This window comes from Globicephala melas, unplaced genomic scaffold (genome assembly GCF_963455315.2).
Source record: "Globicephala melas unplaced genomic scaffold, mGloMel1.2 SCAFFOLD_85, whole genome shotgun sequence".
Lineage (NCBI taxonomy): Eukaryota > Metazoa > Chordata > Mammalia > Artiodactyla > Delphinidae > Globicephala > Globicephala melas.
In genome coordinates, this window is record NW_027207260.1 from 950 (window position 1) to 145,128 (window position 144,179).

Here is a 144,179-nt window from a genome sequence, read left to right on the forward strand (position 1 = left end):
AGATGGCAGCATTAAAATTGAGGATGCGTTTAGCTTGTCATGCAAAGTATACATGGATGTGTGTTACTCCTTAAAAGTACAGTGACTGTATTTGGGAATGGGAAAAAGTAAAAATGCATCTGCTGAGTGTTTGGTCAGATAATAATATTAGTCTTGATCTTAAGAAATTAAATGCTGAAATTCAGGATATACAAAATACACATCTTGATGATGTTTCGCCAGACGATGTAATTCAAACTTTACTGGATCATTTAAAGTGGTTAAACCCTCAGTCTTGGATTACTGGAAGGTTGTCAGGATTTATTACCCTGGCCACAATTTGCCTATTATTGATAATAATCTTCTCATGTCTGTTTCGTATCCTCATGCAACAGTACACTACTCTCGGCACTAAACGTCATGGAATTATTTTGCAGCAAAAGTTAAAAAATAAAAAAGGGGGACCTGTGGGAAGCAGTCAGCCTTGAGAGCAGGTAAGGACATGCCAGGCATGCCGCCGCTGCTCGAAGGGACTGTCCCTACTTGTTCCCCTCCTTGTTCCATTCCATGGGAGATAAATCACCAGGGCCCAGAGATCAGAAAGAATGTAAAATGAGACAAGCAAAGCTGTCTTCCCCCTGCACATGCAGGTTATTTTTGATGATTCTGGGTTTATGGGTTTCCTCCCAGGGAAGTTAACCTTGAGCCGAGACAGTCTGTAGATAATGTAAACCACCATCTGGCAACCTTCCTTTTTCTAGTCTAGATAATCTGCAACTGTAGCGCAATAAAATTTGCCTTGCAACCATCAATTGTCTTGGTCCTTCTGACCCCATTCGTCGGTGCTACTTCAGTTCCTTCTGACCCTGGGCGGTGAAATCCTCTTTCTCCGGCTGGTCCGCGGCACACATGAATATATGTTTTTGTCTTGCTGTACTGCACCTGTGCTGTCTAGTAACAGATATTTTGTCTGCTAGTAGTGTTCTAGATTATGTCTTTCCAAAGCGCTGAGGCAGTGCACCTATTCTGTAGTTGCAGCTGATGCCTGAATGTAGCCTAGCTGACAAATTATTGATTAATAAGAACTTGAATTTCTCAAAGATTTGTACTGTTAACCAAAATCTGAGCAAGGAGTCTCAAATGTAATTCTTAGCCAGAATTACATGTTAATGAACCATTTAACAGTGTGAATCAAGGAACATCAGTGTAAGGATTTCTTTTAATTTATTTTTTACCTGCTTGAGATATCAGTTAAGGTTTGCCAGCTTGGTTGCAGATGAACGGACGTTTGAAGTTCACCAAACTACTTAATGTGGGATAGGATAATAGACTTCCAGCGCCCTCAAGGCTGTGACCTTGCAGCCATTTTACATAGCACATCCTCCTCCTATAGGGATGAACCTTTCCCTGGCCCGAAAAGTAGCAGCTCTGTTGAAGCTTTGCTTATTGTAACAGGCTTTTGTTTCCAGGTTACATGTCTGTGGAAGACTTAATTCTGAATAGAGATATAGATATTACTGGAAACTAATTGTTTTTTCTATTATACTCTGATTTATCAAAAAAGTAAAACATTTAAACTGTGCTACAGAAATTCAGAAGTTGTCTTGCAATCTTTAAACAATAAATGAATGAGTTGCCCTTAAAAAAAAAAAAAAAGGATTAAGCAGTTAAGCTGTTGGTCCCACATCAGACAAATTTTCCTATACCTTCTGTCAATATTGTTAACAGAGACTGTTATTTTATTAATCCTTATGATCCCGTGATTCTTTCTTTCATGTTTCAGGGCACAGCAGGTGAGAGAGTGGATTTGTTAAGCTGGGTGGGTTTATCCTTCTTTTATGCGTTCATTCAATTTTATGTTCATTTACTTATTGTACACACATGGCAATAGAAGCTGCTAAAGCAATCATTGCTATTCTGCAAAACAACAAGGCACAGAAGCAGATGTCTTATTTCTGAGATTTCTCCCCCCAGGATTATTATGATTAAAGATCCTTTCCCCCCACTCCCTGGAGAGGACAAGGGGCTGCTCGCTGGAGGTTTTTTAATCACTTGGGGAAAGGCTCAAATATCCCCCCATTATGGTAATCCACCCCAGGGGCAAACCACACAAGAATATTATGAATTTATTTTATTTTTCTCTCCTTGCAAAGGTAATACTCAGCTCATTAGAATATGAAAACTATACTGTCAAATTTCAGAATTACATGGATGAAGAAAATCACCAAAGTGGCATCATATCACGTGTGTTATAGTTGTATTTACTATATTGACTATATTAACTATGTTGTGTTAACGGTATATTGTATAACTATATATTGAAAAGGCAAAATGCTGTAACTTATTTCAGAAAAAATAATTATGTTGGCAAACCCCAAATTGTACACTGTAGACAGGTCCTAGGAAAAGAAGATTTAATTCATAGTGGACAAGAGGTTAGCTTCTGTTTTCAGCCATGTGCTATTTCAAGAATTAAACGTCATGAATAATACAGGATATAAGAGGAATAGTCTAAAGACGGAAAAGCACATTTTGATTAGGAAAGAGAATTTAAGGCTTAAGTCTTTTTTTTTTTTTTAAGGAAAACTGCCTTATTACTATGAGATAAGAAAATTGTTTCCTTCTTTTCTTCCTTGCTTTCTTCTTTTTCTTTTTTTTAACCTTTTTAATTTTGGATATTTGACCTCTAAGCTGAGATGACTGAAAGTGCCTCCTCTGGGCATCAACCTTTTTGAAAGACTTTTTCCCCCTCCCTAAGGGCTATTTGTCTCTTGGAGGCATTGCCTACATTACTCACCAAGAGGCAAGCATTTGTCCTTGCACTAAATGCTGACATCTCCTGATAAGAGGGAAGCTGCAAAGTAGAAGAATTGAAGGTCAATATGTTGATAGTGGTCTCAAGAGCATTGATGTACATTTGTGTATTGGGGAAGGGGAGAGAAGCTTGAGAGTGGGCCAGTGGGGAGGGGTAAATATTTTGTGATGCTGTCTACCTATGGGCTTATAAAGTTTACAGCTGCATTAGGAGGACAAGCATTACCATTAGCATGAAAAGTTGGGCAGACCTCAGTTGCAAAAGCTTCTAGCCACACACATAGGGCAATACGTAAATGATACACCTTATTGCATTCACCCATTCACCCTCCCCTGTTCATGCTAATTGGAAATTTCAATCCATTTCAGAGAAGTAACACAACTATCGATCATTTTCCCTGGCACGAATCTTCCTAGAGCTCACGCACTAGCCCATGTGTCTTAGATTTAATATCTGATCACTAGCTGGATTGAAGCCAAGAGGTGGTTCCCAAAGTTGCTACACATTAGAATCACCTGGGGAACTCTGAGACCTCCCTGTGCCCAGGCTCCTCCCTAGACCTACTGAATCAAAATCTCTGGGGCTGGGACCCAGACACCAATGTTTTTCTTAAAAGCTCTTTAGGTAATTCAAATGAGCAGCAAAGCTTGAGAAGCAGCCCAATAACGGGAACAAACTTATTTCACACAGATAAAGTGGGGCAATTCATATGTTAAAAGAACATGAATATATGTCCATGCCTCTCTCACGCTTTGTCACAGTTTACCCTTCCCCCTCCCCATATCCTCAAGTCCGTTCTCTAGTAAGTCTGTGTCTTTATTCCTGTTTTACCTCTAGGTTCTTCATGACATCTTTTTTTCTTAAATTCCATATATATGTGTTAGCATACGGTATTTGTCTCTCTCTTTCTGACTTACTTCTACACTGTTGGTGGGGATGTAAATTGGTGCAACCACTATGGAAACACTATGGCAGTTCCTCAAAAAGCTAAAAATAGAGCTACCATATGATCCAGCAATCTTACTCCTGGGCAAATATCTGGACAAAACTATAATTCGAAAACATACATGCACCCCTATGTTCACAGCAGCACTATTTATAATAGCCAAGACATGCAAACAACCTAAATGTCCACTCACAGATGAATGGATAAAGAAGATGTGATATATATAAAATGGAATACTACTCAGCTATAAAAAAGAATGAAATAATGCCATTTGCAGCAACATGGCTGGACCTAGAGCCTATTATACTAAATGAAGTAAGTGAGAAGGAGAAAGACAAATACCATATGATATCACTTATATGTGGAATCTAGAATATGATGCAAATGAACTTATCCATGAAACAGAAACAGACTCACAGACATAGCACACAAACTTGTGGTTCCCGAGGGGAAGGGGGAGGTGGGGGAGTGATGGATTGGGAGTTTGGGATTAGCAGAGGTAACCTATTATATATATGATGGATAAACAACAAGGTCCTACTGTATAGTACAGGGAACTATAGTCAATGTCCTGTAATTAACCATAATGGAAAAGAATATGAAAAACTATATATACGTATAACTGAATCACTTTGTTGTACAGCATAAACTAACACAACATTGTATATCAACTATACTTCAGTAAAATAAATTTTTTAAAAAAGGAAAAAAACCATGAATATATATATATATATACATATATATATATGTATATATATATATTTCTTTTTCTCCTCTTTATTCTGTTCGTGTTTCAAATAGGCTTTTTTTTTCCTTCTGCAAAAAGCGTTATTGTTTCTATTTGGTCCAAGGCTTGGGAGAGGGCTCCAGGGCGGTTACAAAGCTGCCTAGTAGCTGCAGAGCAGGGCTTCAGGCAGAAGCTCTGATGCCAGAGGGGCTCCTCAGAGGCCGCTGGACTTCAGAGACTCCTGTTTGTGCTCGAGGGTGAGCCTTTCAAAGAGATACTCGCCCAGCACAGCCTGCGGACCAGCCAGCCTGCGGAGGTTGGGCAGGTGGTCGCCCATCTTCTTGATGAGTTTCACCTGCTCCTCCAGGAAGCGGCTCTCCAGGAAGTCACAGAGGTGGGAGTCTGCGCGGCCGGAACCCAGGGCGCGCAGATCTGATAGTGCCTGGTGCAGGCTCTTCTCCCTAAGAATGGCGGCTTCCACAGCGTCCTGGGTTTTACCCCACTCATCTTGAGACGGCTTCCGCGCATCCTGGAAGAGGACGCGGCCACAGCACTGGTTTTGCATTTTCAAGAGACGCTGGGCGCCCTCACACTTCTCAGCCAGTTGGCGAAAAATGTGGCCCACACTGTCCAGAGTCCCATCGTTGCTGTCGAAATAGAAGCTCAGAGAGAGGTAAGTGTCCCCAGATGCATGTTGAACAGGCGGTGGACGGCGGCCTCCACCTCGATGGAATAATTCTGACGCACCTGGGAACTCGTGGTTGATCAGTGATAAGGAGCTAAGCTCAAAAAACGGTGTTGGCCTGTCCTGGAGGCTGAGGATAGCTGAGTGGCTGATTCCAAAGGTTGCGACAGGAAGAAAGGTTGGAGGGTGGTCGGGGGCTGGAGCAAGGAGCGTCCCTGGGTCTGTTCATTCCAAACACTGTTGAAGCAAAAGACAGAACTGCAGGACTGCTGAGCGCACTGCCTCAAATAGGCTTTGCTATCAATGAACAAGAAGTCCAAGCAAGGACAAAACTTACCCTTCCCCCCACCAAAATAGCTGGCGATACTAGAATCTAGACCTGGGAAGGGATTCTTCCATTACTTTCTGAACATTCCAAGCCACTAGAGCAGTGGTTCTCAAAGTATGGTCACCTTGTAACCAAGCAGTACCCTATGGGGCCTTCCTAGGACAGACCCATCCCCCATATCCTCTGCTGTAGTTCCTCTCTGAAGTACTCAGATAATAGTATCTCAGGCATATTTCTTGAGTTTTCAGATGCTAAAAACCACCACCCAATGGAAGAAATTAACTCCTTGATGACCATGAGCACGTAGCCCCCAGACCTTCTGGCACCTAAGGATGGATAATGTTACCTGCCCTGTGGCCTGCACATCAACCAATCAGAGGATTGTGCACGAGCTGATCACATTCCCTGGGACGTCCCTTCCTCACCTGGCCTTTAAACATGCTTTGCTGAAATCCTTTGGAGATTTCAGGGTGTTTTGGAACTCGGGCCACCCCTCTCCTTGCTCGATCCTGCAATAAACCTTTCTCTGCTCCAGACTCCAACCTTCAGGTTTGTTTGGCCTCACTGTGCTTCAGACACACGAACCTGCATTCGGTAACAACCTGACCAGTTTTACCAGCGTCCCCTGATAATGTGTCAGATATTCAAGTTTTAGGGCCCTGTCCCAGCCCTATGCAATCAGCAACTCTGGTGGGGCTCAGTGATCTCTGTTATAACAGGCCCTCCAGATGATTTTTATTCACCTTAAAGTTTGAAAATATCTGCATTGTCAGCTGGCCAAAGCGTCCACCAGCAGGTGAAGGGGAGTGGTGCCTGGAAAAGATAGGGACCAGCCAAGGCAAGTACAGCAGCATTTGCCGTGGTAGTAATGGAGAATGCCTTTTCTCCACTGGTTGGCACAGACTAGGATCTGGGAGCAGTGGCAGGGTTATTTAGGATGCTTTACATTTCAATGTAGAGGGACCGCTGTCCTGGTTTGCCAGGGACTTCCCTTGTGTGAGCACTTAAAATCTCATCCTGGCAAACCCCTTAGCCCTGGGTTTGAAAAACGTAGGGAATAACATGAAATTTAGGGGAAACATGATCTAGGTTTTGGGCAAGTCACAAGTGCTAATTAAAGCTAAGCAAGTATGGACAACACTAGCGTTCTTTAGCCCTTTGCGGGGAGGTAAATCTGATTGGGTGAAAGGACTTATTGTTAAGAGATCTTTGTAGAAACATCCCCTTCTGCTTAGTCCGCTGGTTCTCAGTTCTGGCTAGACATTGGCATCGTCTGAGGAGATTTAAAATGATTTTATTGGTCTACGATGACCAACCGTCAGTGTGAGGGTTTTTAAAAAGTGCTTCAGATGATTCTAATGCACAACCAAATTTAGGTGCCACTGCTTAAGCTTTTGAACCGCTGCTGCATATTTTCACCTCATCTTCCTATGAGAATATCCAACTGTAGTTGAGGTTTGTTTTTTTTTTTCTTTTTCTAACTGTCTTATTATAAGATTTACTGTCTTAAATAAGGTTGAATGTACAGAAAATCTTGCTAGTCCATCTGGTATAGCTCGATACTTAGAATAATATAGTTAAGATATATACCATTTAAGTATTGTGACTGGCCTTTTTTTTGAAATTAACATATGCATTGAATTAGTATGTTCTCTTTTGAAGTTGTTATGTTGGGGAGCTATACCTCTAATCTGCCATTGCTAAATATCTGGACACCTCTTATTAGGAATTGCTTTTAGAAATCTTTAGGGATTAAAACCAAGATTGCTGTATTATTTGTACTGGAACCACAAAAACCTCACAGAGTTCCCCCGCTGTACCTTCTACCCCCATCTCTAACCCTTGGCAACTTCTAATCTGTTCTCCATCTCCACGGTTTTGTTATTTTAAGAATAATATGTAAACATAATCATGAATTACTTAATCTTCGGAGATCGGCTTTTCAAAATTTTTCCCTCGGCATCATTCCCTTGAAGTTCATTTCAATTTTTGCGTATATTAGTAATTTGTTCCTTTCTGTTGCTCGGTAGTATTCTATCATAAGATTTTATCACAATTTGTTTCAACATTCATCCACTGCAAGACATTTGGGTAGTTGCCAGTTTTGGGCTATTATAAATAAAACTGCTATGAACATTTATGTGTAAGTTTCTGTGGGAACTTAATTAAGTTTTTGTTTCTTTTGGATAAATGCTCAAGAGTACAATTACTGCGTTGTAGGGTGAATCTACTTTTAGGATTAAAAGAGACTGTCAAGCTGTTGATCAGAGTGGCTAAACCATTTTATTTTCCCACCAGTGATGTGATATAATTTTTCTATGTACTCGCCAGCATTTGATGTTGTCACTATACTTTAATTTTAGCTACTCTCTGACATCTCATTATGGTCTTAATTTACATTTCCCTAATGGCTAATGATGCTGAGCATCTTTTCATGTGCTCCTTTGCCGTGTGTATATTCTCTTCCATGAAATGTCTGTTCCTGTCTTCTGCCTATTTTCTAGTTGGATTTTTTTAAGTTGTTTGGAGAGTTCTTTGTATATTATAGATACAAGTCATTTGTCTCATATGGGATTTTCAAATATGTTTTCCTACTGTGTAATTTGAGTTTTCATCCACTTAAAAGGATCTTCTATGAAGCGTTTTTAACTCATTTTGATGAGACCCAATTTATCAGTTTTTGCCTTTATTGATCATACTTTTGGTGTCAAGTCTAAGAATTATTCCCCTAGTTCTAGATGCCAAACATTTTCTCCTATTTTTTTTCTAAAAATGCCCTGCTTTTACATTTAAGATTATGATCCACTTTGATTTAATTTTTGTGTAAGGTGTGGAGGTTAAGGTTCATTTTTTGTTTGTTTTTGTCGAGGGATGTCCAACTGTTTCAGTACCATTTTTTGAAAAGTCTATTCTTCCTTGATAGCTTTTGCACTGCTGTCAAAAACAAGTTATATGTATTGATGTCAGTCTATTTCTGGGTTCTCTATTCCATTCCATTGATCTATGTATCTACCCTCCATCATTACTGCAAACTCTTGAAATTGGGTAGATTAATTCCTCCCATTTTCATCTTCCTTTACAAGTTGTTTTAGCTATTCTTCAGCCTCTTCTTACCATATAAATCTTAGAATAAGCTTGTCTATATCCACAAAAACCTTGAGGGCATTTTAAGAGTAATTGTGTTAAGCCTCTTAACTTGGGGAGAATTGACATCTTTATCATGTTGTGTTTTCTAATCCATGAACAAGGTATGTCTCCCTATTTGTTTGGGACTTAAAATTTTTTCTTCATCAGCATTTTGTAATTTTCAGTCTAGAGGTCCTATAAATGTCTTATTGGGCTTATATTTAAGTATTTATTTAGGTCAGTTGTAAATGGCATCACATAGTTTTATTTAAGCTTCTACACATTTGTTATTAATATATAATTTGATAAAATTGTGGTGATCTTGTACTCTAAATCATTTACAAACTGATATTATTTCTCAAGCTTTTTGTGGATTCCTTGGTATTTTCTCCATTTAGATTATCATCTCGTCTTCAGATACAGACAGTTTTACTTTTCCTTATTCAGTATAATAGGATATATTACTATTCAACATTCAGTAGGATATGTTCCTTCCTATGCAACGTAGTAGGAATAGTCCTTTTATCTTTTAAATAAACTTTTTAAAAATTTAACTTTTAAATTTATGTATTTATTTATTTTTGCTTTATTTTCTTACTAGAACCTCCAGTGATATATTTAATAAAAGTGGTGAGAGCCGATATCGGTGCTTTGTTTCTGATCTTACAGAGAAAGCATCCAGTCTTTCACAGTTAAATATCATGTCGGTATAGGTTGTTTGTAGATCATCTTTATGAGTTTCAGTATGCTCCTTTTCTATTCCTAGTTTGCTTGGAGTTTTTTTTCTTCTTTTTTTAAAATCATGAATGGGATTGGATTTTGTCAAATGCTTTCTCTGCATTAATGGATAGGATCACATGACTTTTCCCCCTTAATCTATTGGATATGGTGGATTACACTGTTTAATTTTCAAATATTTAACCAACTTTGCATAACTGGAATAAATCCCACTTGGTCATGGTATATTATTCTTTTCATATATTTCTGGATTTAATTTGCTAATATTTGGCTGAGGGTTTTTCACCCAATTTCATAAAAAATATTGGTCTGTAGGTTTCTTCTTTCTATACTATCCCTGTCTGGTTTTGGTATCAAGGTAATACTGCTTCATAAAATTAATTAGAAACTGTTCCCTCTACTTCTATTTCTTATCAAATCATGTAAAATTGGTGTTAATTCTTTAAGTCTTGAGTAAAAGTGAAACATCTAAGCCTGAACATTTCTTTTGGGAGTTTTTAAATGAAAAACCAGTATTTCTAATGGTTACAGGAAAATTGAGATTATCTATTTCATCTTGGCTGAGTTTTGGTAGTTTTGGGTGTAGAAACATTGGCCCATTTCATCTACATTTTTGAATTTATAGTGTAGACTTGTTCATAGTAACTTGTCCCTCATTAACCTGCAGGATATGTCATGGTATCCCTGGTTGCATTTCTGATATCTGTGATTTGTGCCATCTCTCTGTTTAATCTTTATCAGTCTTTCTAGATCTTTATTGGTTAGATTGCTTATTTCAAAGAACCAGCCTTTTGTTTCATTGATTTTCCCCCCTATTTTCCTGTTTTCAGTTTCATGGATTTCTGTTTCATCTTTATTATTTCCTTCTTTCTGCTTGTTTAGTGTTTTTTCCTCTTCCTTTTTTACTATTTTAATATAGAAAATTAGATTATTGCTTTGAAATATTTTCTTTCCCAATTTAGTGCTATAAACTTCCCTTTCAGCATTGCTTTCACTTCATTCCGCAAACTTTGATCTGTTATATCTCCATTTTCTTTTATTCTATGCATTTAAAAATTTTTTCCTTGATGCTGTCTTTTTTACCCATGAGTTATTTGGAAGTGTGATGTTTAGTTTTCATGTGATTGAAGATTTTCCTGTTGTCTTTCTCTTATTGATTTCTAGTCTGATTCCATTATGGCTAGAGAACATACTCTCTATGATTTTAATTCTTTTAAATCTGCTAATGTTTTTTTATCGCCCAGTATATGGTATATGAGTGAATGTTCCATGGACACTTGAATATGTATTCTGCTCTTACTGAGTGTGTTCTTTAAATGTCAGTTATATCCTGTTGATTGATGATGTTTTCAGTTCTTCCATATCCTTGCTGATTTTTCTCTCTGGTAGTTGTATAAATTGCTGTGTTGAAGTCTCAAATAATAATTGTGGATTTAAAACTTTCTCCTTTTACCTTTTTCAGTGTTTGCTTCATGCATTTTGAAGTTCTGTTGTTTGGTGCACACACATTTAGTATCACTAGGTCATCTAGGTGGATTAGTCCTGTTATCTTTATGTAATGACCCTCTTTGCCCCTAATAATTTCCTTTGCTCTGAAGTCTACTTTATCTGATATTAATATAGCCATTCCTGCTTTTTCTGATTAATGTTCACATGATATATCATTTTCATCCTTTTACTTTGAACTACCTATATCATGATGTTTAAAGTAAGCTTCTTATAGACAGTATATAGTTGGATCACGCTTGCGATTTTTTTTATCTACTCTTCCAATCTCTGTCTTTGACTTGGTTATTTAGATCATTTACCGTTAATGTAATTATTGCCATGTCAAAGATTTGGTCTACCATGTTATTTTTTGTTTTGTCTTTTACCTTAGTTTCTCAATCCTGTGTTTCCCTTATTTTTCCTTCTTGTGGGTTACTTAAACATTTTTTAATAAGTCCATTTTAATTTAATTCATTTATAATCATTTGTGTATACTGTTTGTATAGTTTTCTTAGTGGTTGCTTTTGGCATTACAGTATACATATGTAACTTATCATAGCCTACTGGAATCAGTGTTTCATTACTTCAAGTGAAGTTTCAAAATTTTACTTCCATTTAGGTCTCTTAATATTCCCCAGTTTTAAAGTATGATTTTCTGTAGTATTTCCTTTCTCTACATTGAGAACCCCATCAGATGGTGTCATCATTTTTGCTTTGACCATCATATAGAATTTAAGAAACTCATGAGGCTAATGATAGTCTCTTATATTTACCCCATTTGTTTTCACCCATTCCATTGTTCCCCTTTTCTTTCTGAAGTTCCCAGTCTTCTGTTATTGTTTATGTTTTCATAACAGTAGGTGATATCTTGGATTCCAGTGCAGCTGGATATGAGTTTCAGGAAACACTGAGCCTGGCTCACTTAATGCTACTGAGTTGGAGGGTTTGTTATATGTTGGGCCTGCTGGCACAGCAGATGCTAGCAGATTAGACTAATGTTGATGGGACTAGTGCCACAGGAGGATGGGTTCCCATTCAGGCTATGCTGCTGCTACAGTAGATCAAGTCCCCCTCTACCCCAAGTGTGGGGCAGTGACCTGCTGCTGTCACTGCTTTGTATTAGGCTCCTTTTGCCTCAGGTGTGTGGTGGGATCCCTTGGAAGCTGCTGCTGCTGCTGCTGTCAATCACAAGGTTAAATTCATTTCAGAAATACTTAAGTATAAATATATAGCCTGGCTCTTGTAGGACCTCTGTATTTTTTTTATTGCTTTCATACAAATTATCCCAAATTTAGTGACTCAAAACAACGTAAATTTATTACCTTACAAGTCTGACATTGGTCTCAATTGAGTAAAAGTGTTGGCAGGATCGACAGATGAATGGATAAAGATGTGGCACATATATACAATGGAATATTACTCAGCCATAAAAAGAAATGAAATTGAGTTATTTGTAGTGAGGTGGATTGACCTAGAGACTGTCATACAGAGTGAAGTAAGTCAGAAAGAGAAAAACAAATACCATATGCTAACACATATATATGGAATCTAAAAAAAAAAGAAAAAATGGTTATGAAGAACCTAGGGGAAGGGCAGGAATAAAGACGCAGCCATAGAGAGTGGACTTGAGGACACAGGGATGGGGAAGGGTAATCTGGGATGAAGTGAGAGAGTGGCATGGACATATATACACTACCAAATGTAAAAGAGCTAGCTAGTGGGAAGCAGCCACAAAGCACAGGGAGATCAGCTCTGTGCTTTGTGTCCACCTAGATGTGTGGGATAGGGAAGGGAGGGTGGTAGGGAGATGCAAGAGGGAGGAGATATGGGGATATATGTATATGTATAGCTGATTCACTTTGTTATGAAGCAGAAACTAACACGCCATTGTAAAGCAATTATACTCCAATAAAGATGGTTAAAAAAGAAAAAAAAGTGTTGGCAGAGGTACATTCTTTTCTGGAGGCTCTTAGGGATGTTTCTGTTCCCTGGACTTTGTCCGCTTCCAGCGGTCACTTGTAGTCCTTGACTCAGAGTCCCCTTTCTCCACCTACAAAACCCAAAATGTTGCATCTCTCTGATTCTGCTTCTATTAGGACATCTCTCTCTTTCTCTTTCTACAGTTGGGAATGGTTTTCTGCTTTTAAGGACTCATGCAATTAGATTTGTTCCATGAGGTAATCCAGGATAATCTTTCTATCTCAAGGCCTATAACTTCAGTCATATCTGCAAAGTCCTCTTTACCATGTAAGGTAACATATTATTGGGTTCTAGGGATTAGGGTGAGGGCATTTTTAGGAGCCATTATGCTGCCTACCACACCCTTAACAAGTGACCTTGAAAAAATTACTGAGACTTTAAAGCCTTACTTTCCTCAAACATAAAATGGAAAGAAAGATAACTAGTTAATATCATGAAAGTGAAACAGTATATATGAAATCAACTAATTCAAAAAATAAGATTTCTTCTTTTTCTTTATGATTGGCATGATTCTCAGAGTTCAGTTACTTGAAGAGTTACTTTTTTTTAAACAGAACTAAGGCATTTCAGGGTTCAGGTGCTGTAAGATTGTCTGAATTATCTGAGTAACAATTAGCTAAGCACAGGTGTAAAGCATTTGATTTACTCCCTGGTGTCCTTTATCTTCTCATCCCACTAAATCCATATCCCTTGTCTAGCTCCAGCCAGTAGAGTCAGAGCTTGTTTTACTGTTTAACTAAAGTTCAATTTAAATTTGCTCTACATCTCCAGATTCTCAGCCCTGGTTGCATATCATAATCACCTGGGGAGATTTCAAGACCTACTTGATGCCAGAGTTTTACCTATCATGGATATTTGAAGAGGAACCTGGAATGAAATGCTCTAGCTTATGGTTTGGGGAGCCAAATCATAGTCTACACTGAGCCAAATCATTTGCGAGATCACCTCTAAAAAGCAATTTATCTGTGGTGACTGATACTCTTCCTTTGTCAGTATGCTTGTCCCTCTTTGGGGGAAAAGAAGAAGGGGAAAAAAACCCCAGCGGTTGGGCTCCCTGAATTATAACCTGATGCTGTGGAATTAGTGTTGGCTCAGAGCGCACATCTTCGGATACCCATTCTCTCTCCTGCTTCCTTGCATGAGCTTATATCCTTGGGCAGTTTTTCATCCACCACCCTCTTTTGCTTCTAATCTTAGCAAGTAAAGTCTCTCCTTAATGAAACAGCATTTCATGAGACTTACTGGGAGCATAGGTCTGTTCCAGACCTATCCTATGTTAGCTAAAGCAGATATAAGTGATGTATTTTTGGCATTCATCCTTGTGGGTTGGAGAGAGAAGACAGAATTTTATCCTTTAGGTGTCATATGACTGGGCAAATGGGCTCATTCCCTCTACTGCCTACCATGTAAAATACTGAGGGTGTTACCTCTAGAAGGTACCTTCTAGGTATCAAAATAGCTCAGATAAGTCATATTTCTCAGTAAAAGGTGACAAAACTGTGGCTTAGGTGGTGAATTTTCCATGTCAATTTGTCTGGGCCACCATGCCCAGTTATTTGGTCAAATATTATTCTGGATATTTCTGTGATGGTGTTTTTGTGTTTTTTAAAATTTTTATGTTTTATTTATTTATATTTTTGGCTGCATTGGGTCTTCGTTGCTGCACATGGGCTTTCTCTATTTGCAGCAAGCGAGGGCTACTCTTTGTTGTGGTGTGCGGGCTTCTCATTGCGGTGGCTTCTCTTGTTGCAGAGCATGGGCGCTAGGTGCACGGGCTCAGTAGCTGTGGTGCATGGGCTTAGTTGCTCCACGGCATGTGAGATCTTCCCAGACCAGGGCTCAAACCCGTGTCCCCTGCATGGGCAGGCGGATTCTTAACCACTGTGCCACCAGGGTAGTCCCTGTGATGGTGTTTTTGGATGAAATTCATAATTAAATTTGTGGTGGACTTTGAGTAAAGCAGATTATCCTCCATAATATGCATGGGCCTCATCCAATCAGTTGAAGCTCTTAATAAAGACTGACCTCCCTGTCGCAAAAAGGAATTCTGCCAGAAGACTTACAGAAATTGAACTGCAACTCTTCCGAGAGTCTCTAGACAGCCTAACCTGCAGATTTTGAATTTACCAAGCCTCTATTATTGTGTGAACCAATTGTTTAAAATCTCTCTCTCTTTCTCTATCTTTAGATATGGATATAGATCTAGGTATCAATATCGATATCTAGATCTATATCTGTCAGTATATATGGGCACATTGTATACACATGCTGTTGGTTCTGTTTTTCTGGAGAACCTTGACTAATACAGTGGCCCATATAAATAAAAGGACGAACCCAAGTTCACCCAGGTAGAAAGTAGTACAATGAGAACTGGAACTTAAGGCCTCATGACTCATTCAGCTGTGAACACTGACCCAGAACTGGCGTCCGCACACTCTGGCCCACTGATCAGATCTCGCTTGACTCCTGGTTTTGTACATAACGTTTTGCTTGAACACAGCCGCATCCATTCATTAACGTATTGTGCATGGCTGTTTCTGTGCTACAGCAGCAGATGGGCAGTTGCAATGGAGACGTATGGTACAGAAAATCCAAAATATTTACTATCTGACCCTTTACAAAAAAGATCTGCTGACCCCTGCTCTAGGATGCCATCTGATTTCTGATAGCACCGAGGAGAATAATTCATGCACATTGGGATAGATTGTTAATCTCATGTCCTCCTTAGGTCAAAGATCTCTTAAATGCTCACCCTTGCAATAGCCAGCTTGGGGAGCACCGTCTGAGGATGCAGAAATATTTCTTGCCAGGTCTTTCCAATCCACACTGCTCCCTGACTATGGTTCTTAAAACCTATTTTTTTAAAAATTTTTATTGGAGTATAGTTGATTTACAGTGTTGTGTTAGTTTCAGGTGTACAGCAAAGTGAATCAGTTATACATGTACATATATCTACTTTTTTTTTTCTTTTTTCAGTACGCGGGCCTCTCACTGTTGTGGCCTTTCCCGTTGTGGAGCACAGGCTCCAGACGCGCAGGCTCAGCAGCCATGGCTCACGGGCCCAGCCGCTCCGCGGCATGTGGGATCTTCGCGGACCGGGGCACGAACCCGTGTCCCCTGCATCAGCAGGCGGACTCTCAACCACTGTGCCACCAGGGAAGCCCCACTTTTATTTTTTTTTGGAATCTTTTCCAAATAGCCCATTACAGAGTACTGAATGGAGTTCCCTGGGCTAATAAGAAGAGCAGGTTCTTATTAGTTATCTATTTTATGTATAGTAGTGTGTATATTTCAGTCCCAAGCTCCCAATTTAGCCTCCCTGCCACAATCCCCTGGTAACCCTAAGTTTGTTTTCTACATCCGTGCCTCTGCTTCTAAAACCTGTCTATTTTAACCAACTACCACTCATTGCTTACCGTCTCTGGCTTCATGTACTTGATAATAAATCTACTTCTTGTTCTATCCTGGATGACATGTCCAAGGACTGAGATAATATCTTATTCTACATAATTTGTCCTTGATATTGTCTATCTTGGGGTCTTCATCTATGTCCCAAAGAAGACAGTCACTCTGTCTTCTAGTACTACTACTAATACCACATTTTATGGCATGAATTTGACCCAATGCACTGAACTATCCCTTTAGAAGCTGTATGCAACCTGTCACTGGGTTTTAGCACAGGGGTAGAACTCAGATTAGTGATCATATATAAACAAATCTACTTGACCAGAAACTTTTTGTCTCACCATTTATTACACAAGTAACTTCTGTCTTTGCATCTATGATGTAAATATTTTTAATTTCCTAAATTATCTGAAAAATTATTTAGAGCTTCCATTTCAGTAGGCATTGGAATTGCTGTGTTATGACTATTTCATTATTTTATTTCCAAGTGTTAAATTAGGCTTCAAGCTTTGGCCAAGAGTAGACAGGAAAGGGTTTCAAAGAAATGAAGAGTGGGAAAAACTTCTGATGCAAGGGAGACTTTATAATAAATATTTGATTTTGAATCAATAATTTATAATAAAGGTTTGAGTTTGAATCAATAATTTATGTCATTGCAAAATAGCTCCCTGGTAAAATTCCATTCTTTGGTAATCATTAAGTACAGAAATTAACAATCAAAATATGCAGTGATCTTCTTCATTTTCTAAAAACAAACCTATATCTAGATGAGAGGAGAATTCATCTCATAACTCAGGCTCTGGACTTACGACTCCAAGTCCTGTCTTCTTTCAACCATACCTGCTAAGTTTCTGTCTAACTTCTTGAGCATGAGGTAATGGCGTCAGCTTTCATCCCCTTCCTCAGTATATAGCTTGGTGAGTATGAGTAAGGGATCTAAAACTTGAGAACCTGGGTTCAAATCTTGACTCTAAAATTTATTTACTTGTTGAGTACTCTTGAGCATGTTATCTGTTTTTGCCTCAGTTTTCTCATCTATAAAATAGAGATACCATTACTTCTCTCAGGGAGTTGCTATGAGGGTGAAAGAGAAAATTCATACAATGCAAGAATTTATCAGTTCTTGAAACACAATAAATACCGAAAAATAATGTTAGCTATTATCAAGTCCCCTTCATTTTATGGATAATATAGATTAGTTTATATAGGTCTAATATTTATATATACATAAACATTTTGTACCTATGTGTGTGTATACGTTCTTCTTAGAAACTGAGCAGTCAACATTCACATCTAAAAATCTGTGCTCTGTGAAATGTAGATATCCTGTGTACAGACACAGTGCTATAGTTATCTATTGCTACATAATAAAGAAGTCCAAACTTAGTGGTGAAATAAACAAAAATTTTAATATGTGCCCAGATTTTGTGGGTCAGCAATTCAAACAGTACACAGAGGAGATGGCTTGTCTCTACTCCATGACTGATATCTGAAACCTCAGCTCATGAGGATTCAGATGGCTGGGGCTGGAATCATCTAGATAATTTTAATTCACATGTCTGGCCCTTGAAGACTGGGCCCAACAAGGACTGTTGACTGGAGTGCCTATAGATGGCTGCCCAGGTGGCTTGGACTTCTCATAACGTGGTAGTTAGGATTCAAGATAGAGTATCCCAAGAGAATGAGTGTCCAGGGTTGAAGCATTCCACGAGAATCATGCAAAAGCTGCATGACCTTTTATGACCTAGTCTTAGATGTTACATAGCATCACTTTCATTATATACTATTGCAGGCGTTGGAGACCTTTTTCCATAAAGTGTCAGACAGTCAATATTTTAGGCATTACAAGCCATACAGTCTCTTTTGCAACTACTTAGCTCTGCTGCTGTGATGTGAAAACAGACACAAACAATACATATACTAAGGAACATGGCTGTGTTCCAATAAAACTTCATTTATAAAAGCTGGTAGAGGCCTAGACTTGGCCCACCAGCCATAATTTACTGACCCCTGCTCTATTGTTTGAAGCCATGGAAAGCCTGCCTAAATTCAAGGGAAAATGCCCACATCTGGATGTGAAGAATGGCAATGAATCTGAGACCCTGTATTAAAACCACTACATATGGGATATTTATAAGAGGATCTGTCTGCATACCTTGTTTCTCCCATGTATGGTGGATATGAGGTATTGGGACATCTTACATCTCTGTAAGCCTGGGTCAGGGTCAAAGTTGGAATCTGAACTCAATGACCTTGATTTCTGGAATAATCGGTAACTCTAATTATGATTTGCTTACACTCCTTACCCCAATAAATATACCACAAAAGATAGATTTCAAGTAAACAATTGCTTTATGGCAGATTTTTATTAAGTCTCCATTGACTGAATTATTCCATTTTGGTTGGAAAGCATGAGCTTTTTTCTTTCCTAAAGAGATCTGCAACTTTTCAGATGTGGCATTTCATTCTACTGAGAGGATGATGTAGGTTTTTATAAACGGAAAAAGCAAGGCAGGCTGAGTTCACTCAGATCGTACTAATGCTTACAGGAATAACCGAAACTGGAACACAGGCTTCCAGGTTTTCCTGTCCTGTGCTCTTTCCGGTAGGTGCCATTGTCTGCTGGGTCTGGCAGTAATAATTTCTGACCTTTACCTCTCTACGCTCTTGTGAAGTGGTTTGGGGCTTTGTTAGCTTTCTTATGAGTTTGTACTAAATTGCGTCCATAAAGTAGGCTGAATTCCTCAGGGAAGGATGAGAGCTCTTACTGTGTTATTACTGCAAATGTTGTGTTGGTTACCTTTTTTTCTTTTCTTTTGTCCAGTTGTATCCTGAACTTAAAAGTTATATTATCCGAAATGAAAGATGTGCATCTGGTAGAAAAGACTAATTTAAGGGATGAAAATTCCTGATGATTGCTTCAGTCAACCCTTAATACACACTGAGCTTCATTAGTAAATAGACAACTCTCAGACCATTCCCTTGGAAAAGGTCGCATAATCAGCCTTTGTGTTGATTTCGCATTCTGTTCGGTAGAGACAGAACAAATTAGAATAATTAGCTGGTACAGGAAAGCACAAAGAACTTTCTTCTGTTTTTGTGATGCATCCCGTAATAAGGGTTGAAAATGAGACTGGAGGTAAGAACGTGAAACTCAGAAGAGCAAAGGAGAGAGGATATTGTTTCTTTGAAAATATTCTTTCAGTGTTGGCCCAGAAGAAATATGAAGCTGAGGAAATTTTTTTTTTAATGATTTTTGTGTTGATGATGTGAGTGTGGAATTAGTAAGAATCAGGAAGCAAGCATCCTTTTCCACCAAGGACTTGGGAGCAAATGAAACCATAAATACTCCCTGCTCTTGGAAACCCTTTTGGAGCAGTAATCAGAGAAGGGTAAAGGCAAAGCCTCAGGGCAGAGGTGTTCAGAGCAAAGGGATAGGAGGAGAACAAAAGGAGAGTGGATATGTTTAGAGCTGTCATTTTGAAATTTACCTGCTTCTGATTCAGTGCTGCTTTGCTGCTGTGTTGGTCCAGTGGAAATCCTCAAAGCAGGAGCAGCCGTATTTTAAAATAATAACGTTAGAGCAAGTGACTTTAATCCAGGTCTCTTTAGCTCAAAACCACAGAGGAGAGTGTGAGGAAAGAGTGAGGCCACAAGGAATTGTTCACTGGGTACCTTTTCCCCAAACCTCACTAACTGGGAGAAACTGACCAGTGGATTATGTGCCTTGAAGGAAAACAAAAATGTTGAAAGCAAAGAGTGTGGAGTTTGTTTAGAAAGCAAGCTCTATCCTTTGGTCACCTGCTGATGATAATAGCATTGGCTGAGACCTGACCATTTACAACGAAGGCACTTCTGTAGGTAATAAGTTCCAGGAGGGCCCGAACTGAGTATGTCTGTTTCAGCATTTAGCATGGTCTAGCATCTGAGAGGCCGGTACATTATTGGCATATAGTAGACTTAAAAATGAATATTTGTGGATTGTCTGAATGAGTGGATGTGTGTGATTCACATCCTATTTGCAGGTCCTATGCCCTACAGTGGATTTTCAGTGTCAGGTTGTGAAAGTATTTATGATGGGGATTGGCATTGTTCCCTATCTAATGGATAAAGATTACACATGAAAGGACTTTACATTGACATCCCAAAAGCCTCATAGGAATTACTTAACAAAAAAATAAAATTGGATTCTGTATAATTTCTGATTTGTAAGCTGGCCAGAACACTGGTATTTCAGCCAGTCCTCTGGTAGTTCCGATGACGTCCCCATGATCACCCAGGCATAATCAGAATGGCTTTAGGATTTGGGAGCCAAAATGTTCCTCAGTATTTACTGCTTTGCTAGTCCATTTAAGAAAATGGACTATTGAAAAAATAGCTTCAGACACAATATGGCATTATATGATTTAGCATGAAATCTGAGAAATATACATGTTATCTGAAGCCTGCAATGGTAACGTTCCCTCTGCTATTGAAATTATTGTCTTTAAACAAAGATTCTACATCAGTAATGCTATATATATATATATTTTTTTATGATATTCAGGTTAATTTCCTATTCTCTCTAAGGAAGTAATTGGTTGGTTGGTATGAGAGATGGTGTGGCTTCCAAAGGTGAAAAGTATTATTTTGTTGTAATTTCCGGCTACCTAAGGATGGGAGAGGCCCAGGACACTGCAGTCAGTATATTATGTGGAGCAGGTTATACTGTGGTTTATTTATGAACTTTTACATGTTTATTTTCTATGCAAGTTTGTGTGCTCCTTTTTGAGTTTTGGTAGATAAGTGTTTTTAACTTTGGAATACTTGGAGTTATATATATATATATATTTTAATGTAGTAGTTAAAGCCGTGGAGAGTGTACTAGTCTACCTAGGTTCAAATTCTGGCTTTACCCTATGACTTCCCTGTGGCTTCCTCTGCTCACCTATTAAAAGGAGGATAATAAGACTGCTGTGGTGAGTTACATACTAAGTGCTATTTAAGCATTTGCTATAATGATCATGTATACTCGAAGGCAAGGAACTTGCCCCTTGATCGTCTCTGTATTCCTAGTGCTTAAGAATTCCTAGCGCTTTCCTAGTGCATTGCCTTAGGATAGAGATAGCTCAGTATAGTTCTTCTCACTATAAAGTACTGTTACGTTGAAAGTCTTTGCTTGTGTACTAATAATCTATGACATATGTGCTGAGGATAAGGAAAGGAATAGTTTTAAAACTGCAATGGATAACAAAAGATTGTATGATGTAATGCCTTTATCATGTAATTATAAAACTAACAAATGATCATGGTAGAAAATTTGAAAAACTCCTAGACAAAAGAGAGATCAACAACATTTGGAGTAACTTTCAGAGTGTAGAGCTGTCCATGAATATTAGTGCTTTCATATTTTCCAGGACTTTCAGTAGACTCTGCTTCTTAAGAGTCTATTCATTATATTTTACTTTAATGATGTTTTCATCATGGGGACACACACACACAGAAATCTGTTAAAAAAAAAGAAAGACATGTAAATCACTGATGTTTCAGATGGCCACATGAAATCAAGTGAGAAAGGTCAACAAGCTGAAAGAATGTGGAGTAGCATCTCCTTAATTGCTTACATAACTCTGATAATTACCTCTTTGTGGATAAAGTAATTAATGGGGAATCTAATTCAAGAAAAAGATATGAACTGCAAGCCTTCTCGAAGCCAAGTATTTCTTTCCACAAAAGGTTACTTTCCTCGGCCGTGCTTCCTTATTACCTGACAGGGAAAGAGTATTGTATGGCAAAGGATCTTCCTGAAGGAGGGTGCTTCCCACACTGATTGTCATAAGTGACTTCGGGATTACTGTTGCTGTATTACCAAAATCTTAAACTAGGATATTTTTGACAAATGCGGTCCTTAGTTAATTTTTAGAGCTACAAACTGTCAGATGGCTCTGAAATAACAATTGTCTGGCTATTCTTCAGGGTGATCACAATATGGTAATGACCTTGAGGTATCACTAAAAAGCAGGAAGGTGTGAGTCTTCCTTTGGTTCCAGAGTGAAATGCGAGTTGGAGTTGGAGTTGGAAAAGAGGCCCACAACCAAGTGATAGAGAAGGAAATGTGAGGTCATCAGTGAAAAACCAGGTTGAAGTTAAGGTGAAGAGGCATGAGGAAATGGTAAACTGTTACAGTACTACAAAGATCATCAAGAAGCATATCCATGAATGTGGTTTGTATTGCAATCTGCTGAAAAAGAGACAAATATCCTGGCCTGGCCTTCATGGAGATTGTATTTTATTGATTCTGATAATAGATTATTGTTGAAAAGGGCCTCCTATAAATTATAACCATGCAAAGGCAGCAAGATAATTTTTTTTCTTTATGTATGTGTTTCTCATTCCTACTCACTTCTATCTTAGGGGAAGAGAAAATCACACAAAAAAAATGTCAATTCTCAGCTATTCATTTTCAAAATAATTTTTTTTCCAAATTCCAGTGGAGGCAATAGGTTAACTGTTAAGATTTGTAAGGCTCAAAAAGCTAATTTTTACAAAGTGTAGCCAAATTTTATTCTATAAATAATAGCTTTGCAAAGACTATATGGTGATGCAAAGTTGGAAAAAGCTGGTTTTTCTTCCGTGAATGGCTTCACTGTGTTGAGAGAAGAGGCACAGAAGAAATCAAAGTAATTAAACATGGGGTGAGTTTTCCTGATAGGGGACTCTAGTGCTTTAAAATAGACTAGATAATTCTAGGGATAATCTGAGGGTAGAACTGACCAATGCCTCATTTCCAATCTGGTACCCTGGAAGAAAACAGTGTATTTTCTTTAAGGTTTTGAGAGGTTTTTCTTCTGCTTTGTTTTGGTTTTGGTTCATTTTGTAATCAACCTTATTAAGGTATCATTTACATACAATAAAATGCAGACATTTTTAGTCAACGGCTCAGTGACTTTTAATTAATGTATACATTTGTTTAACTACCACCCCCATAAAGATAGATAACAAGTCTAAAACCCTAGAAAGTTTCCTCCCAGGCTTTTGCAAAAGTATCCCCATCTCCCACCCCAAGGCAACCACGGATCTGTGTTTTATCTTTAGAGATGACTTTTGCCCAGTTTAGAATTTCATGTAAGTTGAATAATACAGTGGGTGCCCTTTTGATCTGGCTTCACTTGCTCAGCATATGATTTTTGAGATTCATTCATGTTGGGATGTTTTAAACCAGGACTTTAGCCTGGGTGGCTGATGATGTCTGAAGGCACCTATAGATACATCTGAGTCTCTGGCATTGTCACTGTCTGTTCTTGGCTCAGTATTTTCAACTTTATAAGAAGCACAAGGTTGAAGTAAGGAAGATCATTGTCAGTATAATGGATGTGAAGTGGGTTCTGTTATATAATATTCTCAGCATAAATTGATCTGCTTGGAATCATTGTGTTGATAATGGACAAGGATACTCTTCCTCCAAAAACCTTGATACTATAAAACTTCTAAAGGACGCTGTCCTAGGACTCTTTTAATTTTCATGTTTTGGGAAACATTTCTGGAAAATTCAAATGCTCGCAACCTGAAAGAAAAAAATATTCACCTGAAAGCTGACTCTGCTAAAGTTGAGTTGTCTGACCTTTACATGCTGATAGAACCCAAATAGCCTTGCAAAACAATGCTCTCTTATTCGATATAAGCATATAGATTGTTTAAGATGGACGTGTATATGCAGTAAAGTGAAAAAGCAAAGAATCTTTGAGTTTCCCTTGCTGGGTTTTTTAATTTTTTCATTTAAGTTTCTATAGCATATGCTAATAATTCAGGGAAACGTCAGGTTAGTTTTAGGTCCACTCTACATAAATGTTGAAGTACTCCATATCCACCTTTTTTCTACCTTCCTTCTTTTCTTCCATCTTTCCTTTCTAACTTCTTACAATCCATTATACTTAATCCTGCATTTGCTGAGGTGGCAATTAGTGTAGGAAAATACTGTGAAATTTTGCTGTTCAGAATGCATGTTGACCAAATTCTATATTGAGAAAAGGTCTGAATTTACCCACAATAACCCTTTCTCAGCGTCTTTGAATAAAGGGCATAGAAACTGGGCTATATATAATATCCTGACAGGTATGTAGAACTCATAGCAATTGCCCTAAAGAGCTTACCTAGCGTAGATGCATATGAATGCATTTAATGATTGCTTTATTGGCAGCAGTGCCAACCTACACAGTCTGTTTGGTTTTATATCATTCTCATTACCTGCTGTTTACCACTGTATACATTGCTAATGGTGTGGTTTCTATGGCTTGTGAATTTCACGGCCAAATAATATGTAATTTATTGCACACTTTAGTGTAGAAGATGGAGACTCCATAACTTTTCGTGTGCTCTTTGCCCCTTTAGAATGTATTACACTGAGATCAGGCAAAGTAATAAATTTATTTCAAATGTGCGTGATAGCTAAACATCAATTAGGACTGATGGGCAATATTTCTGCTTCCAGCAACATAACAGTTTTTAAAGACTAAGCCATTGAACGTGGATTTACTGAACATGGGACTCAGTTCACTGGGATCCTTCTTAGAAAACTAAAGGAAAACTTGGATTGGATTTGTGTGGCTTATTCAAGTAGTAACTAATCACCTACATCTTGGTGAACTTAATTTGTCACAATTGTTTGGTATTTTATTAACTCTCTTCCCCTTCTTCCCCGACTCTCAAGAGAACGGATCATGAGTATCTTAAAACATACTAAGTCGTCTTCCATCCCTGTTAATCTAACTACAAAAGCACACTTTCCTGATCCAATGTAACTTACTGTCTTTTAGAGTGGCTGGGGTTTTAATTCTCTACAAAATTAAAACCAGCAAAGAGAAACATTTTCAAGGAGCCACCACATTGTAGCGCTTTAGAAAGAAGACTTTAGAATTAAGGGCAACTATATCATTTTATAGCTAAAGCACCTGAGGCCTAAAGTAGGCAGGTAACCATCGAGGTCAGGGAAAGGGGTTGAAGATCAGGTTTCCAGAAAGAGTCTAGAGGGACTCAATATGAGCAGGTCAAAAACTGAAAGGAGGCCACGAATGTTCTGGGAAGGCTGGCATCTGGCCTCAAGTGTGGAATTCAGACAGGGAGCGGACCCGGGGGGAACTGAGCTTCTGCAGTAGGCAGAGAAGTCCACCTCCTCTCCGGAAAGTACCACTGCCATCAGGGAGTTGAGGGGAAAGAGCAGAATTCCAGTCCACCTGAGAAAGCAGGCCAGTCTGATTAACTCTGAATTTAGGCTTATTTCAGATACTTCTTGAGAAAGAACTTGGACAAGAGCAAGTCCCACGCAGCCTCTTTTAAATCCATGCCCAGTATTTTCTGGTGGAGCTGCTTAAACCCTCCAAGTGACTCCACCATTTTAATTTTACTCTATATTTAATTCCGACAGTTCTATGATTGATCACTTAATGGGCAAATAAGTAGGGTCACAAAAGAGTGTGAATGTATTTTACAGGATGAGGATGGGCGGAGTGGAGCAGTCTGGAATAGGACACCAATTAAAAGGGATCTTGGTAAAGAAGAACGTCTATTAGAAATGGAGAGGAATTCGCAAGGAAATTAGTGCCTGACACCACGCCCTTCTCTCTGCAATGTTTAGAAGCTAGTTTCTAATTTTATTTTCGTAGGAGCTGTCCCTGTGATGAATTCTCTTTTACCTCCACACCATTTACCACATGGACATATTGTGAAGTTTGTGTGAGAGAAAGCAAGTATTAGAATTTGTCTTGCAAGGAGCTATAAACACTTCCTGGAACAATCTAGGGTAGAAGGAAAAGGAAAGGAAGGTGGAAACAAAGGAGAACGACAGCTAATGATGCTGGAGTCTCTCGCTGGGATTTGTGGTATCTCTTTTTGAAACTAAGTACAGAAAGTCAGAACTTGACTGATTGTTTCCTGATCACGGTTTGTTTTCAGTTTTGCTTTTTTCTTGCTCTCTCATCAGCTATTCCAGCCATTGCTATGTCATTTTCAGTTTCAGTAAGCATGCCTGTCTTGTTTCCATTTGCATTATTCATGCAAACGTTGATTGAACTGATGACCCCGAGTTATCAAGGAAACATTAGATACACCAGTAGATACATTTCTTAATTTTAGAAAAACATTACCGAGTGAAGGTTAAAATTACTCCTCTTCAATTTGTCATTTAAAAAAAACTTCTCCTAACATACAATACTTCATTGCCTAACAATGCCAGATAAATGAAGAATTCCTATGTATTCATGAATGCAGGCTAGTCTGTATATTTTTTGGCAGGTATGACCGTTACCGAGGGTAACGGCCTGGTTTGCCGGCCATGTCCTGTCTCCTAGATAGTTGTAGTTTCTGTTGTCTTTCAGTTGGTCCATTGGATATCAGAGGTGAATTTATAAAACTATACTTCCCTTTACACTTAGTTTTTTGTTTTGTTTTGTTTTACTTGAAGTATAGTTGATTGACAATGTTGTGTTTCAGGTGTACAGCCAAGTGATTCCGATATATGTATCTCTTCTTCAGATCCTTTTCCATTATAGGTTATTACAAGGTATTGAATATAGTTGCCTGTGCTATACAGTAGGACCTCGTAGTCTATCTACTTTATATATAGTATACACTTACTTTGTGTGATCCACGCTGGTCAGACCACATGATTATTTTCACTTCTGATATAATTTTTTCAGGTCCAACCTCAAATCTTTGATACCAAGATATTTTTTAGCATGTGTGTGCTCTAAATCCAACAGTAGTTAGCAGAGATATGGTTTTGCACTAGGTATTCTTCACTTTTTTGTTCTCGGCCAACCAACTGAAAATTAGCTTTTATTTTCTGGTTGGTTTGCTAGATGTTTATGACTATAATAAAAGTCTTACATTTTGTCTCATATCTTAAAACACAATCTGAATTAGCAATGGGTATTGTGCTATACATAGGCGCTGTGATATAAATATTGTATAAGTGAGATGTAATGCTTGGTGTACATAAGGGTTCAATAGTCCACTGTGAGAGTGCAGCCTTTTGAACAACCTCAGTGATAAGTGGGAACCACGTGTCCAAGACTTTTATTTAAGATGCAATACTCATTTCTATCCCCTTCAATACATTTTAAGTACCCCAAGCTAGAATAATGGGGCTAGAGGTGCAAGAAGAATATTATACCAAACAGGGGCAATACAAAAAAACATTACAATCAAATTTTCCTTATTAAAAATATAAGTCAAAAACCTAAATACAATATTATTCCACAGAGTTTTAAGGTATATTAAAAACATTGTGATAGGATGTTTCAAAAATTATGGTACAATCCCCTTCTGACACCTTCATTCCTGAGTCACCACTTCAGCAGGACTGGGCTTTGGCATACTCAACCCACATGAGACAATAGCAAAAGAGCTTGATGGCTCAGTTGCCGAGGACTAGCCCACTAGGTTCTGAAGACAAGTGGACCAGGTGCTCCCACTGTCCAAGCCAACCACCGAACCTGTGAGTGAGGCTGTCTCAGACCAGCTCTCACTCAGCTGATCCATCAGTTGACTAAAACTGCATGAAGGAGCCCAGATAAAACCAAAAGTAAAACATTACTCAGATGAATCCAGTCCCAAATGGCCAAGTGATTGCTATTTTAAGCCAGTAAGTTTTTTGTTGTTTTTTTGTTTTTTATATCTTTATTGGAGTATAATTTCTTTACAATGGTTTGTTAGTTTCTGCTTTATAACAAAGTGAATCAGTTATACATATACATATGTTCCCATATATCTTCCCTCTTATGTCTCCCTCCCTCCCACCCTCCGTATCCCACCCTTCTAGGTGGTCACAAAGCACCAAGCTGATCTCCCTAAGCCACTCAGTTTTGAGGTGGTTTGTAATACAGCAAAAGCTAATCTATACTATAATACGATTTGGTCAAGTGGGTTTATCCTTAAGAATGCAAGGTTGGTTCAGTATCAGCCAATCAATTCATGTGATTCACTGTATTAGTTAAATAAAAGGAGAAAATCATATCATCATTCTTTTTAGATAGAAGGGATAAAAAGCATCCCATGAGGTTCAAAATCTATTGGGTAGGGTAAATTTTATAAAACTAGATCCAAATAATAACTATCTTTCCTTGATAAAGGCTATATACCAAAAATACATGGCACATGTATACACTAACAAAAATTATTATACTACTAATTTTTTTAAAAAATTAGCATTTCCTTTAAGGAGAGAATTGAGATGAAGATTTCTAACATTACTGGTCTATTGGAACCGACCTTTTTGGAGCTGTGTATTGAGAGAAATAGAAAAAGAGAAGGTTTAGAAGAATATAGATAAAAATGTCATATTTATAGATTGTTTTGATTATGTGTTTCATTGGAAATACAGGAAAATCAATAAACTATTAAATCTAAGAAAAGAGCTCAACATAGGGGCTGGAAAAAAATTAATACACCAAAATCAATTGTGTTCCTCCATAGCATCAATATCTAGATACAATACAAGATGAATTTACCACAGTAACAAAACCTATAGAGAGTATGGGGTTTCACCTAATAAATTATGCAGAAAATCTTCATAATGAAAACTTTACTAGAGGACACATGAGTAAAAGAAATTTATATCACAGGTATGGATGAGATGACTTACTATAATAATATAAATATCCTTATATTAATATATAAAATTAAATGCAACTGTAATAAAAGGCCAAGCCCTTTTTTTTTTTTTTTTTGAGGGACAGCATAAAAAAGTGATTCTAAAATGTATCTGGGGGACTTCCCTGGTGGTGCAGTGGTTGAGAATCCGCCTGCCAATGGAGGGAACATGGGTTCAATCCCTGGTCCAGGAAGATCCCACATGCCACGGAGCAACTAAGCTGGTGCACCACAACTGCTGAGCCTGCACTCTAGAGCCCACGAGCCACAACTGCTGAAGCCCACGAGCCTGGAGCCTGTGCTCTGCAACAAGGGAAGCCACTGCAATGAGAAGCCTGTGCACCACAACAAAGAGTAGCCTCCTGCCCCACCCCTCGCTGCAACTAGACAAAGCTCACACGCAGCAATGAAGACCCAATGCAGCCAAAAAAAAAAAAAGAAAAAAAAAAGAGCAGATTGCTCTATCTCCTATAAAAAAATTAAAATAAAATAAAGTAAAATAAAATGTATCTGGAAGAATAAAGTTCTCCATACAGCTAAGGTAGTTTTGAAAAATAAGCTCAAAATGGAGAATGTGCCCTACACATTAAGATATATTGGGAAGTCATGATAGATAAGAACTGTGTGATGCCCTTGGAAGAAACAGCAAATAAGAAAACAAATCAAACAGGTGGCCTAGAAATAGAGCTATATACAGATAGAAAGTTGGCACATGAAAGAGATGGAATCATAGTCCAATGGAGGAAGCTGAATTACAGCTTTTGGGGAAACAGTCTCATTTTAAAAAGAGAGATGAGACTGGATCTTAACCTAGTGATATCACTTATGTTGTACCCAGTCCTATATAGCTCACCTAATCTTCACAAAAAAATCCACAAGGCATAAACTATTATCCTCATTTTACAGATGGAAAAACTGAAGTATGAGAGATAAAATGACTAGCCTAAGAAGTACATGGTGGAGCTGGAACTTAAACCCCACAGAAATCATTCTATTAACCATTATGTTATATAATTCCACCTAATGTACAAAACTAAAATACAATAGTTTTAATATTTAAATGTGAAAAGTAAAATCTAGAGAGAATAAAAGAAATTGCAAGGTAATATATTTGTGATTTCAGGGTAAGAGATGAAATAGATCTTTGAAAAATAAAGAAGCATACATTGTATGAAGCAAAAGTGATGAATTTAACTATATTAAAATTATAAATTTTTAATATAAAAAATCTGATTTAAAAGAATAGGCAGAAGAGCTGAATAGACATTTTTCCAAAGAAAACATACAGATGGCCAACAGGCACATGAAAAGATGCTCAACATCACTAGCCATCAGGGAAATGCAAATCAAAACCACAATGAGAGATCACCTCACACATGTCAGAATGGCTATCATAAAAAAGAACAAAACTAACAAGCCTTGGCAAGGATGTGGAGAAAAGGGAACCCTGGTACACTGTTGGTGGGAGTGTTAACTGATGTAGCCACTAGAGGGGTGGGATAGGGAGGGTGCAAGGGAGACACACGAGGAAGAAGATATGGGGACATATGTATATGTATAGCTGACTCACTTTGTTATAAAGCAGAAACTAACACACCATTGTAAAGCAACTATACTCCAATAAAGATGTTAATAAAAACAAAAACAAAACAGAACAACCATATAATCCAGTAATTCCACTCCTGGGTATATATCTGAAGAAAACAGAAACACTGATTTGAAAAGATGCATGCACCCACATCCAGTGTTTATAACAGCATTGTTTACAATAGCCAAGATATGGAAGCAACCTAAGTGTCCATCAACAGATGAATGAACAAAGAATACGTGCCATATGTACACAATGGAACACTGCTCAGCCATAAAAAATGATTAAATTGTGCCATTTACAACAACATAGATGGACCTGGAGGGTATTATGCTTAGTGAAATAAGTCAGACAAAGACAAATACTGTAATGATATCACTTATAAGTAGAATCTAAAAAATAAGACGAATGAATACAACAAAACAGAAAGAGATTCACAGATATAGAAAACAGTTTAGTGGTTACCAGTGGGGAGAGGGAAGCGAAAGGGGCAAGATACACACTGGGAATTAGGAAGTGCAGACAACTATGTATAAAATAAATGAGATACAAGGATATATTGTAGGGCATGGGGAATATAGCCAATATTTTATAGTAACTTTCAGTGGAGCATAATCTATAAAAATATTGAATCACCATGTTGTACACCTGAAATTAACATAATATTGTAAATCAATTATACTTTAATAAAAAATTAGAATTTTATGTACAATAAAGGATACCAAAGTCAGACTGAAAAACAGTTGATGGGTAGAAGACATATACATTATCTAAAACCCAACAAAGGACTCAACATCTGAATACAAAAACTTCTATATCTCTAAAGACACACAATACTCAATAGAAAAATGAGCGAAGGTCATGATAGGCAATTCATAGAATGGAAAACATGAATAGCAAGAAAGTATATGAAGACCTAACTTTTCTAGAATCAGAGCAATGCAGAATTAAAACACCTTACTTCATATGAATCCACACATGCCAAATTTCCAGAAGTTAAAATGCAAATTATGCTGTGGAGCAACTACGCCTGCGCACCACAACTACTGAGCCTGCGCTCTAGAGCCTGGGAGCCACAGCTACTGAGCCCGCGCGCCTAGAGCCTATGCTCCGCAACAAGAGAAGCCACTGCAATGAGAAGCCTGCGCACCGCAACGAAGAGTAGACCCCGCTCGCTGCAACTAGAGAGAGCCTGAGTGTAGCAACGAAGACCCAATGCAGCCAAAAATAAACTAATTAATTTTTAAAAATGCAGATTAACAGCGTGTGGTGACCAAGGATATGGCAAGAGAGAAATTCCAAGTATTGCTGGTGAGGGGAAAATGGTACAGCTATTCTGGGGAGGAATCTGTGAAATAAGGCATATATATGACTTCTACCTCAGCCATTCCACAGCTGCAGTGTTACTCTGCACTGTTACTCAAGGGGACACGTGGAAAGAGTGTATTAATGCCTATGGTGGACATAAAGTGTTGAAAATAGCCTAAGTATGTATCACCAGGGTAACGGATAAGCAAAATATGGTATTAACATATGGTGGAATATTAGACAGTGGCCAGAAGCAATAATTTCTATGTAGCAACACAGACAAATTTTAAAACAATAATTTTGTGTAGAAAAAATAAAAGAATAGGATGTGATTTTTAGTCGATACTACTTTTGCAAAAATTAGAAAATACAAAACAATTCGGTATTTCAAATAGATACACATGTTTAAAATAACTATGAAAGGTGAGTTGGGAAATTACATATTAAATGGCCCAAATGGTGCTATATAGGGGAAAATAAAGGAAATAAATCTGGCAGAGGAACGTCGGGGCCAAACCCAATCTTAAAAGTATTAGAAAATAGAGTGACCATACACACTGATGATAGAGTGACATGAACTGAGGCATATGGTCCCTTTTGAGTAAATGCCTTAAATACAAACTAAAAAAATAATGTCATAAGATTTACAAGTACTATAAAAATATTTAGCATTATTGCAGTAGATAGTAGAAATATATAACCTTTCAACTTAAATAAAAACAAGACTGATGAAATTTGTTCCCATGTCATCCATGCTAAGGAAGAAATAATAAATCAGCTTTTAAGATAGAATTTTTTACATGAGAGATAAAAAAACAAACAAAAAGAAACCCTAACTGTTTATCCCATGAAGGGAGAAAAAAACAATTTGAAAAGTCAGAGTAGAACTCTCTGAGGATAATATTTAACATCAATTTTTGTAAAACAGAATTTTAAGAAGCTGGTTTTGAATTGTTTATAGTTTCTAATTAGCATGCTGAGGAAATACAGGGTCCATCTTAATCCAGAAGCAAATAAAAAGTTCTGACTCTTAAAATTCTAGGCTCTAGAGTAGGTGCGTGCTGGTGTGCTGGTGTGTATGTGTGTGTGTGTGCACATTTGCTGTGTGTTTTCAATAAACTCAAGAGTACATAAGGGTGTATGTTATTACATTGTAACAATTCTTGAGCAAGTCTATCTGAAGGTCAGTAGCAAACAAGTAGATGCCGCTTGGGTGGCCCCCCAAACTCTCAGGTAATGCGCAGATCTGGCTTGGCAATCATGCTCTGCTTTTAGACATAATGCATTTTTATGTTCTTGTTAGCATTGAAAGACTAACTTGAATATTCTGCAACTGATGAAATGGACAACAGAGCAGTAACCTAGAGTTTACAAGTATTGGGGGCAGTAAAACTTTAGTTCTAGATTTAACTTGGATTTTAGTCCTAATTTAACTTGGATTTTCTACAACGCAGTTTTTTTCTATAAACTGGAGGTATATACCACCATAATCCTAAAAAACCTGTGACTTTGGGCTTCAGGGGTCTAAGCCTTCTCTCTGAGTGACTGAAAGGTACAACTGGATATTAGACCTGTCTAAAAATTGTCCTTTTCTGTCCTCATATACAAGGGTTCAGCTTGATTTTTGGATAGCTGTCATTAAAAAAAAAAAAAAATGTGCAAAGAGCTAATGCCTTTTGCTACAAGACAAAACCATTTCTCCTAGACATGCAGTAATAGGAGGCAATGCCATGTGTTGGAAGCATGCACATATTTTATGATAGATATTAATCTGGAGGTTAACAGCTAGGTGCTCTGGTTGAAGTAGTTTATTTCAAACATACATATAATGTTAACCCACTTTGTAACAAAGCCTTCAACATTTCATATGCAAATTCGTTTTTCTTTCTAGTTTAAGCCCAAGGAAATCCCTATAAGTCTTGTCTCCAAAGAGTAAATATAAAGAATTCATAAGATTAAAGAGTTCTTATCAATTGTATAAAAAACTAGAAATGTACTAACTAGACAAAAATGTAGACGTCTAAGAGAACGTCCAACAAATAGAAAAGTAGAGGACTGCACTGAGATTGCAATCCTGAGAAAAATACATTATTTCTAAATGAAAAAGTAAAAGGAGATAGTATAAATTAAAGCCAGAAGAAAAATTTAAAATCTACAAAAATACGAGTCAATACAAAGTTAAAAAACCATGAATTTTACTATATACCCAAAGGCTTCACAAAAGATCTCATGAATATCACAAATTAAAATAAAACAAACAAAAGCCAGAAATATTGTTTTCCCCAAATTGTACTACTACCTGCCTATTGCTTCAGTGGTAAGAAGAAAAATTATCTTCAAATAGTTAAATTGTATACCTACTTATATTTTAACTCTTAGGTGGATCTTGTTATATAATATATATGATCTCTAAAGAAAACTCGTTGATTATTTTGGCATCTGTTAGGAAATTCCTATTTAATTAGATAAATCTCCTTAGATAACTCTTAAATAAAAATAGATGCAAATATAGTATGTTTCATATCATTCATTTTAGACCTCTAAGAGTTGGAAAAGCTCAACCTGGAGAAGAAACTAGTTTTATTGAGGCAAGAAACTACTTTCCAGTTTAGAAGAGGAGGGATTATCCCATTTCTGTAGAGGAAGCAATCAGGAAGATACAAAAAGAATGATCCTTGCCTAGTGCTAAGGCCAGAACTACTGTGCATATTGTACCAGATCTTGTAAAAACAGCCACTGTGCTGGCACTCACAGGCCCGGGTCATGGTGTGTTCAACAATAAAACTTTGTTCCAAAGGATGGAACTCCTTCCGGCCAAAAAGCTTTCACCTGTATTATTCCATTAACCTCACTGTTTTGTTATGGGAAATGCGTTTATTTTTTGAAATGACATTGAAATATATCCTTAAAAGAACACTTTAGGTCTCAACAAGATTCTCTTCTCTTTCAGCCAACACATTACCTTTTAGAAATCAACAGTCTACTTCTTTCTTTAAATCATCACATTTCAAAGCTGTAGCAGCTAATAAATGTTAATGTAAGTTTTCCAAAACTGCAATCTCCCTAAATTTCTATGCTGTCTTCTTTATCCTGTCTTTTCAAGGTAAAGGTATCTTTCCAGTTTTCTTAGCATTATCAGGATTATGGATTTTGTTCATTGTTAAAGTTCGTTATTTATGGACATAAGTTAATGTAAATGCAAAAATATCTCGTATTATTCACAAGCTGGCTGACTTAAATCACTCGCTCTTAAAACAACTTTACTGCTCTCCAATCTGTTCAAATGCACGGAAATATAAATTCAGGATGATGTGGCTTTTCTGCAATGCTTTCTTTTCAGGCTGCAGTCTACATGACAGCGTTATATTTTATCCTTGCTGCTGTTGTTGTTCAATCTATAAAATCTCTCTTGAAGACCCTCAAAACAGCTTGTAATTTAAACTTTTACTTTTGGTGACTCACTGTTTTCAAATTGCCATCTCTGACCATATCCCCCTTCCAGGGGAATTTATGCAGACTTTTTTTTTTTTTCTTCTACATACTGATTTATGCTAACCTGAACAATTTACCACTTCTACATCCATGTAGTAGCTCAAATAAAATGAGTTCCTGTGTTAATCCCACAGTAAACCTCGGTAATTCTCACATCACAGGAGTTGTAAACGTTTGTTAACAGAAAAAGAATGTTTTTCCCAAAATAGCTACATAACTCTTAAGACTACTCAAATTCCTAAATAATCCTTTTTACAAGACTCCCGCCAACTTTATTTTGATACGTTAAACATGTGAAGCCTATTTTAAAAGGTATTTAACAGTGACTTCATCCAAACAGCTTCCTAGTTGTTCTCATAATGTCTTTTTTCTAAAGTTTTCAAACTGTTTTTAAGCCAACTTGAATAGTGATGAATGTGAGCCGCTATCAAAACGCTTAAGAAGCATTCTGCCAAACAGGATGGGCAAAAATGTTCTAGATCTGCTCAATCTGACATTAGAGGTCATGCAACTTGAAAAATGAAATAACTATTTCCAACACTCATTGAGCCCTTCATTTTAAAAATAACTTCAGGGCTATTTCCACACTCTACATTTAATAATACACTTTTTAAAAAAGGATGCTAGGCTCGGTGAAATCAAACTGATCTGCCACTTAAAGCTGGTGAGTCTATTCTTAATGGGCCTCTGGTAGATGTGGGATACTGACGATAGCAGTTTCATTTAATAACTTCACTAGTAAAAAGAATGACATCCGAAAAGGACTGCTGGGGAAGACAGGGAAGAGAAGACCGGAGTCTCCTGAGCACGAGAGAAACGATTTAAATAAAGTCGCTAAGGAGGAAGGAGGTGGTGAGAGGCGTAGACAAAAGAGCGAGAAAGAAGATTTAACGAGGAAGTGAAATGGAGCGCAGAGGAAGGCAGAAGCTAATGAGGAAACAAATGGGAAAGGTAGTGTTTTCAAACAGGCATGCACCAGGAAGGGACGAGTTACGGCCTGGAGTAGCCCCAGTGCTTTCAGGTGAAAGAGATGCTCGCAGAGAACAGGGGCAAGCAGTTTACTTCCAGGCTTTGAAGCAAACTAAAATTTCCTGCCCCGAGCCTCTCCCAGCCTCGGCCGAGCGCGGAGGCGGCGGCTGGGGAAGGGGCCTAGCCAGGAGCCAGGCCCGGCGGCCCGCTCCTCTGGGCTCCGCGGCCGAGGGAAAGAGGCGAGGATTAAGCGGGGAGAGGTCCCGGCCGCAGCTCGGTGGCACCCCGAAAACGGTCCGGGGCTTCGCGAGCCGTTCCCCCTGCGGCGGGGCGCCCAGCGGCCTTGCCTGGGGCGAGGGAGGGAGGCGAGGTCTAGGGCGTCCGCTTGCGGCCGCCGCAGAACCCCTCTGCTACACTCAGCCCAGGCTTCCAACGGAGGCGCGACCCTGGCTCAGCCGCCGCTTCCCCCTCGGGGTCTTGGCCACCGCCTCCGGGGCTGTTTACACCGTTGGGCCCCGCACGCCGCCGCCGCCTTCTCTCCACCCTAGCGCCATTGCCGATTCGGCCGCCGCCACCTCCTCCGCCGCAGCCTCGTATCTCTGGAGCATCTTCCAGCCACCGAACCCTGAGAAACAGAGACTCCAGCCGCGCCGGCAGGAAACTCCCCCGCAACTGCCAGGGGGACGAATTGGTCAGAACACCGGCGGCTTTTCCACCATTGAGCAGCAGCCGCTCCGCTCCTTCTGCCTATGCAGACTCTTAACCCATAATTGCTTTCCTCTTTACCTCTATTTCTGGGTTCTTAAATTAACTCTTACATCAGTGTTCTTCATTACTCAAATTATTTTTTCTTAGGAACTTTTCCTGGAAGTAAGTTCATGCTATTTTTGACAAGAAAACATTTGACTTCTGAAAGAATTCTTACGGAAATGGGTTTATATCCCAAATGCACCACCAAAAATCTTTGTGACCTTGCATAAACGTCCCTTACCATTTCAGGTGCTATCTTTGCTTGACTCCAAAGGGAACTGATTAAAACTATGAGCATCTAGCTGTTATGCACTTTTGTCTCAGTTTGGTCAATGAAACTCTCAAAAATCCATCAGATTTTCATTATTTTTATCATTAGCCTGTTTGTGTAAAATAAGTTACCATTTGTGGAGCCAGTGTTCTCCTTTATTCCGGCATCCAATCATTGTAAATATTTCTCATGGACACATTCTTAGAAGGCCTATGAATAACCTGGCCTCTTACTGATTCTCCCTTTTGGAGTCTTACTAGCCAGACTTCCCCAATAACTTTCAGAGAGAGTTTTCCCCCTTTCCGGGTCTTCTTTTTGACTTCTATACGCCAAAGAACTTTCAAAAGTCATCACACCAATACTAATATTACCACATACCCTCCAAAAAGCTCCAAGCTGTTTATGCCTATTCATTAAGTTAATACTTTATCAAAACTTGTCCAATTGAGTAGTATTAGCACAGATATTTTACACATTTTAGCACAGACGTGCTCTGTTTAAGGCTGACAGATCCATTAGGAATTAACTTTCTGGTACATTTTCCCTCTGACATTTTCCTCACAACTGCGTTTCCTCATAACTGAGCCATCAGTTATCGCTTGCCTATAGAAAGGCAGATAAGAGAAAAGAAACCTAAGTGAGAAAAGATATGTAAATAGACTAGCACAATATTGGACACATAAAGATTCAATAAATGATAGCAAGTATTCTTACCCTTATCCTCACATTAGTTTATATGTATTAAAAACTGATTACTGGACTCAACTCTTACTTCCATTGCTCATTAGATCCTCACAGAAACCTTGGAGGAAGCGAGGTTTTATCCCCATTTTACAGGTTGGGAGACTGCAGCCTAGAGGGCTTAAGTACCTTAACTGAAGTCATATAGTCAAGAAATAAGCCTATATTTGTCACAATCACTTGCCCATGCTTTGACGTGACACCACCACCCATCATTTACCCAGCTTCACCAAGGTACTACTAATTTTTTTACTCTTATTCTCCTCTCTTTGCTTCATACTGCCATTGTCACCAACCCAGTCAAATTCACTTTTAATTTTCCAATGTTAGTGAGGGGAATAGAAGGTGGAAATTGAGATTAAAGGAGGAAACTTTAATGTTATTCAAGGATGACTTCATCTTAACTTCCAGCCTTCGTCTACCCATTCTCTGCTCCAGTCACACGCAGAGTATTTGCTATCTCTTCCATAAGTCTTGACTTTTCTTGTCTTTATGCCACTTTTCTTTTCTCCATTTGCAATGAATCTCCTTTTCCCTTGGTTCTTCACCATTTCTTTCTCCATACTCTCCATTAAAATTCAAATCTACCTTTAAAGCCCAACTCATATACCAGTTCTGTCCTGCAGTCTCCTGGATCTGCCAAGTCAGAACTAACCACTTGCTCCTCCGTGCTCCTGCAATGACAATGATGTTAGAAGGGTGAGTGATTTTACAGCTCGCTCACCACCTGTGGGAAATATGTCCTATTTGCCCTTCCACATCCTTTCTCCACCCAACTCTATATGGATGGCTTGCATGGCCTATCTTAGTGTCCTTGCTCTGGCTTCCGTTTGGCTCACCAATGAAGAGTACCAATAGAAGATTGTAGGGAACGAAGGAGGGGAGTGAAGTTAGGGTATTAATTCTTGCCAAATTGCTGGGAGTTGGCTGCATCCCCCAACTAACATATAGTGCTTCTCTGTGAGGCGTCACAGCATCTTTGGGGAGGACTCTATCTCCAGCAAGGCTTCCTTTCTCTTTCATCTCCTATAAAGTAGCCACACTTTTACTGAACCTAGGGCACTACACTATCTCTTGATTCTCTACATTGGGCCCAATTTATCCTTATTGATGTACCCCTGATTTCCTTCTGAGACCCTGTCTGATGAACTTTGTAATACGCTCTACTAAGCTGTTAATTTTACAAACCATATTATTACACTTATTAGAAGAATGTCTTCAGGATGTGTCAGTAAGCTCTGATTGATGATAATGGTAAACAACTAGAATTTATGGAACATAAAGCATGCTTTGGTTACTCTCTTGAGTACACTGTGTGCATTATTCTAATTAATTAAAATCACTATTAGCTAAGCAAGGCACACAGATGCTAAGAGGTTCCCAGAAGTAACTTGCTCATGGTCACTCCAGTGTCTCAGTAGTGTTTAGGACTCAGATCTGTCCAAAGCCTAAACCTTAAGTTCTAGGTCTAAGCAGTGGCTCTCAAACTTGAGTATGCATCAGCATCACCAAGAGAGCTTGCTGAAACAGGTAGTGGGCCCCACCCCCAGAGTGTCTGAGTCTGTAGGTCTGGAGCAGGGCCCAAGACTTTCACTTCTAAAAATTCCTACGTGCAGCTGATGTGCTGGTCTGGATACCAGACTTTGAGAACCACTAGTCCAGGCATTTTAGGTCCAGAATTTCAGGTGTTAGAATAATTTTCTGGTGATAAATGTCCCCCCCCAAAAAAAAACAGCACTGCATTTTTCTGTTTGTAAGGAGGTAAAAAATTCAATCTTAAAGAGTCAGTAATGGGACTAAGTATCTAAGAAAGAAGAGTTATTCTCCAGGAAGATGGGAGGAGATGGACATTCTAAGGACAGAAATGCCCTTTCAGGAAACTTGCAAAGGGAAGAGAAAAAAGATTCTGCTATCCAGTGTTCACAGAACATGAGTGGGATACTCTTGACTGTAAAATGGGAAGCCAACTTTTGCTCACCATATACATACCTTATTCAGTACAAATGTTTATTAAGAATCTCCAAAAGCTAGACACTAGGCATCAGGGCTACACTGATAGAGCAGATAAAGTGCCTGGCCTCACGGAGCTTGTGCTTCAGAGGATGTACATCAGCTAGATAGACTGAATGATGGATACTATATTGGGTTCACACTTCATCTCAAGCAAAAAATATCTCCATACACGTGATCCAGGAGTCAAATGGCAAAAGACCTAGCCTCAAAGTGAGTGTTAATTTCATTAAATGGTAGGTAAAAATTATTTTATATGCTGAGACAGGCTCTGCTTAAAAGACACACTATTCCTCCAAACATATTAGTCAAGCCAGCTTATAAACCTGTGACTTTTTCTAGGAGAAATGTTGCCTTCTTTCCCAAGAAGGGAGCAGTAGGGGTCGGGGTGGAAATAGTTTCATCATCAGAGGCACAGTCTCACTACTACTGCTCAGCTCCAATTCGCAACCTTCTGAATGGTTTCCAGATTAAATAATTTAGCAAAGTGATGAAGAAAAAATGGCCCATTAATCTTACGATGCGTGTTATAACTTAACTCTGGGTTTAGCATAGGAAAAACATTATTTGCATTGATTATAAATATGCTTTATGGCTGCATATATTACTCACTCTGAACATTCTAAAATTATTAGCTGGGTTGACATGATGAACTGCACAAGAGTACTTCTAGATGGCATCTCAATGTCATCTGTTACTCACATCATATAGGTCTAGGAATCAATATGTATTTTACTCAATATGAGATCTTATTCCAAACACCAAAATATGCCTGTTTTTATTCGATGGTTATCATCATGAAACTACCAGCTAAACATCATTTAGAAAATTCAAAGCAAGTAAATTACTGTATTAACTGTCTAACTATGATTATGACTTTCCTCCACTTACAGCTGAACCTAATATAATGATCTGGTCAGTCTGACTAGGAGGATTTATTCATTAATTTACTCAAATGTTCTGAGGTATATTTTGAAGGACTTAAATTATGGTCTGCTTTGTAGGATCCAACAGTAAGAGTGCAGGTTTATCTCCTACAAGTTCTGTGACCTTGCCCAAGTGACTTAGCATCTCTGAGCCTCACTTTCCTAATCTGTAAAACGGAAACAATAATAGAACCCAAGTTGTAAAGCTGAAGGAAAAAAAGTAATATGGTAATGTATTTTGGCACAAAAGAGCAGTTACGCCGATGGTCATTATTTGTGAATACTGTTGCTAAGATTATTGAAAACCTGTTGTGTGTTAGGTGCTGTTCAAGGACTAGAATTTTAAGACTGTTCTTCACCTTTATCCCAGTTTTACCTGCAAAGTTCTGCCATGCACTGGAAAAACATACTGGTATTTCTAGGGAAGGGGACCACTCAGGTGACATTTTTGTTTCACCAGGTATATAAAGTATACAAAGGTTATAGTGTATCTTTTAAGTCCTTTGGACGTCTAGTTACCTTTCACTAGAATGATTCTAGTAGATCCTGATAGATACCTGAGACAAGGTCAGGTCAGTGATGTTGGTACCTTTTCTGGCTTAAGAGCATAGGGCAGAAACACAGGAAGAGAGGTCTTCCTTTTCCACTCCTGTTACTAAGAACCCTCTCGAATAATGACAATCTGAAACAGATCACTACATTGTTGCATGTTGTAGAATCAAAGCAGTGTACAAAGCAAAGAGCACTGGCCTCCATTATACTTGCATTTCACTTGATATTCACTTTTCTAGACCGTGGAGAAAGCAGATGTTCCAACACTTTCCAGGTACTGGAATATTACAATCTGGCAATCTCCACCACTGCATGTTTGATCACACCATTCCCTGCAAATGGAATGCTGTTCCATCAAGGTCAGATTGACCAGTGCAAATACCTGATTTTATCGTACGGTCAGAACCAAATTAACTTACTGAAATTCTGCCCAGCTCAGGGTCTACCTTCTCTGTGAAACCTCCTGTGAGATCCCAAGTTACAAACAACTCTATCTTCTTCAGAAGACATTGTATACTATATAAATAGTAATTTACTATAATTTACTATAAATATATGTATATGTGTGTGTATTTCTTTGTTACATTAAGTTACAGCTCCTGTGGTTTCTCTTCTTAACTAAACTGGACCCCCTTATCATCACAGTGGCCATGTACATCATTGTATCCTCCAAAAAATCCAGATAATAATATCATGGATTCAGTATATAGTTGTTTAATAGAAAACAATTAACTAACCACTGCAGAATACTAGTGTCTCTCAAGGTGTGTTCAGTGGATCATAAATCCTATGAGACAGTCCATGAAGGAAAAGATTTCAAATAAATTTGGGATCTGTTGTCCACTACATCTCCTTATCAGAGACTCATAATTCTCAGGACTCGTAAAAAGCTCTGTAGCAAAGAAACTTGACTTAGTTTGACCCAGTATTTCTCTTACAAGCGTATCAGTTCTGGAGGTCAAGGACATTTTCCACCTCTAATACAACATCTCTACTGCCTAGTAGAGTGCCTGGCACTTAGTAGACACCTAATAAATATTTGAATAAGTTTCAACATACATTCCCCTTTTAAGCTATAGAAGAAAAACATAGTATATAGTAGATTTTGATTTACTTGGGGAGAATAATAATATGAATAGATAAATTTACACAAATCATTTTAAAGTATATATATTTGATAATACTTTTTTCCACAAATCTACACAACTGCACATTTAGTGGTGATAGTAAACGAACTACATTTGCTTCGGAAAACTTGCTAAGAAGGATGGCTACTAAAAACTACAACTTGAACCCAAAACAATTGATTTAGTTCATTGGTCCCCACTCCTTAGCAGTTTTAATATAGAAGAAAATAGACGCATATATTTCTTTTCTGCCATAATATGACATCACAGAAGGAATGCTATGTTATTAGCTAGAAATAAGATTTGCTTTTGTTATTTTAGTACATTTGATCACATAAGAATAATTCTAGATTTTTTTCCCCTCCTGTGACTCTCATAGCATCCCCATCTAAAATAGACTTTGGAGATTTAGATCAAATGTCATATCAATTGTCCTAGACTGCTTACTATGTGCTTTCACTATAGATTTTAATGTCAATAGAGAAAGGAGAAGGAAAAGTCAGAGGGAAATGAAACAGGTGTATGCAACACCCCTCTCTACTACTGACATTTCTCAGAATTCTGGAGGAAGTTGCATCTATAAGTGGAAAGTTTTTCACCATGGAACTCACAGTGGTTGAACTTCTCATGAAGAATTTTTTTTTTCACTACTGAAGAAAAATATGTTTGATTTTACCATAACTGAAAAGTTCTCCCGTTTCTACTTCTGAGGTTTGCCCTCAAGACTACTGTTTACGTAATGGAAGTGACTCCTATGCATGGAGGAAAAAGTGCACTATTTGAAGGAAAAGCTAAAGGAGTGATATATTCAGGTAGCTCCTCATTCCACCAATGAAAACGTACACATAGATTTTCCACTTTACACCTCATTTTCCACCTTATTTTCATGATTTTGAAATGAATATGTAGGGTCTGATGAGTTTGTCAATAGTCTATAATTATTAGTGTTATTAAAATAGAATACAAATGATAAGCCATATGTAAAAATGCTGTGTGAATAAACTGCTATACCCCAAATAATACAAATGAGTGAATGGCAGTAAATGCTAAGAGGGATTAACAACATAAAGGTTATTAAAAACATGATGACCGTATTTCATATTTTTGTGTCTTTTTCTCTCTCACTCTTTTTTTTTTTTTTTTTTTTTGGTATGCGGGCCTCTCACTGTTGTGGCCTCTTCCGTTGCAGAGCACAGGCTCCGGACGCGCAGGCTCAGCGGCCATGGCTCACGGGCCCAGCCGCTCCGCGGCATGTGGGATCTTCCCGGACCGGGGCACGAACCCGCGTCCCCTGCATCGGCAGGCAGAACACTCAACCACTGCGCCACCAGGGAAGCCCTTCTCTCTCACTCTTACTCAACTCCTAAATAACTAAGAGAATATGCTCATAAATGGTAAGCATGTTTTGGATGTTCGATGTGTGCTTGTGGGGAAGAACAAAAAAAAATCTGCCTCAATTAGGTCAAATATCATACAAGAGATGAATGAGATTAGAGTTGGGATTGGGATTTGTGTTAGTTACTCAATAGCTAACCAATCACAGATATGACAGTGTAGTGCAATATGCAAATATACTTTTAAACAACTTCTCTTAAGTTATCTACTGTCTGTAAAGACAATCACACTCAACTGCTCTGCACTTAACCCCAGAGCTTCTGAGTTAGAATCTCTTAGAAATAGGTACACGTTTCATTGCTTTGGCAACATTTACATGGCTCTGCATCAGGCAATACAACAGCTAAGATCACACTCTGGGAATTCAGGAAAGGCTAGTGTCCAGTTCTGGTCGTTCTACCACCCAACTGTGATCTAGGGTAAATTCCTGATTATAAAAAAAAAAAAAAAAAAAAAAACCCTGAAGATGCTGAAACAGTATTTCCTACATCACAGGGTCGTCATGGGGATAAAAGGTCATTAGGATAAAGTGCCTCTCACCCAGGAAACATTGATAAATGCTACTGATGCTACCATCATCATCATCATGACCGATCACGAACATATTGCCACATGGAAATTCAACATTCCCTGGGCCATTCACAACTCTCCTTTAAAGGACTCATATTCTATGTGGGGTCTTAACACCTTCAAATAACAGAAAATACAAGTCTTTACGCCTTTTTTTCTGTAGCTAATTTTGGCATCTTTCACCTCTGTCCACTTAACTGTTGGTTTAGCACATTCTTGTCACACAAAGAAGCTACTTCTCAAAGAGAGGAGCAATGTGTCAAGTGACAAAGACATTGAGTGAAGTCTTTCACATCCTAGATTGCCCACGGTACAGCTCAGCTGGTCTCTGGGTTGGAAGGCCTGGGTCTACTTTGCTCGTCTGTTACAGGGGAAGGGACATGGTCCTCAGCATGTGGTCTGTGAAACAGAGGCAGCTGCGGGTAGAATTATAGCACAAGCAGAACTGGCTTCAATTCTTCCTTCTTAGGTCTTTTTCTTCTTGTTCAGCTGTTCAAGGAACTTGCCTGACCTCTGTCCCTGCCAGGACGATGTTACGTCTGCCTGGATAAGTAGGTCACCATTGTATATCAGGAAAGGTCTTATTTGTAATCATCAGGAACCAGATATGGCTAATTTGAGCAGAAAAGGAAACTTTTGGAAGTTTATGGTTAGGCCTCAGTAACTACAAGCAGACGAAACAACCGAAAGCCAAGGCTATGCTATTGCAATTATAGGATCAGGCCAAAGTGATGTTATAAGTCCTAGCTGGCCTTGCTACCAAGCAGCAACAGGAAACAGGAGGTTGACCCAGCACTACTGGCCTTGCTTCTTTACATCATTTATTTGTAATTCAAAATCCAAGAGAGGGGTGCAGTTGGCCAACCCAAGGTCGCCCGACTGTTTTCCATCTGTAAGGGAGACTGAGCATGTGAGTAAACAGTGTACCTGACATGTTCAGCTTGTATAACGAGAGGAAGGCTCTGTTTCTCACCAAGACCCACAAAGTGGAAAATTCCCCAAAGAGAAAGGAATTTCAGATCAGATGCTTGAAAAGTTGAAAACAACAACAACAACAAACAAATGCAGATGTGGAATTAAAGACATGGAGTCATTAAGAACCTCTATGTGGAGTGATTCAGACCTGAGTTCACATCTGGAGCAAGCTACTCAATCTTGCTGAGCTTCAATTTTCTCTAAAGGAAACAACGTGGAAGATGATATCCACATGTAACTTGTGGTACACATGAAGGAGGGTAGTACAGTATATGATGCCTGGCACATCCTATGCATTTTCTAAAACTACTAGTAGTACTATTATTATTGTTACTTATTATACAATTTACTGTAGAAATTAACAGGGAGAGTATTAATAAATGTTAATATAGTGCTAAGTGTCACATTTATGATCTCAGCTAAATATTTGTTGATTCAACAAACATTCCACATATCAGAAAATAACCTGTTAGTATATATATATATATATATATATATATTTTTTTTTTTTTTACAGAAGAAAAGAAACCCTGAGGCTTAGAAAGTGTAAACAATGTACCAAAAGTCACTCATTTAAGAGGTAATACAATATTATTCAGCCTTAAAAAAATGAAGGAGATCCTTTCATTTGTGACAATATAGATGAAACAGGAGTGCATTATGCTGATGAAATAAGCCAGACAGGATAAATACGAATGATATCATTTATATATGGAATCTAAAAAGAAAAAAAGCCACACTCATAGAAACAGAGTAGAAAACTGGTTGCCAGGGGCTGGGGTGTGAGTGGGGAAAAGAGGGGAAGATTGGTAAAAGGGTACAAACTTTCAGCTGCAGGATGAATAAGGTCTGAGGATCTACTGTATAACATAGTTACTACAGTCAATAATACTGTATTGTATGACTAACATTTTCTGAGAGAATAGAACTTAAGTGTTCTCACCAAAAAAAGAAAAAAAGGAAAAAGGTGTCATGAGCTGTTAGATGTATTAATTAACGTGATGGGAAGGATCCTTTTGCAATGCATATGTATATCAAATCATCATGATATACTCTTTGACTATCTCACAATTTTGTCAATTATACCTCAATAAAACAGGAAAAAAAGAGGTAATAAAGATGAGATTCCAATCCAGGATTATCTAGCTCAAAAAACTACACTCTTAACCATTACAATATAGTATCCATCCATATGTTGTAACTGTAAAATGCTTAACACAAAGGAAACGTTAACTAAATGGTAGCTATTCTAACTCTAATGCTTACTAGATATTAGTTATGTGGTATGCTTTACTTCTAACTACAAGGGTATAAGGTGCAAAGTCTTGCTACAGAACATAAAAGCCCCTGTGGTACCCTGTAGGATCTCTCATCTCTCAACCCAGAGTCTCCTCAAGTTGGAGGTCTTTACCCCATTTATAATGTGGGAATAATGCCTTTCCCACATTTGCACTGGGCATGAAAATCCATACTTCCAGGTGTATACGGAACCTCCACTTAGCTCCTCGTCACCTTGGAATCACCAGACCAAAGATCATTTATTCCATTAATATAAATGATGTAGGGATAGAAGTACAGAATATACAGAGAGTGTTGGAGGAATCCAAACAACAAGTCCTCCACTCTCAAAACAAATTTTAGAGTTCCAAAAGTAAAGAGCAATGTTTGGAAATAAAACTAAAAATGAAACTAACATCTACAATTAGCCAAGTATTTATTATGGGCCAGGCTACTTACTAGGCACTTGATAAACATTACAGCTCATCTTCCTGCAGTCCTTCAAAGCATATAATATTGTTTCTATTTCATAGAGAAGAAAATTGTATCTAAGCAGGTTAGTGATTAGCCCAAGACCACAGGGCTAGGCTGTAAGAAAAGAAGGCCAAAATGGTGATGGATGTTATAACTAGAAGATTATGGCTAATCAAATAAAAATATTCAAAACGGTCCTAATGTATTATGAGGATTTCTTTAGAATAACTTGGGTGCCTTAGTGAATACAGTAGTGGTAGGCACTACAGTCTCTTTAATTTGCTAATCATACAAATCTACTTTAATATTCTTGGTGACAAGGAGCTAACTACTGATAAGACAGCTTCTTCAGTTTGGGGGCTACTCCAGGGTGAAATGCCAGAACGTCTTACTGCCTGCAATGTTACCTAGTTCTACCAGGGGGAATAAAGCAGAACAAGTAGCCACTGTTCTTGACAAATGGATACAGTTTCAGTTTTTCAAACTATGAGTGTCAGATTCATTCATTGTATCAGATAGATCTGTCAAATGGCTTTGCCCATTTACTAATGGATGGCACACTGCAGACACACGTTGGGTCAAAGGACTCAATGTCACCTCATTGATACTGTCATCAATATAATTTGTATTGGCATTTTGTCTCACCCTGACCTTAAGGACTCTGTGAGGAGATCCAAGTCTCCAGACCATGGACTGATCACCTCTGCTTGACACAGTATTCTCTGCTCATTTCCAGAGGGGACCAAGGATGAGCTCTTGTACTTCTGAGTCTATTCACCCTACCTGGCAACACATACTAGCTGGGCTGCTTGGATCAAGCAGGAGCCCCAGAGTTTAAATTTCCAGCTGCATTAGAGGAAACAGAGGCTATGCCCCAATCCCATAACCCCTCACTTCTTACTGCTAGCCTATCCTAGGCTGTTCTTGCTGATAGGAGTACTTCATGCTAAAAATTAATTTTGCTTACCTGATGGCAGTCACACAACCTCAAATGCCATTTTTATAAATAAGGCAACCACCAATGGAGTGTGGTTTAGGGTTTTTTCTTCTGTAGACCCTGCCTACCCTATAAAATCTCCCATTACTGCATCATGGAGACTATAATCCCTTTCCGAGGGAATAGATTCTTTCCAACCATAAGATGAAAAAGAACCTACATTTCCATACTGCCCAAAAGGAAATAAATTGATTACAAAATGCAGGAGAATGACTGATTTTCCACATTTGTTGTGTTCATTAAAGGGTTTTTGAATACACTTGACAGTATTAAAGAAGTTCAACACACACAAAATAAAAATTAATAAATGAAGAGAAAAAAATTGCATTTACAACAAACAACAAAATAAACACATTGATATATAAAAGGTTGTTATACATCGATGAAAAATGGATGCCATAAAGTCACAAACTAAAAAGTATTAACAGCCAATAAAGATATGAAAATATGTTCAACCTTGCTATTATTAATCAAAGAAATACAAATAAAATAATTCAGGTGTCATTTTACTGACTAGAATGACAAAGTTTTAAAAAACTTGATAATACTGGTATTGATATTGATAATACTGGTACTGATGAGTGTGTGTAAGAAACCACACTGGATGTTAAATTCTTGGTAGAAATAAAAAGCACGGTAACCTTTCTGGAAGACAATATGTCAGTATGTACCAGAACTGACAACCAGCCATTCAAGTTCTAGAAGTCCATTCTAAGGAAATAAACAAATGCTCAAAGACATATGAACAAGGATGCTTGTCTCATTGTTTAGCAGAGCAAAACAGGAATAATCTAAATGTTGAACAGTAGGGACTGGTTAAATAAATAATAGAATGCTGTTCAACCATTAAAAATGATGCTGCAGATTTTTATTAGGTGATGAGTAATCATACTTATATTACTAAATAAAAATGTTATAGAACTGTTTTGTAGTTTGATATAATAATTAAAGGTATTTTATACTTGCATTGTATTTATATGCACCCCGTCACAAAAAAGTTTCAAAAGATACCCTCAAAAATGTTACAGAGATGATTTATCAGAAATGGGATTTTGAGTTATTTTTCCTTTTTTCTTTAAATCCTTTCAATTTTGGAGTTTGTGCAATGAGCCTGTATTATTTTTACAATTAAAAATATTTAAATTTACAACAAAAGGATCTAAATTCCTCCAGTTTTCCATGTATTTTCCACCCTGGCTCAGGGTATTTGTTTAAAAAAGAAAAAAAATCAGCTTATTTTCTCTTTTGTATCAATCTAAATTTACTTTTCATAAGTTAACTATTTTAGTCTGGCAAAAGGTTCACACAGGAAAATTGTTAAGGTCTGAGTATTCTATTACCTTTAAAAGCACTGGAAACTTTGAAATTATTTCTTTCAGAATTTTCATATAATACTGAAAGTCGGGGGGGAGGTAGCAAAATGAAGGGAAATAGATAGTAGTAGTCAACTTCAATTAAGAAAAAGCAACAAGAGGCAGTTTGTACTCTTTTGATACGGCAGAAGCCCCATGTGTCAACTCATGCTAAAAAATGTATATACACACACACACACATATATATGTTTGTGTGTATTATATGTATATGTGACACACACACATAATTAATCCACAACCTTAGGCTAATCACTCATTGTGGCAGAAACAACGAGCTGTTGACTACACTTTAATTAGCTCCTCCAGCCTGTAGAGGCATCACTAGGACCAAGATAGGAACAACATTCTTCATCTCCGCTTGCATCTGGGTATGGTTCTATCCCAAAGAATGTGACCAGAGGTGACCTGAACAGTTTATGTCTGAAGGATAACGAGTTGATAATTGTAGCTTGCAGCTTCCTCCCTCCTTTCCTTTTTAGGACAAACGTAGAGCCACTTGATGAAGGTGGTGGGTCCCTGAATAACTGAGCAGAAAACTGACTCTCAGACCACCAAAGTCCATACTACACTCCTGAGTGAGTGAGAAATGAACTGTCCATGTGTTGCTCCACTGAGGTTTAAGGTTTATTATTTAGTGTTTAACTAACGCATTTTTTCTTTAAACCTCAGTTGCCTTCTCTGTAAAATAAAGTCTTTGAAAAGGATCCACTGTAAGTTTTTTCCCTTGCTTATGTTTTTATCTTAGTTTTTAATTCTCAGAAACATTGCACGCATTTTACCTTTTAAGTTAGTAAGTCTACTTTTTTTCCCACAAAGACGGGTTCTTCAAGTTATGGAGAAGTCATAGCAGACTGTTGCTTCAGTTTAAGATACGCATTCACATATGAGATGAGAAGGGTGAGGACCCAGAGAAACGCCTTTGACAGAGGGGAGTGAGAGCATACTGAAGAATGTTTAGTAATAAAGAATTCAGATGGGAGAAACGGATGGGTTACATCTAACAGATTTGCTCAAAGGAATTCTGGAAAGGCAAATATGTGAAAATGTATAGCAAAGACATGAAATGCCTTTTGGTCCCTAAATGGATTTCATTTCAAAGACGTGCATATTGCAAATACATGTACCATAACACTTCTCTGTCCATTTCTAGAATTTTCTAAAGCCTGACAGAACATCTGCAGAGAGAGGATGTCATTCCAAGATAATCGACCGCAAGTTACTAAATTAAGTTAAAAATGTCCTTAACCTTGAACAGTTTTTAAAGAGATTTTAGAAGAAAGGAGCCCTCCAGGGGGTTGTATAACTATATAATTGTACCCTTTCTAAAAGGCTATTTACAGATACATAATGTTTCCCCTCCATTCTTTAAAGTAAGATATAGGATAAAAAAAATAGTTTGGGGATAATATTTGTTTGGGACAGCAGGCACTGCTAATCAGTACCACTCTCTCCTTATTCCTTACTATCAGAGCCCTGGTTTAGGAGACCCCATTATCCTTAAGGCTAAGGTGGCCAGTTTAAAATCCGAGCTGATGAGATCTAAGTGCAAGTCTGCTCACCATCTGTGGTAAAAAATTTGCTCTCTGAGTTAGACACTGCCTTTTTTTTCTTACTTAATTTCTTTTTCTTTTTTCCTTTTCTTTCTTCCTGCCCAAATTGTTGGAACACTATTGGAGATTCTGGGGTCACTTTGAAGCTATGTGGACGTGCTAGAGATGTGGAAGCTGGAAGAGCGAAGCAACCCAGTCCCCTGGTGATGCCCTTCAGCAGCTGGACTAACGCTAGAGGGACTATCTCCAAACTTCCTGCTACCCGTGGAAAGTAAGGTAAATCACTCATTCACTTTCTGTTACCTACTAACTGATCCAGAACTCTAACCTCAGGCTTCTAGAACCCTTCTCAGTATCCCATAGTCATACTCATGTTCCGGACTCCTGATCATCAGACTTGCTTATAGCAGATGTATGGGGAGGGCGGGCTCTTCTGGAAGCCCTCATACTTCCTCCCCTACCCCCACCACACACAAATAATGATCTTTATGTCCACTCATCCTTCTATCTACACTCAGAGGCCAGGGCCCCCAGGAAGGCTTCACTGACAACCCTTTACTCCTCTCTACATGCAGAAAGGGTAGAGGTGTGGGCTCTGGAATCAGACTTCCTAGACTTGAATTCTTAATCTGTTACTTACCAGTTTAGGACATGGGCAAAGTAGTTACCTTCTCTGGACACCCCTGTAAAAGAGGAACACTAAGTAGCACCTATGTACCTTACTGAAAGGATTAAATGAGCAAATGCAGGTAAAGTTCTTGTAATTTTTTCTTGGGTCAATCAATTGTAGCTGCTATTGTTACCTTTGGCTAATTTAGGGCAGAGTCCCTTTGCCCTCCTTTGGTGCTCTGGGCCCGTCTCATTCACAACACACACAACCGCATACTGCAGAGTTTTGAAAGGTGGTTCTCAAAATGTGTTCCCTGGGCCAGCAATATCAGCCACACCTGGGAACTGGTTAGAACTCTGGCACTGGAGCCCAGCAATCTGTGTTTTAACAATATTCTCAGGCAAATCTGATGCACACTAAAGGTTGACGACAACTGAGAACATCTGTCTCACACTCTCCTGGAGGCATTCACCAAAAATAGAGTTACAGGACCTTACACCTGACCAGCTGGAGAAGGGGTCTAGTAATTGCCCTGGGTATCATGCTTGTCATGATTTTTCAGCACATAAATGTTTGAGAATCACTGCCATTTTGAATGTGTGTTTCACTTGTCTGTTTTTCCAGTGGACTTTACTTCCTTGCAAGGAAGGTTTGTGAAGATTTGTTGCTGTTGTTTGCATTATTAGTTTTATTATGCTAATTCTAGAATCTCTGGTGCATAGTGCAATCTCAGGCAGGAAGTAGTGGCTCATTAAAACAGGTATCCCAAAAGCCTTAGTAGAACTTCAAGATTAATTCCTTCAGGAAGAAGTAAAATTGTCATTAGATGCAGATGATATGATACTATATAGAGAAAACCCTAAAGACTCTACATGAAAACTACTACAACTGATAAACGAATTCAGCAAGGTAGCAGAATACAAGATTAACATACAGAAATTGGTTGCATTTCTTTATACCAACAATGAAATATCGGAAAGGGAATGTAAAAAAACAATGCCTTTTAAAATCACAACCCCAAAAATAAAATACTTAGGAATAAACCTCACCAAGAAGGCAAAAGACTTATACGTGGAGAACTGTAAGACATTAATAAAGGAAAGTGAAGATGATTCAAAGAAATGGAAAGACATCTCATGTTCTTGGGTTGGAGGAATTAACATTGTTAAAATGCTCATACTACCCAAAGCAATCTACAGATTTAATGCGATCCCTATCAAATTACCCATGACATTTTTCACGCAATTAGAACAAATAATCCTAAAATTCATACAGAACCATAAAAGACCCAGAATTGCCAAAGCATTCCTGAAGAAAAAGAACAGCGTTGGAGGCATAGCCACCCCAGACTCAGACAGTACTCCAAAGTCACAGTAATCAAAACAGCGTGGTATTGGCACAAAAACAGACATATGGATCAATGGAACAGAATACAGAGCCCAGAAATAAACCCACACACCTCAGTTAATCTTTGACAATTAATCTTTGACAAAGGAGGCAAGAATATATAATGGGAAAGAGACAGTCTCTTCTGCAAGTGGTGTTGGTAAAGTTGGACAGCCTTATATAAACCAGTGAAGTTAGAACACATCCTTTCACCATACACGAAAATAAACTCAAAATGTCTTAAAGACTTAAACATAAGACATGACACCATAAAACTTCTAGAAGAGAACACAGGCAAAATATTCTCTGACATAAATCATACCAATGTTTTCTTAGGTCAGTCTCCCAAGACAATAGAAATAAAAATGAAAATAAACAAAGGGGACCGAATCAAACTTACAAGCTTTTGCACAGCAAAGGAAACCATAAACAAAATGAAAAGACAACCTACAGAATGGGAGAAAATATTTGCAAATGATGCGACCAGCAAGGGCTTAATTTCCAAAATATACAAACAGCTCATACAACTTGATGACAATAAAAGCAAACAACCCAATCAAAAAAATAGGCAGAAGACTTAAAGAGACATTTCTCCAAAGAAGAAATACAGATGGCCAATAGGCACATGAAAAGATGCTCAACACTGCCAATTATTAAAGAAATGCAAATCAAAACTACCATGAGGTACCACCTCACACCAGTCAGAATGGCCATCATTAAAAAGTCTACAAATAACATATGCTGGAGAGGGTGTGGAGAATAGGGAACCCTCCTACAACACTGTTGGTGGGAATGTAAGTTGGTGCAGCCACTGTGGAAAACAGTATGGAGGTTCCTCAGAAAACTAAAAATAGACCTACCATATGATCCAGCAATCCCACTCCTGGGCGTATATCCAGACCAAACTATAATTCAAAAAGACACGTTCACCCTGATCTTCACAGCAGCAATATTCACGATAGCCAAGACATGGAAACAACCTAAATGTCCATCAACAGATGAATGGATAAAGACGATATGGTACATATATACAATGAAATACTACTCAGCCATAAAAAGAAGAATGAAATAATGCCATTTGCAGCAGCAACATGGATGCAACTAGAGATTATCATACTAAGCAAAGTAAGTCAGAAAGAGAAAGACAAATACCATGATACCACTTATATGTGGAATCTAAAATATGACACAAATGAACCTATCTATGAAACAGAAACAGAATCAGAGACATAGAGAATAGACTGGTGGCTGCCAAGGGGGAAGCAGGTGGGAGAGGGATGAACTGGGAGTTTGGGATTAGCAGATGCAAACTGGTATATATAGATTGGCTAAACAACAAGGTCCTACTATATAGCACAGGGAACTATATTCAATATCCTGTGATAAACCATAATGGAAAAGAGTATGAAAAAGAATGTATATACATATGTATAACAGAGTCACTTTGCTGTACAGCAGTAATTAACACAACGCTGTAAACCAAGTATACTTCAATAAAAACGAAGTTAATTAAATTTTTAAAAAGATTAATTCCTTCAGAAGAACAAGTACTACACATTCACAAAAAAAGCACCCTTTGAAAGTTTAAATTTTTGAATTTCTTTGCCACTTCCTTAGTTTTGATCATCTTGGACAATATATTTTCAATACTGACTTTTAAAAAGAATTGTGTTTCAGTGTTTGCTATCCTTAGACAGAAACAGATAAGTACAACTAAATACTTGTTTTTCAAAAGTCTCAAAAGTATAAGGGAAATGAAAGTAATTATATCTTCAAATGATTTTGGGGTATGTTTCTAATTTCATACTTCTGATGCGATTCAAGATTAAAACTGTATTAAGACATTTGAGACATGCTGCATTGGTATTAAATGAATTTAATTTTGTGTAAAGTGGCTGAAATATTTTCTTCAGCAAACATACCTGCAGATATAAAATCACAACCATAAATCTACAAAAAAGCAAGCTATTGAATGAAATCTGATTGGTTATTTCCCTGCAGTATGGATCTGCTAATAATTTAATTTACTATTTGCTAACAGAAGCCAAAATTTAAATATACATATATATATATGTGTGTGTATATATCTATCTCTTCAATTTTAAATCATTCATATATATGAACAAGTATACATACACATATATAACAATTGTTCATATGTATAAACAATTTAAATTAAAGAAAGTACATCTGGTGGCCTATTTTTTCCCCCCGATTTCTAAAGAACACCATATTCTATTCTCGGCAGTGGAATGTCAATCCACCTTAAGGGTTGTTCAATGAGCATATCTGAGAAACCACTGGTTTAGCCAATGATGTACTTATTGAGGGAGGCCCTAGTGCCACTGTCAAGAGCTTATCCATAGGAGAGATAAGAAGGTACTTGTTTGGTTTGTGAAAAGAAGGAGTAGTGAGGAATGGCAGGTAGCTGCAGGCTGATGACATGTGATGTCCATATATATGTAGAACCAACACACCCATAATTGCACCCATTTTCCATACCCAAATCCAAAGCCTTTATATCATTAATCCCAGGCAAAAATGGTAAGATTCATGTGTGTTACTATCCCACGGCTTCAAGATGCCTATAAACTCATTTGAGTATGTCTTAGTTTTATCAGTGGAGGACAAACCAGGCTTCTATCACCAAGCCCCATTCCATAACAGGCAAACCAGTCCAAGACTTCTCTGAGTGCAGCAGGAGAGTCTATGGAAGGGGCGCTCACTCCACTGTGATGCCTAAAATGTCTTTGCACAGAGCAAACATTCAACACATGCTGAGTGAATGAATGAGTGAACTGGCTCATTTCAGGGAAATTCCATTCAACAGGCTGGCATTCCTTCCTACCCATCTTAACTGTTAAACTTGCCATCAGACAAAAATTTAATTATAAAACGTTAGAGCTGAGGAAATTTTAGAAACTATCTACTCTCCAGAGGTATACAACTTTAATTTCGTGGTAAAAATCACTAGGAGTGATTTAGGAGTCTATCAGACCTCAGTCCAAATTCCACATCTACCATATTTTGGTGAGCAAATAACTACTTCTGAGGCTCTGTTCCATATATGCATTATGGGATATCATAATAATACATACATTAATTGTATGACTATCAGGGGATGAAATGACACAATCCATTTGCCATGGTCGGCTAAGTAATTTGCACCAAGTAAGCACTCAAGACATTAGCCAATATTAATAGCGGAGAGATGAAAACAAAACTCTGGGACTGATGCCTACCCTAGTGGCCTCAGTGGTCATAATGACTCTTCCATTCAGCCTGCTCTCTTCTCACTAAGACTAAGGAAGAGAAGATGAACAAATTAGCAATAACAATTTGAAAATGGTTTTATACTCCCTGAATGAATGGAATTATAATAAAATGATTCATGAGTTCTGCAGAAATATGATGAGACTTTAGATCTTTATGTTAGTTCTCTACAAAACCAATTTATGGCCCTAAGATGTACCTTCCCACCCAGCCCCATCCTTATCAGGATCAAATATCATTGTAAATGGAAAAGTCAACAACACATAATCAACAAGCTAAGTTACAAGCCAGTGAAGTCTCGGAACTTTGATAGAGAAAATTCAGATTTATCATTATATGTAAAAATAAGATGGGGGGACCTTGAAGATGGCGGAAGAGTAAGACGCGGAGATCACCTTCCTCCCCACAGATACACCAGAAATACATCTACACGTGGAACAACTCCTACAGAACACCTACTGAACGCTGGCAGAAGACCTCAGACCTCCCAAAAGGCAAGAAACTCCCCACGTACCTGGGTAGGGCAAAAGAAAAAAAAAGAAAAAACAGAGACAAAAGAATAGGGACGGCACCTGCACCAGTGGGAGGGAGCTGTGAAGGAGGAAAAGTTTCCACACACTAGGAAGCCCCTTCGCGGGCGGAGACTGCAGGGGGCGGAGGGGGGAGCTTCGGCGCCGCGGAGGAGTGCACAGCAACGGGTGCGGAGGGCAAAGCGGGGAGATTCCCGCACAGAGGATCGGTGCCGACCGGCACTCACCAGCCCGAGAGGCTTGTCTGCTCACCCGCCGGGGCGGGCGGGGCTGCGAGCTGAGGCCGGAGCGCAAGGAGAGGACTGGGGTTGGCGGCTTGAACACAGCCTGAAGGAGTTAGTGCACCACGGCTAGCTGGGAGGGAGTCCGGGGAAAAGTCTGTACCTGCCGAAGAGGCAAGAGACTTTGTCTTCCCTCTTTGTTTCCTGGTGCGTGAGGAGAGGGGTTTAAGAACGCTGCTTAAAGGAGCTCCAGAGACGGGCGCGAGCCGCGGCTAAAAGCGCGAACCCCAGAGACGGGCGCGAACCGTGGCTAAAAGCGCGGACCCCAGAGACGGGCGCGAGCCGCGGCTGAAAGCGCGGACCCCAGAGACGGGCGGGAGACGATAAGGCTGCTGCTGCCGCCACCGAGAGGCCTGTGTGCGAGCACAGGTCACTCTCCACACCCCTCTTCCGCGGAGCCTGTGCAGCCCGCCACTGCCAGGTTCCCGGGATCCAGGGACAACTTCCCCGGGAGAACGCACAGCGGGCCTCAGGCTGGTGCAAAGTCACGCTGGCCTTTGCCGCCGCAGGCCCGCCCCGCACGCCGTGCCCCTCCCGCCCAGCCGGCCTGAGTGCGCCAGAGCCCCCGAATCAGCGGCTCTTTTAACCCCGCCCTGTCTGAGCAAAAAACACGCCCTCCAGCGACCTACACGCAGTGGCAGGGCCAAATCCAAAGCTGAGCCCCTGGAAGCTGTGAGAACAAATAAGAGAAAGGGAAATCTCTCCCAGCAGCCTCAGAAGCAGCGGATTAAAGCTCCACAATCAACTTGATATACCCTGCATCTGTGGAATACCTGAATAGACAACCCATCATCCCAAATTAAGGAAGTGGACTTTAGGAGCAAGATCTATGATTTTTTTCCCTTTTCCTCTTTTTGTGAATGTATATGTGTATACTTCTGTGTGAGATCTTGTCTGTTTAGTCTTGCTTCCACCATTTGTCCTAGGGTTCTATCCGTCCATGGTTTTTTTTTAAAATTTTTTTCTTAATAATCAATTTTAATTTTAATAACGTTATTATACTTTTCTTTCTTTCTTTCTTTCTTTCTTTCTTTCTTTCTTTCTTTCTTTCTTTCTTTCCTTCCTTCCTTCCTTCCTTCCCTCCTTTAGACAACGAATCATCCCAAATTGAGGAGGTGGTCTCTGACAGCAAGATTTATGATTTTTCCCCCTTTACCTCTTTTAGTGAGGGTGTATGTGTATGCTTCTGTGTAAGATTTTGTCTGTATAGCTTTGCTTCCAACATTTGTCCTAAGGTGCTATCCGTCCCTTTTTTTTTCTAAATAAGAATTTTTTAATTCAATAATTTTATTATACTTTATTTTATTTTTACTGTATCTTCTTTCTTTCTGTCTTTTTTCCTTCTTTCCCTCCTTCCTTCCTTCCTCCCTCCCTCCCTCCTTTCTTTCCTTCTTTCCTTCTTTGCTTCTTTCTTTCTTTCTTCCTTCCTTCCTTCCCTCCTTTCCTTCTTTCTTTCCTCATACTTCTACTAATTCCCTCTACTTTTTCTCCCTTTTATTCTGAGCCGTGTGGATGAAAAGCTCTTGGTGCTCCAGCCAGGAGTCAGGGCTCTGCCTCTGAGGTAGGAGAGCCAACTTCAGGACACTGGTCAACAAGAGACCTCCCAGCTCCACATAATATCAAATGGCGAAAATCTCCCAGAGACCTCCATCTTAACACCAGCACCCAGCTTCACTCAACGACCAGCAAGCCACAGTGCTGGACAACCTATGCCAAACAACTAGCAAGACAGGAACAGAACCCCACCCATTAGCAGAGAGGCTGCCTAAAATAATAATAAGGCCACAGACACCCCAAACACACCACCAGACGTGAACCTGCCCACTAGAGAGACAAGATCCAGCCTCATCCACCACAACACAGGCACTAGTCCCCTCCACCAGGAAACCTACACAACCCACTGAACCAACCTTAGCCACTGGGGACAGACATCAAAAACAGCAGGAACTACGAACCTGCAGCCTGTAAAAAGGAGACCCCAAACACAGTAAGATAAGCAAAATGAGAAGACAGAAAAACACACAGCAGATAAAGGAGCAAGATAAAAATGCACCAGACCTAACAAATGAAGAGGAAATAGGCAGCTTACCTGAAAAAGAATTCAGAATAATGATAGTAAGGATGATCCGAAATCTTGGAGATAGAATGGACAATAGAATGGACAAAATGCAAGAATCAGTTAACAAGGACCTAGAAGAACTAAAGATGAAACAAGCAATGATGAACAACACAATAAATGAAATTAAAAGTACTCTAGATGGGATCAATAGCAGAATAACTGAGGCAGAAGAACGGATAAGTGACCTGGAAGATAAAATAGTGGAAATAACTACTGCAGAGCAGAATAAAGAAAAAGGAATGAAAAGAACTGAGGACAGTCTCAGAGACCTCTGGGACAACATTAAACGCACCAACATTCGAATTATAGGGGTTCCAGAAGAAGAAGAGAAAAAGAAAGGGACTGAGAAGATATTTGAAGAGATTATAGTTGAAAACTTCCCTAATATGGGAAAGGAAATAGTTAATCAAGTCCAGGAAAAACAGAGTCCCATACAGGATAAATACAAGGAGAAATACGCCAAGACACATATTAATCAAACTGTCAAAAATTAAATACAAAGAAAGCATATTAAAAGCAGCAAGGGAAAAACAACAAATAACACATAAGGGAATCCCCATAAGGTTAACAGCTGATCTCTCAGCAGAAACCCTACAAGCCAGAAGGGAGTGGCAGGACATACTGAAAGTGATGAAGGAGAAAAACCTGCAGCCAAGACTACTCTACCCAGCAAGGATCTCATTCAGATTTGATGGAGAAATTAAAACCTTTACAGACAAGCAAAAGCTGAGAGAGTTCAGCACCACCAAACCAGCTTTACAACAAATGCTAAAGGATCTTCTCTAGGCAAGAAACACAAGAGAAGGAAAAGACCTATAATAACGAACCCAAAACAATTCAGAAAATGGGAATAGGAACATACATATCGATAATTACCTTAAATGTAAATGGACTAAATGCTCCCACCAAAAGACACAGATTAGCTGAATGGATACAAAAACAAGACCCATATATATGCTGTCTACAAGAGACCCACTTCAGACCTAGAGACACATACAGACTGAAAGTAAGGAGATGGAAAAAGATATTCCATGCAAATGGAAAACAAAAGAAAGCTGGAGTAGCAATTCTCATATCAGACAAAATAGACTTTAAAATAAGGACTATTAAAAGAGACAAAGAAGGACACTACATAATGATCAAGGGATCGATCCAAGAAGAAGATATAACAATTGTAAATATTTATGCACCCAACATAGGAGCACCTCAATACATAAGGCAAATACTAACAGCCATAAAAGGGGAAATCGACAGTAACACATTCAGAGTAGGGGACTTAAACACTCCACTTTCACCTATGGACAGATCATCCAAAATGAAAATAAATAAGGAAACACAAGCTTTAAATGATACATTAAACAAGATGGACTTAATTGATATTTATAGGACACTCCATCCAAAAACAACAGAATACACATTTTTCTCAAGTGCTCATGGAACATTCTCCAGGATAGATCATATCTTGGGTCACAAATCAAGCCTTGGTAAATTTAAGAAAATTGAAATTGTATCAAGTATCTTTTCTGACCACAATGCCATGAGACTAGATTATCAATTACAGGAAAAGATCTGTAAAAAATACAAACACATGGAGGCTAAACAATACACTACTTAATAATGAAGTGATCACTGAAGAAATCAAAGAGGAAATAAAAAAATACCTAGAAACAAATGACAATGGAGACACAACGACCCAAAACCTGTGGGATGCAGCAAAAGCAGTTCTAAGGGGGACGTTTATAGCAATACAAGCCCACCTTAAGAAGCAGGAAACATCTCGAATAAACAACCTAACCTTGCACCTCAAGCAATTAGAGAAAGAAGAACAAAAAAACCCCAAAGCTAGCAGAAGGAAAGAAATCATAAAAATCAGATCAGAAATAAATGAAAAAGAAATGAAGGAAACAATAGCAAAGATCAATAAAACTAAAAGCTGGTTCTTTGAGAAGATAAACAAAATAGATAAACCACTAGCCAGACTCATCAAGAAAAAAAGGGAGAAGACTCAAATCAATAGAATTAGAAATGAAAAACGAGAGGTAACAACTGACACTGCAGAAATAAAAGAGATCATGAGAGATTACTACAAGCAACTCTATGCCAATAAAATGGACAATCTGGAAGAAATGGACAAATTCTTAGAAATGCACAACCTGCCAAGACTGAATCAGGAAGAAATAGAAAATATGAACAGACTAATCACAAGCACTGAAATTGAAACTGTGATTAAAAATCTTCCAACAAAGAAAAGCCCAGGACCAGATGGCTTCACAGGCGAATTCTATCAAACATTTAGAGAAGAGCTAACACCTATCCTTCTCAAACTCTTCCAAAATATAGCAGAGGGAGGAACACTCCCAAACTCCTTCTACGAGGCCACCATCACCTTGATACCAAAACCAGACAAGGATGTCACAAAGAAAGAAAACTACAGGCCAATATCACTGATGAGCATAGATGCAAAAATCCTCAACAAAATACTAGCAAACACAATCCGACAGCACATTCAAAGGATCATACACCATGATCAAGTGGGGTTTATTCCAGGAATGCAAGGATTCTTCAATATACACAAATCTATCAATGTGATAAACCATAATAACAAATTGAAGGAGATAAACCATATGATCATTTCAATACATGCAGAGAAAGCTTTTGACAAAATTCAACACCCATTTATGATAAAAACCCTGCAGAAAGTAGGCATAGAGGGAACTTTCCTCAACATAATAAAGGCCATATATGACAAGCCCATAGCAAACATCATCCTCAATGGTGAAAAACTGAAAGCATTTCCACTAAGATCAGGAACAAGACAAGGTTGCCCACTCTCACCACTCTTATTCAACATAGTTTTGGAAGTTTTAGCCACAGCAATCAGAGAAGAAAAGGAAATAAAAGGAATCCAAATCGGAAAAGAAGAAGTAAAGCTGTCACTGTTTGCAGATGACATGATCCTATACATAGAGAATCCTAAAGATGCTACCAGAAAACTACTAGAACTAATCAATGAATTTGGTAAAGTTGCAGGATACAAAATTAATGCACAGAAATCTCTGGCATTCCTATATACTAATGATGAAAAATCTGAAAGTGAAATCAAGAAAACACTCCCATTTACCATTGCAACAAAAAGAATAGAATATCTAGGAATAAACCTACCTAAAGAGACAAAAGATCTGTATGCAGAAAATTATAAGACACTGATGAAAGAAATTAAAGATGATACAAATAGATGGAGAGATATACCATGTTCTTGGATTGGAAGAATCAACATTGTGAAAATGACTCTACAACCCAAAGCAATCTATAGATTCAATGCAATCCCTATCAAACTACCACTGGCATTTTTCACAGAACTAGAACAAAAAATTTCACAATTTGTATGGAAACACAAAAGACCCCGAATACCCAAAGCAATCTTGAGAACAAAAAAAGGAACTGGAGGAATCAGGCTCCCTGACTTCAGACTATACTACAAAGCTACAGTTATCAAGACGGTATGGTACTGGCACAAAAACAGAAAGATAGATCAATGGAACAGGATAGAAAGCCCAGAGATAAACCCATGCACATATGGACACCTTATCTTTGATAAAGGTGGCAGGAATGTACAGTGGAGAAAGGACAGCCTCTTCAATAAGTGGTGCTGGGAAAACTGGACAGGTATATGTAAAAGTATGAGATTAGATCACTCCGTAACACCATACACAAAAATAAGCTCAAAATGGATTAAAGACCTAAATATAAGGCCAGAAACTATCAAACTCTTAGAGGAAAACATAGGCAGAACACTCTATGACATAAATCACAGCAAGATCCTTTCTGACCCACCTCCTAGAGTAATGGAAATAAAAACAAAAATAAACAAATGGGACCTAATGAAACTTCAAAGCTTTTGCACAGCAAAGGAAACCATAAACAAGACCAAAAGACAACCCTCAGAATGGGAGAAAATATTTGCAAATGAAGCAACCGACAAAGGATTAATCTCCAAAATTTACAAGCAGCTCATGCAGCTCAATAACAAAAAAACAAACAACCCAATCCAAAAATGGGCAGAAGACCTAAATAGACATTTCTCCAAAGAAAATATACAGACTGCCAACAAACACATGAAAGAATGCTCAACATCATTAATCATTAGAGAAATGCAAATCAAAACTGCAATGAGATATCATCTCACACCAGTCAGAATGGCCATCATCAAAAAATCTAGAAACAATAAATGCTGGAGAGGGTGTGGAGAAAAGGGAACACTCTTGCACTGCTGGTGGGAATGTGAATTGGTTCAGCCACTATGGAGAACAGTATGGAGGTTCCTTAAAAAGCTACAAATAGAACTACCATATGACCCAGCAATCCCACTACTGGGCATATACCCTGAGAAAACCGAAATTCAAAAAGAGTCATGTACCAAAATGTTCATTGCAGCTCTATTTACAATAGCCCGGAGATGGAAACAACCTAAGTGCCCATCATCGGATGAATGGATAAAGAAGATGTGGCACATATATACAATGGAATATTACTCAGCCATAAAAAGAAACGAAATTGAGCTATTTGTATTGAGGTGGATAGACCTAGAGTCTGTCATACAGAGTGAAGTAAGTCAAAAAGAAAAAGACAAATACCATATGCTAACACATATATATGGAATTTAAGAAAAAAAAAATGTCATGAAGAACCTAGGGGTAAGGCAGGAATAAAGACGCAGACCTCCTAGAGAACGGACTTGAGGTTATGGGGAGGGGGAAGGGTGAGCTGTGACAGGGCGAGAGAGAGTCATGGACATATACACACTAACAAACGTAGTAAGGTAGATAGCTAGTTGGAAGCAGCCGCATGGCACAGGGATATTGGCTTGGTGCTTTGTGACAGCCTGGAGGGGTGGGATAGGGAGGGTGGGAGGGAGGGAGACGCAAGAGGGAAGAGATATAGGAACATATGTATATGTATAACTGATTCACTTTGTTATAAAGCAGAAACTAACACACCATTGTAAAGCAATTATACCCCAATAAAGATGTTAAAAAAAAAATAATAAGATGATATGAAGAACTCAATCTAAAAAATATTACCTGGAGATCTATAATCTCTACAATAGTGCTATAAAAAGTAAAGAGCTAGAAATCTATTTCGATGGTTTTCCTTATAAGAAAGCACTTTCTGTATAACTTTTAATGTACTATTGATGAGAACAATTCAACAAAAGTCAAATAAATATCTGCAGATGTCCTACAAGAAGAAAAGAACAGAGTTAGATGTGACAGGGGATAACTGGACTTCAGGATGAGTAAGACCCTATACTTGACCTCAATAAATTAACAAGAAATACAGTGGATGAGTCATGTACAGAATGTCAGAATTCTAAAAGGCCAAGCTAAGTACTAAAAGGAACACGTGGGGACTCTTAAGAAGGAAATAAAATATTGGTTAGTTGATTACGAAAAGGCAGAAGGGAGTAGGTTCCCTTTGGCTGCTCTTTGAAGAGATCACTTCCTTTCCCCCCTAGTCCTGAGGCTAGGGTGGCATGGGCAATAGAGGAATGTGGGGACTGAGAATCATTTCTACTCTCACCAGAGTGGCTGGAAGCAGATTTTCTTACCAGGATGTAGTAGTATGCTAATATTTAAGGGTTCTTGAGGTCAGAGAGAAGGGTTTGAATACTCCGGCTCCATCTCTTGCTGTGGGTCAAGTTTCTTACCTTTCCAACACCTCGGCGTCTTTATCTGAAAATTGGGGACGATGATAATGTCTCCCACCTGAGTGTGAGAACTATATGATACAGTGCATACGCAGGGCTAAGTTTGGTGCCTGGCAAACAGAAAGTGCGCAGTACGGCAGGCGAGTGTAGTGACAATAAAGGCAAAGATGACGGGGGTAGTGCCGGTGTTGCTTCTGCCCCCAGAACGGGCTCTGACTGGGAGAGAGTTAAAGCACCTTTGGGTTCATGGGGGTTTATATATAAGCAACGGTTGATCAATGTGAGCTGGTTGTCCAAATGATTATGTGCAATCTAAGAAAAAAATGGGCCTCGGATCTGCTCAGCTACTTAATAATATTAGCAGCGGGAGTAGTCAAAGAAGCTAAATTTTATTACGTGTTTATATGCCAAACAACGTGCTGAACGTTTTAAAAGGATTTACTCACTTATTACGAGGCTATACGCTAGGTCCTGATAATGTTATTCGTCTCTTTCAGATGTTGACTGAGCCTCAGACGGGTTACAAAAGCACCTAAGATCCCCTTGTCAGTACATGACGGAATTGAATTCAAATCCAGCCTTGTCTGACTTGTTCTTAATCACTAAGGTATGAAATTAAGCATGTTGCCCTTTGCCTGATTCTCCTTCTGAGGCCTGAATATTTCACTTAGCTCTCTGAGTGCAGAAGAGAGAAAATTCTCTCTCCTTGACCCAACTTGGTATCAATATCCAACTCCCCTTCTCAAAATGGGTTGCTTCAACGAGCAGCAATGAATGCCGGGTCGTGGACCAGTCACCTTGATGACTAAGAGTCAGACGCTAGGGAAAGAAAATGCTCTGTGACAAACCTACCCTTGTACAGAAACAAGACAGAAATGGGGGGACAGGGCAGAAGATAATGGAATAAGGCATAGGAAAAATAGCACCTGGCATCGTGACAGTAATAATAATAATAGTAGTAGTAGTAGTAATAGTAATAATAATAGACTTCACTATGCTCTAGGCATTGTATTAAGTGCTTGGTGTAAGTGACTTCATTTTAACATTGAAAACAAGTCTATGGGGATGAAATATTATTAACATCATTTTATAGGCAAGAGTATTGAGGTTCAGGTAATCAGGTAAATTGCCCAAGCTCATATGGTTAGCAAGTGGAAAGCAGAGATTTGAACCAGCACCTACACTCCTAACCATTATGCTATAACCATTATGCTGAAGACATAAGAATTCCAATGGTCTTTCCCCATAACCCACTCCTACACTCCAGACTTAAATAGTCCAAGATCAAGAGAGAGCAAGCTTGGAGTTGCCACTCTTCAGTGAGTGTCAAACATTTCAAAACAATGTATTTGCTAACAAGATGCAGTTCCTGTGATAATCTTCTCAACCAGCTATCAAGAAACAGGAAGCAAAGATTCAAGTAACAGTATGTTCCTACTTACGAGGAAGGTGGGACAGCACAGTTGACACTGGGCTTAACTGTTCTGGAAAACGTGGTCCCAGTAGGCATACACGCTGGTACATTTTCCCCACCTACCAAATACAAAAGAAGTATTTCATTTCCATGTTGCTCTTCAAAGTTCCACCTCATTCGTGCCTGTCATTCATCCTCTGGCCTCTTCCTGTCTCCATTTCTGTACAGAAAGGTACTGAGTCTCTGCTCTCGGATACGAAAAGGGTGTGTTAGGAGAGGGAGTCATGGTACCTCGATGTCTTTTTTTTTTCATCTTAATTCTATTATGCCAACTCCACTGAACTTAATTAGAGTGAATACAGAATTACACAATTACCCTCTGTTCTATTCTTCAGATGTTATATTTTGATAAAATTTACGACATGCTGCTCTCCCCTTGAACACCAGATGAACACTAGAAATGGATGTGTGTTGACATAAAATCTGTTATAATTACAATTGAAGTATAGCTTACATAATGATAGTGTTAACATAAAATTATAGATGTGTAGAGACAACGTGGTCATGCATTTTTTAGTATAAGTACATGCTTAGACCAATATCTGTTAGCGGAATGAAGATGGAAGAGAATTTTGGTTAAGCCACAAAGGCTGTTTAAGGACTTGCAGATAGCTAAGGGGAACTCAAAGACCAGTAAGATAATATTTCCCCTGCCATGTTTGCAATTGCAAAGTGAAGGGAAGATGTGAAAGTAAGTACCCCTATGGAAATTACAAGACAAGTACATTTTTTTCCTTGAGTACCTGGGTAAATGCTTAAATTCTAATGTATATCAGTGATGCAAATTTTCAACTGAGTTTGATAAATCATAAAATAATAATTATACATATATGTATATAAAACTGCATGGAACTAGGCAGTTCAGAATTACTTCTAATTAAAGAGGTACCCTATGACAACTAACTTAAACCTTACAAAATACGGTTCCAAGTACCCTATCAGAGTGAAAAGCAGGAGACTGAAAGGTTTAGTGTAAATGTTTGTAGTCATGGTGTCTTAACTAAAACTACTGTGTCACAAATACTATTAAAATAATTGTGACATTTTATTCACTTTTACTGCAAACAACAAAACAAACTATAGGTATTTTTTCATTTCAGGTAATTATTTTAGCTAACAGTTATTAAATGTTTTGGGAAGACAGAGTGCTAATTGCATTACTTCATTTTACCTTTAAAATAGTGCTTCCATGTAATTATTCTTAATATCTCCATTGTATTAAAGTGTATCTCTAGTTTAGACCTTTCTTCAGAACTGCAGACTTGTGTATCCAACTGTGTACTCAGCATCTCTACTTGGACGTCACGAAAACATCTCAAATCTTATACCTCCAAAACTGGTCTTTAATCCCCCAAACATGCTCTACCCCAAACTTTTTCCATCTTAGGTGACAGTAACCACACCTTTCCAGTTCCCCAGGCCCTACATCTCAAATTCACCCTTGACCCCCTCTTCCTTTCCATTCTTGCATTCAATCTACCACGAAATGCTGTCACAACCTTCCCAATGTGCCACTTCTGAGAATTACCAGCCGCTAGCAGCCTGGTGCAGGCCACCAACATAGACCTCGAGGATCCTGTAGTCACCTCCCGAGATTCTCCCTGACTCCACTCTCTCCCCACATCCTCAAGACCACAGATAGAGTTATGTTTTTCAAACAAGAGACAGTTCATGCCACACCTCGGCTAAAATCCTGCCCCTGGCTGCCTACATTTAGAGTAAAAGACACAATGCATGTGATGGCCTCCCAGGACTTACCCAATCCATCCCATCACATATCCGACCTCCAGCCCTCCTGCTGTCTCTTCCTTCCCACTGACTAAGTCAGCCAGGGTGGCCTCCTTGATATTCCTCCAAGCTGCCCGGCATATTTCTGCCTTAGAGTTTTGGGACTGGTTATTCTTGCTCCCAGGGAGTGGTCTCCCCATCATACATTCTGACAACTCCCTCACTTCAAGTCTTTGCTCAAATGTCAACTTATAAAATCCACCCTGACTACCCTATTTAAAATCAGAACCTACCTGTACACTCCTCCAGCACTCCCAACCCAAGCCTCTTCAGTGAGCTTCACATCCTTTTCCTTATCCCGTAGCGCCCATCAACCTGTGACAAAGCATAGAATTTATTTATAACATCTGTTTCCACATGAGAGTGTAAGGAGGGAGAAAGCATGCAAGAAGGAGCACGCAGGCAAAGGCTCTTGTCTGATTTATTCATTGATACGTCCAAGCATAGAGAACAGGAAGATGCTTGATAAATAGTCCTGAAAAAGATACAGATGAGGAAACTAGTAGTAAAGCTCAGAAAGTTTAAGTAACTTCCTCAAGGTTCTAGAGCTAGAAGAGGGTCACAGTAGAATTCACACTTGGGGGTGTCGAACTTCAAATCTCTTAGCCTCTCTATCTTTTTTTTTTTTTTTCTTCTTTGCGGTACGCGGGCTTCTCACTGTTGCAGCCTCTCCCGTTGCGGAGCACAGGCTCCGGACGCACAGGCTCAGCAGCCATGGCTCACAGGCCCAGCCGCTCCGTGGCATGTGGGATCTTCCCGGATCGGGTCACGAACTCTCAACCACTGCGCCACCAGGGAAGCCCCTCCCTGCTATCTTAAGTCCATGCAATTCAGGATTTGTTTTAATCAGTGCCATGGAAATTCTCACTCCACTGAATAGGATCACTAAAGTGTTCTCTGTCTAGATTTATATATATATTTTCCATTTAAACAAAGGAAACAGAAGAGGGGAATTCATCATGGGTTCTTCCGGTAGTTTTACAGCAATGTTAGCAATAATGACATTTAAGTAATAGTGATATTTAATGATAGCATAATAATAATAAAATAATAGCTCTTAAATGTATTGAAGATGAATCGCATGCTAAACTCGGTGCTAAAATATTTCCATGTATATTTTGTGCAAAATCCTTATGAATATTCTATCAGATGAGCTTGATGTGTAACTCCACCAGGCATACTTCTCTTATTCCGCTTTCAAAGATAAGGAAATTGATGAGAAGTGTGGTAACCGTTTGATCAAGATGAGACTGGTAATAAGTTGCGAGTATGAATTTAAATTCAGGTCTAACTCCAGAATTTGATTCTCAATCCATACATGAAAATTCTGATAATTCCTTTGATAAGGGTATGTTCTCTCCTGGAAAACATCCCCCATTATGTCTGCCTGTGCTCATACCTTCAGGACACAGTCAAGTTTGAAACATGATAAAAATGTTTAAATAGTGTGCTTTAATAAATGGAAATATCTTCATCTAAACAATAACACAAAAAGGCAGGCTGAGCCCTTTGAAGTGGCTTCGTTGCTATCTTCCATCCAGAACAAGAGAAGGAATCAACAGCTGCAGAGTAAAGAAAGCATGAAACCCAGAGATGGAGGATTCTGTAAATGACCAATTACAAGACTATTAAGCCACACTTTCATAGCAAGAGGCAAAATATTCCATTAAACTGAAAATTCTTCTACCCCTCACTCCAAGGCCCACACAAACATTAATGTTGCATTTATTAGGATGTATTTCCTGTGCTCTATCAACTTGACTTTCAGCAACTGTATTAATACAGTCCTTTCGCTTTGCACATCTATCTGAATGATGGATTCCATTACTGGAGTTTTGTAGAAAGAGTGGAGTGAATGAAGTAAAGTTTGGGAAGAGCCATCATAATCCATAATGATGGGCACTGAATCAGGACAAGAAGAAACCTCTCTTCTCATTTATTTGAATGAAAATTCTACTATATATTTATTGCCTCTGTACAGGGCCATCTGTTGAATAATGGAAAACAAGCATCTTTCATTTGGAGGTAGGATTTGTGTGCTCAAGTTTCGATGGGCCTGCAGAACTAATCTTGTTTTAGAAATGAAATAAAATGTAATTTCTTACTGTAAGTAGATGTGGTTAAGCAACTGGCAACTTTGATGTCTTTAAATCACTGCAGTTTCAGGGTAGGCAAATAATTATTTCAAGCACTTCTTTATTGGTGCAACAATTGAGCAGTGTACATAGTGGTCAACAACCTGGGCATTGTCAGACGACTCTAAGTTTGAATCTAGACTTTGCCACTCACCAGCTATGTGACTTTCAGCTATGAGAATCACTCTTCAGCTTTACAGTGTGGATTATTATATGCCCTTTGCAGAACTACTGTAAGAACTAAATGTATATGGGCACAGTGGCTCATAGTAAGGGCTCAAATTAGTACTGTGGTCACTACTAGTAGTACTGAAAAGAAATTAGAACTTCTATTCTCATAAAGTGGGATATGTGTCCCTTTATCATTGTAATTTCATATCATTTTACTTTTGACCTTATAATTTAATAGCTTGATCCAAGAAACATTTAGCAGTAAATATAATTGAAAGAAGATTACCTGTCAAGCATGAAATACTGTAGTATCAAGTGTGCTGGCACAATACTCTTCTCAGATAATTAACCTGTAAAAATATGTTATTTTCTTCTTTTTAATTGAGCACATTGAACATATATATTTACTGTGCCAATTGGCGAAAGGTCCATTAATTCATCAGTCTAACTATATGTTGCATAAACGTCTTCTAAACATAATCGTATATGTATTTTATTTGTTGGGAAAATGTGTTTGAGATTGTTCTTTTCTGCCTATTTAAAGTAAAAGAGGATGAGAAGTAGAGTTAGGCTTAATGTACTTTGTACTCCATTATGCCATGAAAATGCTTCTGTACCCTGGAGACAACAACAAGAGATTTGCTTTAATGACAAGAATCAAGTATGTTCTAAAGCTTCCAGGTAGGAGGCGTATAGGTTGCAGTTTATATCAGAAGTCTTTGCTCTCTCTCTCAACTGCGTCTAGATGGGAAAGATGTGGTCACAAGTTCTTCAAGGTGATATGGTAAATGTTGGAAAAGAGGGGGGTAGGAGGCAGAGTTTTGAATATCTCAAACCTGAGCTAGAAGGATTTTATTTAAAGAAAATAGCGGATATGATTCTTCACTTAAGGAATGCCAGTCAGCAAACCTGACATTAATGTAGGAAATTAGCTCTTTTAGCTATGATGCTTTCAAATGCACATGGCTGAAAACAAATTCAAAATAGTCAAAGGAAATTTAAAAACAAAAACCAAACAACAACAACCTCAACAAACAAGTACTAGAAATTCAGGGATGCAGCCAGATACAGTTGGATCTGGAAGTTCCAGAGTATCAGCAGGGTTCCAGCTCTCTCTCCATCGCTCAGCCCTGCTTACCTCTGCAAGACTTTATTTTACAGAAAGTCTCTCCTTGTGCTGGATGGTCACTGGGAGTCCCAGAGTCATATCTCCCCAGCTTAGAAATTCCAGAGAGAAAAGACAATTCTTCCATTTTGCTCTGAGACAAAAGTCCTGGGGAGGAGTCTGATAGACTTAGCCGAGGTCAGATGCCTACCCATGAGCCAATCACCTGCTTTACTGGAGTTCAGTCCCTGGGCGACTCATCCCCGGGGCCCGTGAGGAGGCAGGATGGATTATCTGGCAGTTCTCCAAGAAAAGCCTGCTGTTTTTGTAAGATGAAAGGGGAGAGGGCATGGTTAATGAAACCTGTATCTGCTTCTGTAAAATCCACAGAATCTTACTCCCTGCCCTGTGTCGATGACCATGCAGTAAGCTGACCCAGGAGGTCATTTTTCCCACAACAGTCTTTACATATATGACTAAGGAACACACTGGTAAAAGAATATGGGAGAAAGTCTGAGTATGACAAGTCAGCTAGACTGATATTAACTAAAAAAGCTGTGTGAAAATATCCTTAAAAAGTTGCCCCCAACTCACTCAAAGTCCAAAGTTGGAGCTGGAAATACAATGTCATGGAGTTTGGATAAGAACAGGTTTTCTCCAAGCTGAACTATGACACAGAGATTAGACACTTCCAGAAACTATACTTTTTCAAAGAAAAAACATCACATGAGAAAAATGAGGACTAGAAAAATTAAATGACTTAAGCTAATTAATGGCAGGACTGAGACTAGAGTATACTTTGTGTAATTGGCTATGGTCTTTTTTTTGTTTTGTTTTGCTTTTGTTATCACTTCAGAACGAGACAAACTTAAAGAAAGGAAACACAACCAAAACTCAGTGGTTGGAAAAGAGATGGATGTGAACGCCCACTTGTTTCTTACGTATAAAGTTACCCCTCGCAGTGTTTTGGAGGAGAAAACGCTGGCTCTTCCCAACGTTGGTTACATACACAAAGATTCCAAAGACAAGACAAGTGCTTTGCAAACAAAGTAACTAGAACCAGCTCAGGCTTCCCCGCGCCGGGTCCTACGTTCCACGGTCAGAACCACCAACTGTATCCCTCCGGGGAACAAGGTGATTCAGAAAAGCTGGCGTCTTCAGAGAAGGGAGAAAACTTAGCCGGGAAGAGAGGAGAAAACTTGCTCAGCTTCTTGCTGGGGTCTGAAACGATCCCAACAGAGTCCTTAAACCCCTCAGGTTTCCCCAATCAAGCACCCTCGCCTCCAACCTGGGCCACCCCAGATCTGACTATCAGACAACAGAAGTCTGCGAACGCACGGAGAGCTGACCACCCCACGAGAGGAACCTACGCGCGGCCGCACCCACTCACCCGCCGCTCCCCGGGAAACGGGAGACGACCCCGGGGTCCAAGTCCTGGGCGTGGCTGACTGACCCCTCTCCGGGCCCGGCTCCAGCTCACCTCGGCGCGGCCCGCCTGGGCGCCGCCATCTTGACCACGAAGGGGGCCTCGCGCCGGAGGCCCCTGAGCGGGCGCCCTGAGCGGAGCCGGAGCGCCGGGGAGGCCCAGGTCGGCGCCCGACGTCCCCCGCGCGCTCGCGCCCCGTCCACGAGCGACGAGAGTCCCGCACGCAGCGCCCGACCCAGGCTTCCGCGGAACCGGCGCCCCGCGCAGCCCGCACCGCGGCTCAGGCGGCGCCGAGGGCGGCCCGGGCGGAAGAGCGGGCGCAGGGCACACGCTCGGTAACCTGGCAACGCGGAGCGACCCGACGTCCCCGGCGAACGCCAGCCCTCTACCGCGAGGAAGCACGGACCCCCGTACCAGCCGCCCAGCCCGCGCCGCCCCTCGGTCGCTCCGCCCGCCGCTGCCCGCTTGCTATGGTCTTTTAAATCCATGATACAACGTCTATATGTAACAAATCTGTTAAACCCTAAATGTTTATGATATTCAAGTAATCCATTATCTCAATTATTCTTGAAGGTAAAACATCCAAAGACTTAATTGTATGGGTATGCATACATAAAATACACGTGGAGGTAACTTCAAATATAGTATGTGCCTGTCTCTATTCCTTCCCTCTCCGCTCTTTTAAAAAATGCCCCTTTAAAAATTGCCCACTCACCATCTGTTAGGTAAATTTGCTGAAACACACAGTAAATGTGGAGACAGAAATTGTTATAGAGACTATTCCAAATGGCACTGACACCTGTATTTATGAAATTTTTAAAAGGGTAAGTTAGAGTTCTTTTTTTTTTTTTAAATCCCACTATAGTAACACCATATCATCCTAGGTGCCCAGTTCTATCCAATTACATAAGATGGAGAAAGAGAGAGACAGAGAGAGAGAGAGAGGAGAAAGAGAAAGAAGAAAGGAAGAAAACCAAGTACTTATGTATAAAATGTTGCTGCCAAAGTTTGAGATTATACTCAAGCATCAATGAACAGAAGGAAAACACAAATTTACAAATGTATTTCATTTATGGTATGAGGGACACAAGTTTAGATTTGCAACACGCTCCCACAAGGGTCAAATTGACCACTTTTTTCTATCTAGTTGCTCTTGAGAGAACAAAACAATTGAAACAGATGCCATTCAATTCCAAGTCTATAGCTTAGACCATGTCACTGCACATGAAATATTGTTCATTCAGAGTCAGCACATAGTAAGAGTAAATTATACTCTCAGAGTGTTTGCTCTCAAGTCAATAGCAGAGAAGCCTTGAATAAAAACGTTCCCATTACTTTCCATTGTAATAGATCTTACTTATAGCCCATGAAACAGTGGTCAGAGGAGATTTATTCTTTGCACACCATATTATATAATCCCACTTTAAGCCATCCCCCACTCGGCGATTATTTTTTAAATATGTTACTCGTAGTCAATATTAATTTACATTTAATCTTTCTTAGCATTAGGAGAGTATTATTTTGTACAGGCTCAGAAACAAATCTCCCGAAATTCCTCCCTGATGCTCCCTTCAGGCTGAAAATGCATTGCAGGGTGGCTGCAGTGACTTAATTCTAGTTGGCAGAGCCCTGGCCACACACTAATTTCATTAGCCTCAAACTCCTGGATTTGAAAGATCCACTGAATATGATTCCTGTCCTCTGACATGTCACTTACTAACCAATTCAGTGTGCATACAGAGGAGAGAAAGGACTTGCTCAGCTCTGGCCCACCGGCAGGCAGATGAGAATTCCCAGTCAGAGACACTGTTTACATCTGAGTGGTCATTCTTGCCCGGGTCCTCATTTTCAGGAAGGAAGTTCCATCCAGGCTTTGCTGGCAGCTGCAGCATTTGTTACATCCATTACTAGCTCCTTGTTCCTTCCAGCCCCTCAGTGCTTAGCATCCCCCATTTCAGTCACTAAGTCTTCCTTCCCCCAGCCTAGAAGCTTACCTAACCATAAATTTTTATCTCAAATGATAGGTTTGGCACATTCCCCACAGCAACCCACAGGGACTGGGGAAAAGAAAACTCAAATCTCTGGAGAGCTAAGAATTCAACCATTTAGAGGAGTTTCTTTTATACAGGACAGTCTTCATTGAGCTGAACACTGCAATCCCAGAGAAGATTCACCTACCCGTTCTTTTCCTCTTTCCCTAAAGTGACTGTGTCTTTGAACAAGGGGTCTGTATTCCACTATTCTCTCTATTCATTTTGCAGGTTTACAGAGGCTGGGAAACTGGGGGCTGGACTTACATGCCAGGAGCGTCTAAGATCACACGCAAAAATAAGGCTACTGGAAGAGATTTTTGGAATCTATCTCTGTATATTTGAACATGGGCAGTGGTTAACCAGGATGCTCACACCAAGCTTATATCCAGCTTGCAGCACAAGCTACAAGTTGGTGCATCCCTCCTACTACCAGCCTCTTCTCAATAAATGCAGGTGAAAACTGGGGGCTCTTTTCCCTCAGCTGTTCAATCCAACATGAATAGCTGCAATTTGCAAATTAGAGGAAAATGACAGTGTTTTCTCTGAATGGTTTTGGTCCCAACGCACACTGCTAATGCTGGCATTCAGTTCCTTTCCTTCCCAGCCCAGGGAACGGGGGAACCAAGCATAAAGCAAGCGTTCTCTTTTCTTGCAAGTGCCTCAGATCCACACACCGGAGAAGGAATCAGCTCCCCCTGGAATCTTTTTCAGCAAACACAATCCTTCACCTAGTCTGCAAGCTCTCTCTTGACTTTAAGATTTCACTCTTTTTTCGACAGGCAGGCCCATCTGCAAGCTCCCAAGCTCCAAGTGAAGGCGCCAAAATAATTTTAAAAATGTCAAACAGCAAATGTGCCTTCAACCCCCAGAGCTCCAGTAAAAATACTGTGAGTTGCCCCTGTGGTTCTCAGGTGACCTCTGGCCTCATCCTCCCTGCAGCGCTGCCTCCTCAGGTTCTCTAGTTTAAGCTCAGAGGTAAAGGAAGTGCTTCTGCGTTTTGCTTACGACAACCCAGGCTCTTCCTGAAAGCATTACCTCAAAGTGAAGGCTGCCCAGAAGCACTTTTGGCCTTGCAAACATCTAGAGGTGGCATACTCAACAGGTGCTAGGGATGCTCAGAGGCTCAGAGGGGCCATACCAGGCTGCAGCTTTAGACAGGCACCCTTCCTTCTGGCACAAACACAAACTTCATACCCCTGGGTGCTGATGTAGTGACAGCTTGAATCTCACAAGGAGTCCCCTCCAGAAACCCAACATGCTTCAGGAAAGGCACTTGAGAGGGAGCCGACTTTTTAGCTACGGGGAGCATAAGGGTCAGCCAGAACATCTGGAGAAGGGACTAACTGAGCTTGGGTCCTACCAGGCAGGGAGAGAGCTGTGCATTAGGAAAGGATCACTTCAAGACAGAGATGAACAAAAAACCTGGAGATAGGGGTAGAGAAGGAAAAGAGAGGCAGAAATTGAAAGGGAGAACATAAAAACAGAGAGACAAAAAAAAAAAAAAAGCAGGGAGAAAGAGACACAAGGAGAGAGACACACAGGAAGAAAGACAGCGAAACAAGAGAACCCATAGTCACGCAGACCCTGAAACTCAATTTCTTCATCCAGAAGCCATCCATCTATACCCAGGGCGGCACAGGAGCCGTGGGGCCGAGGCTGCGGGAGCAGGCCGTGAGAGAGCACTGCAGCACCGCCCACCGCTCAGCGGGCCCGATCCGCCGTCCTCGCATCTTCCGCCGTTGCCCGCCTGCACCCGGAGCTAGAGGACCGCCCGGCCTTGCTCAGCGCACCCTACTGCCTCCCTCCAGGCGCCTTCTTGTCTGGCTCTGAGAATCGTCCTCAAAACCCAGGACTGGGGTTGGGGGCTGCGTTAGGGAGGTCGTGGGAAAGGATGGGCACAGGGTGGGTGCAGAAAAAGCGACTGTGTCTCGCAGTTAGCATGAGCTCACCTCCGGGCTCTGAGCTGGCAGGAGTAGAAAGCTGATCGCCCGGCTCCTGCCAGTGGCCGGATCGCAAAGGCAGTTTAGACGGTGCAAACAACTGCCCAGAGCAAATCACCTGGGGGCACGTCTGCGGGTGGCTTCTCCCCGCTTGAGGACAGTCCCCACGCCTTCCGCCCCATGCCCTCGCAGAGATAGGTGACAGGTCGGGAAATCCAACCCGAGCGAAATGGGCAATTCACGTCCAAATGTAGGTGAAGACCTAGCCTTCGGTTTAAGAACTGCCTCCCTAAGCTCTTCTCGAAATTTTCCAAGGCAGCTGCAGCTTGTCGGGCGGCTTGGGGCAGGGAAGCTGGGAAGTTGAGAAATGCCTAGTTTCTAGGCGTCTTCTCATCTTTCATATTCTTTGCGCCTAAGTGGCTCTCACAGGAGCCCGGCACTTTTACAAGCCTGTTTTGGAACCATATTTCACTCGAATGCAAACCCATTTAAATCATCGCCTTGTTTTTCGGAGACTGTTTCTTGTCAATGGGGCCATAAATCCAGAATGTCAAGCCGGATGGAGTGGAGCGCGGACAGGGGAGAGATGGAAGGGAAATGAATCAAGCAGGGCAAGTACCTCCTTGGGTGAGGTGGGAGGGATTCGGCAGGATCTCCAGGGTGGAAATGAGCGAAGGCTGACCAGACCCCGCACCCCTGGAGTCCAAGCCAGCCTTCAGGATAAAGAGCGCGGGGAGCTACGGCGCGCTCTGCCCCGGAGGGAGCGCCCCCCTACCTGGAAAAGCCTCAGGATGTTGGCTACCAGGATGGAGACCGAACTCCCCGAAGCCCCAATCACTCCAACTACTTTCTCGGGCTTGACGAAAACCGGAGGCTCGCCGTTGGTGCAGCGCACTTCGGAGGTGTCCTTCTGGATGAGCGCCTGGACGAAAGTGAGCGACTGTTCGAGCGCATAAGTGTCCCTGGAACAAGTGTCCAGGATCCGCGCTCCCAGCGTCACGTTGGGCAGCAGGTTGGGATCGCTGTTGATCTGGTCCAGGGCGTAGAGCATCGCTTCCAGCCTGTGGATCCCGTTCTCCCTCTTGATGTCGCCGCAGGGCACTCCGCTGGGACCCTTCGCGTGCACCGGGAACAGCCCCCCGAGGGTGACGTCCCCCTCGACCCGAATGGAGTGCGGGGGCGTACATCTCCTGGCCGCGCGCCGCCGCCGCCAGCGCGCACAGAAGCACCTCCAGCACGCAGCAGGGAAACTTCATCAAAGTCAGAGCGCGGAGCAGCTTCCCCAACTGGACCATACTGCTCCCGCGGCTGCGGTGGTGGCGGCGGCACTCGAGGGGACGGTGGCGGGCTCGCCGGAGTCCTGGCCCCTTGGGGTGAGCTCCTCCGGGGAAGCCCAGGGTCTCCTGCGGGCGAGGAGGGTAGGGGCGCCCGGGGAAGGGCAGCCGGCGAGGGTGGGGGGTCCCGCGGCGCCTGCCAGCTTGGGGTGCCGTGCGCTCTTGGGTTCCCCGGCCAGCGCGCCGCGCTCGAGCTCGCGCTCGGTGGCTTGCAGCTCGAGCTCTCCAACAGCCCAGCACTGGGGAGAGAGCGAGGATGGCTATCGCTTTAAATGCGCGTTCGGCTCCCTCTCCTCCTCCGCCCACTCCCTCCCACCCTCGCTCGCCCTCAGGCTCTCCCCACCCTTCCCAGCGCCCACCCTTCCCAGGGTTTTGCAACATCACGCAGGGAGGGGCTGCGTGCTGAGGTAAGGGGGGAGGGAATGGGTGGGCGGCTGTGGGGGGGGAGTACCTCCGATTCGGAGTTTCGAGGTCCCCAGGGAATCTGGGGATTGCAGGTCGCAGGCGAAGGCTGAGCTCCTGCTTCGGTCTCACTGTAGAAGCTGCTCGCTCGCCCGCCTGCACCCACACGCACATTCTAGGCACAGGGTGGCATCAGCCCCGGACAGGGCGGTTCTAGCTGGGGCTGACTGCTTCCAACCCTGAGGTCCGGAGCCGGGACTGTCAGCGCCGGGAGAATGCGAGGTAGTCGAAGGTGATGCCGCCAAGCATGAAGGGTAGTAGGGAGACCCCAGTCTGTACTGCTAATTCGTCTGTGCCAGTTTTTCCTAAGAAAAACACACATACACACAGGAGGCTGATTGATGACCTAAAGAACCTTTAGGCAGAGACTTCTCCGGGGCCAGGCACTGGGCTAGCCTGTAGGGAAAGATGCCAACAAGAAATGCTGGGAATGGAAATGCATCTTTGGTCTTCAGGGGTTACTGTGGCCGGAGCCGGATGAAGTAACCCTGGTCTCCAGTAAATCTGTGGCGGATTCGCTCCTTTTCTTCTTTTCATCGCAAGAGATGGAACAACTGAGAACTCTGCAGAGCGCACTTTCTTCTCTGGCGCTGACAGGTGTAAGGCTCCCTCCTGCCCATTTCCAGAGATGCTTTTGGGCTGATGTCAGGTTTCCTCGGGCAGGAAATAGCAAGAAAGAGGTGGCAGTAGGAGGAGCAGACAGAAATCTCCCCATCGATCCAGTGATCCAGTGATCCATTCTTCTTTTTTTTTTTTCTGGCTGAAGATTTGGGGGGTTTGGGGAGTGGAATCAGGATGCCAGAGCAGGTTGTAGTGCAGTTAGGAAGCTGTTTTTCAAAGGTGTCCCCTCCTGCAGGTCCAGCCCAAACTTGGCCCATTAAAGCAACAAGTGGCCCTAGTTCCTACACAAGGAAGGGCAATGTATCTGCCCTTGGTGCCCACGTGTACTGCTTATGGTGGTCTCTACTCTTGCTGAGCCTTTCTGTTGGAGTGCAGCGAAACTGTCTTATACAGAATTGAGGGCGCAGAGAAAACCAAAACAAGACTATACTTTCTGTTGTAATGTTAGTGTACTAAAGAAAAATGTCCTTGCACATAAACAAAACAACACACACACACACCCCTAAAAAGTCAGAAGTTGGGAAGTTGGTTGTCTCTTCCACCAACCACCTGTCTGACCTTGGCACTTCTGTTCCTGTGCCTGAGTTTTACTTTGCCCATCTGTAAAATGATGACATTGAATTGAATGTTTTACACGTTAACTTTTAGCTTTCAAATCCTCTGTTGAAATAGGTCATGCGCCTTTGGCCATGGTGTTCTTTTTAGACCAATATCCTTTGTTGCTTTATGTGTAGGGCACCCGTTTTTTGATACCCAAACAATACTTCAAACATTTCCTGGTACAGAGGATTTTATTTTTTTTCTTGTTGACCACCCATTTATCTTCCTTCTAGGGAGAGTCCAGTCCATCATTTTCTTTTCAGACATGCCCCTCCTCCAGGTTTCAATACTTAAGGTTTGAGGAGGAAAAAAACCTTCTGGCTACAGTGTTCAAGGAAGGGAATAGAGGCTAACAAGAGTTATGCAGGGCTAATCCCTGGACTTCTGCTGGAGTAACGAGGTTGATGACATAGGGTTACCACTGTCCAATAGACAATCCGTGTCGGAGTTAAAAGAAAAAGGAGCCTCCTTCCTCGAAATGCTTTATGTATATCTTTTGGACAATGTTACACTATTTGATTTTGTAAAAACATACCATTTTACTGCCATCTTCAAGAAAAGTGATGTAAAAACTATGAGAAGCTACCCCTGTGTACAATGTGATCATCCATCACTCATAGATGTGATGCCCTGCTATATAAGTGCACACCTTGTGCAACCTTATGCTGTGATGCGCCCGCCCCTTCCAGCCAGCCCTGGAGCTGCGAGCTTATAAGCCCGCAGCTGTGCCAGAAGCTCCCACATAAACAGGGAAATATTTGGATCCCATAATGAGAAATACCAGAGAGGAGAAAAGGCAGAGAGAAGAAGGGGTGGGGAAGAGAGAAAGGGACCTGGTTAGAACATGTGAACTCCTGGATCCACATGTGCCTGAAAGATTGCCTCTTTTTTTTCAATTATATAGTATTTTATTTCTGTTGTTTGAAGTCAAAATATCCTCTTGTAACTCACCTATTCTGCTCTTCAATACATTGGATCAAAACGGCTGGAACAAGTGAAATAGATATCCTGGTAAGGCAGCATTAGCTAATTTGGAAAGGGGGAAAGAAGCAAAGCAATAGAAAGGCATCCTTGGGAACACAAATACTGTGATCCTAGTATTTAGGCATCAGTACCTGAGGCTATATTTGATAGAGACTGTATCCTTATTTAGTTTTTAATTTAAGGCTATTTAGTAGGCATTTGGTGCCAAAAAATATATTTGAAGAGCTGTGTTACAAGTAATAACACTTGATTTTTCACCTGCCCATGTGAAGATCTATGTTCTTCTCTTCCATTTCCAGGTCACAGCTTGCAATTGCTCAACAAATAGTTCTTGGCTGACTGTTGAATGTTGCCTTATTCTGTGTTCTCTCTTTGCTCTCCTCATTCTCCCCAAACATCTGGCAGCAATCATTATCTTCTTTTTGTTGCAGTCATCTGTGTGCATGTTTTATTTCCCTTGCTAAGCTGGAAGATCCTTGAGGGTAAGGGGCTAGGTATTATAAGGGGCTAGGTATTATTTATCTTTTTACCTCGGACAATGTTCAGAATGGTGTTTTGTACCTAAGAAGCACTCATGTGTTGAATGAATCAGAATTGGTTTGCCATTCCCCACTGCCTTTATCTCACAATAACAGAAACATAAAGTGGGCAGAGCAGAAACGACGGCAAATAAATTGTCCTCTTAGTAGCAGAATGCAGTTTCTAGAACTTAAAGAATAATTAGTAGATTTTGAAATAATTTTGTTTTACAAAAATTTCATAAGATTGAAATACTCTAACCTTAAAGCTCTCGATCAACTCTAAGGGAGGGCTTTAATTGGCTCTTCCTGAGTCAAGTGTTTATTCCTGGGCCGATAACTGGGGCCATTGTCATAATAGAAAGTGTGATTTGTTACCAGAGAAAGAGGAAAGTGACGCTGGGCTTGCAAGATATTTATATCTTCAGCCAGAGTGCATAGGATCTGGAACTTAATTGGTGACGCAGTATTTGTTTGAGATTATATGAATGAAAAATCTTTGTATAAGAGTGATTAATCTAAAACTTGGCCAGTCATTGTCCTAGTGTCATATTAAATTGCAGGAGAATCTAGTTTTAGGCACAAAGATCATAAATATAAAATGTGTTTCCAGGCTTGGTTCTGTGTAGTCAGTAATCTATACTCACCCACTCATTAATAAAATGAAAGTTAAGGACTCAGTCCTAATTTATATGTTTAGCATTGTATTTTGCTAACAATCTCAGTTTTATTTTCTTTGTTCTCCCCTGTCCATCATCTTCTGCAGAAAATAATGTCTCCACTTTCAATTCCCTGTCTATTTAAATCCAATTTGTAATTTATAAAGTTGTCCTCCTTAAGGGCTGCTGCTTCTGCCACAGTAATGTACTCTGGCCATTATTATACTCTTCCATCTTTCATGGAGGTCTCCATCCATAGGTTTTGTTTTCATAGCTTTTTTTGTTTTGGCGGTACGCGGGCCTCTCACTGTTGTGGCCCCTCCCAATGCGGAGCACAGGCTCCGGACGCGCAGGCTCAGCGGCCATGGCTCACAGGCCCAGCCGCTCCGCGGCATGTGGCATCTTCCCGGACTGGGGCACGAACCCGTGTCCCCTGCATCGGCAGGGGGACTTTCAACCACTGCGCCACCAGGGGAGCCCTATACTTATGATTTTATATTTACTTATTTACTTTTGTCTCCCCCCTCAGCTCAAGAGAGACTATATTCATCTGTGTTAATCACTGCTGTGTCTCCTGAACATGCCTATAAATCATACTGAAGAATGGTGCCTGAAATTTGGTAAGCGATCAATCAATTTTCTTGGCTGGATGAAGAAATGTGTTCATAAATTAATGAACAGATCTTCGGGGCTTCTGACTTGAGGACTAATGGGAAGAGGATGGCAAATGGTTGGGACAGGGTACTGCAAGAAGTAGTATTTGGAGTACTCTGATAGCTATCCTAACAGATAAGATTGTGTTCATTTAAGTAGTTCTAATGAGAGAGCTGGGAACTAGGGACACACAGCATTAAGGTTTTTATAATGCATTCTGTAGAGTTCTTTTTAAGTCTGTACAAATATCATTGAAAATATATGCATACATATACACCTCTGTTACTTTACTTAGCGCTTTACGAGAGCCCCTCAAGGAAGGGGTAGTAGCAACTCTCAGTATCCTTCCTTTATGATGAGCTTAATTTATTCAAAGTTACATCATAATTTATTTGTAACTGTGAAACTAGACTTAGTTATTGAATAGACCCTCCCTAGAAACGTATGACATTAATAAAACCAACAAAACTTTGTTCAGTTTCCAATGATAGACACACTACAGACTCAATTATGGGCCATCCAGTTTAATGAAGGGAAGAAGTGATTGAACAAATATAGAGCAAACAGAATATGAAGTTTTATCCTCCATTAATATTAGTAACGGATAGTGTGGGCTCCAATGCCTTCAAGATAGCTTGAGACCATCATCTCTGTGTCATGGGCAGGGGGATGTTCAGCCAGGATGTCTTTCACTGTCACTGAGAAAAATTTCCATAAGATATAATGATACCTACTGAAACTGATATGGGGCATTCGGGTAATAAGGAATCCATTAGCATATTTTTCCGGAAGCCTTGACTACAAAATGAAGACAGTAGATTTGGACACTTTCAGCCATGAAGAAGTTGTTTGGATATTCATCTTTATGCCTAATGAAATAAGCTTATTTCATCTCTGCAGCTTCCCATATACCATTTTCCCACCTCTGTTTTATGTTTGGAAAGACTTTTAGAAATTGAAAGTCAAGTTAAAAAGTGAGTGACAACTTAAATGATATATGGAATATTTTGCTGACTTAAAAGAGAATGCAGAATTAAATATGATCCAGTTCAAATGTTTATTTTAACGTGTATGTTGAGGTGGCGTTTTCAAGGTGCCAGAAAATGAGAATTCACCTTCCAGTGTGTGTTACCAGTTCTGTTCATTGCACAGAATCATCTTCATAAAACATAGTGTTTTCTATGTACCTGGTATATACCTCAATTAGTTTGAAGAATTTCTCAGATACCTCTTAATATGTAGTGCTCCAATTCCAATCTTGCCGTGTCCTGTACCAGTGACACAGCACACAGGAGTTTTATTTCTCTTTATTTCTCTGGGTTGTTCAGAACCCAATGAAAGAACAATGGAATGGGATCAAAGAGATCAGGGTTCTTGTCCCAGATTTACCATAAAATAATTGTGTCCTCTTGGGAAAATTATAGTCATTCTAGGTCCCTTTTCTTTACTTTGACAGAGCTGCACTAGATGACCCCAAATAATATAGCACTCTTTCAGTAGGCGCTTAGATGTTATTGGTATTCTGAAACAAATGAAGACAATGACACATGGAGCTGTGCGACATCTCTGTAACTCTGTTGTCTTAGAGTTGCCTCCATTTTACAGATGATAAGATGACTGTGCATAGAAGTAGATGTTTGGAACCAGCGGTTCCAAAGTAAGTGGAGGTAAACCGCAAATTTCCTTCCTTCCTGAAGCTCACTTAGCCAAAACATAGGCTTCTGAATATTAAGCTGTAAAGCATATTATCAGTACATTTTAAAAGAAGCTATTCTTCTAGGATTTCCAATTAATAGCAGGAGGTTTTGAAATTCTTAAAAGATCATCTAATTTTGTGAGATTTACAGTTCTATTTTCCTGTCAAGCAAGTTGTATTAGTGCCAGAGAGTCATCTGAGCTTCTGGATGCTTCTCTGAACCTCTTGAAGTTTTCTTCTTGCTATCTGAAATTCATGCCAGATAAGCCTTTTTCTAGAGCGTATGTACAGACTTGTGTATTTTTATATAGGAAAGCGAGGCAGTGAGTCAAGTCGGGGGTTAAGCCCTCATTCTCAGAGTGGTATTGAGCTCCTGGTGAAATATAATCATCATTTCCTCAGAATCGAAAAGCAGTTATCTCAGGTGTATAATCCCATTAACTATTTATACATTTACGTATGATACATGGATTTATTGTACCTACGAGGTGTGTTCTCTTTGGGAAGTACAAAGCTCTTAGAGACATAGGTTGTTCATTTTTTGCTTTCCCACAAATACTGTGACCCTTTGAGCAGTAAGGTCTATATTTTACTAACGTCTAGAACCAGCAGTTAACACGGTGTCTAAGATGTAGTCAATAAATATGAAATAGATAAATGAACACATTTTTATGTAAGGGCCAGGACATGGACAAATAGAAATTTTTCATTTTCAGTCACAAAGCAACAACAGACATAAAAATGATACAGACAACAAGTGCTACGGTCATTCAAAGAAGGCATAGAATAGATAGAAGGATCTCCTCTATGGCACAGGGAACTATACTCAATATTTTGTAATAACATCTGTATGGGGCACCTGCTCCACACCAGGCCCTATGACAGGTGCTTACATACTTTCCCTCTCCCCCATCCTATGGGGAAAGTACCTCTGCTATAGATTTAACATTTGCCTCCCCCAAAATTCATATGTTGAAATCCTAACCCCCAAAGTGATGGTATCAGGAGGTGTGGCATTTGGGAGGTGATAAGGTCATGAGGGTAGAGCCCTCATGAACAAAATTAGTGCCCTCATAAAAGAGACCCCGCAGAGGTCCCTCGACCTTTCTGCCATGGGAGGTTACAGAGAAAACACGCCAACTGTGACCCAGGAAGAGGATACTCACCGGACTGTGAATCTGCTCGCACCCTGATCTTAGACTTCCAACCTCCAGAACTATGAGAAATAAATTTCTGTTTTCCATAAGCTACCCAGACTCTGGTATTTTGTTATAGCAGCCCAAATGGATTACGATCACCTCTGTCCTTAGGTTTCAGACCCAGAAACTCAACTTTGTAGAGGTTACGAGGACCCTAAAGCCACTCAACCAGGCAGAGGCAGATTTGAAATTGAAGTCTCCAATTCCACATGTAAGTCTATCAGACCCTGTCTCCAGACATGATGTCATGAACAAGAGCTAATGCAACAAAGAGTTTACATGCAGCAAAACAATTAGCAAACAAAGTAAGAATATAGTAGACCGACTGTTTTGGTCACCCAATAGCCATTCACCACTCTTCCAGTTGAACAGAAGCCATGCCCCGTGGGCACATTCAGCCCTGCTGTTTTCACTTCCCAGATTTGAGGGGTAGGAAATTATTATCCCTCCTGGCCATCAGCACCCTGACCTCTACCACCCACCGGGCCAGCTTCAAGAACAGCTGGATCCACCTGTTCAAATGAAACAGGTCTGCTCTCTGTGGTGTTGGCTTCTAGTTCAAGCAGCTCTCCCCACATGATAGCAAAGCTGGCTCCCAGCAGTTGCAAGCATGAATCCTACCAGCCTAGCAGTCCCAACAGATACCTTTTAAGTATTTGTTCCCCAAAGCTCCAGTTAAAAGTCCTAGGCTGATTCCAATTTGACCTGCTCTGGACAAACATTTTCTTTAGAACCAAGAAGGCTGCCAGATACAATACAGGATGCCCGCCTCGTTAAAGCTGAACTTCAGATAAACAGTAATTTTTTTAGTAGAAGTATGTTGCATGCAATGTTGAAGACACCCTAAAAAGTCGTGGTTTTCATCTGCGGTTCAGCTTTAACTGGGCGCCCCGTGTGGGCTTTGCCGGCTGTGGTGGGCGCCGCGCTGGGTCGGCGGGGACGGTGGGGGACTGTGGCCCGAGCCGGGTTGCACACCCAGCCCACAGCGTGCAGGGAGAGAGGGGCAGCCTCGTCTCCGCTGCAGGAGCTGAGACGGGGAGAAGGGGAGCGCCCCAAAAGGAAACCAGCTGCCCCTCCCAGGAGAGAGGAGATGGCTGTTCAGCAGCCAGAAACAGCAGAGGAGCCAGAGCACAGAAGCGGCGGCCTCTGAGGACGCGGCGCACATATTTCTGGTGGGCGAGGGGCACGCGGGCCGGTCCGTGGGAAAGAGGGAGCCCGCGCCGGCCCCTCCGCCTCCCGAGCCTGTGCGTTTCCCTAAAAGAGCAGCAGCTGTACAAACTGACGGTTCACAGTTGTGATAAATCGCCTTAGGAAAGCACTTCGATTAAAGTCACATCTAACTAGAGCGCAAGAAGTCATCCCTGAACAAATCAACTGCGAGAGGGGCAGCTCTGGGCGCGCACCCACCCCGCTGCTGTTTTGCTTTCCCCGCAGGACGAGGGCCGCTCACTGGGTCTCGGGGACAGCGCGCTGTCTCAGCTGGGGAAGAGGCGCTTGCTCAGGACACATGCAAAACCCAAAGTGTGAAAGGAGGCCTTTATTCCATTCCTTTGGGGGATTTCTTAATGACGTAAAGCCCAACTTGGTTTCAGATCTCCCTGTCGTTTCCGTGACAGAACCTTCCTGGGGGGGGGGGTCCACCAGCAGCGGGGTGGCCAGGCGCCACAGGGCTGTGCTCTCCTTCCCAAGCCAGTTCATCTCCATCTGTAGCATTTTCAGAGAAACTCTCGGATAGGTTTTCTCCAACAGGTTCTTTTTCCTTCACTTTATAAAGTCATTCTCCTGCACAAAATGAACGGCCTGAAGACATCACTGAGCCTCTTTTTCTCCCAGGGTCAGGGCCAGCACGGCCCCCAGACCACAGGGGCGCAGGACCTCACAATGGGCTTCAGGCCTTCCCCTCCCCTCCCGCCCCTCCCACCCCGCCCTACCCCTCCCCTCCTCCCCTGCAGAAATCACATCCCTTTCTCCAGACTCCCCACTTCAGCTTGACTTCCCGCAGATCTTCACCCTGCCAGTTAGTAATTCAGGACTAATTAGGTGATTGCTTTCATTTATGGTAGCAGTTGTGGGGGGGTGGATGAAATGGCTTTGCCCCTATTCTTGTTGGAAAAATAAATTACACCCACTGTCACTTGAGATCTTATTTTCCCCCCAATCAAGCAAATTAGCAGCGTGGTTCATTTTCCCAGCATTCACTCCTGAACAGACGGCAGTGCCCTGGAACGTGGCTTAGAGCTGTGTGGTCAGTGCAATTGTTTGGGGCTGTTTGTGCCGACAATGAGAGGAGACGCCTGTCTCCGGAAAGAAAAGTGGCCCTTGTCTTGCTTAGGCCAACGAGCTGCCCAGAGCGCTGCCCGCCTGGCTTCTGAGGAAGATGTACACCGCCATCTAGTGGATGTGGGGGCTCACTGCAGTGTGCTCGTTCTCCCGCCTTTCCTTCTGGCCGGTAAGAACAAGCAATAACGCTTCTTGTAAGTTCCTAAAAATAGGGGAGGCCTTATATCACCAGGAGTGAAATGTTTGCCTCAATGTCTGTAATGAAAGTGCAACCCCATGCTTGCACAACGTCTGCCTTGTCAGTAGCCCTCTTTCATCCCGATGTTTAGGTCCAAGACAGGATCGTCATTGTCTGAGCAATGGGTATCTCTCCGAAGCTGGGTAGTTCTCCCCTGTCCCAAGTAGTGTGGGAGGAGACAGTCAGCACCTTCACAGACGCCTTCATCTCTGCAGCCTCGCCATCACTCCTCGTCTCGCCCACAGCAAGCCCGATTCCAAAGTGCACAGGGTAGAGGCGTTCGAAAGTTGGCTTGTTCAACCAGGGGCATTGCCACTTCCCAGAGGGAGCCAGAAACACACCCACATCCTAAGACTCTTTTCAGTCTTGGCGTTGAGCGGGTTCCCACTCTGTCCCCTGACTACACACAAGTCAGTGTCTTTTTCCTTTCCGCTCATTCTACCTACATGAAGAGCACGTTGATCTCCCCAGTTTTAACACAGGAACCATGATTTTCTTGGGTTTTGTGTATGGGGGTGGGAGAGAATGGGAGAGAGAGCAAGTACATCCCAATATGGAAGGGCTTGGGGCCGTGGTTCTCAACCAGGGGCAATTTTGCACCCAGGAGACACTTGAAAGTGTCTTGGGACACTTTGGATGGTCACAGCTTATGCGAGGCTAAAAGTCCTTCCATCACAGGACAGGCCCACAGCAAAGAAGCATCCAACCCCACCCAGCAGTCGTGCTGAGGCTGAGAAAGCCTGGTTTAGGCTCGCAGATATCGCCCTCCAGCAAGCCGGTTGGAACACTGATTGTCCTCAAATGGGCCACACTGCAGAGGCTGTGGATAGATAATGCATCCTCTCCCAAGTCAGTACTGACCGCCGTTTTTCTTCTTTTAGACTCTTCCATTTTAAACATAATTTAGCTGTCTCTTTTTTGTCCCTCTGCTCTGCTGAGAAGAGAAAGGATTGGAAAGGGGGAGGGGAAGGTGACAGAAAAGGAGGATTAGAGGCCTGACCTGTTTCTCCTGGAGAAGCTGGGCACATTCCTCTCTCACACGTGCTTTGTGACCCAGCAGGGTACAACTAAAAGCACAATAATTTGCTTGTTATTCAAGTCAGGCATTAGTCCGGGTAATGGCGTGCTTGGTGTAGACATGGATTTCCTTGTTCAGAGCTAAGCACAGGACTAGCTGAATTCTCCATGGGGAAATCTTGATTTGTTCAGGTCTTTCATGTTTTCTACAGAGAAGGGATTATGTCTTCCTAAAGAGGGGCGTTGCTTAAAAAGCTACAAAGTGTAAGAAAAGGATTTAGGGCAGAGGGGCCTGTGGTTACGTAGCTGAGGGGTACAGGGAATTTCAGAGCCAAGGATTATTTAAAGCCATAGAGTTAAAAAAATAATTGCTTTAGGGACTTCCCTGGTGGTGCAGTGGTTAAGAATCTTCCTGCCAGTGCAGGGAACACGGGTTCGAGCCCTGGTCCAGGAAGATCCCACATGCCTTGGAGCAGCTAAGCCCCTGAGGATAGGTGCCAACTGGCACTCACCAGCCCGAGAGGTTTGTCTGCTCAGCCGCGGGGGCAGGCGGGGCTGCAAGCTGAGGATCGGGCTTTAGTCGGAGCGCAGGGAGAGGACTAGGGTTGGTGGCGTGAACATAGCCTGAAGGGGTTAGTGCACCACGGCTAGCGGGGGGGTGGGGGGGTGGGGGGGTGGGTGTAGTTCGGGAAAAGATCTGGAGCTGCCGAAGAGGCAAGAGACTTTTTCTTCCCTCTTTGTTTCCTGCTGCGCGAGGAGAGGGGATTAAGAGCGCTGCTTAAAGGAGCTCCAGAGACGGGCGCGAGTCGTGGCTAAAAGCGCGGACCCCAGAGACGGGCATGAGACGCTAAGGCTGCTGCTGCCGCCACCAAAAAGCCTGTGTGCGAGCACAGGTCACTATCCACACCCCGCCTCCGGGGAGCCTGTGCAGCCCGCCACAGCCAGGTTCCCGGGATCCAGGGACAACTTCCCCGGGAGAACGCATGGTGAGCCTCAGGCTGGTGCAAAGTCACGCCGGCCTCTGGCGCCGCAGGCTCGCCCCGCACTCCGTGCCCCTCCCTCCCCCCGGCCTGAGTGAGCCAGAGCCCCCGAATCAGCGGCTTCTTTAACTCCGTCTTGTCTGAGTGAAAAACAGACGCCCTCCAGCGACCTACACGCAGAGGCGGGGCCCAATCCAAACCTGAGCCCCTGGGAGCTGTGAGAACAAAGAAGAGAAAGGGAAATCTCTCCCAGCAGCCTCAGAAGCAGCGGATTAAAGCTCCACAATCAACTTGATGTACCCTGCATCTGTGGAATACATGAATAGACAACGAATCATCCCAAATTGAGGAGGTGGACTTTGAGAGCAAGATTTATCATTTTTTCCCCTTTACCTCTTTTTCTGAGCGTGTATGTATATGCTTCTCTGTGAGATTTTCCCTGTATAGCTTTGCTTCCACCATTTGTCCTAGGGTTCTATCCGTCTGTTTTTTAAAAAATTTTTTTCTCAATAATTATTTTTATTTTAATAACTTTATTTTATATTACTTTACTTTCTTTCTTTCTTTCTTTCTTTCTTTCTTTCTTTCTTTCTTTCTTTCTTTCTTTCTTTCTTTCTTTCTTTCTTTCCTTCCTTCCTTCCTTCTTTCCTTCCCTCATTTAGACATAGAATCATCCCAAATTGAGGAAGTGGACTTTGAGAGCAAGATTTATCATTTTTTCCCCTATTCCTCTTTTTGTGAGTTTCTAAGTGTATGCTTCTGTATGAGATTTTGTCTGTATAGCTTTGCTTCCACGATTTATCCAAAGGTTCTATCCTTTCGTTTTTTTCTTAATTTTTTTTATAATAAGTATTTTTTAATTTAATAACTTTATTTTACTTTATCTTCTTTCTTTCTTTCCTTTTTCTTCCTTCCCTCCTCCCTTCCTTCCTTCCTTCCTCCCACGTCCCTCCCTCCCTCCGTCCTTTCTTTCTTTCTTTCCTTCTTTTCTTCTTTCTTTCTTCCTTCCTTAAATTAAATTCAATATAGATATTTAAATTTAAGGTAAAATTAAATTATAATTTGAAATTATATGTGGAGTTTTATTTCCTAAAGAATATTTTGGAAATTTCAACTCCTATTTTAACTTATATTTTCAGAGAAGGTATTTGGTCCAAATGAAGAATATCTTCAATTATAGTTCTTCTATTGCAAGCAAAAAAGGATTTATACTTCTTTTCATGAAATACGGTTGTTTGACAACAGAAGGATAAATATTTTATATTTTTAGAAACAACAGTCAGGGTACTGATATTCTTAATGAGTTTTAATAAATCTGAATGCTTCTTATCATCTACTCTTTAGCTGGTACCTGAGGAGTTGTATACCTCCGGGAAGATATGTGCTCCAGACCCGTAAATATGCAGTTCACAGAGCCCACCACCAGAGGACAATAATGAAGTAAAATCTTGAAACCATGTAGTGAAAATAGTGGGAGTTTAAATAAAAGCAACGTTTCACAGTATGCTTTTCTGACCAATGTTATATCTAATACCCTAATGGATTATATGTACACGGATTCTGAAAAGTCAGCAGCACACTTCACTGGTCGATTTCTATGATAAGGGGAACGGAATTTGAGTGTAGAAAAACAGTATACTTACATCTTAAAATTCCACCCCTACAGAATCTACTCACTATTGAAAACTGGTAAGAATAATAGCTTTCTGTGTCTCAGTGACCAGTTAACATTTTCAAGAGTAGAATTTATCTGCCTATGATGCTCAAATACACAGGAAAAATGCATATCTAGGACGATGGATAAACTCTATATGACATGAGAAAATAGTTATTCAAATGGAAAAAGTATAAGATCTACAAGGCACAGTTTTATATGCATTAGTGTGGATATATATACATAAAGAAGCTCTAAGAAACATAAAAATCACTTCCAGGAAGCAATTTTAGGTAGAAGAGAATTAACATGGATGAGGAAGAAAAGAGAGTTGGTTTTAAAATAGTTTCATTGACTTGTTTTTTTTTTGTTTGTTTATTTATTTGTTTTATTTATTTGGTCTTTGGAATATAAGAAAACAGTGGCTTTCAGATCAGTATCCCAGTGGAACAAAGGGACTGAGTTCTATCCTGGAGCCCAGCCATTGTTTGACTATCTTGTAATAATACTGGTGAAATACAACCAAACCATTTGAACTATAAGCATCCTCTCTGACAATAAACTTAAGACACCAACATTATATATTAAAGAAAGTAAAGAGAGAATACTGTTTTCTTTAGAGAGAAAATACAGATCCTGGACCAAATCAATAATGTCAGCAAACCTCATGGGTATAAAATATTCTGCTGTTTATCATTTAGAACATGCCTCTAGAGGAGGGAAACTGGGTGATAATTTCCCCAGATTTTATATTTAATTCAAATATTTTAGATAAGAGGCATCTCTAGTAAAACATTGTATTATTGATTCTTTCCAATATGATAGCTCAGAGGAGTTCCTCTTTCCTTCTCAAATACATATGGGGAAATGGAGGTGGGTGTGGGTTATAGGAAGCATCTAAGTAGAGCATAAGAATCAACAGTTTGTTTTTTAAAAATAGAAATTTCTATTCAAATTGTTTCCAGAGACAGAAACACACAGAGACAATTCCATGTGACAACAGTGAAAGAGACCAGAGTGATGCAGCTGCAAATCAAACAACTGCCAACACCAGTGATTGATGGCCACCACCAGAATCTGGTTAAGACAAAGAAGGATCCTCCCCTTGAGGCGTCAGAAAGAACATGGCCCTCTCAACACTTTGAGTTTGAACTTCTGGCCTCTAGAGCTGTGATAAAATAAATTTCTGTTCTTTTAAGCTAACAAGTTTGTGGTATCTTGTTATGGTAGCCCTAGAGATGACAGTATTTGATTCCTGAGCTGGCAACTGTATTTTGACTATGTAATGACTATTCCAAGATAATCAACAGACACAAAGATAAAGGCAAAACTGAGACTAAGCCCAGTTCTTTTTATTCCCAGAATAATAAATGATTTTTTAATTAATTTAGATCTCTTTGTCTAACCCCTCTGCTTTTCAGAAGAGTATGTGGGACCAATCAAGTATTCATATGTTATACTTTCATTTTAATTCATCTCAAATTATTTCTAATTCCCCTTATGAGTTCTTACTTGACCCATGAATTATTTAGGAATACATTCTTTAATTTCCATTTGTGATTTTCAACAAATTTCTTTCTGTTAACGATTTCTTATTGCATTCTGTTGTCATCTGAGAGCACTCTCTGTATTGTTTATGTCCTTTAAAATGTACTGAAATTTGTTTTATGGCCTAGCATATAGTATATCCATGTGCATTTGAAAAGAATGTATATTCTGATGCTGTTGGGTGGAATGTTTTATAGATGGCTGTTAGGTCTACTTGATTGATAATGCTGTTCAAGGTTTTTATTTTCTTGTTGATTTTCAGTCTGTTCTGCTATTGAAAGAAGGGTATTAAAGTATCCAACTATTATTGTAGAACTGTCTGTTTCTCTTTTCTGTTGTGCCGATTTTGCCTCATTGTATTTTGAAGTCCTGTTGTTAGGTGCATATAAGTTTACAATTATTATGCATTCTAGATGGAATAATCATTTTATCATTTTAAAATGTCTTTGTCGCTAGTAAAAATTTTCGTCTTAAAATGTAATTTTTTTCTGATATTTTCTTAGCCACTTGTTGTTTTGTTTTTACTGTTATGGTATATCTATTCCAACCCTTTTACATTTCACCTATATATTTTCTTTTTTTTTTTTTTTTGGAACATGTTTATTGGGGTATAATTGCTTTACAAAGGTGTGTTAGTTTCTGTTTTATAACAAAGTGAATCAGTTACACACATACATATGTTCCCATATCTCTTCCCTCTTGTGTCTCCCTCCCTCCCACCCTCCCTATCCCACCCCTCCAGGCGGTCACAAAGCACCGAGCTGATATCCCTGTGCTATGCGGCTGCTTCCCACTAGCTATCTACCTTACGTTTGTTAGTGTATATATGTCTATGCCTCTCTCCCGCTTTGTCACAAATCACCCTTCCCCCTCCCCATATCCTCAAGTCCGTTCTCTAGGAGGTCTGCGTCTTTATTCCTGCCTTACCCCTAGGTTCTTCATGACATTTCTTTTTCTTAAATTCCATATATATGTGTTAGCATACGGTATTTGTCTTTCTCTTCTGACTTACTTCACTCTGTATGACAGGCTCTAGGTCTATCCACCTCATTACAAATAGCTCAATTTCGTTTCTTTTTATGGCTGAGTAATATTCCATTGTATATATGTGCCACATCTTCTTTATCCATTCATCCGATGATGGGCACTTAGGTTGTTTCCATCTCCGGGCTATTGTAAATAGAGCTGCAATGAACATTTTGGTACATGACTCTTTTTGAATTTTGGTTTTCTCAGGGTATATGCCCAGTACTGGGATTGCTGGGTCATATGGTAGTTCTATTTGTAGTTTTTTAAGGAACCTCCATACTGTTCTCCATAGTGGCTGAACCAATTCACATTCCCACCAGCAGTGCAAGAGTGTTCCCTTTTCTCCACACCCTCTCCAGCATTTATTGTTTCTAGATTTTTGGTGATGGCCATTCTGACTGGTGTGAGATGATATCTCATTGTAGTTTTGATTTGCATTTCTCTAATGATTAATGATGTTGAGCATTCATTCATGTGTTTGTTGGCAGTCTGTATATCTGCTTTGGAGAAATGTCTATTTAGGTCTTCTGCCCATTTTTGGATTGGCTTGTTTTCTTTTTTTGTTATTGAGCTGCATGAGCTGCTTGTAAATTTTGGAAATTAATCCCTTGTCAGTTGCTTCATTTGCAAGTATTTTCTCCCATTCTGAGGGTTGTCTTTTGGTCTTGTTTATGGTTTCCTTTGCTGTGCAAAAGCTTTGAAGTTTCATTAGGTCCCATTTGTTTATTTTTGTTTTTATTTCCATTTCTCTAGGAGGTGGGTCAAAAAGGATCTTGCTGTGATTTATGTCATAGAGTGTTCTGCCTATGTTTTCCTCTAAGAGTTTCATAGTTTCTGGGCTTACACGTAGGTCTTTAATCCATTTTGAGCTTATTTTTGTATATGGTGTTAGGGAGTGATCTAATCTCATACTTCTACATGCACCTGTCCAGTTTTCCCAGCACCACTTACTGAAGAGGCTGTCCTTTCTCCACTGTACATTTCTGCCTCCTTTATCAAAGATAAGGTGACCATATGTGCGTGGGTTTATCTCTGGGCTTTCTATCCTGTTCCATTGATCTCTCTTTCTGTTTTTGTGTCAGTACCATACTGTCTTGATTACTGTAGCTGTGTTGTACAGTCTGAAGTCAGGGAGCCTGATTCCTCCAGCTCTGTGTTTCGTTCTCAAGATTGCTTTGGGTATTCGGGGTCTTTTGTGTTTCCATACAAATTGTGAAATTTTTTGTTCTAGTTCTGTGAAAAATGCCAGTAATAGTTTGATAGGGATTGCAGTGAATCAGTAGATTGCTTTGGGTAGTAGAATCATTTTCACAATGTTGATTCTTCTAATCCAAGAACATGGTATGTCTCTCCATCTATTTGTGTCATCTCTAATTTCTTTCATCAGTGTCTTATAATTTTCTGCATACAGGTCTTTTGTCTCCTTAGGTAGGTTTATTCCTAGATATTTTATTCTTTTTGTTGCAATGGTAAATGGGAGTGTTTTCTTGATTTCACTTTCAGATTTTTCATCATTAGTATATAGGAATGCCAGAGATTTCTGTGCATTAATTTTGTATCCTGCCACTTTACCAGATTCATTGATTAGCTCTAGTAGTTTTCTGGTAGCATCTTTAGGATTCTCTATGTATAGGATCATGTCCTCTGCAAACAGTGACAGCTTTACTTCTTCTTTTCCGATTTGGATTCCTTTTATTTCCTTTTCTTCTCTGATTGCTGTGGTTAAAACTTCCAAAACTATATTGAGGAAGAGTGGTGACAGTGCGCAACCTTGTCTTGTTCCTGATCTTAGTGGAAACGGTTTCAATTTTTCACCATTGAGGATGATGTTGGCTGTGGGTTTGTCATATATGGCCTTTATTATGTTGAGGAAAGTTCCCTCTATGCCTACTTTCTGCAGGGTTTTTATCATAAATGGGTGTTGAATTTTGTCAAAAGCTTTCTCTGCATGTATTGAAATGATCATATGGTTTATCTCCTTCAATTTGTTATTATGGTTTATCACATTGATAGATTTGTGTATATTGAAGAATCCTTGCATTCCTGGAATAAACCCCACTTGATCATGGTGTATGATCCTTTGAATGTGCTGTCGAATTGTGTTTGCTAGTATTTTGTTGAGGATTTGTGCATCTATGCTCATCAGTGATATTGGCCTGTAGTTTTCTTTCTTTGTGACATCCTTGTCTGGTATTGGAATCAAGGTGATGGTGGCCTCGTAGAATGAATTTGGGAGTGTTCCTCCCTCTGCTATATTTTGGAAGAGTTTGAGAAGGATAGGTGTTAGCTCTTCTCTAAATGTTTGATAGAATTCGCCTGTGAAGCCGTGTGGTCCTGGGCTTTTGTTTGTTGGAAGGTTTTTTTTTTTTTTTTTTTTTTTTTGTGGTACGCGGGCCTCTCACTGTTGCGGCCTCTCCCGTTGCAGAGAACAGGCTCCGGACACGCAGGCTCAGTGGCCATGGCTCATGGGCCCAGCCGCTCTGCACCATGTGGGATCCTCCTGGACCGGGACACGAATCCGTGTCCCGTGCATCGGCAGGTGGACTCTCAACCACTGCGCCACCTGGGAAGCCCTGTTGGAAGATTTTTAATCACAGTTTCAATATCAGTGGTTGTGATTTGTCTGTTCATATTTTCTATTTCTTCCTAATTCAGTCTTGGCAGGTTGTGTATTCCTAAGAATTTGTCTATTTCTTCCAGATTGTCCATTTTATTGGCATACAGTTGCTTGTAGTAATCTCTCATGATCTTTTTTATTCCTGCAGTGTCAGTTGTTACTTCTCCTTTTTCATTTCTAATTGTATTGATTTGAGTCTTCTCCCTTTTTTTCTTGATGAGTCTGGCTAATGGTTTATCAATTTTGTTTACCTTCTCAAAGAATCCGCTTTTAGTTTTATTGATCTTTGCTATTGTTTCCTTCATTTATTTTTCATTTATTTCTGATCTGATTTTTATTATTTCTTTCCTTCTGCTAACTTTGTTAGTTTTTTGTTCTTTTTTCTCTAATTGCTTTAGGTGCAAGGTTAGGTTGTTTATTCGAGACGTTTCCTGTTTCTTAAGGTGGGCTTGTATTGCTATAAACTTCCCTCTTAGAAGTGTTTTTGCTGCATCCCATAGATTTTGGGACATCGTGTCTGCATTGGCACTTTTTTCTAGGTATTTTTTTATTTCCTCTTTGATTTCTTAAGTGATCACTTCGTAATTAAGTCGTGTATTGTTTAGCCTCCATGTATTTGCGTCTTTTACAGATATTTTCCTGTAATTGATGTCTAGTCTCATGGCGTTGTGTTTGGAAAAGATACTTGATACAATTTCAATTTCCTTAAATTTACCAAGGCTTGATTTGTGACCCAAGATATGATCTATCCTGGAGAATGTTCCATGAGCACTTGAGAAAAATGCGTATTCTGTTGTTTTGGATGGAATGTCCCATAAATATCAATTAAGTCCATCTTGTTTAATGTATCATTTAAAGCTTGTGTTTCCTTATTTATTTTCATTTTGGATGATCTGTCCATGGGTGAAAGTGGGGTGTTTAAGTCCCCTACTATGAGTGTGTTACTGTCGATTTCCCCTTTTATGGCTGTTAGTATTTGCCTTATGTATTGAGGTGCTCCTATGTTGGATGCATAAATATTTACAATTGTTATATCTTCTTCTTGGATCGATCCCTTGATCATTATGTAGTGTCCTTCTTTGTCTCTTCTAATAGTCTTTATTTTAAAGTCTATTTTGTCTGATATGAGAATTGCTACTCCAGCTTTCTTTTGGTTTCCATTTGCATGGAATATCTTTTTCCATCCCCTTACTTTCAGTCTGTATGTGTCTCTAGGTCTGAAGTGGGTATATTGTAGACAGCATATATATAGGTCTTGTTTTTGTATCCATTCAGCCAATCTGTGTCGTTTGGTGGGAGCATTTAGTCCATTTTAATTTAAGGCAATTATCGATATGTATGTTCCTATTCCCATTTTCTAAATTGTTTTGGGTTCGTTATTATAGGTCTTTTCCTTCTCTTGTGTTTCTTGCCTAGAGAAGTTCCTTTAGCATTTGTTGTAAAGTTGGTTTGGTGGTGCTGAACTCTCTCAGCTTTTGCTTGTCTGTAAAGGCTTTAATTTCTCCATCAAATCTGAATGAGATCCTTGCTGGGTACAGTAATCTTGGTTGCAGGTTTTTCTCCTTCATCACTTTCATTATGTCCTGCCACTCCCTTCTGTCTTGTAGAGTTTCTGCTGAGAGATCAGCTTTTAACCTTATGGGGATTCCCTTGTGTGTTATTTGTTGTTTTTCCCTTGCTGCTTTTAATATGTTTTCTTTGAATTTAATTTTTGACAGTTTGATTAATATGTGTCCTGCCGTATTTCTCCTTGGATTTATCCTGTATGGGACTCTCTGATTATGGGATTTGATTAACTAATTCCTTTCCTATATTAGGGAAGTTTTCAACTATAATCTCTTCAAATATTTTCTCAGTCCCATTCTTTTTCTCTTCTTCTTCTGGAACCCCTATAATTCGAATGTTGGTGCGTTTAATGTTGTCCCAGGGGTGTCTGAGAGTGTCCTCAGTTCTTTTCATTCTTTTTTCTTTATTCTGCTCTGCAGTAGTTATTTCCACTATTTTATTTTCCAGGTCACTTATCCGTTCTTCTGCCTCAGTTATTCTGCTATTGATCCCATCTAGAGTGTTTTTCATTTCATTTATTGTGTTGTTCATTTTTGTTTGTTGCATGTTTAGTTCCTCTAGGTCCTTGTTAAATATTTCTTGCATTTTGTCTATTCTATTTCCAAGGTTTTGGATCACCTTTACTGTCATTATTCTGAATACATTTTCAGATAGACTGCCTACTTCCTCTTCATTTGTTAGGTCTGTGGTGTTTTTATCTTGCTCCTTCCTCTACTGTGTGTTTTTCTGTCTTCTCATTTTGCTTATCTTATTGTGTTTGGGGTCTCCTTTTTGCAGGCTGCAGGTTCTTAGTTCCCGTTGTTTTTGGTGTCTGTCCCCAGTGGCTAAAGTAGTTTCAGTGGGTTGTGTAGGTTTCCTAGTGGAGGGCAGTAGTGCCTGTGTTCTGGTGGATGAGGCTGGATCTTGTCTTTCTGGTGGGCAGGTCCACATCTGGTGGTGTGTTTTGGCGTGTCTGTGGACTCATTATTATTTGATGCAGCCTCTCTGCTAATGGGTGGGGTTGTGTTCCTGTCTTGCTAGTTGTTTGGCATAGAATGTCCAGCACTGTAGCTTGGTAGTCGTTGAGTGAAGCTGGGTACTGGTGTTCAGATGGAGATCTCTGGGAGATTTTTGCCATGTGGTATTATGTGGAGCTGGGAGGTCTCTTGTGGACCAGTGTCCTGAAGTTGGCTCTCCCACCTCAGAGGCACAGCACTGACTCCTGGCTGCAGCTCCAAGAGCCTTTCATCCACACAGCTCACAAGAAAAGGGAGAAAAATTAGAAAGAAAGAATTAGTAGAAGTACAAAGAAAGGAGGGAGGGAGGGAGGGAGGAAGGAAGGAAGGAAGAAAAAAAGAAAGAAAGAAGATAAGGTAAAATGAAATAAAATAACATAAAATATAATAAACTTATTAAAATAAAAAAAACAATTATTAAGAGAGAAAAAAAACGGACGGATAGAACCCTAGGACACATGGTGGAAGCAAAGCTATATAGACAAAATCTCACACGGAAGCATACACATACAAACTCACAAAAAGAGGAAAAGTGGAAAAAATCATAAATCATGCTCTCAAAGTCCGCCTCCTGAATTTGGGATGATTGGTTGTCTAAAGGAGGGAAGGAAGGAAACAAAGAATGAAGATAAAGTAAAGTAAAATAAAGTTATTAAATTAAAAAGCTATTATTAAGAAAAAAAAATTTTAAAAAAACAGACTTATAGAACCCTAGGACAAATGGTGGAAGCAAAGCTATACAGGCAAAATCTCACAGAGAAGTATACACATACACACTCACAAAAAGAGGTAAAGGGGAAAAAATGATAAATCTTGCTCTCAAAGTCCACCTCCTCAATTTGGGATGATTCGTTGTCTATTCATGTATTCCACAGATGCAGGGTACATCAAGTTGATTGTGGAGCTTTAATCCGCTGCTTCTGAGGCTGCTGGGAGAGATTTCCCTTTCTCTTCTTTGTTCTCACAGCTCCCAGGGGCTCAGGTTTGGATTGGGCCCCGCCTCTGCGTGTAGGTCGCTGGAGGGCGTCTGTTTTTCACTCAGACAGGACGGGGTTAAAGTAGGAGCTGATTCGGGGGCTCTGGCTCTCTCAGGCCGGGGGGAGGGAGGGGCACCGAGGGCAGGGCAAGCCTGTGGCGCCACAGGCCGACGTGACGTTGCACCAGCCTGAGGCGCACTGTGCGTTCTCCCAGGAAGCTGTCCCTGGATCCCGGGAACCTGGCAGTGGCAGGCTGCACAGGCTCCCCGGAAGCAGGGTGTGGATAGTGACCTGTGCTCACACACAGGCTTTTTGGTGGCGGCAGCAGCAGCCTTAGCGTCTCATGCCCGTCTCTGGGGTCCGCGCTTTCATCCGCGGCTCACGCCGTCTCTGGAGCTCCTTTAAGCAGCACGCTTAATCCCCTCTCCTCGCGCAGCAGGAAACAAAGAGGGAAGAAAAAGTCTCTTGCCTCTTCGGCAGCTCCAGATCTTTTCCTGGACTCCCTCCAGGCCAGCCGTGGTGCACTAAATCCCTGCAGGCTGTGTTCATGCAGCCAACCCCAGTCCTCTCCCTGCGCTCTGACCAAAGCCCGAGCCTCAGCTCCCAGCCCCACCCGCCCCGGTGCGGGAGAAGACAAACCTCTCGGGCTGGTGATTGCCTGTCATCACCGATCTTCTGTGCGGGAATCTCTCCACTTTGACCCCCGCACCCCTGTTCCTGTGCTCTCCTCCGTGGCTCCGAACCTTCCCCCTCCGCCACCCGCAGTCTCTGCCAGCGAAGGGGCTTCCTAGTGTGTGGAAACCTTTCCTCCTTCACAGCTCCCTCCCACTGGTGCAGGTCCCGTCCCTATCCTTTAGTCTCTGTTTATTCTTTTTTCTTGTGCCCTACCCAGGTACGTGGGGGGTTTCTTGCCTTTTGGGAGGTCTGAGGTCTTCTGCCAGCGTTCAGTAGGTGTTCTGTAGAAGTTGTTCCACGTGTAGATGTATTTCTGGTGTATCTGTGGGGAGGAAGGTGATCTCCCCGTCTTACCATTCCACCATATTCCCGGAAGCCCTTTGGCAACTTTTAAAAGTGAAAAAGACAACCGCGGTTGAACAGAAAAGGAAAAAATGGGACTTCCCTGTTGGTGCAGTGGTTGAGAGTCCGCCTGCCGATGCAAGGGACACGGTTCGTGCCCCTGTCCGGGAGGATCCCACATTCCGCAGAGCGGCTGGGCCCGTGAGCCATGGCCGCTGAGCCTGCGTGTCCGGAACTTGTGCCCCGCAACGGGAGAGGCCACAACAGTGAGAGGCCCACGTTCCGAAAAAAAAAAGGAAAAAATGGCTACATAGCTTAAAAAACAAAATACACAGCAAAGCAAAACACACTCTGACATCAAAAAACATTTGTTCGATTTAAAAATCTCAGTGTGGGAAGATGGCGGAAGAGTAAGACGCTGAGATCACCTTCCTCCACACAGATATATCAGAAATACATGTACATGTGGAACTGCTCCTATACAACACCTACGGAACACTGGCAGAAGACCTCAGACCTCCCAAAAGGCAAGAAACTCCCCATGTACCTGGGTAGGGCACAAGAAAAAAGAATAAACAGAGACAAAAGAATAGGGACGGGACCTGCAGCAGTAGGATGGAGCCATGGAGGAAAGGTTTCCACACACTAGGAAGACCCTTCGTGGGCAGAGACTGCGGGTGGCAGAGGGGGGGAGCTTCGGAGCCATGGAGGAGAGCACAGCAACAGGGGTACAGAGGGAAAAGCGGACAGATTTCCGCACAGAGGATCGGTCCTGACCAGCACGCACCAGCCCAAGGCTTGTCTGCTCACCCGCCAGGGCAGGCGGTGCTGGCAGCTGAGGATCGGCCTTCGGTCTGAGCACAGGGAGAGGACTTGGTTTGGCAGTGTGAACACAGCCTGCAGGGGGTTAGTGCACCACGGCTAGCCGGGAGGGAGTCCGGGAAAATGTCTGGACCAGCCGAAGATGCAAGACACTTTTTCTTCCCTCTTTGTTTCCTGGTGCGCGAGGAGAAGGGATTAAGAGTGCTGCTTAAAGGAGCTCCAGAGATGGGCGCGAGCTGCGGCTAACAGTGTGGACCCCAGAGACGAGCATAAGACGCTAAGACTGCTGCTGCCACCACCAATCAACCTGTGTGCGAGCACAGGTCACTCTCCACACCTCCCTTCCAGGGAGCCTGTGCAGCCCGCAACGGCCAGGGTCCCGGGATCCAGGGACAACTTCCCGGGAGAACGCACGGCGCGCCTTAGGCTGGTGCAACTTCACACTGGCCTCTGCTGCCGCAGGCTCGCAATCCGTACCCCTCCTTCCCCCCAGGCTGAGTGAGCCAGAGCCCCCGAATCCGCGGCTCCTCTAACCCTTTCCTGTCTGAGCGAAGAACAGACGCCCTCCGGCAACCTACAAGCAGAGGCAGGGCCAAATCTAAAGCTGAATCCCAGGAGCTGTGCAAACAAAGAAGAGAAAGGGAAATGTCTCCCAGCAGCCTCAGGAGCAGCAGATTAAATCTCCACAATCGAATTGATGTACCCAACATCTGTGGAATACCTGAATAGACAAAGAATCATCCCAAATGGAGGAGGTGGACTTTGAGAGCAAGATTTATTATTTTTTCCCTTTTCCTCTTTTTGTGAGTGTGTATGTGTATGCTACTGTGTGAGATTTTGCCTGTATAGCTTTGCTTTCACCATTTGTCCTAAGCTTCTATCCATCCTTTTTTGTTTTTTTTTGTTTTACTTTAAAAAAATATGTTTTTAATAATTATTTTTTTATTTTAATAACTTTATATTATTTTACCTTACTTTATTTTATTTATCCTCTTTCTTTTTTTCTTTCTTTCTACTTTTTGTCCCTTTTATTGTGAGCCTTGTGGATGAAAGGCTATTGGTGCTACAGCCAGGAATCAATGCTGTGCCTCTGAGGTGGGAGAGCCAACTTCAGGACACTCGTCCTCAAGGGACCTCCTAGCTCCACGTAATATCAAATGGCGAAAATCTCCCAGAGATCTCCATCTGAACACCAACACCCAACTTCACTGAACGACCAGCAAGCTACAGTGTTGGACACCCTATGGCAAACAACTAGCAAGACAGGAGCACAACCTCACCAATTAGCAGAGAAGCTGCCTAAAATCATAGTAAGTCCACAGACACCCCAAAACACACCACCAGACGTGGACCTGCCCACCAGAAAGACAAGATCCAGCCTCATCCACCAGAACACAGGCACTACTCCCCTCCACCAGGAAGCCTACACAACCCACTGAACCAACTTTAGCCACTGAGGACAGACACCAAATGCAACGGGAAGTATGAACCTGCAGCCTGCAAAAAGGAGACCCCCAAACACAGTAAGATAAGCAAAATGAGAAGACGGAAAAACACACAGCAGATGAAGGAGCAAGACAAAAACCCACCAGAGCTAAAAAATGAAGAGGAATTAGGCAGTCTACCTGAAAAGAATTCAGAATAATGATAGTAAAGATGATCTAAAATCTTGGAAATAGAATACAGACAATGCAAGAAACCTTTAACAAGCACCTACAAGAATTAAAGATGAAACAAGCAATGATGAACAACTCAATAAATGAAATTAAAAATACTCTAGAAGGGGCTTCCCTGGTGGCGCAGTGGTTGAGAGTCCGCCTGCCGATGCAGGGGACACAGGTTCGTGCCCCGGTCTGGGAAGATCCCACATGCCGTGGAGCGGCTGCTCCCATGAGGCATGGCCACTGAGCCTGTGCATTCGGTGCCTGTGATCCACAATGGGAGAGGTCACAACAGTGAGAGGCCCACATACTGCCAAAAAAAAAAAAAAAAAAGTACTCTAGAATGGAGTACAGAATAACTGAGGCAGAAGAATGGATAAGTGACCTGGAAGATAGAGTAGTGGAAATAACTAATACAGAGCAGAATAAAGAAAAAACAATAAAAATAACTTAGGACAGTCTCAGAGACCTCTGGGACAACATTAAATTCACTAACATTCAAATTATAGGGGTTCCAGAAGAAGAAGAGAAATAGAAAGGGACTGAGAAAGTATTTGAAGAGATTATAGTTGAAAACTTCCCTAATATGGGAAAGGAAATAGTTAATCAACTCTAGGAAGCACAGAGAGTCACATACAGGATAAATCCAAGGAGAAATATGCCAAGACACGTATTAATCAAACTGCCAAAAATTAAATATAAAGAAAAATTATTGAAAGCAGCAAGGGAAAAGCAAAAAATAACATACAAGGGAATCCCAATAAGGTTAACAGCTGATCTTTCAGCAGAAACTTTGCAAGCCAGAAGGGACTGGCAGGACATATTTAAAGTGATGAAGGAGAAAAACCTGCAACCAAGATTACTCTACCCTGCAAGGATCTCATTCAGGTTTGATGGAGAAATGAAAACATTTACAGACAAGCAAAAGCTGAGAGAGTTCAGCACTACCAAACCAGCTTTATCAAATGCTAAAGGAACTTCTCTAGGCAAGAAACACAAGAGAAGGAAAACACCTATAATACCCAACGCAAAACAATTAAGTAAATGGGAATAGGAACATACATATCGATAATTATCTTAAATGTAAATGGATTAAATCCTCCAACCAAAAGACACAGACTGGATGAATGGATACAAAAATAAGACCCATATATATACTGTCTACAAGAGACCCGCTTCAGACCTAGAGACACACACAGACTGAAAGTGAACGGATGAAAAAAGATATTCCATGCAAATGGAAATCCAAATAAAGCTGGAGTAGCAATTGTCATACCAGACAAAATAGACTTTAAAATAAAGACTATTAGAAGAGACAAAGAAGGACACTACATAATGATCAAGGGATTGATCCAAGAAGAAGATATAACAATTGTAAATATATTTATGCACCCAACATAGGAGCACCTCAATACATAAGGTAAATACTAACAGCCATAAAAGGGGAAATCGACAGTAACACATTCAGAGTAGGGGACTTTAACACCTCACTTTCACTAATGGACAGATCATCCAAAATGAAAATAAATAAGGAAACACAAGCTTTAAATGATACATTAAACAAGATGGACTTAATTGATATTTATGGGACATTCCATCCAAAACAACAGAATACACATTTTTCTCAAGTGCTCATGGAACATTCTCCAGGATAGATCATATCTTGGGTCACAAATCAAGCCTAGGTAAATTTAAGGAAATTGAAATTGTATCAAGTATCTTTTCTGACCACAATGCTATGAGAATAGATATCAATTATGGGAAAATATCTGTAAAAAATACAAGCACATGGAGGCTAAACAATACACTACTTAATAACAAAGTGATCACTGAAGAAATCAAAGAGGAAATTAAAAAAAACTGGAAACAAATGACAATGGAGACACTGTGATATAAACCCTATGGGATGCAGCAAAAGCAGGTTTAAGAGGGAAGTTTATAGCAATACAATACTACCTTAAGAAACAGGAAACATCTCGAATAAACAACCTAACCTTACACCTAATTCAATTAGAGAAAGAAGGACAAAAAATACCCCAAAGTTAGCAGAAGGACAGAAATCATAAAGATCAGATCAGAAATAAATGATAAAGAAAGGAAGGAAATGATAGCAAAGATCAATAAAACTAAAAGCTTGTCCTTTGAGATGATAAACAAAATTGATAAACCATTAGCCAGACTCATCAAGAAAAAAAGGGAGAAGACTCAAATCAATAGAATTAGAAATGAAAAAGGAGAAGTAACAACTGACACTGCAGCAATACAAAAGATCATGAGAGATTACTACAAGCAACTCTATGCCAATAAAATGGACAACTTGGAAGACATGGACAAATTCTTAGAAATGCACAACCTGCCAAGACTGAATCAGGAAGAAATAGAAAATATAAACAGACCAATCACAAGCACTGAAATTGAAACTGTGATTAACAATCTTCCAACAAACCAAAGCCCAGGACCAGATGGCTTCACAGGCGAATTCTATCAAACATTTAGAGAAGAGCTAACACCTATCCTTCTCAAACTCTTCCAAAATATAGCAGAGGGAGGAACACTCCCAAATTCATTCTACGAGGCCACCATCACCTTGATTCCAATACCAGACAAGGATGTCACAAAGAAAGAAAACTACAGGCCAATATCACTGATGAGCATAGATGCAAAAATCCTCAACAAAATACTAGCAAACAGAATCCAACAGCACATTCAAAGGATCATACACCATGATCAAGTGGGGTTTATTCCAGGAATGCAAGTATTCTTCAATATACACAAATCTATCAATGTGATAAACCATAATAACAAACTGAAGGAGAAAAACCACATGATCATCTCAATAGATGCAGAGAAAGCTTTTGACAAAATTCAACACCCATTTATGATAAAAACCCTGCAGAAAGTAGGCATAGAGGGAACTTTCCTCAACATAATAAAGGCCATATATAACAAACCCACAGCCAACATCATCCTCAATGGTGAAAAACTGAAACCATTTCCACTAAGATCAGAAACAAGACAAGGTTGCCCACTCTCACCACTCTTATTCAATATAGTTTTGGAAGTTTTAGCCACAACAATCAGAGAAGAAAAGGAAATAAAAGGAATCCAAATCGGAAAAGAAGAAATAAAGCTGTCACTGTTTGCAGAGGACATGATCCTATACATAGAGAATCCTAAAGATGCTACCAGAAAACTACTAGAACTAATCAATGAATTTGGTAAAGTTGCAGGATACAAAATTAATGCACAGAAATCTCTGGCATTCCTATACACTAATGATGAAAAATCTGAAAGTGAAATCAAGAAAACACTCCCATTTACCATTGCAACAAAAAGAATAAAATATCTAGGAATAATCCTACCTAAGGAGACAAAAGACCTGTATGCAGAAAATTATAAGACACTGATGAAAGAAATTAAAGATGATACAAATAGATGGAGAGATATACCATGTTCTTGGATCGGAAGAATCAACATTGTGAAAATGACTCTACTACCCAAAGCAATCTACAGATTCAATGCAATATCTATCCAACTACCACTGGCATTTTTCACAGAACTAGAACAAAAAATTTCACAATTTGTATGGAAACACAAAAGACCCCGAATACCCAAAGCAATCTTGAGAACGAAAAACGAAGCTAGAGGAATCAGGTTCCCTGACTTCAGACTATACTACAAAGCTACAGTAATCAAGACAGTATAGTGCTGGCACAAAAACAGAAAGAGAGATCAATGGAACAGGATAGAAAGCCCAGAGATAAACCCACGCACATATGGTCACCTTATCTTTGATAAAGGAGGCAGGAATGTACAGTGGAGAAAGGACAGCCTCTTCAGTAAGTGGTGCTGGGAAAACTGGACAGGTACATGTCAAAGTATGAGATTAGATCACTCCCTAACAGCATACACAAAATTAAGCTCAAAATGGATTAAAGACATAAATATAAGGCCAGAAACTATCAAACTCTTAGAGGAAAACATAGGCAGAACACTCTATGACATAAATCACAGCAAGATCCTTTCTGACCCACCTCCTAGAGAAATGGAAATAAAAACAAAAATAAACAAACGGGACCTAATGAAACTTCACCGCTTTGGCACAGCAAAGAAAACCATAAACAAGACCAAAAGACAACCCTCAGAATGGGAGAAAATATTTACAAATGAAGCAAATGACAAAGGATTAATCTCCAAAATTTACAAGCAGCTTATGCAGCTCAATAACAAAAAAAACAAACAACCCAATCCAAAAATGGGCAGAAGACCTAAATAGACATTTCTCCAAAGCAGATATACAGACTGCCGACAAACACATGAAAGAATGCTCAACGTCATTAATCATTGGAGAAATCCAGATCAAAACTACAATGAGATATCATCTCACACCAGTCAGAATGGTCATCATCAAAAATTCTAGAAACAATAAATGCTGGAGAGGGTGTGGAGAAAAGGGAACACTCTTTCACTGCTGGTGGGAATGTGAATTGGTACAGCCACTGTGGAGAACAGTATGGAGGTTCCTTAAAAAACTACAAATAGAACTACCATATGACCCAGCAATCCCACTACTGGGCATATACCCTGAGAAAACCATAATTCAAAAAGAGTCATGTACCAAAATGTTCATTGCAGCTCTATATACAATAGCCTGGAGATGGAAACAACCTAAGTGTCCATCATCGGATGAATGGATAAAGAAGATGTGGCACATATATACAATGGAATGTTACTCAGCCATAAAAGGAAACAAAATTGAGCTATTTGTAATGAGGTGGATAGACCTAGATTTTGTCATACAGAGTGAAGTAAGTCAGAAAGAGAAAGACAAATACCGTATGCTAACACACACACACACACACATATGTATATATATACATATATATATATGTATATATATGGAATTTAAGGGAAAAAAATGTCATGAGGAACCTAGGGGTGAGACAGGAATAAAGACACAGACCTACTAGAGAATGGACTTGAGGATATGGGGATCGGGAAGGGTAAGCTGTGACAAAGCAAGAGAGAGGCATGGACATATATGCACTACCAAATGTAGAGTAGATAGCTAGTGGCAAGCAGCCGCATAGCACAGGGAGATCAGCTAGGTGCTTTTTACCACCTGGAGGGGTGGGATAGGGAGGGTGGGAGGGAGGGAGACGCAAGAGGGAAGAGATATGGGAATATACGTATATGTATAACTGATTCACTTTGTTATAAAGCAGAAACTAACACAGCATTGTAAAACAATTATACTCTAATAAAGATGGAAAAAAAAAAAAGAAAAGAAATTCTGTGGAGAACGAAGAATGAAGCCGACCACGGGCTGTCCCGTTCCTTCCCCAGAATCTCATAGAGCCTGGCTGTACAACCTAACCCCAGGTTCCATGCAATATCCCTCCACGCTCTCAATACATTTCCTTTTCATCAGCAATAGCTATTAAGACTGTGGTTTAAATTGGTTTCCTACCCACCCCTTTCTCCCAGGCTGGCTTCCGCCCTACTAAAGCACCATCACCAGCCCCCCAGTAGATGTATCCCTATCTCACCCGAGGTCCTGGCTGTTTTCTCGGTCTGCTATTCTTCATGCTCCACAAGTACGAATAGAATCTGACCGCCAAGTCTTCTTCACACTCTGTTCTCTGTTGGTTTCCATGACATTGTGCTTCCTAATTTCAACCTCTTCCCACGTCTTCTCCCAGCCCCTTCTCTCTCCTCGGTGTCCAGTCCTTGATTGATCTTTGGCTCAGTCCACGGGCTTCTACTCTTCTTTGTATATAGTATTTCTAGTAATTCTTTCTCTTAGTGGCCTTACCCAATACCAGGCCTATAGTTTCTAACTGTATTGTTTAGCTCTTACTTGTCCATGAGCTCGCTCAAATTCAACACGTACAAAGCAAAACTATCTCTGCATCCAAATTTTCCTCAGTTACCTGCCCTTTTTTTTCTTCAATTTTCTATACACAAGAGACCTCGGAACTTATTTCTGACTCTACTCTATCCCCTAAGTGGAATCTGTACTATAATCTTGCAGGTTTTCTCTTCCAGATAGCTCTCAGATTTGTTCTATCCTCCCCGTCCCCAATGCCATTACCTTTGCCCTAGCACATATTACTTCAACAGAATCTTAACTGGTCTCTTGTTTTCCACATTCTCTTAATCATGTCCATTCTGTACATCACTGCAAAATCTCTCCCGCCTCCCTTGCATTGGGCATGTGATTCCCCTATTCAGAACCAACAGTGGATTCCTCATCACTAGTATCCACAAATATTTACTGAATTCTTACTATGGGTGCTTGCGTGTACAGATGCAAAACATCTTCTAGGAGCCTATGATACAATTATGGAAATTACAGAGGACGTAAGTTTTAAAAGATGTAAAACCACGGTAATATAATGTATCAAATTAATGGTGCAAATAACAGTGCCAAATAACCTCCATTCTATGGAGGATGTAATTACAAGGTTGGGGAAGTTAGAAGAACGGGAGATATGACAGAGAGGCAGTAAGAAAAACATTCTATAGAGAAACTAGCATCAGCAAAGATCAGAAACTCTCAGTGCATTTTCAGGAAGCAGGAGGAGGAAGCCAGGCTGGTGAAGATAGAGGGGAGGATATGCCATGTAGAAAAATTAGAATAGTCAACGAGGCAGGAAGTTACCTAATTGGTTGGAGAAGAGTGACCAATAGCCCCATTAGTCAAGAACGTGGGGCTAAGACATTTTGTGTAGTGCAAAGACGTTCTGTAGTGTGAAGAGTGCCAGACGATAGCATTGGAAATTTTGATGGAGAATCCAGAGTTCACTGGGAGCCACTGAAGGCTTTAAAACAACCAAAGAAGGCCATCAAAGAGGTGTTTCAGGGCCCCGAGGACAAGGACCAGATCCAGCCTGCTAACATAGTGCTGAGCACGTCAGAGGTACTTAATATTCAGTGGTGCCTGTCAACGAGAAATGTGATCCTTAGGGGTAGGGGGAGAGCTAACTTGGGGGTAAGGAGGGTCATGATAGAAACAGAAGACTAAATAGGAAATGCCACTGGCAAAATTAAAAAAAGAGCTGTGTCGGACTACATTGCTTATTTATACTAATCACCATTCTTCAAGCAGGGTAACAATGAGAGCACAAGCTTGTGGGCAGGAATAAGCATAGTTATCAGCATCATGTTCATCATTTTAAAATAACAACAGGAACCATAACTTACATGTACTGAATGCTTACTATATGCCAGACACTGTGCTACGTGCTTTTCTCCAGGCTGAAATGCTAGCTATTACAATACTGAAATGTTGTCACGTGCATTACCAAGCAGCTATTACGCTGAGCATCCTTAGGGAGCCCCCACTGCCCTGATCATCTGAGCTCTCCCCACTACTAGAACCTCGTGTGTCCCCCTCCCTCCAGGAATTAAAAACATAAAAGGAGGCTGCTAGGACCCCTCTTCAGCGTTGTGACCTGTGCCTCTTCTGATTGGTCAATGCCCCCATTGAATATTTTGAAAATCAGTGCTGTATTCCACTCATTAGCCAACTTTATTCTTACACTAGTCTTATATTCTGCAAGAGCAGACTAAGGCTCAAAGAGGTCGGAGACTCGAAAGGTCACAGCTCATTAGGGACTGAGCACAGATTCTATCTGACCCCAGTTTGCACTCTTGGTCCCCCTCGTAGGGCAGGTTTTATGCTGGAGGTTGTAAGACCTCAGGCTGAATAGACCGGCCACACTAAGTACAACAACAGAGGAAATATGATTTCCAGAAACATCCTGTTCTAACAGGTCATAGAAATCCCCAAATTCTGTTAAGAACATCAGGCTCCTTAGTCCACAATCCATACTGAATATTGTTAAGCCTGATGGGTGAGCCCGCACTGCTACGTTTATGCAGAGGGTAACATTGCCTTCGGTGGTGACATTTAGAGCGGACTGTTTCATCTTCATCTTGCAGAAAAACCCAAATTCCTTTCTTCCATTCTTAAATTTAACTGATCTCATCCCAGATGCTATGGTTATTTGCCTCTAGCTTCCAAAACACAAGTAAATGGCAATACCATCTGTTAACAGCTAGCTATGTGAAAAGGTCACCAGCCTCTCCCATTGTCTCTTTACTCCAAGTTAAGAGTTATCAAAACAGAGAGATGTTTATTTAGTATGAACTCTTGAGTTTCTTCTGGTGGTAAAAGGAGGGTCAGAAAACAGGACTCAACTTAGGTTGCCATAATATATGACTATGAAGTCAGAAAAAGGACAGCAAAAGCCTAAGGAAAACAAGAAATACTTACAATAGGAAAAAAGCAGAAATTAAGGAATTCGAAAACCAGACTAAGTAAGTCTTTCTGTAAGAAGTCCATCAGCTTCTATAGGAAAAAATATACAGATCAATAAATATGTAGACAAATACTGTTTTTCATTGTTTCAATAGGTCAATATAGAAAATGCTCAATAGGCTGTATGAGCATTTCAAAGGGCTCCAAAAGGCACTTGAGGAAATTCAACATTCATTCTTGAATTTTTTTAGACGGGTAATAATATATATGCATAGCAAAATACCCAGAAGGGTATACAGAAAGATAGTCATCAAAATGTTAAGAGCATTTATCTCTGGGTGACAGAATTTGGGGCCATTTTTCTGTCTTCTTTACACTTCTCCATACTTTTTGAATTGTTTACAATGAGCATTTATCATTTTTATAGTCAGAATAAAACTTCTAAAGCCATGTTCATTTTTCTAACTGTCCCAAACATGATTCAGTGTGAAACAAAATACACACAAAAAACTACATCAAATTCAAAACCAATCATAGTCGTATTTGCTTTGTGACAAAGTAAGAATCACACATTTTGTATCACAATGGAGAATGAAAAGAGAGATCTCATGAAATTACCTACTACTCTCCTGTCAGATTACTCCCCAACACGTGGAGGGCAGTGGGATCCCAATGAATGAGTGAGCCCAGTGGCCTGAGAAAGCCAACCAGAGGCTGACCTCACCTCAGAGACTGGGCTGATAGAGCTCACAGGGAGCTTCACCTAAATGTCACTGTGCTAGCACCTAAAACAAGACCTAATGACCACAATTAATTTTGTATAAACAAGTCCAATAGAACTGAAGACTAGTGGATGAAGTTAAGTTAGTCTAAACTACCCTTAAATTAATAAGCAGACTTGGGAAAAACACTCCCTCTCAAATTTTTAAAGGCCTCTTTCTAGTCATTAATGGAAAGTGCATGAGGGCGATATCTATACATTTGTAGGCATAAACCCCTTCTTTATGTGGGGTCACAGGGATGGGCATGCAACCCAGACCTGGCAAGTTGGCTCACCCAGTACAGGGATTGGTCCAAGAGATGGGCACATAACCAACAGGACCAGTCAGTATCCCACCATTAAACTGGAGACTGGGAGACTCTGGGACCATGTAAGCCAGCAGCCAGTGGGGCTCATCTTACCACCACTTGGAGATGTACCTGAGAATGAATCCAAGGGAAAGCAAGCAGTCTAGAAACACAGAGAGACAATGCTGAGGAGTTCTTACGACATGCCAAGCACTATTCCAATCACTTTATGTGCATTAACTCATGAAAAATTTTAACAATCCTATCCGCATATTACCTATGGAAAAGGAGGCACAGAGGGCTTCCCTTGTGGTGCAGTGGTTGATAATCTGCCTGCCAATGCAGGGGACACGGGTTCGAGCCCTGGTCTGGGAAGATCCCACATGCCGCGGAGCAACTGGGCCCGTGAGCCACAACAACTGAGCCTGCGCATCTGGAGCTTGTGTTCCTCAACGAGAGGCCGCGATAGTGAGAGGCCCGCGCACCGCGATGAAGTGTGGCTCCCGCTCGCCGCAACTAGAGAAAGCCCTCGCACAGAAACGAAGACCCAACACGGCCAAAAATAAATTAATTAATTAATTATTTAAAAAACTGAGACATAATTGGCTATAACATTATTAAAAAAAAAAAAAGGAGGCATAGAGAATTGAGTAATTTGCCTGAGGTCACTCAGCTAGTAAATAGCCCAGCCGGGATTTAGACGCAGGTGCTAGCCACAATGCTGCAGTTGCCTCTCCAGCCCAGGCTTACACTCAGCCAAACCCATCCTCATATTTCCTACTTGTCAGTTTTATGGTATATGACCCCTGGTCTGCAGAGTGGTGCCGCTGGGTTATTGATCTGAGAAGGGCCTGTTTGTCCTCTGCCAGGTTTTAAGCAGCCTTCTACAGGGGCACGTAAGAGGTGCTCCCAGGGTGAGGCAGAACCCAGAGTATCCATGGCTGACAATTGCAGTTGTGGAGACAGTCACCACTATCCTTGCACATCTGACCTCACAGTTACAACACAGTCACCAGCCTACCTGATGCTCAAACACAGTAAGCCTCACACAGACAACAAACGAAAAAATAAACTGGAATTCGTCAAAATTAGAAACTCTTGTACATCAAAAGACACTATGAAGAGGGGAAAAAAAACCCCACAGAATGAGAGAAAATATTTGCAAATAATTACATCTGATAAGGTATTACTATCAAGAATGCCTATGGGCTTCCCTGGTGGCACAGTGGTTGAGAGTCCGCCTGCTGATGCAGGGGACACGGGTTCGTGCCCCAGTCTGGGAAGAACCCACATACCGCAGAGCTGCTGGGTCCGTGAGCCATGGCCGCTGAACCTGCGTGTCCGGAGCCTGTGCTCCACAACGGGAGAGGCCACAACAGTGAGAGGCCTGCGTAACGCAAAAAAAAAAAAAAAAAAAAAAAAAAAAAGAATGCCTAAAAAACCCCTATAACTCAACAACAAAAATATAAGTAACCTGTTCCAAAACAATGGGCAAAGGATTAGAATGGACATTCCTCCAAATAAGACATGAAATGGCCAAACACATGAAAAGATGCTCAAAATCACTAAGCTTAGGGAAATGACAATTAAAACCACAATGAGATACCACTCCGTGCCCATTAGGATGGCTATTACCAAAAAAATGGAAAATGAAAAGTATAGGTGAGGATGTGGAGAAGTTGGAACCCCTGTATATTGCTGTTGGGAATGTAAAATGGTGCAGTCGTGGAAAACAGTCTGGCAATTCCTCACAAGGTTAAGATAGCATTATCGTAGGATCCAGCAATTTCACTTCTAGGTATATACACAAAAGAATCAAAAGCTGGGACACAAAGACACTTGTAGTCAATGTTCCTAGCAGGTGGAAATAAGGCAAATGTCCATCAACAAATGAATGGATAAACAAAATGTGGTGGGTATACACACACACACACATACACACACACACACACAACTGAATACTAATCAACCTTAGAAAAAGAATAAAATTCTGAAACAGGCTACAACATGCATGCACCTTAAAAACGTGCTAAACAGAAACAGAATCACAGACATAGAAAACAAACTTACGGTTACCAGAGGGGAAACGGGGGCAGGGGGGAGGGATAAAGTAGAAGCATGGGATTAACAGATACAAACTACTATATATAAAATAGGCAAACAACAAGGATTCACTGTATAGCACAGGGAACTAAATTGGATATTTTGTAATAACCTATAATGGAAAAGAATCTGAAGCTGTTCACCTGAAACTAACACAATATTGTAAATCAACAATAAATAAAAATAAACAAATACTAATTAATAAATACCTTGTGCTAAGTTAAATAAGCCAGCCACAAAAGGACAAATATTGTATGACTCCACCGAGATGAGGTACCTAGACTAGTCAAATTCACAAAGACAGAAAGCAGAATAGAGGTTACCAAGGACTGAGGGGAGGGGAGAATGGGAAATTGTTATTTAATGGGTTTCTGTTTGGAATGATGGAAAAGTTCTGAAAAGGATTAGTGGTTATGGCTACACAACACTGTACAAATTGTGAGTTACTTAATGCCACTGAATCGTACACTTAGAAATGATTTAAATGGCAAATTTTATGTTGTCTGTATTTTACCACAATTAAAAGAAGCATTAAGCTATACAGAAAATCTCTGCCCATTCAAAATCAAATAGCAAAGTCTGAAAAGGGTCAGGTGACTAGATAGAAGAGAATGTATTCTTTTAGCCAGAAGGATAGAAGAAAAAAAAATATTTAGGCAACAAACGGTCAGCAAAAATTGGTAAATCTTCAGGACACACGAACAAAGCTTTAAAACGAAAAAAAGCAAAGAGTCTAGAAAAGAAACTTTCAGAAAGAATTAAATACAATAATGTTTACCTATTAGATATATGCTCACAAAGACATGTGCCAGGATAATAAAATAAATGTTCAAATTTTCAGCTACCAAAGCAGTGGAGAAATGAAGTTAAAATGCCCTGGTTTCACATGGATCTGAATGCAGAATAGAGCCTGAACATTTTAATTACAGCCAAAGTCTATCCAGGGAAACTGCAATGTCCTTGGGAGCTTTCAATCCTTTCCAAAGGGCTAACACAAAAATTTTTAAATATAAGTCTGCCATAAAACTATCCATTAGAGACCAGCATATTTTAATAAAATGAGCTGCGAACTCCATAACTGCAAAGCAAGGTCATGGGATTGTAAATTACTCTGCAATCCTCTGTTTTCGACTGGAGCATTTTGGGTTCTCCCAAACCTTTAACTTGGCCCACATTGGGTAAATGGGGGCTGGGGAGTCATAACACTACAGGAATATTGGTTTATTTAAGAGGAGACTAGATTCAACCCCAGGATGTGCCATTAAGTTACTGGGTGACATTGGGCAAGTCACTCAATGTCCCTAAGCACCAACTTCATTTGTGTGAAATAAAGAGACTGGACAAAATAACCTCTGAATTCTCTTTAACACGCTATGAGTCACATTTTTTAGGATAATTTTTTATTCAATTTATTTAAACTAAAAAAAGAAAGGACAAAAAACAATATGAGTCATCTTCTATTCCATCTTTTCTCTTGGTGACATCTTTTTGCTTCTCTTTTCTAAATACGTCAGTATCCAAATTGAAAGCTGCAGTGTTTCATAAACTTCTCATAAAAATGTTATTCATTCAATCCCTCTAAACTTACTCTCCTTATCTCCCAGTTGTCTGCATCCAAAGATGATTAGAGAAACCTCTCTTCATTGTATTTATTTGTACACATCACTTCAATCTGCAAGAATTTGCACCTAATTTCATTTGCTTCTAAAAATTTCAAAATTCTCTTGTATGAATACTGTGCATAATCTTATTTTAAGACTAAATCCTTTTCGCCAAAAAAAAATTCACGCTTTAAAGTGTTTACTTGTTTTATTTTTTCCATTAAAACAGGAAAGTGACATATGGATAAAGAAGGATGCTAAATGAATGCAGATTTGATATGGATGATTTCCAGCCAACTGCTGCCCTTTCTCTCCTGGCTTGATGGCTAATCACCAAAATACATTTCAGAGCTCTTCTCTTTACTCATATATTTCATTTGAGAATGAGTTCATTTCTGTTTCAAATGGTCCCATTTGGGAAAACCTAGATCCCATCAACAACAGCTTGAGAATAGAATCGAGGAGTAGAAAGGCAAGAAAGAAGAGAGGCATGGACATATATACACTAACAAACGTAAGGTAGATAGCTAGTGGGAAGCAGCTGCATGGCACAGGGATATCGGCTCGGTGCTTTGTGACCACGTGGAGGGGTGGGATAGGGAGGGTGGGAAGGAGGGAGACGCAAGAGGGAAGAGATATGGGAACATATGTATATGTATAACTGATTCACTTTGTTATAAAGCGGAAACTAACCCACCATTGTAAAGCAATTATACCCCAATAAAGATGTTAAAAAATCAGTCTGTGTAGAGAAAGGAAACTCTGGCTCTCAGTGTGCAGTCAGTCTATACAGGGAAGATTCTATTCTTCTTTTGTATTAAGTAATCAAACAGTTTAATAACATTTATTAGTCTTTAGTCAGGACTAAACTCCACAGCTGACCTCCTTCCCCTGGTGCAACCACAAGCGGTGGCTGAGTTGTTAATACAGTCCTGCTCTGACATGCACATAATAGACCTGCCATGCCTGGAATTTTCTCAATATAGCTAGAAATTGTGTTTAGCAGAATTTTAAAAACAGAAAGACCCCAGCTTTTAATTATATAGGCAACTATATTTATACCAGCATCTGTATTTTATATGAAATTTCTTAAATTATTATTACAATAACATTTTAAATAATGAAGACTATAAAGCTAGATCTATGGAAATACTATATGAACCAATCCAGGCTCGAACCAAAGTGGAACTCAAGTGTCAAAATAAATCCCACTAATTTGATTCATTCATTTATTCATCAAACACAGATTGAGCAACATCTTTTTGCAACTATTCTAGGCATTGTGGGGGACCTATAAAGCTTACATCATCACATCCCATGGCAAAATGTAAAAAGTGCTTCTGGGAGGCATAAAGACAGTTCCTTCCCTGCTGCCCCTGAGAAGCCCCTTACAAAGATTCTGATGACCTGGGAAACAGAGGTGAGGTCGTAGCTTCCTCCAGACTCTAACGAGCCTGTGCCAAGAAGGCATTATGACACCTTTGACCCAAAGATGGACGTCAACATGGATATACGGCTGGAGGGGAAAGCTGAGCTCACCTCAGGACAGACAGGACCTCTGCACGTAGAGCCAGTCCCTCAGCTGTTCGGCCCTGACCTCCCCTGGAATCCCAGAAGTTGAGAGAAATGAGACACCTCAGAGAAGCCATTACGAGAATAGAGAAGAATAGAAAGGCAAGAAAGAAGCCCTACCAATAAAATTAATCTTTCCTCAGCCTAAATCAAGACAGGATGATCTGCCTCTCAAGAGCTCATTCCATCCAAGAAGCAGAGAGAAGATGAAACACAAACTAACTCTGAGCTAAAAGAAAGAGGAGTAATGCTCTCTGAGGGGTGGCAGAAGAGGAAGGAGTAACAAAACGAGCCCACATTCCAGAAAATCCTGGTTTGAACTGTGGGAAGAAATAACACATCGGAGGGAAAAACAGAACAGCCCAAGCTGCCAATGAGTGACCAAGAGATTAAACAGCCTGAGGAACTGATGACAAGTAGATTTCCAATTACAGCAGTGATATAATTGAGCACACAGGATCACTCATCCCCAAAGACTAGAAAAGACTCAACTCAGTCTGAAGGCAAGTTTTTACTTTAGAACTCACAAGTTGCTCTTGCAAAAAATTCTGCCCCACCGTTTCTTCTCCAGCCAGATCAGATATGTGCCCCACAGACAGCCAGGAGGTGAAACGAGTGTCAGCAAGTACTGATGAGTGGCTTGAAAATCCAGCTTTTAGAACCTCTAAGTACAGAAGTCTCACACTCAAGAGAGGAAGATTAAAAGAAGTTGGGAGTGAAAGGACTCACCAGTTGTCTGTTTGGGCTGGGAATAGAAAGACACTGAAGAGCTGGAAGAGCAGAGAGAAGCCAGGAGTAGAAGTCCCAATGTTGGGCAGAATTATCATTGGCAATGGAAGGCAAGACTGTGAAACACCGTGAGTCATAGCCTTAAAGTCAGAAGAGCCAAATCCACCCCACACCCCAAAATCTGCATTGCTCAGCTAGACCCAGAAAACAGACCCATGATCATCTTGTCTAGAAAAGCATATGATAGCACTCCCTGTGGGACATAATCCCTTTACTGATACTAGCTTTGACCCAATTCCATCCTCCCTTGGGTTTCCAGTAAAATCTTCTGAAACTGTAATTTTCAAAAAGTGAAAAACATGACTCTCATCCAAATATCAAATGAACATGTGTCAAAGATGTTATCCAACTTGTTAATTAATGAGGGAAACATTAAGATGGTAAAGCTCCTTCAAAGAGCATTTTCAGGATCTAGATTTTCATAAGCATGTGGAACAACATTTGAACAAGATCACGATGTTAAATACAAAACTGGCTAATGACCTAGAGAGCAATAAGCCATAACCTTTGGGGTTATCTATTATATTGGACAGAAATTATTTGCCAAATCTACATGTTAACATGTGACTTCACTGAGTCTGGAAATTTTAATGAAAAATAATGGTTGGGATGAACAAAGCATATTCTCCTGCCTAAATACCCCTTGGGTGGAGCTGCTAAACTATGTCCCTAGGTGATGTTAAAAGGACATATTACCTATCTTTCTGTCTTACTTCCAAGTTTTAAATAAGTTTTCTTAACTCCTTGGTGCTTTACTTTATAATAGAGCGTAGGCAAATCTCATTAACCACAGAAGCTAGAGAACCTCCCCTCCTCAAATTTTTTAAAACTGGACTGTCCATAGAAAATGTTGACCGTGGCCTTGACTGACTGGCAAGAGGAATGGTGTATGAGGAAAGAGAAGAAATTCCTGATTTGAAAGGTCACTCAGATGGCAATGGGAAACAACTAACCCCTGCTAATCTTAGCCATCTGCCAGCCTACCAGACCTTACTGACTATGTCACTCTTAAGTCTGGAATTCAGAAGGGGAAGTTGTTCACCTTCCTCTGTGCTGATCAGCCACCTGCGTATAGTTCCCTCAAGATGGAACCACTGCAGTTAGAAATCCAAAGGTATCCTCTGCAGAAGCAGCACTTCTCAGGTGGATGAGGTACAGACTACCCTTTGAGTGTGGTACAAAAAGCAACTTCAAGGATCCCTCAAAGAGATCAAGTGTTTAAATCAGTTGGTGTGGATCTCCAGACGTCTGTCCAAGAAGATGCTCTTGGTGCACCCAACTCCACATAGGACCAGGAGTAATTAACTATCTCACCTAGAACTTATACCAGAGAAAAGAACCCAGTATCTTTCAGTGAATATTGACCAAAACCAAAACACTTCCCTCCTTGAATCTTGGCTTTCATACCCTGTTTTGCATATGATTTTTTTTTAAGTATTTTCTGTTAGGACAAACAAAGGGTCAGTGAAAGACATTTCACACAAAGACACAGAGTTGTAACCTAGGAACAAGATTGAGACAGGTGTGAAAGTAAGTGCCAGGTATACAGAAGAGATTGGTGGTTCAAATGAATTTTGCCAAAGGATTTGCCTGGCATCTATTAGTTCTTGTACTGGCTTGAAGTGGTGGTAATATGAAAGGTACCTTGTTACTTCCTAAAAGTAAGAATCAAAACCACAATGAGGGACTTCCCTGGTGGTCCAGTGGTTAAGACTCCACACACGGGTTCAATCCCTTTTCGGAGAACTAAGATCCCGCATGCCGCATGGCAAGGCCAAAAAAAAGAAAAGAAAAGGAACCAAAACCACAATGAGATACCACTTCATACCCACTAGTATGGCTGTAATCAAAAAAACAGAAAGTAACAAGCATGATGAGGATGTGGAGAAAATGGAACCCTCATACATTGCTGGTGGGCATATAAAATGGTGCAGTGGCTGAGGAAAAAAAGGCAGTTTCTCAAAAAGTTAAACGTAGAATTACCATAGCAGTTCTACTCCTAGGTATATACCCCAAAAAGTTGAAAACAGGTACTCAAACAAATACTTGTACACATATGTTCACAGCAGCACCATTCACAATAGCTAAACAACAGAAACAAACCAAATATCTACCAACCAATAAATGGATAGACAAATTGTGATATATACATACAATGGAATGCAACGGTATTCAGCCATAAAAAGGAATGAAGTATTGATACATGCTACAATGTCGATGAACTTCAAAAATATTATGCCAAGTGAAAGAAGTCAGTCACAAAAGATCATATGTATGGTTCCATTTATATGAAATATCCAGAAAAGGTAAATCCATAGGGAAGGAGAGCAGAACCATAGTTGCCAGGGACTAAGGGGAGAAAGGAATGGGGAGTAACTACTTCATGGATATGGGATATTTCATTTGGGGCAAGGAAAATGTTTTGGAACTAGATAAAAGTGTTGTTTGTACAACACTGTGAATGTGCTTAATGACACATAATTGTACACTTGAAAATGATTGATTTTATGTTATTTGAATTTCACCGCAGTTTAAAAAAAGAGAGGAAATATCAACAATTATAAAAATAGTGTAGATTTCAAACAGAAAAGAGCAAGTTTACACAATGGCCTTCAAAACGTAAAAATACCCAGAGTAGGGTTTCCCTGGTGGTGCAGTGGTTAAGAATCTGTCTGCCAATGCAGGGGACACAGGTTTGATCCCCGGTCCGGAAGATCCCACATGCCGCGAAGCAACTAAGCCTGTGCGCCACAGCTACTGAGCCTGTGCTCTAGATCCTGTGAGCCACAACTACTGAGCCCACGTGCCACAACTACTGAAGCCCGTGTGCCTAGAGCCTGTGCTCCGCAACAAGAGAATCCACCACAATGAGAAGCCTGTGCACAGCAACGAAGACCCAACAAAGCCAAAAATAAATAAATTAAAATAAATTTTTTTAAAAAAAGAAAATACCCAGAGTAAACAAGGACAGAAGAGGGAGCAAGAAACACACAGACATACAGAATTTACATGAAAGAAAAGTTCTGAAAATACAATGATTTTTTTTTTCCCCAGGATCATGTCACTACTCTCCTCCTTGGATGAATTGTTATATCTTCTAAAAATAGAATTTAAAAATAAATAAACTCTTCAATACCGAGAAAGAAATAGTGAACACTCATAGAATTTACAGCTTGAAGGGTTGGCCTGAGAGGTCATTCAGTCCAGTTGTCCTTATTATACAAACGGGAAAGCAAGAGAGACTCAGAGAGACTGCCTAAATGCCTTTCCCAAGGTCGCACAGCAGAGCTGGTGCTAGCAGCAGCCCACGGTTGGTTGGAGACCATGCTTTCCAAGATAGAAGCTCCAATTATGTTCTCTGTGGTTTTATTTTTTTCTCTTGAATCACATATCTAAAATGTTTCTAGGCCTATAGCAAGTCAGTGTCAGCCACTCCCTCCTCAGCTTGCCAGTATTCACATCCAAGGACAATCAGGTTAAAATTAACATCGCTAGAGCAGCGTTACATGGAAAAGGCCCAAACACGCAGCCTAGCGTGTGTAAGATGTCAGCAGAGTACGCCAGCGCACTCTGGCCTTATTCCTAGGGAGGGGATGGGGGATTAAGAGACTGTATGTATGTGCAGCCTACCTGTCAACTAGGGTCAACACATCCTTTGAGAGTCAGTCCAAAGGGCTTGACCTCCTCTCTCAGATCCTGTCATCCAGATCATTCCTTCCAGCCCTTGCCTTCTGTACTAGAGGGCTGATGAAGCAATTTTCCCAAACAATGACCATTCTCTCCCAAGCCCAGCTGTCTAAATAACGTTGCTGGGTTTTTTTCCCAACTGCATATATGTCCTGGGACTTCTTTTGAACTTGCTGGTGCATTCCCTTCCTCCCCTCCCTACACCAGTTACCAGAATGGGTCACTTCTTTATGGGGCCTCCACAGAAAGCAGAGTCTGCAGTAAACAGATATTTTGACTCAAGGTTATAATGCAGATAAGGAACGGTCACAGCCAAAGCATAACTTGAAAGTTTCCTACCCCAAGAGGGCTACCACAAACTGGATACCAGCGCCTCAAACACTGCTATTTAACTTTGCTAAAAGGGGCCATTTGTCTTCATTAAATTTTCAAACTTTTAGCTCCTGAAATACAGGTTTCTTATTAAATGTGGATTTATGTCAGTGCCACGAGATGCACCTAATCCAGCATAATGTCGTGCCAGAAAGGCCTCTCTCCCCTAATTATTTAATTTCGAATAAAAGTGGGATTTTATTTTGGGATTAAGAGTGGGCTCTGGAATTAGAATATTCATGTTCAGATTTTGGCATCACTTATATCTATGTGGTCTTAGGCACCATACATAACCTCCTATGACCTCAGTTTGCTCATGTATAAGATGACATAACAATGAGCACCTACCTCTTCAAGCCACTTTGAGAAAATAAAAAGTTTGCAGTACATATATGAGTGCCTGGCACATTCTAAGAGCTCAGTAACTGTTATCTATTGTTATCCTTCCCTAGGCGGGGCATGGTAATTACCCTTCAGTCAGGGAGAAGAACCCGCCTGCAGTCAGGAGTACTCTACTGCTAATATTTTTTGGGCAACTGATCTTCGGGAACAGTTCATACACTAACCTGTCTGTTCTGAATTTCCACAGGCTCCAAAAAGATTCATGAGTTGGAGACAGATCTACAGCTCTATGCAGATCTTATTCCCTTTCTAACATCCCAGAAAACCTCTGCTTGAATATCTCCAGCAAAAGGAAACTGCCCCTTGGCTGTCCATGTGACTTGTGGATGGCCTACTGTTTCTAATTTTGTCCTGTGGGTCCACCCAGCAGAAGGTACTTAGCCCTTCAAACATGTAAATACATTATCAAGTTTCTAGGCTGAATAACCCCATGTTCCTAAAGTGTTATCCCAGGGCCTGATTGATACAGTCCCTTCTACAGGAACTCCTGCTTGTTAATACGTTTCAGAGCCACCCAATTCCTGGAAGGGAGGCTGCCCAGCTCTAAGGTGAGGCCAGGCTGGGGAGAGGATTGTAAAGAAAGCCAGGGGACCAGATCTTCTTCATCATTCTACCCACTAACGCGCACCCCCATCACTCTACGCTTCTGAGAATCTTCAGAGATATGGCATCAGCTTTTTTCAAACATTTCCTGAGTTGGATGAGATGTCAGTGATCTTGCAGTGGGGTATCCTAACTAAGCAACTTATCCTTTCCACATAACTTTAGGAAGGGAGGAGAAAGGAAATACAGAGTGTTCAGTGAATATTATGTGTCAAGCTCCATGCTGAATTTTTTTAAATTGTATTTATTTTCTCTATTTATTTATTTTTGGCTGCGTTGGGTCTTCGTTGCTGCACATGGACTTTCTCTAGTTCCGGCAAGCAAGAGCTACTCTTTGTTGTGGTGCACAGGCTTCTCATTGCGGTGGCTTCTCGTTGCAGAGCACGGGCTCTAGGTGCATGGGCTTCAGTAGTTGTAGCACGCGGGCTCAGTAGTTGTGGCGCACGGGCTTCACTGCTCCGTGGCATGTGGGATTTTCTCAGACCAGGGCTCGAACCCGTGTCCCCTGCATTGGCAGGCGGATTCTTAACCACTGCACCACCAGGGAAGCCCCATGCTGAATATTTTTCATATGTTACTTCATTTAAATAAACAACAAACATAAGGGGCATTCTAATTACATTCCCCATTTTAAAGATGAGGAAACCGAGACTCAGGAAAGTCTAAAGCTTGCCCTCAATCACAGAGTGCTTAAGCAAGGGTATGAACTCAGGCCACCCAATATAAAGTCCCTTGTGCTTTCCTCTCTACCAGACCTGTCTTCCAGGGCTCATCTCAACTTGCTCAAGGACTCAGCTACTACACAAACTACTCACTTACACTGAGCCTGCAATTGCTGGCCTTGACTGGGCTCCACCAAGCTACCATAGTACTGAAGTATCCCTCTAGACCAGGGCTCAGCAAAGCACAGCCTGTGGGCGAAACCTCACCATTGCCTCTTTTTGTAAATAAAGATTTAGTGGAACATAGTCACGCCCATTTATTTTCATACTGTCTATGGCTGTTTTCACACTGCAATGGCAGAGACTGTATGGTCTGCAAAATCTAAAATATTAATGAGGTAGCCCTTTCTTTGCAGACAAAGTTTGTCAACCCTGCCCCAGACCCACATTATATTGGCAACTATCTCATTATCCCATGGACAATCGTAAAACCACAAGCAAGAGGAACAATGGAATCATAACCCTTTGTTATTTCTCTCATGGATCTTTCTTACATATATGTCTATAAGCTGGTACTTTTTCCACATTAACCATAATCTACTTTTCTAGGATAGGCTACACCACCTCAGAACTATTGTAACACCTGTTTCAATCTCTATTTTCATGTGGTAATTTCTCATTTGCCATAAGAGGTGGTGTGTGGACAGTGGTTTCTATTTTTCCAGCATCCAGGCAGTTACCTTTCCCACCGTGTGCAGCTTTGGTAGGACTTTCAGTCAAGGTGCCCTGCCCTCCTCTAACCAAAGATAGGCTTGAGACCCAATGGCCCATTAGGCCTCCTTTCCCACAATTTCACATCTGGAATATCATGACTCATGGACAGAAATTTAGTGAGTTGTTTTGTACATGCATCAGTGCCCTTCCAAGACTCTTCATTCCTGCTGCTCTGCAAATTGTCCTTTCCAAGCCTCGTTCTTCAGATGTAAATTCCTTTTTAAATTAAGTTGGCCAGATCAGTGTGTCACTTGTAACCAGACCCAGCTGATACAATAGGTCCATAAAAACCTGCAGGGTAGGAGAATTTGTCTCTAAGGAATCTGATTCCTTCTGAAGAAAATAGTACTAGGGGAGAAAGGTCTTGATTTGAATGTATAAAACCTTAGAAGAGGGCTTCCCTGGTGGCGCAGTGGTTGAGAGTCCGCCTGCCAATGCAGGGGATACGGGTTCGTGCCCCAGTCCGGGAAGATCCCACATTCCGTGGAGCAGCTGGGCCCGTGAGCCATGGCCGCTGAGCCTGCACATCCAGAGCCTGTGCTCCGCAACGGGAGAGGCCACAGCAGTGAGAGGCCAGCGTACCGCAAAAAAAAAAAAAAAAAGATATTTTTAATTCAATTATCAAATACAGAAACATATAAAGGAATATGAACACCATTTCACAGATATTAAATTAGTCCCAATAGTTAATGACAGTGATTTCCTATTGCTGATGTAATTTTAATTCTTTAGGACTAGCAGCTAATTTCTTTGTGACAACATAGTACACCATTAGTATTAAGCATCAGAGACTACCTCTCCATGGCTTCCCGTTGGGGACATCTGCTCATCTGTGATGGCAAAGGCACAGGTGAGGGTTTTTAATGCCTTTAACATGTAACTGACAAGATAACAAAGCAGAGCTCACTACATCTGATTCTTGACATTCACACCAGAGGGTGTTTGGGGATGCTAGGAAGGTCCCCAAAGGAGAGAAGAAATGAAAATTTCCTCTGCGAAGGCAATTCCTGCATCACTTGAACTGTAGGAAAGAACTCTCCAGATCACTTAGCCCACCGACTATCTAAGGAAGGAATCCCCTTCAGAAAATCCCCTGAAAAATCACGTGTCACTAGAGCTGTCCAGGTGAATACCATCAATGATGGTGAGCTCATTACATTTAAGGCAGCTTGATTGATTTTTAGATAGCACAAATTGTTAGAAACTTCTAACAACTCTGAATTGAATAAAACCACACACACAGAAAACGCTACTCCCTCTTCCTTGTGGCCATCCTTCACACCTACCTTGATCATACTTTTCATAGCCCACTAAATCTTCTCAACTCCTAATCTCATACCACAGAAGCTCCAAATCATTTTTATTGTGGATGCATTGAGTTTTTACTTTCCTACCTGTAGAGGTCAATCAGGTCCTGTCAGGAAAGGTATGGCTCACTGAAATTTAGTAACTTGAGGACAGTTTAACAAAGGGACCATTTACAAAAGTGTGAGCACAGGGTAGGGAAACTAAAAGGGATTGTACAATACCCCAGGGTATTACCACTCCAGGCTTGAACGAACAAGGAAAGCAGTTAGCAGAACTGGATACAGGGCCAGCCAAGTAAAGAGGATTGCCTGGCAGGAGCTGTAACCTTCAGCTTCAGAGGGCAGCCTCACAGGACAGGGCTTGGTGGAATAAATACCCCTCCCTCACTCTTCTCCTTGACTCTAATCTCCTGCCAGAGGTTTTCACTGGCTAAACGTAATTGGAAACTTGAGGGAAAGGGAGTGCATCAAAGCACTTTATACAAGTTAGATTCCTGGGGCACAGAGCAGAGCGGTGAGCAGACCTGAGGGGCAAATGGAAAATATCTAGCACAGAAGATATCTCATGTCTTGTCTGCCCAACATGCATTCACTTTTATTCTGGTAACAATACCTCAATTTTCTTCTAGGGAACCACTTCCCACCCACTCTCCTGTCACATGATTTAAGCCCAGTTGATCACACCTTGAACAGCAGGAGAGGTCATGTGACTCAGGACTCAGGCCTGTCCAATCAGCATCACAACCCTCTTAATAATAGTGATTGACTCAGAGATAAACATTAACTCAATTAAGGACAATGCGAAGCAAACACTGTTCTTCTGCAGGAGAGGAATGTTCTCCTTTCCCCCAGATTGGTGGATATTAGCCTGGAGCTACTGGAAGCCACAGCGCCCCCCAAAAGAAGAGCCTGGATAAAGAGAAAGTTAACTCAGAGGAAGGCAGAGCCAAGAGAGAGCAAGACTCAGCCCTGATAACATTGTTTGAGTTCCTGAATCCAATTGTGCCTGAAATCTACCCTGACTATCCCAGCCTGAAATTTAAATGATATTGAAAAGAAAAGTTCCTATAGTATAAAGAGCACTGTTGGGACATAAGTTCAAAGTCTGGCTCCATCACCTTCTAGCTAGGCGACATTGGGAAAACACTTCACTTTATGATCTTCAAGTTCCTTGACTTTAAAACAGGAAATTATAACGCCCTGCCACCCTCCTAGGCTTATTGTGAGTACTAAACAAGACCACAGATTTAAAGGTCCCTTGTAAACTGTACGGCACTGTACAAATGTCACAGATTCTTCTTCAGGTCACCCCCACCTTCAGATGTGCCACACTCGGGACCTTGGTAATGCGGTGTTCCAGTCAGGGGCACACAACATTCTAAAATTACTTCCAAGGCTGAGTAATGACATATTGGAAAGCAGCTGTCAAGAGCAGTGGCAATCTCCACATTGCCAAATAGAAAAAAAGAAAGAAAGAAATTAACAGAATCGGCTTTATTTTAAAGAGACAGACTGGAATCAGCAACTAAGAAATAAAATAATGAGAAAAATTCCACCAAATTAAAAACTATGTCTGAAACAATGTCAGGGCAGAGAAGATGAGAAACAGGCAAACTGAAGAAAAGTGGTCCATGCTCTGGGGTGCTGTGATTCAAGCTGCAATAGTCACAGCTGGGTAGCAACAGAGTCAAAATCAAAAACCATGGAACAGACAAGACGGAGTGCTTCCCTGAGGACAGAGAACTGTTGAAAGGAAAAGCCCATACGTTACAACTATAAAATACTGGGAAAGAAATAAAGCTAGAGGCCAGCAAGTGTGGCAGTAAACCCAAGCTCAGAAAAACAGAAAGATATCAAAGGTTTCACTGCTGAAGCCAACCTGATGGTGAGCAGGGAAGCTGAGAGCACTTCACCAAGTGGCTAAACCCCATGTGGAAATTTCAAAACTGAAATGGGAAAAATCCAAAGCACAGCTAGGAAAATGTGTTACCACAGAGGCAAAAGAGAAAAACATATGTGCAAAATGCTTCAATGTGCTTCTCAGGAGCTCACCTCACAAATACAAATACCAGGCTTGGATAAAGCACTTGGCTTTTTGCTGGTCCAGCAGCTCGATTCTACTGTAGATTAAAAGCAAAGAGCAGAGGAAAAATTAACTTGAATTTATAATCCATATGCCACGTGCACCATAGTTTACCAATGGACTAGAAACTGAAAGAAGGGTTAAGTCCAAAGGAAAGTAAAATCTTTCTTGTCCAACTGAAGAAACATAAAGTGCTCAAAAGAAATGTATATTTCAAAAATGATTTTCAGCATCTGAGCAAAGGACTGTGCTAAGTGCTACATAGGACAGGAGATGAAAGCAACATAGTCCTTCCCCCTGCCCCGCCTCACCCCCAAACAGCTAGTAATCCAGTTGAGAAGGAAAATCCCACTAGACAAGACAGAATGTAGAATGGAACACAGTGAGTAAGACAAACCAGACTTAGGTGGCTATAGAGCAGGTTTCTGCTCAGTGAAAATCATGAAAAAAGAGACTCACATGACAATTTTCTTCCCTTGTTTGAGTGGGCAGAGGAAGTGAATAAATCAGCTTGAAAGCATTGGTTGATACTTTCCTCTGCCTCCCAACTACCCCTCCCCCAAACACAGCATCATCAAGTCCTGCCCCTTCCACATCCAGACTGTACCTCGAGTCCTTCTTCCCTCAATCCCTGTTGCTCCTACCCTTGTTCAGGCCACTGTACTCTCTTGCCCGGACCACCCAGATTATCAGCTTATTCCCATTCTCTTTCCCTTATTATCAGTCTTCTACCCAGCATCCAGAGTAATGTTTTTAAATGTAAACTAGAGCAAAACCCTTCCATGGCTGCCAAGACTACAATGAAATATCAACTCCTTCAAGACCCTGTATCTTCCAGCCTCTGACCACTCCTTCAGGTTCATTTCCTCACTCACTCCAGCTTCACTGACTGCTCAGTTCTCTGAATGCCCCACACTCTTTACCACCAAAATACTTTACATATGCTGTTCGCTGTCTGTGATGCTGTTCCCTCCCACTCTTCCCATAAGTCTTATTTGCCTGGAAGTCTCAATATAAAAGTCACTCCCTCAGACAAGTCTTTCTGAGCCCCCACCATAAACTAGGTCTCAGAGCACCATGTACTTTTCTTTATCATAGTTGGTAATTATGTATTTATTCTGTGTCTGACTCCTCACAATACTAAAAAGCGAGGAAATTTTCTTCTTGCTCCCCACTATACACCCAGGTCCTAGAATAGTTTGTGGCACCCAGCAGGGGACCAGAAAATATTTGCTGAATGAACATACATGCTCAGCACTAACATGGTGTACAAGAGTAGAAAATATGTCCTCTTTATTCAAAGTGATTCCAATCTAATATATGCAAAACAAATGGAAGCAGAAAAAAATAGAAGAAAATCACATGGAGATCAGATTATATGGAAAGTGCCACAGAGGTGCATAGGCAGTCCATGTATCTTTTTTTTTTTTTTACGGTACGCGGGCCTCTCACTGTTGTGGCCTCTCCCATTGCGGAGCACAGGCTCTGGACACGCAGGCTCAGCAGCCATGGCTCATGGGCCCAGCCGCTCTGCAGCATGTGGGATCTTCCCGGACCGGGGCACCAACCCGTGTCCCCTGCATCGGCAGGCGGACTCTCAACCACTGCACCACCAGGGAAGCCCCCATGTATCTTAGAAAACAGAAAACACTAAATAAAGAAAAGGTATTCTTTTAGGTCATTTCTATCTTCAGGGAAATCCCCATGGAGTCATTGGTAACCACAATTTTCTACAAAGGTAGAACCAAAAATAAAGAAAAACAAAAAGCAAAATAAAACCCACCTACCTGTCCATAAGCAGAGACTAAAGGATCTCAGCTTACTAACCCAGGATTGCAACAAACGGATAACCAACTGTGCCAGCAGCACTGAAGCTGTGCTGGCCGCCAGTGCAGGTCCCAAATTTGCACACCTGAGCAGTACAGAAATTAGAAGAAGAAAGTAACGCCAAAATTGGTTCCACTTGGAGACATAGCATTGGAAAGCATCACACCCACACTTACAACAAGGAACAAGCTAGACAAACGGCAAATTAACAATTTTTCATGAACTCATCAGAAAGCGGAGGTCACGGAGCCAATAACCAACCCAGAATCTGAGGAAAAACAGGCATCCACAGGAAGAAACAGGACCCAGGCCTTTGCCTGGCTGGGACAAACACCTCTGGATACCATATAAGCCATTAGGAAGAATTTAGCTAGAAATGTTTAACAAATTGCTGAAGGCCAATCGTAGGCTTGCTAAGGGCTACAGTAATAGGAAAAGCTGGGTGAACAGTATGTGGGAGCTTCCTGTACTATCTTTGCAACTCTTCTGTTAAGTCTAAAATTATTTAAAACAAAAACTGATGGGAGACTCATGAACACTACTGAGCGTGGACAGAGGCAAACAGAAAAAAACATCTCATGGGAGGTCTCGCATCCCAGGCATGCATGGTACTCTCAAAAGAATATCCATGTAGATGACCTCACTCACCAAAACTATGAAAAAAAAAAAACAGGAATTCTAATGACTCAGCCCACAGAACCAACAACTAGAAGTTCTTCACCCCTGAAAAACTACAGATGTATTTATTTTGCATTCCTAGAAATTATAATAAAGGTTCACATCACATTAATGGAAATAAATTCAGAAGGGAGGTATGGGATGCATGCAGCAACGGGACGCAAAAAATCAGAACACCCGTTGGTAAATTTGAGTAAGAACTGACTATAAAAATAATGAGGATGGGGGCAAGGGGTATATGAGAACTCTCAATACTTTCCACTCAATTTTGCCATGAACCTAAAACAGCTCTAAAAAATAGTCTACTTTTTAAAAAAATACATAAATGATAACTTTTTTGTACTGAAAAACAAAATGGAATTAAAATACTAGATAAAAATGGTACAGAAGATGGAAAAGCCTCTCACAGCAGACCATGGGAAGAATATTTAAACGAAGTTAAACCATTCTAAAAATACTAATCTTCAGGAGGAAGACAGAAATATTGATTTACTATAGACTTTGTTAAAAAATATATGATTAAGTACTTCTGTTTAAAACTCAGGTTCAAGATGGCAACACACACACTGAATCTACAAATACAAATAGAACAACTTCCTCTGAAAAAACCTAAAAACTGAGCAACTTCTATAAATGGGGCCAAGGAGAAGGCCCACAGGCAGCACGTGGGAAGGGCTGGGACTCAGTCTCGGCATAAACGCCACCCCTACTCCTCCCCCCGCCCCCCCCCCTCGCCCCAGTCAGGAGGGAACTCAACAGCCAGAGTGTCTCCGAGGAGCAAAGGATCTGAACCCCACACCAGGCACCCCAACTTCCAAGACCTGCACCTGAGAGGCGAGCCCCCAAAACATCTAGCTTTGAAAACCAAGGGGCTCTTATGCCCAAGACCCACAAGGCTGTAGCGACGTGAGAAACAGCTTTTCCGGGCCTGGCGCTGGGACTCACCTGCTCCAGGGCCCCGTGCGGAGCAGCCGCTGGGCGCCCAGACTTTGTGGTCGGGAGGCTCGTCTGCTTGTCCTGCAGCTTCAGCCTGAGGTCAGGCCTCTGATTTGACACACATCTGGGGCCTTATGGGAGTGCTCTCTGCCTGGGAGACTGGCGGGCGCTGTATCCGGACCCGTCCTCCGCCTAGCCCAGCCGGACGCCAGCTTAGCGCCACCGAACATCCACCGCCTCCCAGAAGGCAGCTCCTACGCGCCTCTGCTGCCCAGGGCGGTCTTTGCAGCGGCGGCCAAAAGATGCCCCGTGATCACCTGGCTCTGGGAGCAATTCCCCATTGGTCAGAAAAGAAGCCAGAGCTTAGAAAGGTACGAAGCCTGCCAGGTCTCAGAGTTCGTAATGGTGGACAGTGGTGGAAACTCAGGACGCCAGAGCTCAGGCTTCCCTAGGTAGACACTAGCTTTCTGCATTTGTCAGCTTGAGTGAAAGGCCCTGCATGCTTTTTGCTTTGCAAACTTTCCCTCATCTCTCAAGTTGCACCCCTTCAAGAAGTGTTCCCTGGCCCCTCAGTCTGGGCTTCCACAGGACACAAGGCACACCTGAATCTTAGTCCTTTACCACACTGGATGTGTTACTTTACCTGATTCCCAATTAGACTGAAAGATCCCTGAGGGCAGAGGCTAATTCTTTTTTTTTTTCTGTTTTTAACTTATAGTTGATTTATAAGTTTCAGGTGTACAACATAGTAATTCACAATTTTTAAAGGTTGTAATCCATTTATAGTTACTGCAAAATATTGGCTATATTCCCTGTGCTGTATAATATATTCTGTAGCTTATTTATTTTATAAAGAGTAGTTTGTACCTCTTAATCCTCTACCCTAGCTTATGCCTCCCCCCAACCCTCTCCCAACTGGTAACCACTAGTTTGTTCTCTGTGAGTCTGTTTTATTTTTTAGACTCCACACGTAAGTGATATCTTACAGTATTTATCTTTCTCTGTCCAACTTATTCCACTAAGTGAGATACCCTCCAAGTCCATCTATGTTGTTGCAAATGGCAGAATTTCATTTTCTTTATGGCTGAGTAATATTCCATTGTGTATATATACCACCTCTTCTTTATCCATTCATCAGTTGATGGACACTTAGGTTGTTACCACCATATCTTGGCTATTGTAAACAATGCCACTATGAATGTTGGGATGCATATGTCATTTTGAATTAATGTTTTTGTTTTCTTCAGATATACAACCAGGAGTGGAATTGCTAGGTCATATGGCAGTTCTATTTTTAGATTTTTGAGAAACTACCATACTGTTTTGCACAGTGGCTGCACCAATTTACATTCCCACCAACAGTGTAGAAGAATTCCCGTTTCTCCACATCCTCACTCATATTTGTTATCTGTGGTCGTTTTGATGATAGCTATTCTGACAAGTGGGAGGTGATACCTCATTGTGATTTTGATTTGCATTTCTCTGATGATTAGTGATTTTGAGCATCTTTTCATGTGCCTGTTAGCCATCTGTATGTCTTCTTTAGAAAAATGTCTATTCAGTTCTTCTGCCCATTTTTTAATCAGGTTGTTTTTGTTTTTTGATGTTGAGTTGTATGAACTTGTAGTATATTTTGGATATTAACCCCTTAAGGGTCATATTATTCCCAAATATTTACCTCCAAGCAGTAGGTCGTCTTTTTGTTATGTTGATGGTTTCCTTTACTGTGCAAAAGCTTTTAAGTTTAAGTAGACCCCATTTGTTTATTTTTGCTTTTGTTTCCTTTGCCTTAGTCAACAGATCCACAAAAATTTTGCTACAATTTATGCAGACGCTAATCCTTAATAGACTTTTTATTCCCAGGTCCTGGCACAGCTTCTTTGTGAATGAAAAAGAATTAGACACTCCTTATGAATCAACAGATGATAACTCTATTTCTCAATAAGGCTCTGCACCCAATTTGTGTGGGTTTGTTCCCCACGCCAAGCAGTCCTCCAACACCAGCTGGGTGTCCTACAACTTAGCTGTTTCCCCTGGCAACGGTGAAGAGACTTCCTCATCTGCTACAGCCCTAGGCTCTAGGGATTGCTTTTGCAGCCAGTGTCCCTTCTGTAGGGACTCATACAGGTGATGAGCCAAGGCTGTGTTTTGCACGTCAAGTAGATTAAACGTCTTCAGCTAGAAACAGAGAAAAATGGCAGAGGTCCATTCTGGCAGGAGACTGTGCACAGCAGATGTGACTGATCAGTTCTGATTTTCTTTGCAGCAGCAGTTGCTCCCGTTTCTCCTCCTACACCTGGTCACTACCATGTCCTCTACCGAGGGTGTGGAAAAACGCAGTTGGGCCGGCATGGGGAGACATACTGCCTAGTTGGTGGCTACGGGGCCTACGGGGATGTTCCTTTGGCCAAGCCAGCAAAGGTGGAAGCAGAGACGCCAGTCTCCAGACGTTGTCCCAAGAGAAAGCACAATCCGGAAAAGTCGGACAAAGACCTGGGTTGCTCCAGAACCAAAACCCAGCGATTGCAGCATTCAAGCAGCTCAGGAATACAAGGTGCTTTGATTCTAAAGCAGGGTGGCCCAACCTCTGGTTACATCCCCTCTGCAACAACCCCAGTGAACGAGAGTCCCATCTTTGCTTTTTCAAGGTCGGCAACAGGGAGTCCCCTCCTAAAGAAGGTTCTCTCTCATTGCCACCCTATGAAAGGCTGCCCCAAAGGTGGTTCCTTCCTGTGGGTCTGATCAGGCTAAGGGCAGAGTTGTCTCTTTCCTTCTCTGAGTCGGACCAAATCGTCTCAGTAACACCTCTTCGCACTGTTGACCATGTTTTTCAGAGGGGGCTGAGCTGAGCGTTCATCTCATCCTTTCATGGTGCAGGGAGAGAGGATTCTAATGATTTTTACGTCTAGGGGAGAGGGCAGTGGAATGATGACGTTGTCATCCTGTACTATGTCGCTTTTTTCATGAATTTGTTTTCCATTTCATGTTAAAATGGGCCCACCGTTCCCTCTCTGTGTGGTCATTCAGCAACCAAGTTTTGCACCTTTAACAGCTCTGTCATTGTCACTTGGAAATGTTTGAAATGGCATGAGCTTGTCATCACATTCCTATCAACTGTATATCGGGAGCCCCGACATGAACATGACCATTGAGCAGAACACCTCTCCAATACCCGTGTAACACTGGGTAGGCCCCTTAACCTCTTGGTTTTTTTAAGTCCTCAGTTGTAAAAATGTGAGGGTGCTATGAATTAATATTTGGGGCCGGACAAGGTCGAGAAGTGTGTCTTTGCTTTTATTCTTCCAAACTGGAATATCTTCCGTCTCTTCCCCGTGGGTCCAAATCTCACATGTCCTTCGGGCCCACTGCCAGGGAGCCTTTCCTGATTCCCCAGTCCACACAAAGCTCTGCCTCTTAGGGTCAGTGCCATACAAGCAAGCTGTCTCTTACGTTAACCTTGCGTCTCAAGCACATCTCAGAATGTGGGTCTCTCTTGCCCTCCTGGGGCCCCTGGGGCTGGGCCAGCCCACCGGCATTCCCGACGTGGGCTGTCTACTAGACTAGGGCATGGGTGGGAGGGCCCAGATGTGAGGGGCCCGGCAGAGTACCCCTGCCTCCACCCTTCTCTCCTCTACAAGACTGCCCCTCCTCCTGAAGCCTGCCCCTCAAGACACAGTTTCCTCATATGACCTCGCTGGGTAGTGATGCGCTCACAGGCCTTCTCACAGTTACCTTGGCAGGGTAACTATGCAAACTTGCTGCCCTCAGAGAAACTTCCCTACCCTGGAGGGAACTTCTTTCCTTGGAGAAAGTTCTCCACCAGATACAAATCTCTTTGGTTGTCTGAGAGAGAATGTCTGACCATATCTTCTATATTTACTCAAACCTGTCCTCTGTTCCCTGGGAGGGCAGTGCAACAGGTACACCGAGTCCGGCCATCTGTACAAGAGGCATGGTGTACACACAACCTGCCCTGGCTGCCACATTTTCCTGTGGGGTTTGCCCACCACATACACCTAAGCACTTTCCCAGCTCTAAGTAGTACCAGGGACCAGGGACACCTTCAGAGACCCACAGTGCTCACTGCTGAGGAGAAGTGAAAGGTCATCCCAGGACAAGTGTGCAGGAAGTCTCTGATTTTTATAATTGTAGCCTTCCCATGGGGGCTAGAGGATGCTTCCATTCAGACCCTTTACTTATTGGCCTCTTAGCAAAAGACAAGTGCGTTTTTGTTGGCAAATGGTAAAAGGAGCAGTTTGAGGAAGAGGGCCACTCTTGAACCGCACCTGCCAACGCAGGCACATCTGTGCTGTCATGTAGGCGTCTCTATCGGTCCCCTCAGACACATCCCATCCTGAGTTGCTGAGTATAGGGGAGAGGGTGGTGCCATATTGATGGGAAGACCAAAAGAACGAAGGGGGGTTGATGCAGTACTAATGAGACTGGAGGGCTGAGGAGATGGTGTCCCAGGAGGCTGGGTTCATGTGAGCCTAGAGCTGGGACCCAGAACCCGGTTCTGAGTCTCCTGCTCACTCTGCCTCAGGATTTGGCCTTGTTCTAATCTACATAAAAGTATCAGAGGGCTAGAGTTCAGTGTGGTTGAAACAGGCAGTATAAATTGGACCCAAGAGGGGTTGCCAAGGTGGGCTGGGTTCTTAACCAATATATATTGGATTATTTTTTTCAAAACTTGAAAGACATTTCCATGAAAGCCTCAGAAGTGACAGACTGCAAGAAAGGTTTTCTCTGTTGTGGAAGGGAGAGATGGAGAGGATCATGATTGCAATTACTTTCAGGTTCTACTATTTTCCCTGGAAACGGTGAAGAGACCTCCTCATCTGCTACAGCCCTAGGCTCTAGGGATTGCTTTTGCAGCCAGTGTCCCTTCTGTAGGGACTCATACAGGTGATGAGCCAAGGCTGTGTTTTGCACGTTAAGTAGATTAAACGTCTTCAGCTAGAAACAGAGAAAAATGGCAGAGGTCCATTCTGGCAGGAGACTGTGCACAGCAGAAGTGACTGATCAGTTCTGATTTTCTTTGCAGCAGCAGTTGCTCCCGTTTCTCCTCCTACACCTGGTCACTACCATGTCCTCTACCGAGGGTGTGGAAAAACGCAGTTGGGCCGGCATGGGGAGACATACTGCCTAGTTGGTGGCTACGGGGCCTACGGGGATGTTCCTTTGGCCAAGCCAGCAAAGGTGGAAGCAGAGACGCCAGTCTCCAGACGTTGTCCCAAGAGAAAGCACAATCCGGAAAAGTCAGACAAAGACCTGGGTTGCTCCAGAACCAAAACCCAGCGATTGCAGCATTCAAGCAGCTCAGGAATACAAGGTGCTTTGATTCTAAAGCAGGGTGGCCCAACCTCTGGTCACATCCCCTCTGCAACAACCCCAGTGAACGAGTGTCCCATCTTTGCTTTTTCAAGGTCGGCAACAGGGAGTCCCCTCCTAAAGAAGGTTCTCTCTCATTGCCACCCTATGAAAGGCTGCCCCAAAGGTGGTTCCTTCCTGTGGGTCTGATCAGGCTAAGGGCAGAGTTGTCTCTTTCCTTCTCTGAGTCGGACCAAATCGTCTCAGTAACACCTCTTCGCACTGTTGACCATGTTTTTCAGAGGGGGCTGAGCTGAGCGTTCATCTCATCCTTTCATGGTGCAGGGAGAGAGGATTCTAATGATTTTTACGTCTAGGGGAGAGGGCAGTGGAATGATGACGTTGTCATCCTGTACTATGTCGCTTTTTTCATGAATTTGTTTTCCATTTCATGTTAAAATGGGCCCACCGTTCCCTCTCTGTGTGGTCATTCAGCAACCAAGTTTTGCACCTTTAACAGCTCTGTCATTGTCACTTGGAAATGTTTGAAATGGCATGAGCTTGTCATCACATTCCTATCAACTGTATATCGGGAGCCCCGACATGAACATGACCATTGAGCAGAACACCTCTCCAATACCCGTGTAACACTGGGTAGGCCCCTTAACCTCTTGGTTTTTTTAAGTCCTCAGTTGTAAAAATGTGAGGGTGCTATGAATTAATATTTGGGGCCGGACAAGGTCGAGAAGTGTGTCTTTGCTTTTATTCTTCCAAACTGGAATATCTTCCGTCTCTTCCCCGTGGGTCCAAATCTCACATGTCCTTCGGGCCCACTGCCAGGGAGCCTTTCCTGATTCCCCAGTCCACACAAAGCTCTGCCTCTTAGGGTCAGTGCCATACAAGCAAGCTGTCTCTTACGTTAACCTTGCGTCTCAAGCACATCTCAGAATGTGGGTCTCTCTTGCCCTCCTGGGGCCCCTGGGGCTGGGCCAGCCCACCGGCATTCCCGACGTGGGCTGTCTACTAGACTAGGGCATGGGTGGGAGGGCCCAGATGTGAGGGGCCCGGCAGAGTACCCCTGCCTCCACCCTTCTCTCCTCTTTAAGACTGCCCCTCCTCCTGAAGCCTGCCCCTCAAGACACAGTTTCCTCATATGACCTCGCTGGGTAGTGATGCGCTCACAGGCCTTCTCACAGTTACCTTGGCAGGGTAACTATGCAAACTTGCTGCCCTCAGAGAAACTTCCCTACCCTGGAGGGAACTTCTTTCCTTGGAGAAAGTTCTCCACCAGATACAAATCTCTTTGGTTGTCTGAGAGAGAATGTCTGACCATATCTTCTATATTTACTCAAACCTGTCCTCTGTTCCCTGGGAGGGCAGTGCAACAGGTACACCGAGTCCGGCCATCTGTACAAGAGGCATGGTGTACACACAACCTGCCCTGGCTGCCACATTTTCCTGTGGGGTTTGCCCACCACATACACCTAAGCACTTTCCCAGCTCTAAGTAGTACCAGGGACCAGGGACACCTTCAGAGACCCACAGTGCTCACTGCTGAGGAGAAGTGAAAGGTCATCCCAGGACAAGTGTGCAGGAAGTCTCTGATTTTTATAATTGTAGCCTTCCCATGGGGGCTAGAGGATGCTTCCATTCAGACCCTTTACTTATTGGCCTCTTAGCAAAAGACAAGTGCGTTTTTGTTGGCAAATGGTAAAAGGAGCAGTTTGAGGAAGAGGGCCACTCTTGAACCGCACCTGCCAACGCAGGCACATCTGTGCTGTCATGTAGGCGTCTCTATCGGTCCCCTCAGACACATCCCATCCTGAGTTGCTGAGTATAGGGGAGAGGGTGGTGCCATATTGATGGGAAGACCAAAAGAACGAAGGGGGGTTGATGCAGTACTAATGAGACTGGAGGGCTGAGGAGATGGTGTCCCAGGAGGCTGGGTTCATGTGAGCCTAGAGCTGGGACCCAGAACCCGGTTCTGAGTCTCCTGCTCACTCTGCCTCAGGATTTGGCCTTGTTCTAATCTACATAAAAGTATCAGAGGGCTAGAGTTCAGTGTGGTTGAAACAGGCAGTATAAATTGGACCCAAGAGGGGTTGCCAAGGTGGGCTGGGTTCTTAACCAATATATATTGGATTATTTTTTTCAAAACTTGAAAGACATTTCCATGAAAGCCTCAGAAGTGACAGACTGCAAGAAAGGTTTTCTCTGTTGTGGAAGGGAGAGATGGAGAGGATCATGATTGCAATTACTTTCAGGTTCTACTATTTTCCCTGGAAACGGTGAAGAGACCTCCTCATCTGCTACAGCCCTAGGCTCTAGGGATTGCTTTTGCAGCCAGTGTCCCTTCTGTAGGGACTCATACAGGTGATGAGCCAAGGCTGTGTTTTGCACGTTAAGTAGATTAAACGTCTTCAGCTAGAAACAGAGAAAAATGGCAGAGGTCCATTCTGGCAGGAGACTGTGCACAGCAGAAGTGACTGATCAGTTCTGATTTTCTTTGCAGCAGCAGTTGCTCCCGTTTCTCCTCCTACACCTGGTCACTACCATGTCCTCTACCGAGGGTGTGGAAAAACGCAGTTGGGCCGGCATGGGGAGACATACTGCCTAGTTGGTGGCTACGGGGCCTACGGGGATGTTCCTTTGGCCAAGCCAGCAAAGGTGGAAGCAGAGACGCCAGTCTCCAGACGTTGTCCCAAGAGAAAGCACAATCCGGAAAAGTCGGACAAAGACCTGGGTTGCTCCAGAACCAAAACCCAGCGATTGCAGCATTCAAGCAGCTCAGGAATACAAGGTGCTTTGATTCTAAAGCAGGGTGGCCCAACCTCTGGTCACATCCCCTCTGCAACAACCCCAGTGAACGAGTGTCCCATCTTTGCTTTTTCAAGGTCGGCAACAGGGAGTCCCCTCCTAAAGAAGGTTCTCTCTCATTGCCACCCTATGAAAGGCTGCCCCAAAGGTGGTTCCTTCCTGTGGGTCTGATCAGGCTAAGGGCAGAGTTGTCTCTTTCCTTCTCTGAGTCGGACCAAATCGTCTCAGTAACACCTCTTCGCACTGTTGACCATGTTTTTCAGAGGGGGCTGAGCTGAGCGTTCATCTCATCCTTTCATGGTGCAGGGAGAGAGGATTCTAATGATTTTTACGTCTAGGGGAGAGGGCAGTGGAATGATGACGTTGTCATCCTGTACTATGTCGCTTTTTTCATGAATTTGTTTTCCATTTCATGTTAAAATGGGCCCACCGTTCCCTCTCTGTGTGGTCATTCAGCAACCAAGTTTTGCACCTTTAACAGCTCTGTCATTGTCACTTGGAAATGTTTGAAATGGCATGAGCTTGTCATCACATTCCTATCAACTGTATATCGGGAGCCCCGACATGAACATGACCATTGAGCAGAACACCTCTCCAATACCCGTGTAACACTGGGTAGGCCCCTTAACCTCTTGGTTTTTTTAAGTCCTCAGTTGTAAAAATGTGAGGGTGCTATGAATTAATATTTGGGGCCGGACAAGGTCGAGAAGTGTGTCTTTGCTTTTATTCTTCCAAACTGGAATATCTTCCGTCTCTTCCCCGTGGGTCCAAATCTCACATGTCCTTCGGGCCCACTGCCAGGGAGCCTTCCCTGATTCCCCAGTCCACACAAAGCTCTGCCTCTTAGGGTCAGTGCCATACAAGCAAGCTGTCTCTTACGTTAACCTTGCGTCTCAAGCACATCTCAGAATGTGGGTCTCTCTTGCCCTCCTGGGGCCCCTGGGGCTGGGCCAGCCCACCGGCATTCCCGACGTGGGCTGTCTACTAGACTAGGGCATGGGTGGGAGGGCCCAGATGTGAGGGGCCCGGCAGAGTACCCCTGCCTCCACCCTTCTCTCCTCTACAAGACTGCCCCTCCTCCTGAAGCCTGCCCCTCAAGACACAGTTTCCTCATATGACCTCGCTGGGTAGTGATGCGCTCACAGGCCTTCTCACAGTTACCTTGGCAGGGTAACTATGCAAACTTGCTGCCCTCAGAGAAACTTCCCTACCCTGGAGGGAACTTCTTTCCTTGGAGAAAGTTCTCCACCAGATACAAATCTCTTTGGTTGTCTGAGAGAGAATGTCTGACCATATCTTCTATATTTACTCAAACCTGTCCTCTGTTCCCTGGGAGGGCAGTGCAACAGGTACACCGAGTCCGGCCATCTGTACAAGAGGCATGGTGTACACACAACCTGCCCTGGCTGCCACATTTTCCTGTGGGGTTTGCCCACCACATACACCTAAGCACTTTCCCAGCTCTAAGTAGTACCAGGGACCAGGGACACCTTCAGAGACCCACAGTGCTCACTGCTGAGAAGTGAAAGGTCATCCCAGGACAAGTGTGCAGGAAGTCTCTGATTTTTATAATTGTAGCCTTCCCATGGGGGCTAGAGGATGCTTCCATTCAGACCCTTTACTTATTGGCCTCTTAGCAAAAGACAAGTGCGTTTTTGTTGGCAAATGGTAAAAGGAGCAGTTTGAGGAAGAGGGCCACTCTTGAACCGCACCTGCCAACGCAGGCACATCTGTGCTGTCATGTAGGCGTCTCTATCGGTCCCCTCAGACACATCCCATCCTGAGTTGCTGAGTATAGGGGAGAGGGTGGTGCCATATTGATGGGAAGACCAAAAGAACGAAGGGGGGTTGATGCAGTACTAATGAGACTGGAGGGCTGAGGAGATGGTGTCCCAGGAGGCTGGGTTCATGTGAGCCTAGAGCTGGGACCCAGAACCCGGTTCTGAGTCTCCTGCTCACTCTGCCTCAGGATTTGGCCTTGTTCTAATCTACATAAAAGTATCAGAGGGCTAGAGTTCAGTGTGGTTGAAACAGGCAGTATAAATTGGACCCAAGAGGGGTTGCCAAGGTGGGCTGGGTTCTTAAACAATATATATTGGATTATTTTTTTCAAAACTTGAAAGACATTTCCATGAAAGCCTCAGAAGTGACAGACTGCAAGAAAGGTTTTCTCTGTTGTGGAAGGGAGAGATGGAGAGGATCATGATTGCAATTACTTTCAGGTTCTACTATTTTCCCTGGAAACGGTGAAGAGACCTCCTCATCTGCTACAGCCCTAGGCTCTAGGGATTGCTTTTGCAGCCAGTGTCCCTTCTGTAGGGACTCATACAGGTGATGAGCCAAGGCTGTGTTTTGCACGTTAAGTAGATTAAACGTCTTCAGCTAGAAACAGAGAAAAATGGCAGAGGTCCATTCTGGCAGGAGACTGTGCACAGCAGAAGTGACTGATCAGTTCTGATTTTCTTTGCAGCAGCAGTTGCTCCCGTTTCTCCTCCTACACCTGGTCACTACCATGTCCTCTACCGAGGGTGTGGAAAAACGCAGTTGGGCCGGCATGGGGAGACATACTGCCTAGTTGGTGGCTACGGGGCCTACGGGGATGTTCCTTTGGCCAAGCCAGCAAAGGTGGAAGCAGAGACGCCAGTCTCCAGACGTTGTCCCAAGAGAAAGCACAATCCGGAAAAGTCGGACAAAGACCTGGGTTGCTCCAGAACCAAAACCCAGCGATTGCAGCATTCAAGCAGCTCAGGAATACAAGGTGCTTTGATTCTAAAGCAGGGTGGCCCAACCTCTGGTCACATCCCCTCTGCAACAACCCCAGTGAACGAGTGTCCCATCTTCGCTTTTTCATGGTCGGCAACAGGGAGTCCCCTCCTAAAGAAGGTTCTCTCTCATTGCCACCCTATGAAAGGCTGCCCCAAAGGTGGTTCCTTCCTGTGGGTCTGATCAGGCTAAGGGCAGAGTTGTCTCTTTCCTTCTCTGAGTCGGACCAAATCGTCTCAGTAACACCTCTTCGCACTGTTGACCAT

The 144,179-nt window shown here is 41.3% G+C and overlaps 2 long non-coding RNA genes and 1 pseudogene across 2 annotated transcripts; 1 reads left to right on the plus strand and 2 right to left on the minus strand.

Moving 5' to 3' along the window:
• Window positions 1-2,095: 2,095 nt before the first annotated feature.
• LOC132595362 (ferritin light chain pseudogene) lies at window positions 2,096-17,055 on the minus strand (annotated as a pseudogene).
• A 2,302-nt stretch (window positions 17,056-19,357) lies between these two features.
• LOC115850870 (uncharacterized) lies at window positions 19,358-73,313 on the minus strand. The gene is made up of 4 exons (XR_009561495.2): window positions 73,157-73,313; window positions 68,589-68,670; window positions 66,536-66,626; window positions 19,358-21,703 (listed from the first exon to the last, which is right to left on the minus strand). It is a non-coding gene; the product is annotated as an uncharacterized lncRNA (long non-coding RNA).
• A 16,806-nt stretch (window positions 73,314-90,119) lies between these two features.
• On the plus strand, window positions 90,120-93,401 carry LOC115850685 (uncharacterized). The gene is made up of 3 exons (XR_009561496.1): window positions 90,120-90,759; window positions 91,752-91,847; window positions 93,027-93,401. It is a non-coding gene; the product is annotated as an uncharacterized lncRNA (long non-coding RNA).
• The last annotated feature ends 50,778 nt before the right edge of the window (window positions 93,402-144,179 follow it).